Source organism: Rhinolophus ferrumequinum, chromosome X (genome assembly GCF_004115265.2).
Source record: "Rhinolophus ferrumequinum isolate MPI-CBG mRhiFer1 chromosome X, mRhiFer1_v1.p, whole genome shotgun sequence".
Lineage (NCBI taxonomy): Eukaryota > Metazoa > Chordata > Mammalia > Chiroptera > Rhinolophidae > Rhinolophus > Rhinolophus ferrumequinum.
In genome coordinates this window covers 39,909,343-40,053,521 of record NC_046284.1, presented here as the reverse complement: position 1 = coordinate 40,053,521, position 144,179 = coordinate 39,909,343, and the positions used below count along the sequence as shown (strand labels likewise).

Genomic DNA, 144,179 nt, shown 5'->3' with positions numbered 1-144,179 from the left:
TCTCCACTTCCATTCAACATAGTGCTGGAAGTTCTAGCCACAGCAATCATACAAGAAAAAGAAGTAAAAAGCATCCAAATCAGTAAGGAGGAAGCAAAATTGTCATTATATGCAGAAGACATGATACTATATAGAGAGAACCCTAAAGACTCCACCAAGAAACTATTAGAGCTGACAAATGAATTTAGTAAAGTACCAGGACACAAAATTAATATTCAGAAATCACTTACATTTGTATATACCTATAATAAAATATCAGAAGGAGAAATTAAGAAAACAATCCCATTTACAATTGCTTCAAAGACTATAAAATACCTGGGAATAAATTTAACCAAAGAAGTAAAAGATCTGTACTCAGAAAATTATAATATAACAAAAGGGAGAAATTTGAGAAGATACAAATAGATGGAAACACATACCATGCTCATAGATAGATATAATTAATATCGTTAAAATGTCCATACTGCCTAAGGGAATATGCAGATTCAACACAATTCCTACCAAACTACCAAGGACATTTTTCACAGAAATGGAACACATAATCCTAAAATTTATATGGAACCATAAAAGACCCCGGATAACCTCGGCATCTTGAGAAATAAGAACAAAGTGGGAGGTGTAATGATACCTGACATCAAACTATACTACAAGCCTACAGTAATCAAAACAGCATGGTCTGGAATAAAAACAGACACATGGTTCAGTGGAACAGAATAGAGAGTCCAGAGATAAATCCATTTTGATATGGTCATTTAATCTACGACAATGGAAGGAAGAACTTACTGTGGGTAAAGACAGTCTATTCAATAAATGGTGCTGGGAAACCTGGACAGACACATGCAAAAAAATGAAGCCGGACCACCTCCTTACACCATATACAAAAATAAATTCAAAATGGCTTAGAGACTTAAATGTAAGATCTGAAACCATAAAATTCCTAGATGAACATATAGGAAGAAATTTTACAGACATTACCCGGAGTAATATTTTTACTGATATATCCCCTCGAGCAAGGGAAGTAAGAGAAAAAATAAACATGTGGCATTACATCAAACTAAAAAATTTTTTCACAGCAAAGGAAACCATCAATAAAACAAAAAGGGATCCTACTGAATGGGAAAAGATGTTTGCCAATGATATATATGATAAGGGGTTAATATCACAAATTTATAAAAACCTCACTCAACTCAACTCCAAAAAAACAGACAACCCAATTAAAAAATGGGCAGAAGACATGAAGAGATTTTCTAAAAAGGACATACAGATGGCAAACACACATGTGAAAAAATGCTCAACCTCACTAACCATCAGAGAAATGCAAATAAAAACCACAATGAGATACCACCACACCCCAGTCAAAATGGCTATCATCTATAAGTCAACAAACAACAAGTGCTGACGAGGATGTGGAGAAAAGGGAACTCTTGTGCACTGTTCGTGGGATTGCAGATTAGTGCAGTCACTATGGAAAACAGTATGGAGGTATCTCAAAAATCTGAAAATGGAACTACCTTATGACCCAGCAATTCCACTCCTAGGTATCTATCAGGAGAAATCCAAAACTCTAATTCAAAAAAATTTATGCACCCCTATGTTTATTGCAGCACTATACACAATAGCCAAGACATGGAAACAACCAAAATGCCCATTGGTAGACGACTGGATTAAGAAACTGTGGTACTTTTATACAATGGAGTATTACGCAGCTATTAAGAAGAAAGAAATCTTATCATTTGCAACAACAGGGATGGACCTGGAATCATTATGTTAAGTGAAATAAATCAGACAGAGAAAGACAAATATCATATGATCTCACTTATATGTGGAATCTAAAGAAAAGAATAAATGAATGAAATAATCAGAAACAGTTTCAGAGACATAGAGGAAAAACTGAGGGTTGCTAGATGGGAGGGGGGTGGGGAAAAGGGGAAGGTGGGAGGATCAGAAAGCACAGTCAGTAACCACAAGATTTCCACGGGTTTACGAAAGTTAATTTGGGGAATGTAATCAATAATGTTGTAAAGATTTTGTAGAGTATCCGATGGACACTTGTCTCGTTAGGGAGACCACCTCAGGGAAGATATAGATGCCTCATTACTGCAGTGTACACCTGAAGCTGAAGCTGAACAATAATAAATATCAACTACAAGTTTATATATATGCATATACATACATATATATGTGTGTATGTATGTGTATACATATTATGTACATAGTTACAAGATGCAGCGTACAGGATTAGGAATAGAGACAGTGGAAATGTAATGGCTATGTGCGATGTCAGAGGGATAGTGATGGGGGAGGGGGGTTGACACAGTGTGAGGGATATAAATGATAAATGTCTAACTATTACATTGTTTTGTACACCTGAACCAAAAAAAAAAAACGGAATGAAACTAAACTGCTATCTCTCACCATGTACCAAAATTAATTCAAAATGGATCAAAGACTTAAGCATAAGGCCTGAAACAATAAACTGCATACAAGAAAACATAGGTACTAAACTTATGGACGTTGGGTTCAAAGAGCATTTCATGAATTTGACTCCAAAGGCAAGGGAAGTAAAAGCTAAAATAAATGAATGGGACTATATCAAACTTAAAAGCTTCTGCACAGCAAAAGAAACCATCAACAAAATAAAGAGGCAACCAACTGAATGGGAGAAGATTTTTGCAAACATTGCCTCCGATAAGGGACTAATATCCAAAATGTACAAGGAACTCATACAACTCAATAACAAAAAAACAAAAAACCCAATTGAAAAATGGGCAGAGGACCTGAAGAGACATTTCTCCAAAGAGGACATACAAATTGCCAATAGACATATGAAAAAATGCTCAACATCACTAATCATCAGAGAAATGCAAATTAAAAACCACAATGGGATACCACCTCACCCCAGTCAGAATGGCTATCGTCAACAAGACATATAGTAACAAGTGTTGGAGAGGCTGTGGAGAAAAAGGAACCCTCATACACCGTTGGTGGGAATGCAGATTGGTGCAGCCGTTATGGAAGGCAGTGTGGAAGTTCCTCAAAAACTTACAAATAGAATTACCATATGACCCAGCAATCCTTCTCCTGGGTATCTACCTAAAAAATCTGAAAACATTTATACATAAAGACAACTGTGCTCCAATATTCATTGCAGCTTTTTTTATGGTGGCCGATACATGGAAACAACCAAAATGTCTTTCAATAGATGAATGGATAAAGAAGTTGTGGTAGATATACACAATGGAATACTATTCAGCTGTAAGAAAAGATGAAATAGAATCATTTGTGACAACATGGATGTATCTTGAGTGTATAATGCTAAGCGAAATTAGTCAGACAGAAAATCAGAGAACCATATGATTTCACTGATATGTGGTACATAAACCAAAAACAACAAAAGAACAAGACAAACAAATGAGAAACAAAAACTCATAGACACGAAGGTGAGGGGATTAGAAAACAATCAGTAGGTGATGGAAGGGGAGCTGACTCTGGGTGGTGAACACACAGTGTGATTTATGGATGATGTGATACAGAATTGCACAACTGAAATCTATGTAATTCTACTAACAATTGTCACCCCAATAAATTAAAAATAAATTAAAAAAAAAAAAAGAAAACAATCAGTAACCACAAGATGGCCACGGGGTTTTGAAAATTAATCTGGCGAACGTAATTTAGTGATTACCAGAAGGTAAGGGGGTTCCGGGGTGGGAGATGAGGATAAGGGGGATCAAATATATGGTGATGGAAGGAGAACTGACTCTAGATGGTGAACACACAATGTGATTTATAGATGATGTAATACAGAATTGTACACCTGAAATCTATGTAAATTTGCTAACAATTTCTCCCCAATAAACTTTAATTTAAATAAATTTTAGAAAAATAAAAATGACAGCACAAGGCTTTTTTTTTTTTTTTTTTTTTTTTTAGCTGATGCTCAACATTATTCAGCTTCAGCTTCCGGTGTACAGTGCAGTGGTCAGACATCTACACAGTCAATGTAGTGGTCTTCCTAATAAGACAAGTGTCCATCTGACACCCTACAAAAATCTTTATAACATTATTAATTATATTCCCCAAACTGTCTTTCATATCCCTGTGGCAATATTTTAGCTACCAATTTGTACTTTTTAATCCCCTCACATTTTCCCCCATCCCCACCCACCTCCCATCTAGCAATCATCAGGGTTTTTGTTTTTGGGGTTTTTTTTATAATTAATGTTTATTGGGGTGACAATTGTTAGCAAAGTTACATAGATTTCAGGTGTACAATTCTGTAATACATCACCTATATATCACATTGTGTGTTCACCGCCCAGAGTCAGTTCTCTTTCCATCACCATATATTTAATTCCTTTTAAAATCAGTTTTTCCTCTATATCTCTGAGACTATTTCTGTTTAGTTTACTCATTTATTCTGTTCTTTAGATTCCACATATAAGTTAGATCATATGGTAGTTGTCTTTCTCTGTCTGACTTGTTTCACTTAGCATAATGTTCCCTAAGTCCATCCATATTGTTGCAAATGGTAAGATTTCCTTCTTCTTTATGGCTGCATAATATTCCATGTATAAATGTACCACAGTTTCTTTATCCAGTCGTCTACCGAAGGGCATTTCAGTTGTTTCCATGTCTTGGCTATTGCACAACACAATGCTTTGAAAGCTAGGTAGGAGATATTATGAGAATGCAGAGATAAAACCATTAACTTGGCCTGCTGAAGAAGTCATCTCCAAAGACCTGTCATTTAGTGTGGGACTTGAAGGAGAGTTAGGGATTTGTTAAGTTAAAAAAGGAACATGAAAACAGACCTCATGGAGGGACAGAGGATAAATGATGAGGTATTATTTACCGAAACTATTATATGTTATATTTGATCCTTCATTCAATAACAATTAATTGAGCACATGCTATACACCTAGCACTATGCTAAACAAAAATTCTCTGAATTTTCTAGTGAGATGCCAGCCCACACAGAGACTAAGTGACTTTCCCAAAGCCACACAGATAGTAAGAGACAGATTCAAACCAAGTTCTGACTCTCTCCTAAACATACATTTCCCATTCCACCCCCCAAAAACTGGATGATATAGGTATACAGGCATATTTCAGAAATGATGAAATATCTGGTTTGGTTAGAATATAAAAGAATGTGGGAGGTGTGGGAAATGGTAGCATACTATCTGTGCAATATTTCACTAATTTGAATGTTAAGGTTTACATATCTGATCATTTGCATTAGATTTTAGACAAGGAGAAATAATTCCTGGAACAGGTACAATAAAAACTTTCTAAAGTTTTTAGAAACTTATGACCTCACAACGTTGAGGGGGAAAAAACAAGAAGGAATTAAAATTGATTCTCGATGCAAGCATTTTTTACTTGCAATTACTTTAAAACATCATGAATATTTATCACCTAGCTTTCCAGACATTATGCCAGAACAATGATAAGGCAAAAGCTGTCTGAAGCAAATATGAAGAATACCAAATAAAACTGACAGCCTTCATGTTGCATCTTCACTATATTGTGTTTATGTTAATTTCATGTTTTCATATTTTAAAAAACATTGCCCAAATCTGCATATACCTTGAACACTCATTTCTTATCAAATTAAATCTCATTAAATGATGTAAAAATATGTCAAGTCATTTTACAAAATTAAAGAAAATGTTTTGCAATAAAGATTAAGTTGTTTAGTAGAGCAAACCAATACTTATTTTATGAGATTTCTATTATATCTTCAGGGCAGTAATTGAAATGACCTGGCTCAGTGATCATGGAAAAGAATTGTACCCTGGACTGAGATTCAAGCTGTTGGCTTTAAGTTTGTAGATGTTAATGTTTAAGCAAATATTTAGCTTCCATGGAGCACCTAAGCATTAATGGCTTTCACAGGAATAACTGAAAACATAGAAATAGGCTCTGAGCATGGTACTTTCATTTTATATAATTTAAATAATTGAAAAACCTACTAATGGTTATGGATTTATTGAACTTATGTAATGCTTTATCCTTTCATGTATGTCGTACACATTGCTATAAATTATGTATCAATTTCCCTTTCAGAAACTGATTTTGAATTTCTAATTATTTATAAAACACTATGAGATATTTGGAAAAAAATTATAGTACTACTAATAAACATTCAATTAGTTCAATTTCCTGACCTGGACTTCGGAGGCTGAGCTATTCCAAACCTTCAGAGGATTTTCTTTCCTCCACAAAAAAATTTGGGTTAATATAAATATTAATGAAAGTATTGATTCATTTTTGAAATTTTTACATTTAACTCAAAATGGAAAATAAGGTATAGAAAATACCTTAATGTTCTGAATCATCTCTGTTAAAAAGAAAACACACACACAATGATATATGTTATTATTTGAAATAGTCCAAGACAAACTTTAAAGAAGAAAGAATCCTGGACAACTGATTCTAGCCTTCAACACCCATTCTGTACATCTGGGGAGCTCCAACACAAAATCATATGTTGATAGGAGGCAGGAGAGGCTGGTATTCATATTTGAGTTTAATACTTTGCAATTTGTTACCTATGCCTCTCTCCTTGGTGGGTTTTCTGCTCTATTAAAGTTATACCTTACACCGATCCAGAATTATGCCATTTTAACGAGCACTACCTGCTTCTATCAATGTAAAAAAGAAATTGGAAAGGATAAATAAAGCTAGAATCTATTTCTCAGATTTAAATAGAAAGGGCTTCATTAGCCTTTAACAGAAGAGAAACAATTTTGCATACTCAACAATGAGGTACGGAAAAATGGAGAATTAAAGAAGCAAACTAGATAGTCTTTCTATTGTGTGTCAGAATAACCTCTTTGCAGCCACTGAATTGTTTCTAATGATGTGAATAACTTACTCCAGCTTCCCAAGGAGTAATGTAGTGACTTTTATGCTTCACAGAATCAGAATAAATGATTAGAGAGCAGACTACCTTGTGTGATCTGTGGGGGCCATTGTCTCAAAACTAGCAAATTGTCACTCAACTGAGTTTCAGGTTTCCATTGTCTCCTTGTCAAAGCCCTCATCTTGGATCAGGTCCTGAAAGCTTGAATCTTGCATTTTGTTTGGTTGACAGAGTTCCTGATCTTGGTCAGTCCTGGCCCTACTTTTGCTCTCTAGTTGAGAGGCTTTGGAGACCCACTTACACCTTACCTGCTATTTAACCTCAGCCAGTACCCTTTTGTTGACTTCCTTCTCCAGGAAACTGACAGCTGGAACGGACTCCACCCTACTAATGGCACAAGTTATGGCAGTGTCACTGGAATGAACCATTAGAATATTTGTAAATCCATACATAAAATTGAATTACATAGAAAATTATAATCCCCCATGTGCCACCTGGTAAAATAACTTTATAAAAGGACTTTGAAAGAAACAAAGGATTAGGACAAGTCGTTTCTCCTGTGGGCCTCAGTTTTACTAATCTATAATGGGAGGGGGTGGTCTATAATGTTCCTTCTACTACAAAAATTCTATAATTTTCATCAAATTATTTTAGTGTTTTAATTTGATGCTTCAGGAGACTCTATTAATAAATACAATTAAAGAAAATGTCAGCCACATGCTACAGGTGTTTTTGTTATCAACACATTTATTTTAGAATATATTTAATTTGCTTAAAACTACCCCCCTACACACAATGATTTATGTGAGCCATAATTCAAATTTCATCAGGTAGGACAACTTGTGCTGTAATAGCGTGTTTTCTGGAAATTTTGATAAATTATGTCTCTGTCTATATCCTGTTTAGAGGATAAACTGATAATCTGTAACAAACAACTGGTTTGACTAAACTTTTCACTGAAATTATCCTATAATTTAATATCCTATAAAATATAGCCTGAACATAAAGCACCCTTTCCTCCAATCTCCATAGTACTAAAACAATTATGTTATTAATCCTAAATATCACCTAAAAATATTACTAAAAAGAAAGACAGGATTATATTCTTCCTGCTGCCATTGGCATAAATTGCTATTACATGGATCCATTGACTTACTCTTCGAAGTTGACAGGGCCATTTGGTGGAGAGAAAACACCATATATAGAATTATCAAAATAAATACACCATATTACACATAGCTAGCATTAAGTTAGGCCTGAATGCAATAAACATGCCTGCTAATCTGTGAGAGTTACCACTAATGGGGATAACCAATTTTCCATGGAAATAAAAAGAAAGGTGAAATCATCAGTAGTGTTCCTGTGCTTTATGTCTTGGGATAAAATATTAGTGAACACTTCCTGTAAGATCCTATGGTTCTAATCCCAGGCTGTAGAGTCAGACATTAGATGAAATCCTCTTCTTCCTAGCTCCCAAACATTACAAGTCAAATGACTTTGGACAACAGTTACTTATTCTTTCAACTTCAGTTTTTTTACCTGAAAATGGAGATAATAATGCCTCCATTTATGGGCTAGCTATTAGCATTAAATGAGATAACGTGTATAATGTTCCTAGTATAAGTCCTGCCTCATAGAAGAAGATCAATGAAGGGTAGTTGTAGCTGTTGTAATTTTATTCTCCTTGGTGGAATTTTCCCATTGTGATTACACACAAATTTGAATAGCAACAAAGAAATGAGAGTAGAATATAACCATCAATCAGTTGCTTGGTATTAAAGATTGTAAAGACCTAAGATTGTTATGAGGGAAGGGATGGGAAGTGTGCTAGTTTCTATCTTAATCTATTTCATATCTTCAGTTGTTAACCAACTCTTACTTAAATACCCTCTTCAGAAAATAACTCCATCCAGATGCAAAGTATATTGGAACAAGCACAGGAATCTAGAGAGTCAGCAAACTATTGGCTCCAGGTTCAATCTGTTACTTCTTGTTCTTATAAATTACGTTTCTTTGGCACACCACCATGCCCATTTGTTTACTTATTGTTCATGGCTGCTTCTGTAGTACAACAGCAAAGCTGAGTAGTTGCAACAGATATTTACAGATATGCCAAAAATATTTACTATCTGGCCCTTTATAGACAATGTTTGCTGACTCCTAATTTAGAATATTCCTTAGGAGTCTCATCTCATTTCACACGATGTCCTTTCTAGAGGACTCCCAAATATTTAAATTTTTTTGAAAAGCTTAGTTAAGCTTAATTAGTTATACGCCTACTGCATTCCACCCACTAAATGAGATATAGCTTACAATAATGCTGCCCAATGTGGGAAATGAAATGCCTCTTTAAATGAATAGCTTTACATTCCATTTACACCCTTGGTCAGGTGACATTATGGCATGGATACAGAAACAAACCAGTGAGTGCATTCCCCGTTCTGAATTATCAGAGATGTTTGTTAATTCAAAATGAAACTTCCTATCCTCGAGCCTTCTGTTTCACTTTCTAAGGAACCTCTTGGTTATTTAGACCAAATGTCCAGTTATCTTTCTGACTGCAATTAGTTATTCAAATCTGGCGTGATGTAATCCTTAAACAAATATAGTCCCATGATTACTTAAATCTTTCTAAAAGTATCAAAGAAGAAATATATCATCGTTTACAATCTGGGTTCTATTTCTGGCTTGTTTGATTTGTTTAAAATGTTTTGCAATGTTTAAATCTGTTTTTGTTGTAAATTGAAGCACTTTGTCCTTCTTTCAATGAGAGTAGCAAACAAGAGATCATGCTGATCAAGAAGTAGATTACTTTATCTTCCAAGGCCCTTTTGACTTCTGACTTTAGTTTGTTTCTTGCAATACAGTTCCTTTCTATACTTGTTTTGTGCCATCACATGTCATGTCCTCATTAGTCTGGTGTTCCTCTGGTAAGCTGCCTAGTTGTGTCAATCTCCTTCTCAATACTAGCTTTATTGAGATATGATACACAATACCATGCAATTCACCTACTTACATGGTACAATTCAGTGGTTTTTAGTGTACGTCGAGAGCTCTGCAACCATCACCACGATCTATTTTAGAACATTTTCTTGACCTGAAAAGGGAAACCTGTTAGCAATAACTCACCATTTTCCTCCAAATCTGGGCCCTATTCCCCCCATCCCTAGGCAACAACTAATTTTTCTGTCTCTACAGATTTTCCCTTTCTGTACTTTTCATATAAATGAAATCATACAGTATGTGGTCTTTTGTAATTGGCTTCTTTCACTTAGCAAAAGGTTTTCAAAGTTCAACCATGTTGTAACACTGTCAATCTCTTTTTAAAGTCACATTTTGCATATCTAGTAGACTAAAACTCAAATAATTATATCATTTTTAAATCTGATTATATATTCCCCTTCTCTCTCTCTCTCTCCCTCCCTTCTTCCTGTATTCCCTCCCTCTTTCATACACACACACATACACACACACACACACACACACACACACACACATATTCACAATGCAGACAATTCTAAATTCACCAAAATCTGGCCTAACATATTCCGGAATCAAACAAACACAACATGACTGTTTCTTTAGGAACCTGATTAGTGGTGTGGAAAATTATGGATAACCCTTATGAATTTTGAAATATGCTCTACAATTAATTCTGGAGGGCCTCTAGTGTATCTTTAACAGACCCTTTCATAGGAAACCTCTAATATTTGCAAATACATCCTGATGAAGATTTAGGTTGAATATTTCCTCCAAAAGAATGCTTTTATAATCCCGACACACAAAATAGTGAAGTCAAGATATGTATATAGGCCAATGCACTCACCTACCTTGCCCTGTAATTTACAGTCGTGCTCATTTTTCCTCTAAAAACAAAATGTGACATGTGCCAGTTAGTTATGTAAACCTCATGGGGGGGATTAATATGGCTATATCTAAAGTAACTGTCAGAATTGATGTAACCAAAAGAAAGACCATCTGTAACTTGCAGTTTAATCATTATAAAACAAAATTCGGAAATCTTTTCAATCTCTAAACTAAGTATAACAAATATTTTATTTTTAAAATAGATTAAATAGATGAGATCAAAACAACATTCATGCCTTCTTTGACAGCTTCAGCCCAAACATCCTTACTCTTTTCAGGATTCCTACAGCATCCCTTACATATCTTATCTTGAATTGTTTTCTCATTACTTCATATATGTTGGTTTTGCTCTTGAATTATCATTAGACAATTAATTCCATGTGTGCTGAAATAATAATTTTTCTGTTTCTTATAATACTTAATTCAATGCTGAGAAATTAACATGCACTTAAAAGAATATTGTCGACTAATTAAATATTTAACAGACAAAAACCCAGGGGGAAATATTTTCATTTTTTTTTAATTTATTGGGGTGACAATTGTTAGTAAAATTCCATAGATTTCACGTGTACAATTCTATATTACATCATCTATAAATATCATTGTGTGTTCACCACCCAGAGTCAGTTCTCCTTCCACCACCATATATTTGGTCCCCTTACCGTCATTTTCCACCCCCCACCCAACTTACCTCTGGTAACCACTAAACTATTGTCTGTGTCTATGAGATTTTGTTTCTCATTTGTTTGTCTTGTGTTTTTGTTATTTTTGCTTTATATACCACATACCAGTGAAATCATGTGGTTCTCTACTTTTTCTGTCTGACTTATTTCGCTTAGCATGATACACTCAACATCCATCCATGTTGTCACAAATGTTCCTATATCATTTCTTACTGCCGAATAGTACTCCATTGTATATATACCACAACTTCTTTATCCATTCATTTATCGAAGGACATTTTGGTTGTTTCCATGTCTTGGCCACCGTAAACAAAGCTGCAATGAACATTGGAGCACACGTGTATATGTATAAATGTTTTCAGATTTTTTTGGGTAGATATCCAAGAGAGGGATTACTGGATCACATGGTAATTCTACTCGTAATTTTTTGAGGAACCTCCACACTGCCTTCCATAACAGCTGGACCACTCTGCATTCCCACCAACAGTGTATGAGGGTTCCCTTTTCTCCAAAGCCTCTCCAACACATGTTACTATTTGTCTTGTTGATGATAGCCATTCTGACTGGGGTGAGGTGATATCTCATTGCGATTTTTATTTGCATTTCTCTGATGGTTAGTGATGTTGAGCATTTTTTCATATGTCTATTGGCAATTTCTATGTCCTCTTTGGAGAAATGTCTCTTCGTGTCCTCTGCCCATTTTTGAATTGGGTAGTTTGTTTTTTTGTTGTTGAGTTTCATGAGTTCCTTGTATATTTTGGATATTAGCCCCTTATCAGAGGCACTGTTTGCAAAAATCTTCTCCCATTCAGTTGGTTGCCTCTTTATTTTGTCGATGGTTTCTTTTGCTGTGCAGAAGCTTTTAAGTTTCGCATAGTCCCATTCATTTATTTTAGCTTTTACTTCCATTGCCTTTGGAGTCAAATTCATAAAATGCTCTTTGAACCCAAGGTCCATAAGTTTAGTACCTATGTTTTCTCCTATGCAGTTTATTGTATCAGGTCTCATGCTTAAGTCTTTGATCCATTTTGAATTAATTTTGGTACATGGTGACAGATAGCAGTCCAGTTTCATTCTTTGCACGTGGCTTTCCAATTCTCCCAGCACGATTTATTGAAGAGGCTGTATTTCCTCCATTGTATGTTTTTAGCTTCTTTGTCAAAATTATCTGTCCATGTTTATGTGGTTTTATTTCTGGGTTCTCAATTCTGTTCCATTGGTCTATGTGTCTGTTTTCTGCCAATACCATGCTGTTTTGATGATTGTAGCCCTGTAGTACAAGCTAAAGTCAGGGAGTGTCATACCTCCAGAATTGTTCTTTTTTCCCAAGAATGCTTTAGCTATTTGGGGTCTTTTGTGGTTCCAAACAAATCTGATAATTTTTTGTTCTATTTCTTTAAAAAATGCCATTGGGATTTTGATGGGGATTGCATTAAATCTGTATATTGCTTCGGGTAATATGGCCATTTTAACTATGTTGATTCTTCCAATCCATGAGCAAGGAATGTCTTCCCATCTCTTTGTGTGTTCTTCAATTTCTTTCAAAAATGTCTTATACATTTCAGCACATAGGTCCTTCACATCCTTGGTTAAGTTTATTCCTACGTATTTTACTTTTTGCTGGAATTGCAAAGCGAATTTTTCTTTTGTATTTCTTATTCTGAGATTTCATTTTCAGTATATTGGAATACAATGGACTTTTGTACGTTGATTTTGTAGCCAGCCACTTTACTGTATTCGTTGACTGTTTCTAATAGCTGGTCCCGGATCATCCAAGAATACTATGAAGGACCATATGCCACCAAATTCAATTACCTAGAAGAAATGGACAAATTCTTAGAAACATATAGCCTTCCTAGGCTGAACCATGAAGAACTGGAAAATCTAAACAGACCGATCACCAGTAACGAAATTGAATCAGTCATCCAAAACCTTCCCATAAGCAAAAGCCCAGGACCAGATGGCTTCACTAGTGAATTCTACCAAACTTTCAAAGAGGATCTAACACCAATCCTGCTTAGAGTCTTCCAAAAAATTGAAGAAGAGACAGTACTCCTTAACTCATTTTATGAGGCCAGCATTACCCTGATACCAAAATCTGGTAAGGACAACACAAAAAAAGAAAACTACAGACCAATATCTCTGATGAATACAGATGCAAAAATCCTAAACAAAATTCTAGCAAATCGAATACAACAATGCATTAAAAAGACCATTCTTCACGACCAACTGGGGTTCATCCCCGGAGCACAAGGATGGTTCAACAACCGCAAATCCATCAATGTGATACATCACATAAACAAAATAAAGGACAAAAATTGCATGATTATATCAATTGATGCAGGAAAAGCATTTGACAAGATACAACATCCATTTATTTTAAAATACTTAATAAAATAGGTATAGAAGCAAAATACCTTAACATAATAAAGGCCATATATGACAAGCCCTCAGCTAATCTCATCATTAATGGTGAAAAACTGAAGCCCTTTGCTCCACGTTCAGGAACACGACAGGGCTGTCCCCTATCACTTCTGCTTTTCAACATAGTGTTGGAAGTCCTTGCCAGAGCAATCAGGCAAGAGAAAGATATAAAAGGCATCCACATTGGGAATGAAGAAGATAAATTAGCACTCTTTGCAGATGACATGATGCTATATATAGAAAACCCTAAAGACTCTACCAAAACGCTATTAGAAACAATCAACGAATACAGTAAATTTGCTGGCTACAAACTCAACATACAAAAGTCCATTGCATTCTTATATACTAACAATGAAGTCTCAGAAAAAGAAATACGAAAAACAATTCCTTTTGCAATTGTAGCAAAAAGAATAAAATGAAAATTCAGGGGGGTGACGTCATAGGAATGGCGGCAGCAGGGCGCACTTTCTGAGTTCTCCTCCAGATCTTGTTGCAAACGGGAACTATAACCCATCGAGGAAATTTTCGCTCACCACACAATATAGTGGAGAGATTCGTGGATTGCTTGAAGCTAAGAAATTCTTGGGGGTAAGCTAACTGGACGGAGCAAGGAGAGGAGGAGGAGAAGCGGCGTGGGAGCGCCCGGCCGGCAGCGGCGGGAGAGCCCAGCCCCCAGCGGAGCCTCAGCTGGCGGGGGCGAGGACCGAAAACCACGGAGCCGGGCAAGCGCGGGATCCCAGGCGGAGCGGAGAGCGCAGAGACCGGGGGTAGGCCCTTTCCCTGCTCCCACGGCTGATTTCTCCCGCCGGGAAGGCGGCGCGCCCTGCGGCGGACGGGGGCGCAGTCTCCATACCTGGGCCCCTCCCCCCCGCCCTACTCCCCCAATCCTACCCCGCCCTTCCAGAGACTTAAACCGGCCCCTGAACCGAGAAGTGGTATCTAACGCTCACGCTTTGGGAAGCCTGACGGGCAGCCCTGACCCAGGCAGACTGGGCAGTGTGCGTGATTTTGGCTGCGCTAGGAGAGAAGAGACGCCTCCACCCCCAGCCACCACCTTTTCTGGCCTGCGGGAAGAGGGCGACGCACAGCTGGGCTGGGAGAGTGAAGACCCCTCCATCTCCAGCCCCCACCCTTCCTGGCTTGCCTAGGGTGGGGTGGGTGCAGCTGCCGAGACACACCCGGAGATCAGCAGTGAGGCAGGCGCAGCTCTGGGCTTTCAGCAGATCAGAAATCTCCTGCCCGCACTCACACACACACACTGAAGAGGTGCCTTAAAACTCAAGAGTTTTGGTCACATATCTGGTGGTGCCACTCTCAGTGTGCATTTGTGCAGGCAAGGGCAGAAACTGCACTGATATTGTAAAAACTATCATCCAGACCCCTCAGGCCCACGCTTTTAAGTCTGCAGTCCCAAAGTCTCTCTGGGCACCAGGTGACCGGCTCTGCCTGCGCAATAAGCAGGGGGCTCCTTGGTACAGCAGAGAACAACCTGGACATTGCTTGGTGGGCTTAGGCCGAGACTGTCGCTGCTTTTTGTATTGCTTTGTTTTGTCTTGTTTTGCTTTGTCTTTATATCTTTGATATCTTTGCCTCTGTCGAGTGGGGTTATCAGGTGGTTTTTGCATGTGAACGTATTTGATATTTTTCTTTGTTGTTGTTGTTGTTGTTGTGCTTGGTGATTTGCTTTGTTCTGAAACTGCCCTGCCGGGGCCCAGCTTGTGAGGCACGGTCAGCAGATCAGAAATCTCCCAGCCGCACCCATACACACACACTGAAGGAGTGCCCTAGGACTCACGAGCTCTGGACAAAGGACTGGTGGTGCTCCTCTCGGTGTGCATACGTGCGGACAAGGGCAGAAGCTGCACTGACTTTGTGGAGACTATCATCCAGACCCCTCAGGCCCACGCTTTTAAGTCTGCAGTCCCAAAGTCTCTCTGAGCACCAGGTGACCGGCTCTGCCTGCGCAATAAGCAGGGGGCTCTTTGGTACAGCAGAGGACAACCTGGTCATTGCTTGATGGGCTCAGGCCGAGACGGTCGCTGCTTTTTGTTTTGCTTTGTTTTGCTTTGCTTGGTTTTGTTTTGCTTTATCTTGTATCTTTGATATCTTTGCCTGTGTCGAGCGGGGGTTATCGGCTGTTTTCTTTTTTGTTTGTTTTTTTTTTTTCTTTTTTTTTTTTTTTCTCTTTCCTCTTTGCTGTTGTCGTTGCTGCTGTGCTTGGTGATTTGCCTTGTTCTGGGACTTCCCTGCCGGGGCCCAGCTTGGGTGGCACGAGACTCGGCATATCTGGGGGCCAACTCCAGACCAAATCGGAGTGCAGCCGGGGTTGACCTGCAGGTCACATACCTAGAGGGGGTTCTCGGCAGGCTCTGGAGCCCATAGAGGCCAAATCACATTGGGGTGGTCAACCCTCACGCAGCAGAGTGCCCTGCGGGGGGCAGAGCCAAGTCTCACGGCAGGTCAGCCCAGGAGTTGACCCCACCTGCTCATTAGCGGGAAGCAATTAAAGATCTTCTTGAACGGGACAGTGTACACAACACAAGACTCACCTTTGGAGCACACGCGGAGGAGGACGACGTGGTGCTAGTCAAATATAAAGGACACATACTACACAAGATAACCTAGCAAGAACTAAGAACTCTAGGGGATCTACCTAATATATCAAAATAAACACAGTCAGCCAGAATGGGGAAACAAAGATACACGTCCCAAATAAAAGAACAGAAGAAGCTTCCACAACTGGAACCAAATGAAGCAGACGTAACCAACCTCTCAGAGACAGAGTTCAGAACACTGGTGATAAGAATGTTTAAGGAGCTTAGAGAAGACATAAAGAAGGATGTAGAAATCATAACAAACGAGCTTAGAGAAAACATAAAGAAGGATGTAGAAATCATAACGAAAAACCAGTTGGAACTAAAGAACACAATTACCGAAATTAAGAACTCACTTGAAGGAATTACCAGCAGGCTAGATGAAGCAGAGGATCGAATCAGCGACTTAGAAGACAAGGTAGCAGAGATCACCCAAACGGAACAACAAAAAGAAAAAAGAATAAAAAACAATGAAGATGGCCTAAGAGACCTCTGGGATAACATCAAGCGCAACAACATGCGCATCATAGGAATACCAGAAGGTGAAGAGAGCAAGCAAGGGATTGAGAACATATTTGAAGTAATAATGTCTGAAAACTTCCCCAACATGATGAAGGAAACCAACATACAAGTCCAGGAAGTGCAGAGAGTTCCAACCAGGATTAACCCAAACAGGTCCACACCAAGACACATTATAGTTAAAATGGCAAAGCTTAAAGACAAAGAGAGAATCCTAAAAGCAGCAAGAGAAAGACGGAGGGTTACATACAAGGGAACTCCCATAAGACTATCAAATGATTTTTCTACAGAAACATTGAAGGCCAGGAGAGAGTGGCAGGAGATACTTAAAGTGATGGAAAACAAAGGCCTACAACCTAGATTGCTTTATCCAGCAAGGCTATCATTTAAAGTTGATGGAGAGATAAAGAGCTTTCCAGAAAAAAATAAGCTAAAGGAATTTATTACCACCAAGCCAGCATTGCAAGAAATACTAAAAGGTCTTCTGTAAATAGAAGAAAGATCAAAACAACCTAACTACAAATTTAAAAATGGCAATATCTATGTACCTATCAATAATCACTTTAAATGTAAATGGATTAAATGCTCCAATCAAAAGACATAGTGTGGCTGACTGGATAAGACAGCAAGACCCTTGTATATGCTGTATACAAGAGACTCACCTCAGAACAAAAGACACACACAGGCTGAAAGTGAAGGGTTGGAGTAAGATATTTCATGCAAATGGAAACGAGAAAAAAGCTGGAGTTGCAATACTTATTTCTGACAAAATAGACTTCAAAATGAAGAACATACTAAAAGATAAAGATGGGCACTATATAATAATAAAGGGATCGATCCGACAAGAGGACATAACCCTAGTAAACATCTATGCACAAAACATAGGAGCACCTAAATATATAAAACAGGTACTGACTGACATAAAGGCAGAGATCAACAGTAACACTATTATAGTCGGGGACTTCAACACACCTCTGACCACAAGGGACAGGTCTTCCAGACAGAAAATCAATATGGAAACAACAGCCTTAAATGATACATTGGACCACTTGGATTTAATCGATATTTTCAGAACATTTCACCCCAATGCTGCAAAATACACCTTCTTCTCAAGCGCACATGGAACATTTTCCAAGACAGATCATATGTTAGGCCACAAAACAAGTCTTGATAAATTTAAGAAAATTGAAATCATACCAATTGTCTTCTCTGATCACAATGCTATGAAATTAGAAATGAACTACAGGAAAAAAACGGGAAGACACACCAATTCATGGAGGCTGAATAACTTATTACTAAATAATGAATGGGTCAAGCAGGAGATCAAGGAAGAAATCAAAAGATATTTCGAGATAAATGAAAATGAAAACACGATGACCCAAAATCTTTGGGATGCCGCGAAAGCAGTCCTAAGAGGGAAATTCATAGCTTTGCAGGCCTACCTAAAGAAACAAGAAACATCACTAATCAACAGTTTATCTTCACATTTAAGGAATCTGGAAAAAGAACAGCAAAATAAGCCCAAAGGGAACACAAGGAAGGAGATAATAAAGATCAGAGCAGAATTAAATGAAATAGAAACCAGAAAAACAATACAAAAGATCAATGAATCCAAGAGTTGGTTCTTAGAGAAGATAAACAAAATCGACAATCCATTAGCCAGACTCATTAAAAAAAAGAGAGAGAGGACCCAAATTAATAAAATCAGAAACGAAAGAGGAGAAGTGACAACGGACACTGCAGAAATACAAAGAGTTTTAAGAAGTTACTATGAGCAACTATATGCCATCAAATTTGACAATTTGGAAGAAATGGACAATTTTCTAGAGGCGTACAACCTTCCAAGGCTAACTCAAGAAGAAACAGAAAACCTGAATAGACTGATTACCACCACGGAAATTGAATCAGTAATCAACAGTCTCCCAACAAACAAAAGCCCTGGACCAGATGGCTTTACAGGTGAATTTTACAAAGCGTTCAAAAAAGAATTATCACCAATTCTCCTCAAGCTCTTCCAAAAAATCCAGAAGGAGGGAAGACTCCCAAACACTTTTTACGAAGCCACTATCACCCTGATCCCAAAATTAGACAAAGACACCACAAAAAAAGAAAACTACAGGCCGATATCTTTAATGAACATAGATGCAAAAATCCTCAACAAAATATTAGCAAACAGAATTCAGCAATACATTAAAAAGATCATTCACCACGATCAAGTGGGATTCATTCCTGGTATGCAGGGGTGGTTCAACATCCGCAAATCTATTAATGTGATACACCACATTAACAAAATGAAAAATAAAAATCACATGATCATATCAATAGATGCAGAAAAAGCATTTGATAAAATCCAACAGCCATTTATGATAAAAACCCTTAAGAAAGTGGGAATAGAGGGATCTTATCTCAACATAATAAAGGCCATATATGACAAACCCACAGCTAACATCATACTCAATGGGGAAAAGCTAAAACCATTCCCCCTAAGATCAGGAACAAGGCAAGGATGCCCATTATCTCCGCTTCTATTCAACATAGTTCTGGAAGTTCTTGCCACAGCAATCAGACAAGAAAAAGAAATAAAAGGCATCCAGATTGGTAAGGAGGAAGTAAAGTTATCATTGTATGCAGATGATATGATACTATATATAGAGAACCCTAAAGACTCCACCAAGAAGCTATTAGAGCTGATAGATGAATTTAGTAAAGTGGCAGGATACAAAATTAATATTCAGAAATCAGTTGCATTTGTATATACCAATAATAAAACATCAGAAGGAGAAATTAAAAAAACAATCCCATTTACAATCGCTCCAAAGACTATAAAATACCTGGGAATAAATTTAACCAAAGAAGTAAAAGATCTATACTCAGAAAATTATAAGACACTGATGAAAGGAATGAAGGAAGATATAAATAGATGGAAACACATATCATGTTCAGGGATAGGAAGAATTAATATAGTTAAAATGTCCATACTGCCTAAGGCAATATACATATTCAATGCAATTCCTATCAAACTGCCAACGTCGTTTTTCACAGAAATAGAACATATAATCCTAAAATTTATATGGGACCATAAAAGACCCCGAATAGCAAAGGCAATCTTGAGAAATAAGAACAAAGTGGGAGGTATAACAATACCTGACTTCAAATTATACTACAAGGCTACAGTAATCAAAACAGCATGGTACTGGCATAAAAACAGACACATAGATCAATGGAACAGAATAGAGAGTCCAGAAATAAATCCACGCCTATATGGCCATTTAATCTACGACAATGGAAGCAAGAATGTACGATGGAGTAATGACAGTCTATTCAATAAATGGTGCTGGGAAACCTGGACAGACACATGCAAAAAAATGAAGTTGGACCACCTCCTTACACCATATACAAAAATAAATTCAAAATGGCTTAAAGACTTAAATGTAAGGTCTGAAACCATAAAATACCTAGAAGAAAATATAGGAAGAAACTTCTCAGACATTACCCGGAGTAAGATTTTTACTGATATACACCCTCGCGCGAGGGAACTAAGAGAAAGAATAAACATGTGGGATTATATCAAACTTAAAAGTTTTTTCACAGCAAAGGAAACCATCAATAAAACAAGAAGGGATCCTACTGAATGGGAAAAGATATTTGCCAGTGATATATCTGATAAGGGATTAATATCACAAATCTATGGAAAACTTACTCAACCCAACTCCAAAAAAACAAACGATCCAATTAAAAAATGGGCAGAGGACTTGAAGAGACATTTTTCTGAAAAGGACATACAGATGGCAAACAGACATATGAAGAAATGCTCAACCTCACTAACCATCAGAGAAATGCAAATAAAAACCACAATGAGATACCACCTCACCCCAGTCAGAATGGCTATCATCAATAAATCAACAAACAACAAGTGCTGGCGCGGATGTGGAGAAAAGGGAACGCTTGTGCACTGTTGGTGGGATTGCAGACTGGTGCAGCCGCTATGGAAAACAGTATGGAGGTATCTCAAAATTCTGAAAATGGAACTACCTTATGATCCAGTAATTCCACTCCTAGGTATCTATCCGGAGAAATCCAGAACTTCAATTCAAAAATCTCTATGCACTCCTATGTTTATTGCAGCACTATACACAATAGCTAAGACATGGAAACAACCAAAATGCCCATCGGTAGATGACTGGATTAAGAAACTGTGGTACATTTATACAATGGAGTATTATGCAGCCATAAGGAAGAAAGAAATCTTACCATTTGCAACAACATGGATGGATCTAGAGAACATTATGTTAAGTGAAATAAGTCAGACAGAGAAAGATAAGTTCCATATGATCTCACTTATTTGCGGATTCTAAAGAAAAGAATAAGTGAATGAACTAATCAGAAACTGTTTGGGAGACAATGAGGAAAAACTGAGGGTTGCTAGATGGGCGGGGGAGTGGGGGGTGGGGGGGAGGGTGAGGGGATTGGAGGGCAGTCGGTGACCACAGGATGGCCACGGGGTTTGAAAATTAATCTGGGGAACGTAATTTGGTGGTTACCAGAGCGTAAGGGGGTTGGGGGGTGGGGGATGAGGGTGAGGGGGATCAAATGTACGGTGATGGAAGGGGAGCTGACTCTGGGTGGTGAACACACAGTGTGATTTATGGATGATGTGATTCAGAATTGCACAACTGAAATCTATGTAATTCTACTAACAATTGTCACCCCAATAAATTAAAAAAAAAAAAAAAAAAAAAAAAGAATAAAATACCTAGAAATAAACTTAAGCAAGGATGTGAAGGACTTATATGCTAAAGACATTTTTGAAAGAAATTGAAGAAATGGAAAGATATTCCGTGCTAATGGATTAGAAGAATCAACATAGTTAAAATGGCTATATTACCCAAAGCAATATACAGATTTAATGCAATCCCCATGAAAATCCCAATGGCATTTTTGAAAGAAATAGAACAAAAAATCATCAGATTTGTTTGGAACCACAAAAGACCTCGAATAGCCAAAGCAATTTTAAGAAAAAAGAACAATACTGGAGGTATCACACTCCCTGACTTTAGCTTGTACTACAGGGCTACAATAATCAAAACAGCATGGTATTGGTAGAAAAACAGACACATAGACCAATGGAATAGAATTGAGAACCCAGAAATAAAACCACATAAATATGGACAGACAATTTTTGACAAAGAAGCTAAAAACATACAATGGAGGAAAGACAGCCTCTTCAACAAATGGTGCTGGGAGCATTGGAAAGCCACGTGCAAAAGAATGAAACTGGGCTGCTATCTGTCACCATGTACGAAAATTAATTCAAAATGGATCAAAGACTTAAGCATAAGACCTGACACAATAAACTGCATAGAAGAAAACATAGGTACTAAACTTATGGACCTTGAATTCAAAGAGCATTTTATGAATTTGACTCCAAAAGCAATGGAAGTAAAAGCTAAAATAAACGAATGGGACTATATGAAACTTAAAAGCTTCTACAGAGTAAAAGAAACCATCGACAAAATAAAGAGGCAACCAACTGAATGGGAGAAGATTTTTGCAAACAGTGCCTCTGATAAGGGGCTAATATCCAAAATATACAAGGAACTCATGAAACTCAACAACAAAAAAACAAACAACCCAACTGGAAAATGGGCAGAGGACCTGAAGAGACATTTCTCCAAAGAGGACATACAAATTGCAAATAGACATATGAAAAAATGCTCAACATCACTAATCATCAGAGAAATGCAAATAAAACCCACAATGAGCTATCACCTGACCCCAGTCAGAATGGCTATCATCAACAAGACAAATAGTAGCAAGTGTTGGAGAGGCTGTGGAGAAAAAAGAACCCTCCTACACTGTTGGTGGGAATGCAGAGTGGTGCAGCTGTTATGGAAGGCAGTGTGGAGGTTCCTCAAAAAATTGCGAATAGAATTACTATATGACCCAGCAATCTGTCTCCTGGGTATCTACCCAAAAAATCTGAAAACATCTACACATAAAGACATCTGTGCTCCAATGTTCATTGCAGTTTTGTTTACGGTGGCCAAGACGTGGAAACAACCAAAATGTCCCTTGATTGATGAATGGATAAAGAAGTTGTATATATACACATTGGAATCTTATACGGCGGTAAGAAAAGAGGATATAGGAACATTTGTAACAACATGGATGGATCCTGAGAGTATAATGCTAAGCGAAATAAGTCAGACAGAAAAAGCAGAAAACCATATGATTTCACTGATATGTGGTATATAAACCAAAAACAACAAAAGAACAAGACAAACAAATGAGAAAGAAAACCTCATAGACAGAGACAATAGTTTAGTGGTTACCAGAGGGTAAGGGGGTTAGGGGGTGGGAGATGAGGGTAAGGGGGATCAAATATATGGTGATGGAAGGAGAACGGACTCTGGGTGGTGAACACACAATGGGATTTATAGATGATGTAATACAGAATTTTACAACTGAAATCTATGTAATTTTACTAAGAATTGTCACCCCAATAAATTAAAACAAAAAATAAAAAAACTGCTTTCTCTGCATCCCCAAAATTTTGATAGGATGTATTTTCATTGTCATTTGTGTCTATGTATCTTTGATCTCTCCTGTAATTTCTTCTTTGACCCGGTCTTTCTTTCAAAGTATGTTGTTTGATCTCCATGTATTTGTGTCTTTTACTGCATTCTTTTTGCAATTGATATCTAATTTCAAAGCCTTGTGATCAGAGAATATGCTTGGCATGATTTCAAACTTCTTAAATTTGCTCAGGCTGATTTTATGTCCCAATGTATGGTCTATCCTTGAGAATATTCCATGTACACTAGAAAAGAATGTATAGTCTGATGTTTTAGGATGAAGTGTTCTATAAATGTGAATCATGTCCAATTCATCTAATGTGTCATTTAGGGCTGCCATTTCATTATTTATTTTCTGTTTGGATGATCTAGCCATAGCTATCAATGATGTATTTAGGTCCCCTAGCATAATTGTGTTTTGGCCAATTTCTCCCTTTAGGTGTGTTAGTAGTTGCTTGGTATATTTCCGTGTTCCCTGATTGGGGGCATAAATATTGATGACTGTTATGTCTTCTTGTTGTACTGTCCCCTTTCACATTATTAAATGTCCATCTTTGTCTCTAGTTACCTTTTTCATACTGAAGTCTGTTTCATCTGATATCATTATGGCTACACCTGAGTTTCCCTGGGCATCATTGCTTGGAGTGCCAATTTCCACCCTTTCACTTTGAGTCTATACTTGTGCTTGTAGCTGAGATGTGTCTCTTGGAGACAGCATGTGGTTGGGTTTAATTTTTTGATCCAATCTGCTACTCTGTGCCTTTTTATTGGTGAGTTTAGTCCATTTACATTTAGGATGATTATTGATATGTGAGGATTTCCTGTCATGCTATCTTTAGTTTTCTGGTAAGGCTGTGTCTCCATTGTTTCTTTGCCTTTTTGTTGTTGTCTATTATTTCTGTGTGGTGGTATTCTATGATGCTTCCCTCTGTTTCTTCTTTTATTATGGTACATATTTCAGTTCTGGATTTTTTCTGAGTGGTTACCCTTAAATTTATGTAAAAGAAAGTTTGATATTTAGAGTATTCCATTTTCTTCAGCACGCTTACTTTCTCCATTCTCATACTCTGGTTCAGGCCCTTACTGTCCCCTTTTTTATGTTTTGGTTGCCACAAATTTTCCCTGTTGATGGTGGTCGAATAGCCTCCTTTAGTATTTCTTGCAGTGCAGGTCGTGTATTAGAAAATTCCCTCAGCTTTTGTATGTCTGGAAAGGTCTTTATTCCTCCTTCATATCTCAAGGATATCTTTGCTGGATACATTATTCTTGGCTCATAATTTCTCTCTTTCAATAGTTTGAATATTTGGTTCCTCTCCCTCCTGGCTTGTAGAGTTTCTGCTGAAAAATTTGATGACAATCTAATGGCTTTCCTTTGTAGGTTACTGTCTTCTTTTCCCTGGCTGACTTGAGGGTTCTTTCTTTGTCGTTGATTTGAGACAGCTTCAATACAATGTGTCTTGGAGAAGGCCTGTTGTGATTGAGGTAATTAGGTGTTCCATTTGCTTCTTGGATTCGAGGATCCAATTCTGCCCACAAGTTTGGGAAGTTCTCATCAACAATTTGTTTGAATATATTCTCTGTTCCCTTCTCTCTTTCTTCTCCTTCTGGTATGCCCATTATTATTATATTGCTCTTTCTGATGGAGTCAGAAAATTCTTTTAGAGTTCTTTCATTTCTTTTAAGTCTCAAGTCTCTTTTTTCTTCCATCTGTGTAATTTCCAGGTTTCTATCTTCGATGTCACTGATTCTTTCCTCCATCCGGTCAACTCTACTTCCTAAACTGGCTATTTCATTCTTCATTTCTTCTATTGAGTTCTTAATCTCCAGAAATTCTATTTGGTTCTTTTTTCAAATTTCAATCTCTTTTGTAAAATGCTCATGTTGTTCTTTGATTGTGTGTCTGAGTTCATTAAACCGCCTTTCTGTGTTTTCTTGCATCTCATTGAGTTTTTTTAGAACTGCAATCTTGAATTCTCTGTCATTTAATTCACATATTTCCATATCTTTAAGTTCCTTTTCTGGAGACTTTTCACTTTCTTTCTGAGCTGTCTTGTTGCCTTGGTTATTCATGGCAATTACTGATTTATCATTTCTTTTCCCAGACATCTACAGGAGTGGCTTGTGCAACAGGTTAATAGGAAGAGGTCTTTCTTTTGTTTTCCAGTACTTGTTGGTAGACTGTTTTATTTTCTCTCCGACTGCAGCTTTTTTTTCTCTCTCGCACTGTAGTGTTATGTTTTTCTGCACTATTCCAGCTTCTCACACAATGGGGGGATTCTCTGGAAGGTGGGATTCTCCTCTGTTAACAGTTCGCCATGGTCATAGGGTGCCACATCCGTGTGGGGATGCAGAGAGCTTTTGAAGTTCCAATGCTCTTCCTGCACCAGATTCAGAGCCCTTGTATTTCAGCAGCTCTGTTTACTCCTCCAGGGATCCACCCAGATAGGTGGGAACAGGGGCGGGTTGAGTTGTGAGACGTGGCCCAGATCAATGGCAGTGACCACCACCACAGCCAGTCCTGCTTCCAAAGCTCCCTCCCCTTTGCTGGAACTCGTTGGGCTGCAAATCTGTGTCTGCGGACCACTGTTCTCAGAACTGCAAATATTCTCTTCTTTTGGTGTGACACTGCCACTATGCCGTTTCTAGAACTGGGCAATTGGGGGTGGGGGGCAATCTCTCTGAGGGTAGGGAGGGGCGGCTAGTCTTAGTGGCCAAGGCTTCCGTTCTCTGAGGCAGTGAGGGCTCAAACCACTGTTTTCAGCCTTATTCCCTCAGTCTTTTCTCCGAGGTCTGTGCCATGAGCCCTGGATGCAGCTGCGTTATATGATGTCCCCTCAGCCCTGTGGGCCATAAATGGAGCCCTAGTAGTCTGAGTTCTTCTCTCTCCTGCAGCTGCGGTAGTTCTGGCATGCAGCGAGCTCGGAGCGCTGATCTAGGTATGTGTCCTGAGCCCCCGTGGCTCTGTCTCTGCACTCTCACCTACCTCCTCCCCTGCTCGCGCAATTTGCCCATCTTTAGGTGAATTCAGTAGTGAGCCTCTTTGTCTTGCCTGTCTGCTGTGCAGGGAGTGCTTTGTGGAGTTATAGTTCTTCAATTTGTTGTAAATTCCAGGGTAGATTTCCAGAGGCTCACCTCACGCAGCCATTTTGATGACATCTCGCTCTCTCTCTTTTTTTTAACAAGTACAAATTTGAAAATATCTTTGGACATGTGACAATAATTTCTTTATGAAAATGTGTTTGTAAGATAATTGGAATGCTTTAGCAGACATTCAGATTGATAGTACCTTCTGAGGTTTGAAAAATATTTGAAAGTGCTTGTTCAAGAAGTTAACATTCATGTGTATTGCATGTGTACATTTAGAGTTGGAAACAGGAAAACATCCCTCACTCAGTAAACAATGGAAATAATTGTTCATTGTTTATATTCCAGGTCAAATTTTGAGAATTTTCCAGGTCTACCAAGGTTTCCTCCATGCTTAATATTTTAAGGATAAAAGAAACATTTAAAGTCACACTTAACTTTAAAAAATTCATGTTACTGTTTTCTGTGCCTCTTAAGTTGTGTTTTTAAAAAGACGTAACATGTTAAACAAAAAGCGGAATCGAGTTCTCAGTCCTAGAATCCAAAATATCATAACATGGAATAGAATTATCACATAAACCATAAAAGGAAAGAATAATTGATTGGTTCCTGGAAATAAATTGACAAATTAAGAAGCAATTAATTAACATAGATTGGTACACAATTATACATTTAGAAATTGAGAAAACAATCAGGTGTATTAGAAGAAATTGTTTAGTATGTAATTGATCAACTCTCTTGATTTCTTCTGTTATATAATGGTTGTGTAGCAAAGTCACATTTAATAGCGTATAAGAAGGAGGCTCTAAAAATGGATAAAAAGGAAACAGATAATTTACCCTAGGAAAATTTCAGGAAAAAACTGACACTATGTTCACATGATAAATTGTGAACTGGACTGGGTGGAGTGTTACATGGAGCTATAGGAAAAAGAACTAAGAAAGAGAGGATGTGCTTGTGAAAAGGAGGAAAAATGGTGGACTGGACAGAGATAAAACCTAAGGGGAAAACTGGAGCCTACTATGACATCAGCGGAGAACACGAAGAAGAAAAGTTTTCAAAATTTTTGATAATAATTTGTAGTTATTTATTACAAACACTGATGGGATTGAAAATTGGAGAAGGAAGAAAGGGGCAAAAACTTTTAGGCTATTGATCAAACAATTTGTGAAAGACCTATATGTATAGGATTTTTTGTAAGGCATCTTTTATCTGTTGGAAACTACTGAGGCAAGGAGGAGTATCACCACCTGGGCACCCTGCAGCTTTGAAACTATAGACCACTGCACTTCCATTAAAGTGACATTCCTTGACAAAACAAAAAACAAAACAAAAACAACTCTTGCTGAATGCTGACATCCTCAGTGTTCGTGGTGAATGAAGAGTTTTATTAAAGTAAAGCTTTTCTGTAAGCTTTTTTGACTAAGAAACAGGAAAGCATAAATAGCATATACATAGGATTCTTAATATTTTGACTGATTCTAAATTCTACAACTTGAAAAATTAACTAAAACAGAATATTAAGTTAAATAATTCAGATAAATATATTCTTACTTGAAAACTTAGCTTGCAGAGTCTCTTCATGCTATTGATAAGTCTGTAAATTTAAATTTAAAAGCAGGTGGAAGCTCTTCAATGGTGACTAGCAGACACCATAAAAGGTAGAAAAATGATGTACCATATTTGGTATACCTAGAAATTTTACATAAAAAATTCCAGAAACTATACCTTGGGCCAATTATTGAAAACCAGAAATCTCATCCTGGAGCCCACTGTAAATTTGCATGGCAATGCACTGTACGGTCAACCTAACACCAACATGCTGCAATTGGTATTTTTGTGCTGACGCAAACCTGGTCCAGTATAAAATCTGTCAAAACAGAAATGCAATGTTTCTGAAACCATGATTGCCCTCTCATTTCTTTTTCATCTTTCTGTGCCTTTCATAAGTTCTTCCAGTTGATTAATCATTAATTAATATTTAACGAGGTTTTTTTCCCAGTGCCAAGCTCTTCTCTGCTTGTCTAGCCTTTAGGTAGTATATGAACTCCCCCACTCCTTCCCATTTAAGAAGCTCTGGCACTGACTAGGTTAATTTCTCTAAAGAGATTCATAACAGTAGATGAAGTGGAGGGGGTTCCTTTACAAGAGCGTTTAATTTTTTAGGGCACTCAATTTAGCATTTTCCCTAAAATGCATGTAAAATGGAACGTAACTGAACCAATTTTAAATTCTATTTGAAATTTTTCAAGCACACATTGCCTGAACAAAATGATTCCGACTGGAACAGGAAATGCCTTAGACGTTGTCTTCTACAGCTGTCCCACAAGCCAATCTCTTGACCTGACCCCTGGAGAATCATTCAAACTCTGGCCCTCGGAGCTGATTTTGGAGCTGATTTTGGACCTGGAGTGAGCCAAAGGATCGGAATGCAGATAAGGAGGGGACACCTCCACGTGTGGCAATGAAAAAGGTCAGCTATGACTTGGAGGCAATCTCGTGGGCAAAAAAGAAGGAAAGGTACTCTGGGAGGCAGGAGCATGTCTTCAAGTTTTCTCTGGTGAAGGGAGACTGATGAGAAATGACGTCGGTTTCTAGTCAAACGAGTGGAAGGAAGCACGTCACTTCCACCATTCCTTCCCACCTCCACTCTTACCCCTTTCCGCATGGACAGACAGACATACCAGACAGGTAGTTTTGGTCAACAGTTTACTTGGCACGAAGCCAAAGGCATGAGGGCAGCGTCCTGACCTCCTAAGGAGAAGGGAGATTACTGAAGTTTTCCCTCTGCGTTGTTCCGCACCTGGACTCACTGGAGCAGATGAAACTACTAGAAATGCCCCTTCCCAAGCCGAGTTTCTCCTCACGATTCCGGGGAGAAACTGTACCCTCCTTAGACTTAAATAGGGGCTTGGTGGCAAACTCTCGTTCCTGACATTCCCATGTTTTCATTTATTCCACAAGATTTTTTTGAACAGTACTCTGAGCCAGGCACTGTGAACCTTCCTAATCTGTTAGCCAGGGAGAGGGAGAAACAGGCGCGGGGGACCAATCTCTACTCCCAGCCGCACAATTCCAATCCCCATCCCTGCCCGGCGCCCATCCCGGTGATTATTCTCCCAGCTCCCCCACCCAGTTGATGTGACAAGCTCCTGGCCCAATCTCCTTCCTGGTTCCCAGGCCGACTGCAGGCACCACTCGAGCCAATTGGCGGCGGCCGAAGGGCGGAGGGGATGGCCGGAGGGGAGGGAGCGCTGGCTTTAGAACCGCAGCCGCAAAGATTTCGAGAGGCAGAAGTTGTTTGAGCGCGTCGGTGGGAGTCTGTCGGGCTAGATCCGGTACTCTGAGACTTTATGTAAGTGCTTTGTCGGCAGGGGAAAGCACGAGGGTAGGGGGTTGCCTGGGCGTGGGCAGGAAGTGGGTCCAGGGGAGAGCATCTCCCAGAACCTCAGCAGGAATGTGCCTTGCACAGAGGACGGGGGCAGAGGGGGCCTGGAGAACTCTCAGCTCTAGCCCTTAGGCGCCAAAGCAATCGTTCCCATCAGGGATGGGTGGGAGGGACAGTTTTCCCCACGGACAGCACCCGCCGCAATCACGTTTTCTGCTCTTCACTATAGAGATGGTGCTTTCTTAGTAGTTGCTGCTAACTTGTTGCCAACCTTGGGCTGGCGTCCTTGATGCCAAAACTCTGCCTTTCTTCCTTTCCGTGGCGGCGGCCCCGAAGAGGAAACCGAGTGCCTAACTTCCCTCTGTCGTTCTTCTCCAGCTACTGCCACCTTCCCCCACCCTCACCCCGCCCCACCGCCGCCTCGCTCCGGACTCGGAAATCCCGGAGCCGGCAGCCTGCAACGCAACGCCTCCAGCTCCGGCTTGGCCGCCACTGGGGACGTCGCGGGGTTGCGCCGGCCCGGGGCTCTGGGGAGTGCCGCGGTCCCGGGAGGGAACCAGGCTCCGGTGGCCCGCCTTCCGCCTGCTTCCCTTGCCCTTAGCGAGAGCGTCGCGATCACACCGCGTCTCCCTATGAGTAAGCACTTTTTTCCGTTCTGTAGCCGAACATCTCCCGGGCGGTTAAGTCCTCTCTCCTGCCGACACCCGCCGCCTGTCGACTCCCTTCTCAGCCTCTTTGGCTCTGCAGCCCGGAGCTCGTGGTCTGGGCAGTGGCAGCCGGGGATCTCTCGCGGCGCCCCGGGAGACACAACCGAAGGGGCAGTGGGAGAGGGGTACTATCCCCCTGCCCCCACACAGCTGCACTTGCGGGTGTTTACTTTTGTCCACCCGCTGTATTTAAGCGCGCTAATGAGAGGCGGGGGGACGCCGACCACCCCTGCCCTGGCTTCTTGCCAGTCCCAAAGTTGCCGCCGCCGCGGCTGCTACTGCTGTGGTGTGCGGGCGGCTCCCACGGTCCGTCTCCAGGGCTGGAGGTGACCCCAACCGAGGAGGTGGGGTGGGGTGGGGTTAACGCGATCTGACGCTATGCTTCTTGCTCTAAACCTGATCTGCACCACCTCCCTAGGGGTGCCGAAGGTTGCGTTTAGAACTAAGTAGGTTGGAGAGCCTCGTCATTTAGGATCCAACAGACGGGATGCTGGGGGTGCCTGGCCTGCTACGAGGCATGGGCAGTGGCTGGCGGCACAGTAGGTAGGAAGGTAGTTGAAATTAAAAAAAAACTACTGAAAGGTAAGCACGTACTCCACTTAACTGGATGTCACAATGTATTTGGGAGCCTAAATTTGATCCTGGAGATGCAATTTCCAGTGAATTCCAACGAAGTGCACGGAGTCCCACGCTTGCCGGTGGGCATCACGTGCCCCAAGCCTCTGATGCCCCTAGGGTAATGGTCACATGACTTCTTTTGACTTTAAAACTGGAATGTAATGGCTGAAGGCCATATTCCAAAAACTATAGCGACAAAAAAGGGAAAGTGAGTGTGAACTAGTCTCGACTCAAGAGAATTCTACTTGGATTTGGATGAGGGAAACAGAGGTAATTTGGTGCTCAGATTTTATCCAAATACAAACAGGAGTTGTTTTTAAAATAAGGGTTTGAATTATGTTTGTGCTGGGGCATTATCTCCCTACAGGCCTGCTATCTAGTGATGGCTTTTCTGAATTTAAAAAATATCTTACTAATTATTTTCTAGGAAAATCGTCCTTTTATTCACGCCCCATTTGATCCCTAAATGATAGATTTGAAGCCATATCCCATAAGATAGTGTTAAAAAAAGAAAGGCTTTGTCCATATTCCTGGGTGGGGCCTATGTTCTAATTGTAGTGTTCTCTATATTAGGCATCTATTTGAAGGTGGTGGATCATCTCTTGACTAAAATTAACCATCAGTTATTTGTGGTTGGGAATTAATTGGACCAGAAATCAGGCACAAAAACAGTGGACACTAAATTTGACAAATCCAGCTAGTTGGGTCCTTACCTGTCAAAAGTTTGGTAGAATAATGAGAAGACACTGAAACAACTCCCATCTTGACCAATACCCGCCCTTGTGGCCCAAGTTAAGGTTGCTGTTGCAAAAAACATGGCAGTTTGCTATTCAGATTACATATTGCTGAGGATAGAAATAGGCAGAGGAATCTCTGAGGGCAGGAGTTTAAAAGCTGTACTTATTTACAAAAATGGATGCAGCTGATACATAAATTCACCCTTGAAAACAACTAGGATAGCTAACAATGAAACTGGGAACATTTAAGGGATTTTGCCTTTGTATGACTTAGCCAAAAACCATTTGTGTACTGCAGCAATCTCTGAATGACTCGAGCACTCCGTTTTCCTGCTGTGCATGGGACTCTGAACCTAAAAACTAGTACTTTAAAGCACATAGTTCTGACAGCCTTGGGCACACATTAGCTGGAAGTGGATTTAAGCACCTGAGTTATTGGAGTTAACTACTCTGGTAGATAGATGCTTCCCTCCCCGCCAGTGGCTGTGAGGTGATAATTTTAGATTGAACTCCTAATAAATATTTAACCTCAAAAAAGTGAGAGTACAACTATCCAACTAGGTTAAAGTAGTAGGGACATAAACTTTTTCTTAAACTAAATTTACTGGAGTGACATTGGTTAATAAAATTATATAGGTTTCAAGTGTACATTTCTATAATACATCATCTATACATCACATTGTGTGTTCACAACCCAAAGTCAGTTCTCCTTCCATCACCATATATTTGACCCCCTTTTCCCTCATCTACCACTCCCCTCCCCCCTTACCCTCTCATAACCACTAAACCTTTGTCTCTGAGTTTTTATTGCTTTGTTTGTCTTGTTCTTTTGTTGTTTTCAGTTTTATATCCCACATATCAGTGAAATCGTACGTTCTCGACTTTTTCTGTCTGATATTTTGCTTAGCATAATAATCTCAAGATCCACCAATGTTGCAAATGGCAGTATTTCATCTTTTCTTAGAACATAAACTCTTTAAATATTATTAACTCATGTCAAAATAGGATCATCACTAGGCTCTTAGTCCACAGCATTTCATTCTCTTGGGATGTTGTCATTTAAAACCACTGACTGCATTGCTGACTTCATTTTTCAGTGGTATGATCTAATGAACCCAGGTTTATTACTAAAATTTGGGGATTGTAAATTTAAATCTTAATTTCTACTGTTAGATCTATAATAGCAAGTTATAGACCTTTTTATTTACCTGGGGTGGGGAGCCAAACAAATTATGTTTTGCCTTAACTTAACATTGAAGTCCAAGGTCTCTAGTCTCTAACGCCATCATTGAGATTCACTTGCTAAAAATCTGTAGTTTATGGCATTTTGTGTAGAAGGATTAATTATAACTGGTGAGTATTATTTGGTTGAGATTAAGTCTCTTCTGCAAATGGTCACACGCACATTAGATTTGACTGTGACTATTTATACTGGCAGAATGTCAATATCCAAGGCACTATCAGAAACCAAATAAAATTTTGCTCCTGAGAAAACAGCGTGACTTTTACTGAAAAGAAGGGGGTAGTTTGGCCATGGTGCTTGAGCACTAAAGTGATTATATTTGGTGAAACTGACAGGGAAAAGGAAGAAAGTCCACTTGCCATTATTCCATATTCCGTTTTAGGCATTATTTCTGCTTGCCCTTCCAAGAAATTTACTGCCATAATATTCTTAGCACATATAATAAACTCATGAATTTCCTATTGTGTTGTAGCATAATCTAGGTGGAATGTGTATGACAAACTGTTTGTTTTTGCTATGTAGTACAGATTCCAGAAGTAGCTGGTATAAAATTGAACATCTATCAATACATGACAACTTGGGAATCTGTTTTTAGAATCATTTTGTACTTGTTCATATGGTAATTTTTCTTTTGGTGATAAGTAGTGGGTGGAGGGAGGATTTGATCTGTGAAAATAATGAAACTCAGTTTAGAAGAAAACAGCTAGATCATGTTTTGAGTCTGTATAATTATTCTAGAGAGTGATATAACATGTAATGTACGTTCAATGTGTTGGAAGTTTCAAAAGCTTTTTGGATACATTGCACTGTTGGAAGCTCTTTTAGATACTAGTGGTCACGACTAGCTGTTTTTAGTTATATGAGAGCTTTGGTTAAAGTTATGGCTTAGAAAAACAAAACTGTCTGACCATGAAATGTCAGTCTCAGGAGAAGATCTGATAATAAATATTTGGGCCAACTTGTAGGTAGTTATGGAGGTGAGGCAGTTTCAGAAAATTCAGTATAACTAGTAATACTGAATTTGCCTTATTTTTAGCACTTGAAAGGCAAATACTATAATGAGTATAAACTGTTTTAGGGATGAAAAAGCATTGCTGGTTAAAGGGAAATTAGAATACTAAGGAGGAAATATGTTGACTTGGCTTCAGAAGAACTAGATTCTAGAGTTTGACTTTGAGAAAGCCACTTAAAATTATTATATTGATAACTAATATTGAGTACATACATGTGCCAGATACCATGCATTTTCTTTTATAAAATGAGGGCATGGCTCAAAGTTTTTGGTTTGCTGGGATTCTTTCTTTTCAAATAGTTATAGTCTGGCTTATTTCGGTTATATTTATCAGTTCATTTTTCAACTTTTAATGCAACTATATTGAACCAAGCTAAATACCTTGTTGGCAAATTGATGATGACTAGTGGCTTATTCCATGACTAACGCTAGTTTTTTTAAACATAGAGATACTACGTGAGGCTGAAGTAGAATAATATGGAATGTCAACTATAATTTTATATATACATATATATTCACAGGATGTGGAGTACAGCATAGGGAATAGAGTCAGTGGAATTGTAACAGTTATGTACGATGTCAGAGAAGGTAGTAGATTGGGGAGGGGGGTTATCACTTTGTGAGGGGTGTAAATGTCTAACTATTGCATAACTATTACACCTGAAACTAATAAACAAAATACAGAGATACAGTTTATATCATTCCTTAACAAGGATTTTGGTACATTAAACCTACTGATTTTATATTATGAGACAGCTTAATTTTTCCAACCAGTTTAGAAATTTGTTTGATGGTAAGGAGGTAGTGTTGTTTATTGGAAAAGGCATTGAGTGTGGAATCCAGGGCCTTTTAGTCCTCTACAGTTTGGACAGATAGGCCATCTTTAAGTAAATCATGGAAGTTCTCTGTTCATATCTGGATTTTATTTTATTTTTTTGTTAGCTATTAGTTTCCAATCTATGTATTTCACAGGCATGCTGAAAGGGTGAGTGAGCTATGTAAGCCTTGGCTCTTTAGCCGACAGGTACTATATAGATTCAAAGTCCTGTAGTAGTATATCATAGAAACGCTAGCACTTTAACAAGAGTTTACAGAAATGGTAGAATGCTCATCACTTGAGTCTTGCTACATTTTCACTTGTCTGTAAATGTTCTCCAGCCACCCAATTTTACATGCAAAGGAGAAATAAAGTCAGACATAATATAATGAAAACTAAGAGAAATAGTTGATAACAAGAGAATAAAAACCTATGTGTAATAATTTCTTATGGGTTTTTTTCTATTTTTATTTTTTAACAATTTACTGACCTGATTTATTACTTTAAAATCTTTAGATATATACATATCTGCATTCTTTTCCAGGCCCTGCAAATGTTACATGTGGACTTGAACCATTTATTTGTTGGTTTTGCTAAGTATGTATGGTTGTTTTATGTGTATTTTTAAAGAAAAATTATAGAAATGGTATTGTCTTGTAGACTTCATCTCATTCTTCTTTTTTTTTTTTAAACTTGGCTTCATGATGTAGGATCTATCCACAGAATTGTAAATAGCATGGTCTTTCTAAATACTGTGCAATATTCTTTACTGCACATCTGTTGCACTGTATTATACTTACCAGTTTTTTCATCCTCTCAAATATTGTGCCAAGTAGCCTGGTAAAGCCATTAATGAGGTGGTGGGTTTTATTTTTCTTTTACTCTTCGCAAGTAATTACTAAGCAGTGTTTTGGTGTTCATTGGTAATTGCTGTAGAATCTATTCGCATATCATAATTCATTCCTGGTTTTGTGATTGCCCGTAATAGGAGGTTTTGTGTAATATTGCTCATGAAAAATCAAGTGTTTCTCCTTATAATTGCACTCTAAGGGAGGACAATATGCAGGTATAACAAAGCACATAATGAAGGCAATAATCTGTACATTTAAGTGATATGCACTCATTAACACAGAAAAGCTGAGAAGTTAATGGAGATCTTCGTTTGAAAAACAAATGTGTTGGCTTACATGGGCCATTTTCTTTTTTTATTTTAAGATGGGTCATTTTCAACCCCTACCCTCAAAACTATTAACTTGGAATTGATTTTCAATGTTTATTATCATCTTGAAAATTATATGATGGTTTTAAACTGTCGTTCTTTGAATTAGCATGCATTTTTATTTCATTGGTTAAAATTATGTTTGATGACATTTGTTAAAATATCATTTGTAAAATGATAGTACTTCATTAAAATGAAATAAGCAGAAAGCCCTTGGTTAAAGGACTTTTAACATAACCTGGTATCATAGGACTAGTTCTGAAGAGTGGGTTCTTTTTACTAACAGAATTCATTTTCTTTTGTAAAGTCTGAGCTTTCATCACTACCATCTCTGGTTTAAAGATTAATAGCAAATCATTTTTTGTAATCTTGTAAACCATTCATTGAAAATACAACTGTTTCTCTTAAGCTGTTTTATGTATATAATATTTATATATAAAGTATATATGTAAAGTTTTTACTTTCTCTAAAATAAAGTTTGTGTATCATAGCTTTGAATGTTGATATTATTGTATTCTACGTTATATGCTCTGATTACATAGTATGCACTCAGATTGACATTCTGCTGTTTACACTAATACACTCTTTCATAGATTAATGTAATTTTAAGCCTTTTTTCTTAAATTTTGAAATTTGCTTGCGTGTTCCAATTTTGCCATTTCTTATGTTCCATTTTTGATAATTTGGAAGGCTCGTAATTCAGGTCAGGGAGAATTACCACTGTAGACTGCAAAGTGTTTTCTCAAAGATGAAAATGACAAGAAATGGTTCCTAGGGTATATCCTATTGCTATAAAAGTCAGTATGTATGATTTAGTAATCTACTGGAAAAGTGTCTTAAATAGTACATACTTAAGATATTTTTAACATTTTACTTTGGATTAAAGAAATACAAGGTCACTGTGAAAACCTCACAGGAAAACAAAAGGGCTTATATGGAAGAAAATAAAAATTACTTATAATTGTATGACCTACCACCTGTTCATATTTTTTTAAATTAAAGTTTATTGGGGTGACAATTGTAAGTAAAGTTACATAGATTTCAGGTATACAATTCTGTATTACATCATCTATAAATCACATTTTACGTTCACCACCCAGAGACAGTTCCCTTCCATCACCATATATTTGATCACCTTTAACCTCATCTACCACACCCCGCCCTCCTTACCCTCTGGTAACCACTAAACTATTGTCTGTGTCTATGAGTTTTTGTTTCTCATTTGTTTGTCTTGTTCTTTTGTTGTTTTTGGTTTATATACCACATATCAGTGAAATCACATGGTTCTCTGCTTTTTCTGTCTGACTTATTTCGCTTAGCATTATATTCTCAAGACCCATCCATGTTGTCACAAATGGTCCTATTTCATCTTTTCTTACCACCGAATAGTATTCCATTGTGTATATATACCACAACTTATTTATCCATTCATCTTTCGAAGGACATTTTGGTTGTTTCCCTGTTGTGGCCACCGTAAATAAAGCTGCAGTGAACATTGGAGCACACGTGTCTTTATCCATAAATATTTTCAGATTTTTTATGTAAACACCCACTAGAGTAATTGCTGGGTCATACAGTAATTCTATTTGTAATTTTTTTGAGGACCCTCCACACTGCCTTCCATAATGGCTGCACCAGTCTGCATTCCCAACAGTGTATGAGGGTTCCTTTCTCTCCACAGCCTCTCCAACACTTGTTACTATTTGTCTCGTTGATGATAGCCATTCTAACTGGGGTGAGGTGATATCTCATTGTGGTTTTTTTTTTTTTTTTTTTTTTTTTTTTTTATTTTTTAATTTATTGGGGTGACAATTGTTAGTAGAATTACATAGATTTCAGTTGTGCAATTCTGAATCACATCATCCATAAATCACACTGTGTGTTCACCACCCAGAGTCAGCTCCCCTTCCATCACCGTACATTTGATCCCCCTCACCCTCATCCCCCACCCCCCAACCCCCTTACGCTCTGGTAACCACCAAATTACGTTCCCCAGATTAATTTTCAAACCCCGTGGCCATCCTGTGGTCACCGACTGCCCTCCAATCCCCTCACCCTCCCCCCCACCCCCCACTCCCCCCGCCCATCTAGCAACCCTCAGTTTTTCCTCATTGTCTCCCAAACAGTTTCTGATTAGTTCATTCACTTATTCTTTTCTTTAGAATCCGCAAATAAGTGAGATCATATGGAACTTATCTTTCTCTGTCTGACTTATTTCACTTAACATAATGTTCTCTAGATCCATCCATGTTGTTGCAAATGGTAAGATTTCTTTCTTCCTTATGGCTGCATAATACTCCATTGTATAAATGTACCACAGTTTCTTAATCCAGTCATCTACCGATGGGCATTTTGGTTGTTTCCATGTCTTAGCTATTGTGTATAGTGCTGCAATAAACATAGGAGTGCATAGAGATTTTTGAATTGAAGTTCTGGATTTCTCCGGATAGATACCTAGGAGTGGAATTACTGGATCATAAGGTAGTTCCATTTTCAGAATTTTGAGATACCTCCATACTGTTTTCCATAGCGGCTGCACCAGTCTGCAATCCCACCAACAGTGCACAAGCGTTCCCTTTTCTCCACATCCGCGCCAGCACTTGTTGTTTGTTGATTTATTGATGATAGCCATTCTGACTGGGGTGAGGTGGTATCTCATTGTGGTTTTTATTTGCATTTCTCTGATGGTTAGCGAGGTTGAGCATTTCTTCATATGTCTGTTTGCCATCTGTATGTCCTTTTCAGAAAAATGTCTCTTCAAGTCCTCTGCCCATTTTTTAATTGGATCGTTTGTTTTTTTGGAGTTGGGTTGAGTAAGTTTTCCATAGATTTGTGATATTAATCCCTTATCAGATATATCACTGGCAAATATCTTTTCCCATTCAGTAGGATCCCTTCTTGTTTTATTGATGGTTTCCTTTGCTGTGAAAAAACTTTTTAGTTTGATATAATCCCACATGTTTATTCTTTCTCTTAGTTCCCTCGCGCGAGGGTGTATATCAGTAAAAATCTTACTCCGGGTAATGTCTGAGAAGTTTCTTCCTATATTTTCTTCTAGGTATTTTATGGTTTCAGACCTTACATTTAAGTCTTTAAGCCATTTTGAATTTATTTTTGTATATGGTGTAAGGAGGTGGTCCAACTTCATTTTTTTCCATGTATCTGTCCAGGTTTCCCAGCACCATTTATTGAATAGACTGTCATTACTCCATCGTACATTCTTGCTTCCATTGTCGTAGATTAAATGGCCATATAGGCGTGGATTTATTTCTGGACTCTCTATTCTGTTCCATTGATCTATGTGTCTGTTTTTATGCCAGTACCATGCTGTTTTGATTACTGTAGCCTTGTAGTATAATTTGAAGTCAGGTATTGTTATACCTCCCACTTTGTTCTTATTTCTCAAGATTGCCTTTGCTATTCGGGGTCTTTTATGGTCCCATATAAATTTTAGGATTATATGTTCTATTTCTGTGAAAAACGACGTTGGCAGTTTGATAGGAATTGCATTGAATATGTATATTGCCTTAGGCAGTATGGACATTTTAACTATATTAATTCTTCCTATCCATGAACATGATATGTGTTTCCATCTATTTATATCTTCCTTCATTCCTTTCATCAGTGTCTTATAATTTTCTGAGTATAGATCTTTTACTTCTTTGGTTAAATTTATTCCCAGGTATTTTATAGTCTTTGGAGCGATTGTAAATGGGATTGTTTTTTTAATTTCTCCTTCTGATGTTTTATTATTGGTATATACAAATGCAACTGATTTCTGAATATTAATTTTGTATCCTGCCACTTTACTAAATTCATCTATCAGCTCTAATAGCTTCTTGGTGGAGTCTTTAGGGTTCTCTATATATAGTATCATATCATCTGCATACAATGATAACTTTACTTCCTCCTTACCAATCTGGATGCCTTTTATTTCTTTTTCTTGTCTGATTGCTGTGGCAAGAACTTCCAGAACTATGTTGAATAGAAGCGGAGATAATGGGCATCCTTGCCTTGTTCCTGATCTTAGGGGGAATGGTTTTAGCTTTTCCCCATTGAGTATGATGTTAGCTGTGGGTTTGTCATATATGGCCTTTAGAACAGATACTACACTTGATCTTAGCCAAAAGGCCGAGAAGCGATCTCTCATTGTGGTTTTTATTTGCATTTCTCTGATGATTAGTGATGTTGAGCGTTTTTTCAAATGCCTATTTGCCATTTGTATGTTCTCTTTGGAGAAATGTCTCTTCAGGTCCTCTGCCCATTTTTCCATTGCATTGTTTGTTTTTTTGTTGTTGAGTTGCATGAGTTCGTTGTATATTTTGGATATTAGCCCCTTATCGGAGGCACTGTTTGCAAAAATCTCCCATGCAGTTGGTTGCCTCTTTATTTTCTTGATGGTTTCTTTTGCTGTGCAGAAGCTTTTAAGTTTGATATAGTCCCATTCATTTATTTTAGATTTTACTTCCTTTGCCTTTGGAGTCAAATTCATAAAATGCTCTTTGAACTCAAGGTCCATAAGTTTAGTACCTATGTTTTCTTCTATGCAGTTTATCATTTCAGTTCTTATGCTTAAGTCTTTGATCCATTTTGAATTAATTTTGGTACATGGTGACAGATAGCAGTCCAGTTTCATTCTTTTCACGAGGCTTTCGAACTCTCCCAGCACCATTTATTGAAGAGGCTGTCATTTCTCCATTGTATGTTTTTTGCTTCTTTGTCAAAAATTATCTGTCCATATTTCTGGGGGTTTATTTCTGTGTTCTCAATTCTATTCCATTGGTCTACGTGTCTGTTTCTCTGCCAATACCATGGTCTTTTGATTATTGTTGCCCTGTAGTACAAGCTAAAGTCAGGGAGTGTGATACCCCCAACACTGAACTTTTTCTTAAGATCGCTTGGGCTATTCAGGGTCTTTTGTGGTTCCAAACAAATCTGATGATTTTTTGTTCTATTTCTTTAAAAAATGCCATAGGGCTTTTGATGGGGATTGCATTAAATCTGTATATTGCTTTGGTTAATATGGCCATTTCAACTATGTTGATTCTTCCAATCCATGAGCATGGAATGTCTTTCCATTTCTTTGTGTCTTCTTCAATTTCTTTTAAAAATGTCTTGTAGTTTTCAGGTTATAGGTCTTTCACATCCTTGGTTGAGTTTATTTCTAGCTATTTTATTCTTTTTGTTGTAATTGGAAAAGGAATTGTTTTTTGTATTTCTTTTTCTGAGATTGCATTGTTAGTATATAGGAATGCAATGGACTTTTGTACGTTGATTTTGTAGCCAGCAACTTTAATGTATTCATTGATTGTTTCTAATAGCTTTTTTTTTAATTTATTGGGGTGACAATTGTTAGTAAAATTACATAGATTTCAGGTGTGCAATTCTGTATCACATCATCCATAAATCACACTGTGTGTTCACCACCCAGAGTCAGCTCCCCTTCCATCACCTAATAGCTTTTTGATGGAGTCTTTAGAGTTTTCTATATATGGCATCATGTCATCTTTAAAGAGTGACAATTTAACTTCTTCATTCCCAATTTGGATGCCTTTTATTTTTTTCTCTTGCCTGATTGCTCTTGCAAGGACTTCCAACACTATGTTGAAAAGCAGAGATGATAGAGGACAGCCCTGTCATGTTCCTGAACGTAGAGCAAAGGGCTTCAGTTTTTCACCATTAATTATGAGATTAGCTGAGGGCTTGTCATATATGGCCTTTATTATGTTATGGTATTTTCCTTCTATACCTATTTTATTAAGTGTTTTAATCATAAATGGATGTTGTATCTTGTCAAATGCTATTTATGCATCAATTGATATAATCATAGGATTTTTGTCCTTTATTTTATGTGATGGATCACATTGATGGATTTGCGGATGTTGACCCATCCTTGTGCTCTGGGGATGAACCCCACTTGGGCGTGATGAATAATCTTTTTAATGCATTGTTGCATTTGATTTGCTAGAATTTTGTTTAGGATTTTTGCATCTGTATTCATCAGAGATATTGGTTTGTAGTTTTCTTTTTTTCTGTTGTCCGTGCCAGGTTTTGGTATCAGGGTAATGTTGGCCTCATAAAATGAGTTAGGGAGTATTGTCTCTTCTTCAATTCTTTGGAAGAGTTTCAGCAGTATTGGTATTAGATCCTCTTTGAAGGTTTGGTAGAATTCACTAGTGAAGCCATCTGGTCCCGGACTTTTGCTTTCGGGAAGGCTTTGGATGACTGATTCAATTTCATTACTGGTGATCAGTCTGTTTAGATTTTGCTTCATTGTTCAGCCTTGGAAGGCTGTATGTTTTTAAGAACATGTCCATTTCTTCTAGGTTATTGAATTTGGTGGCATATAGTCCTTCATAGTATTCGTGGATGATCCTTTGTATTTCTGTGGTGTCCGTGATAACTTCCCTTTTTTCATTTGTAATTTTGTTAATTAGTGTCTTCTCTCTTTTGATCTTAGTGAGCCTAGCCAAGGGTTTGTCAATTTTGTTAATCTTTTCAAAGAACCAGCTCTTTGTCACATTAATTTTTTCTATTGTCTTTTTGTTCTCTCTTTCATTTAGTTCTGCTCTGATTTTTGTTATTTCCTTTCTTCTGCTGACCTTGGGTTTCCCTTGTTCTTTCTCTAGTTCTTTAAGGTGTAACAATAGGTTATTTATTTCGGAATTTTCTTCTTTCTTGAGATAGGCCTGTAATGATATAAATTTCACTCTTAAAACTGCTTTTGCTGCATCCCGAAAATTTGGTAGGGTGTATTTTCATAGTCATTTGTTTCTATGTATCTTTTGATCTCTCCTCTAATTTCTTGTTTGACCTGGTCATTCTTTAAAAGCATGTTGTTTAATCTGCATGTATTTGTGTTTTTTTCTCCTTTATTTTTTGCAGTTGATATCCAATTTCAAAGCCTTGTGATCAGAGAATATCCTTGGTATAATTTCAATCTTCTTAAATTTGCTGAGGTTAGTTTTGTGTCCCAATATATGGTCTATCCTTGAGAATGTTTATGTACACTGGAAAAAAATGTATAGTCTGATGTTTTAGGATGAAGTGCTCTATGTATGTGAATTATGTCCATTTCATGTAATGTGGCATTTAGGGCTGCTATTTCGTTATTTATTTTCTGTTTGGATGATCTATCCATACCTGTCAATGATGTATTTAGGTCCCCTAGTATAATCGTGTTTTTGTCAATATCTCCCTTTCGTTCTGTTAGTAGTTGCTTGGTATATTTTGGTGCTCCCTGATTAGGGGCATAAATATTGATGACTGTTATGTGTTGTTGTTGCATAGTCCCCTTTACCATTATGAAATGTCCATCTTCGTCTCTTGTTATCTTTTTCACCCTCAAGTCTGTTTCATCTGATATCAGTATGGATACACCTGATTTTCTCTGGATACCATTTGCTTGGAGTGTCAATTTCCTCCCTTTCACTTTGAGTCTATGCTTGTCCTTGTAGCTGAGATGTGTCTCTTGGAGACAGCATATGGTTGGGTTTAGTTTTTTGATCCAATCTGCTACTCTGTGCCTTTTTATTGGTGAGTTCAGTCCATTTACATTTAGGGTGATTATTGATATGTGAGGATTTCCTGTCATTCTATCTTTAGTTTTCTGGTAATGCTGTGTCTCCATTGTTTCTTTGCCTTTTTGTTGCTGTCTGTTATTTCTCTGTGGTGGTATTCTATGATGTTTCCCTCTGTTTTTTCTTTTATTACAGTATATGTTTCAGTTCTGGATTTTTTTGAGTGGTTAGCATTAAGTTTATGTAAAAGAAATTTGATGTTTAGTGTATTCCATTTTCTTCAACATGCTTACTTTCTCCATTCCCATATTCTGGTTCAGGCTTTTACTCTCCCCCTTTTTATGTAGTGGTTGCCACAAATTGTCCCTGTTGACGGTGATCAAATAGCCTCCTTTAGTATTTCTTGTAGTGCAGGTAGTGTATTAGAAAATTCCCTCAGTTTCAGTATGTCTGGACAGGTCTTTATTCCTCCTTCATATCTCAAGGATATCTTTGCTGGATATATTATTCTTGTCTCATAATTTCTCTCTTTCAATAGTTTGAATATTTGGTTCCACTCCCTCCTGGCTTGTAGAGTGTCTGGTGAACATCTGATGATAATCTAATGGGCTTTCCTTTGTAGGTTACCATCTTCTTTACCTGGCTGCCTTGAGGATTCATTCTTTGTCGTTGATTTTAGACAACTTCAATACAATGTGCCTTGGAGAAGGCTGTTGGGATTGAGGTAATTAAGTGTTCTATTTGCTTCTTAGATTCGAGGATCCAGTTCTGGCCACAAATTTGGGAAGTTCTCATCGACAATTTGTTTGAATATATTCTCTGTTCCCTTCTCTCTTTCTTCTCCTTCTGATATGCCCATTATTCTTACATTGCTCTTTCTGATGAAGTCAGAACGTTCTTGTAGAGTTCTTTCATTTCTTTGAAGTCTCAAGTCTCTTTTTCCATCCGTGTCATTTCCAGGTTTCTATCTTCGATATCACTGATTCTTTCCTCCATCTGGTCAACTCTATTACCAAAGCTGGCTATTTCATTTTTAATTTCTTCTATTGAGTTCTTAATCTCCAGAAATTCTATTTGGTTCTTTTTTCAAATTTCAATCTCTTTCGTAAAATGCTCATGTTGTGCTTTGACTGTCTTTCTGAGTTCATTAAACTGCCTCTCTGTGTTTTCCTGCATCTCGTTGAGTTTTTTTAGAACTGCAATCTTGAATTCTCTGTCATTTAAGTCACATATTTCTATATCTTTAAGTTCCTTTTCTGGAAACTTTTCACTTTCTTTCTGAGCTGTCTTGTTGCCTTGGTTATTCATGGCAGTTACTGATTTATTATTTCTCTTCCTAGACATCGACAGGAGTGGCTTCTGCAACAGGTTGATAGGAAGAGGTCTTTCTTTTGTTTTGCATTATCCGTTGGTAGAATGTTTTATTTTCTCTCTGACTGTAGCCCTCTTTTCTCTCTCACACTGTAGTGTTATGTTTTCTCTGCACTATTTAGCTTCTCACACAATGGGGGGATTCCCTAGAAGGCGGGCTTCCCCTCTGTTAACAGTTCACCTGGGTCATAGGGCGCCGCGTCACTGTGGGTATACAGAGAGCTTTTGAAATTCCAAATCTCTTCCTGCCCCAGAGTCAGAGCCCGTATGTTTCAGCAGTTGTGTTTACTCCTGCAGGGATCCGCCCAGATAGGTGAGGACAGGGGTGGGGTGAGTTGTGAGAGGTGGCCCAGAGCAGTGGCTCGGACCATCACTACAGCCGGTCCTGCTTTCAGAGCTCCCTCCACTTTGCCGGAACTAGTTGGGCTGCGAATCTGTGTCTGCGGACCACAGTTCTCAGAACTGCAAATATTCTGTTCTTTTGATCTGACACTGCTACTGTTCCACTTCAAGCACAGGGCAGGTGGGCGCGGGACGAGCCCTGGGAAGGTAGTGAGGGGGCAGCTAGTCTCAGTGCCTAAGGTTTCTGTTCTCTGTGGCAGTGAGGGTTTAAACCACCGTTTTTCAGCCTTATTCCCTCAGTCTTTGCTTCGAGGTCTCTGCCGTGAGCGCTGGGTTCAGCCGTGTTATATGCTGTCCCCTCAGCCTTGTGGGCCATAAACAGAGCCCTAGCAGTCCGAGTTATTCCCTCTCCAGCTCTGCGGTAGCTCTGGGATGCAAGGAGCTCAGAGGACTGAGCCAGGTCTGCGCTGTGCGCCCGCGAGGCTCTGTGGCCGCACTTCTCCCTTTCCTCCTCCCTTGCTCACCCAATTTGCCCACCTTTTGGTGAATTCAGTAGTGAGCCTCTTCGTCTTGCCTGTCTGCTGTGCAGGGAGTCCTTGTGGAGTAAAAGCTGTTTAATCTGTTGGAAATTCCAGGAGAGATTTCCTGAGGCTCACCTCATGCTGCCATTTTGATGACGTCAGTCCTTTTCATATTTTTGATCTATTTCCTATGTGGAGAAAAAGTTAGATATTTTTACAGTCGGGATCATACAGTATACACAGTTTGTTTCCATTCTGTTCACTTATTACATTATGACCATGTTTTTCTTGTAATCAGATATTTTTGAAATGTTCAAAGTCACCATATGATATTCTATGTAGTGAATATTTCATAATTTATTTCACTAATTCCAGGTTGTTGGAAGTTCATGTTGTTTCCATATCTTTTTTTTTTCTTCTTTTCCATATCTTTTTTTAAAAAAAGTTTATTGGGGTGACAATGGTTAGTAAAGTTACATAGGTTTGAAGTGTACATTTCTGTAATACATCATCTGGATCTTATAGGTAATGCTTCAGGGAATATTCTTGGGCAAGAAGCATTTTGTGACTCATTATTTTTTGAGAGAAATACTAGAAGAGAAATTGCAACGATTCTTGTTTTTAAAGATGAATTCCTTTGACAATCTGTGAAATTTAAACATCGGCTTAAGCAAAACAAGCCTTAATTTCAAACAGTGGCACTCAAAAGAAAAAGCTCTTCTTTATATAGTATATCATAAGTGACTAAACTGACTGGTGCTAGTTTAGGTAAAGTATATGTGTTGGAAATATTTTGCTTTCCTCTGATCTAGTTAACAGGTGCAAAGCAGGATGAAGTAGAGTCCTGTGCGGTATACAATCATAGGAAGTTCTATTTTTTGAAACGGAACTGTTAGTGGAGGAAGGGAGACAGGTTTGTTTTTAAGTAGCCTGTAGATTTCAGGTTGCTATAAAATTCAGTTTAAGAATACAGATGTACACCTGAAACTGAAGCTGAATAATACTGTATGTCAACTATAATTTAAATATATATGTATAGTCACAGGATATGGAATACAGAATAGGGAATAGAGTCAATGGAATTGTAATAGATATATACAATGTCAGAGGGGCAATAGAGTGGGGGATAGGGGTTATCACTTTGTGAGGGGTGAAATGTCTAACTGTTACATTGTTTTGTACACCTGAAACTAATTAAAAAACAATTTATGGGGATGTAATGTACGGCATAGGGAATATAGTCAATAATATTGTGATAGATGGTACAGTGTCAGATGGTTGCTAGACCTATCATGGTGATCACTTCTTTAGGCATATAAATGTTGGATAACTATGTTGTACACCTGAAACTAGTATAATGTTAGCTATACTTTTAATGAAAATCTTAAAAACATAAAAATAAAGATAAAAAAATACAGAGGTTATTTGGGACCATAAACCTTCAGTTTCCTAGAGAAACTTAATCCTGGAGTTGGTTAAATGACTGTATTTGTTGATAGGGTTTTTAAATTTCAGGCTATTGGTCTCTTAAATTACATTGACATCACTCAAAAAACTCAAAATTTTATATTTCATTCAGGTTGCTTAAATAATTTGTGCCTAGTTTCAGTATATGGTGACTCCCCAAATTACAAACACTTGACTTAATGAATATTTTGTATATCTGAATGGCTCATTGTGTACTGCATAGCCCTCTCTAAACTTATCTCATGCTGCTTCACAGACCCTTCCCTGATGTTTTTCTCCTTCTCTCAGTTCACCAGTCTCACTAAGGACTGTGTTAGTCTGGGTATTCTATGGTGATCCAGAAGTGATGTGGAAGGTTTGTCTGACCTGAAAACTGATTCTCACCACCTCTTTTTTTTCCCCCAGAGGGATCATGTACATGCTATTTCATAGTCAGAATGGATTTTAGCATGAAATAGGGGTTCCAGTAGTTTTGTTACTTTATATCTCTGTGATATTGGGGAAGTTCTCTTAAGTCCTCTAAACCTCAATTTCTCCATCTATAAAATGGGACAATACCTCTTGTTTGTACTGTTGGCCTTAGAATTAAAAGAGAACATTTATTAAAAACTAGCATATAGTGGCTGCTTAATAAAGGTTCCCATTTACAAGTCAGTTAATGTTGCCTTAGATGATCTTTGCCAGGTATTTATATCTTCATTTTCCTCTAATTAAGTATCACCACTCAAGATAAATAAGATAGTTTTTTTATTTATTTAATGGCATTGTGAAAATATTGCTTTTCATTGTGAATGTGGAAGATTTTAACAAAGTTCCAGGTTGGCTTAGCTAAGAAACCTATTTACCATTTAATTTACCCTTTTGTGAGTATATGCCATCCAGCAGTCTAAAGAACTTACCCTCAAAGGAGAATTCGAAACATGACTCTTTTAATACATTGTAGACACCATTATAAACTCATTGCCACTAACAAATATAGCTTAGATCAGGATGAAAGGTATAGGTAATGTTGATACCTGATTTTGGGGGGAGGAAAAAAAAAGCTTCAAGTTCTTCAGTGTTTCTACAATAGTAGAAATGAAGAATGTTAAAAAGTTTACCTTTTATTGTAATAGCTATGTACGGTGTCAGGTAAGTAGTAGACTTGTTGGGGTTATCACTTAGTGAGGGGTGTAAATGTCTAATCATTATGTTGTTTTGTACACCTGAAACTAATAATAAAAAAAGTTTACCTTTGAAAAAATAGGAGAAAAGAAAAAATAAATTAGTGAAAACTTATTTATTTGCCTGGGGAAGGCAAAAGGTTATAAATTAAATCAGCATCTTTCCAAGATGACATGTCACCTTTAGAAATGGGTGAGTCCAAAATATATTAATCTTAAATTTATAATGTCCACTATTTCCTCTAGTGGAAGTTTTTAAAAGGAAAAACTAGGAAACGATCAAGGACATTGACACAGTCAACAGATATTTTGAGCAATTTGTGGATCTCCAGTTTAAAGATACAGTTGAATCATTTTTGCCAGTGTTTATGAATACTTAAATCTTTATATTTTGTCTTATGATAATTAAAAAACTATCATTAAGTATAGATAACAGAAAAGCAATATTGATAGATTTGCGTATTTAAAAATAAAAGCCAACCCATACATTTGGTGTCTTATCCTAAGTCAAAGTGTTCAGCCCTCTAGGGAAAAAATAAAAACCTAGAATATATTTATAGGTGCTAACAGAAGAAGGAAAACTTCCCTAACCACAGAAGATTTCTATAAAGCTGAAGAGATGGTTGATATGTCAAGTACCTTGAAATATGTCGGTATTATGTAAAAGAAGGACTATAGGCCATTTATAAACAGATATAAAGCTCAGGAAAACTTTAAAATGTGCCCAAAGTTCTCAAGTATATATTAAAATAGTACAAACTACAGATGGGGTAATAGTTAGCCCAGGATAGCAATATGGACAATACCATAATTAGTCTATTTGTGGAATGGTTTCATCATTCATTCAACTAAAAAAAATTTAATAAAGACTGTTAAGTGCTAGAGCTATAAAGATGGATCAAATACTCTTGCATTCTAGTAAAAGAGAAAAACACACAAGTAATATTGGATTTCATGAAACCTAAAAATATTCTCACGTGTAGAAAATGAACTTAAATATGGCCCTTTTTCTCAACATAAAATTCTAAATTTAAACCTTCTGTGAACAAAGACATTCATTTATAACCCAATATAATCAAATCTAAACTAAGAACAAATCAAATTTAAACATTGTTATTTCTTTGCAATAATTATTGCATCCCCCAAAAAAGTGCCCATTATGAGTTAATTTTACTTAAATAGAACATTGCTCAGCCTATAAATGAAGGTCAGCAGACACCAGTGTCTTGGAATAAAATAACCCTTTGGCAAGAAAATGAGCCACACCCCATTTAGTTTTTACAAAAATAAAATTCTTTCCAGCTTTTCTAAATTGTTGATGTTGTGCTCAACATGTACTTCTGCAGTAGTTGGTTTTGCAGCTTTGGAAATATCCATGTATGCACAAGCCTGAAAAACATTGATTCAGTGTTAATTGTACACGCAGCTCTCGTGCTTTCTGTAATACAGTATTCTGTTAAATTTTATCCGACTCACAGATGATAGCAAGTAACTATAGGTATAGCTGATACCTTAATTTCCTGCCTTGAACTTCTTGATTATCAGACTTTAAAATGAGCAGGAAAACCCAGGATTCCAAATCTGGTCATTGTTTCATTTTGGTGGGAGAGAATCAAATGGATGTACTATGCGTGGGTGTACTATGTCTGCTGTACTATATGGTTTTCTTCAAAGAGTAGTACTAAATTCTTGCCATGTATTATAGAAAGAACTGTACTTCTAGGGAGAAAGGAAAATAAACCCTGAGGGGAGACCGCATTCTCCTAGTTCTTTCACAGTGTGCCTGACACACAGCAGGTCTCCACATATCTATTTGAAAGAGTGAAAAATAAATGGCCATGAATAGTCCTTGCTGAATAATATGCTTCATTCCTTTTTATGGATGAATAATATTCCATTGTATAAAGATTAAATTGTGAAATCCTAATCAGCAAATCAGTAACTTATGAATCACATTGAATACAGTACATAATGATGCAAACCTATAAGAAGACTAAGCAATTGGCTTCCTTGGTTTTCTTTCTCTTTTAGTTGTTTTAAAAGAACGGTCATCAGCGAATGTTCTGGATCTCACTTTCATTGTGAGAACTGTTTGACTTTAGAGTCAAAGAGGAAATTGGGGAATTTAATATTTTTTTTTCACATTTTAAAGAAGTTTTATTGAGATAAAACTTCTATACCACTTCTATACCACTCATGTAAAGTGTACAGTTCAGTGGATTTTAGTACAGATTTTTTCACAGATATGTGCAACCATCACCACAGGCAGTTTTCATTACTTCAGAAAGAAACCCCATATTCTTGAGCTCTCCAACACCCTACCTCTTCAGCTCTAAGCAAACACTAATCTACTTTGTCACTATAGATTTCCTGATTCTGGTCTTTCATATGAACAAAACATATAGTATGTGGTCTTTTGTGTCTGGCTTCTTTCACTTAGCATAATGTTCTCAAGGTTCATTCACATTATAGCATGTGAATACTTTATATAGCATCAATACTTTTTTCTTTTATGGCTCAATAATATTGTATTGTATGGATATATCATGTTTGTCCATTCATCTACTGATGGACATTTGAGTAGTTTCCACTTTTTGGCTATTATGAATATAGGACGTGTTAATATTAAATGTCTAACCACAGGTCAGCTAATAAGTTAGAGATGGTACTGACAAGATAACACTTCATTTATCAGTACTCTGCTGTTAATGTAAATCCTTCCTTTGATTGACTGAGCAACATTGATTTCTACATCTAAGCATAGCTAATTTTCCTTGTTTCTTGTTTCCTGATGCTTACCAACTTATCATCAACTTGTTCCCAGTACCTTTGTCCTTAGTAGTCTTTTTACTTGAATAATGGAAAGCCAGTAAAAGTTATATAATCACCTTTTGTAAAACTTATTGTATAGTAGATGTTTACAAACTTCCTTGTTTAAACAAATTTATTGAACACTTACTCTAAGGAGCAAAGGTAAGCAATATTAAGGACTGCAGAAGTAAATTATAAATGCTTTGAAACACAATGGTATTAGTCAACCTAACGAATTATTGACCACATCTAATATATTTATTTTTTGAATTTACTTTTCAAATAAGAAATACATTCACAGAACAAAATTCAAAAGTTATAAAGGAACATAAAAAAAAATAAGCCTCCTGCCCCTTCCCCTAATCCCCCACTTCCCTTCTCCAGAGGTGACCATTAGTACTAGTTTCTTGTGTGTCCATCCAGAAATGATATGAAGTACATTTAACATTTGACATTTTCAGAAGAGCTTGGTGTTCTACATTTAGGAAGTGTGGCATTAAGTTTGAAGAAGTCTTTACCTTTTGAATTTTTAGGGGTGAATATAAGAATGAGGGATTATCAAAGGATGATAAAAAGAATCACCTTCAGTTTCAGGTTGGAGCTTTTCTTTCAAACACGCTTGACCCCAGATTCACCTGCATGGCATTAGGTCAAAATAGTTAATGACACCTAGAACCCAACTCTCCCATTATCTTCTGAATTCAATGCACAGAGAAATTCCTGGCCTCATTCTCCTTGCTTTTATGGGCAGTTAGTACCTCGTAGGCCCATTAGGAAAGGATAAGCTTCCCTGAGAGAGGAGGGCTGTAGTTCAGTCAAGAAAAGATATAATTTCTGGAAGACTGATTTAGAACTTTTTATATAATTACTTAATTCATTTAATAGGCCTGTATTAATTATCAACAGTATGCCAGGTACTGGTATCACTATGATAAATAGAACAATGTGTCATCGTTTGAAGAACTCAGAGTCTAATCCAGGCACTAAATTTTTTACAGATGAGGCAACAGAGGACTAATTTATTTGCCTCAGCAGACAGTGGTCGAGTACAGGTGAAGGATGGGGTCTCCAGATACCTAATCCATCATTCTTCTCAGCATAAATTTAAACTCCACATTCAGGGTCCAACTTCATTTAATAGGAATGCCTCTTCCTTCCTGAATCACTTTACACTAACTGGTGTTTTCTTTCAGATGATAACCAAATAGCAGATGCCATGTTACTAAAGTTGACATGAACTCTCTGAAATTCACTTCACCTGTAATTTAAGCAGCTTCCAGCTCTTCCATAGCTAATGGGAATTCATTAGCAATATCTCCGCAGTGGTAAATTATTTTTCTAGGTCATATTTTTAATCCAAAGTACTCCTTATGCTAACAAAACTGAAGTCCTAATTACTGATCTTAAACAGTTTCCTATGTTGTAAATGCATCCAAAAGATTCTGAAAGCTAATTCCAATACAGTATATTGGGTATACATTATGAGGTTTATCACTCTTGATTTCCTCTAAACTGGATTTTATCACTCTCATAGAGCCAGTATTTGTATTCTCACCAAGAAAAAAATTTCCATTTCATTCATTTATTCATTCACTTATTCAAATATTTACTGAGTGCTTTCTATAGGTCAGGTACTATTCCAGGCACTGGGGATTATACCTGTGACTGAAACAAACAAAAATTACCACCCTTATGAAGTTAACATCCTACCATGGTGAGATAGAAAATAAACAATTACATAGTATATTCTATGGTAATGTGTTATGGAGAAAATTGAAGCAGGATTGAAGGAATAGGGTGTGGGAAGAAAGGCATTTCAAGTCAATCATGTGGTCACAGAAGGCTTCACTGAGAGGGAGATATTTACAGCAAGACAGGAAGGAGATCAAGGAGTGTGTCGTGGGAATATCTAGGGATATTTACTTGTTCACTTGAACAAATAAAATGCATTTCTAATAACAGATACCTAAATTGTCATGCATTGATGGGTTTTAGCCCTGAAATTATTGTTTATATCCATTTTTATTTAGGTATTGAACAGAAAGAAATATCTTTTACCAATATCAAATACTCTAGTGGAATCACAAATTGACTATATATGCTAAGGCTATTATGTCAGTTATGTCAATAACGTTTTGGAAAGATTAGCAGGAATAATGTTTAAAACAGAATATGGAATTAATGCAAGTAGATTTTCCTCCCTTTTCCCTATTAATTTAATTGCACTGTATTCTGTGTTTAATTCCAAATTAGATTTTTTTAGTTAAACTTTTACCTTGCAATAATCGTAGACATGTTACTTGCAAGAAATGACACAGAGAGATCCTGTATACCTTTTATCCAGTTTCTCCCAATGGTAACCTCTTCCAATATATCAAAATCCAGATACTGACATTGATACAGTTAAGATGCAGAAGAATTTCATCACTAGAATCCCTTGTGTTACCTTTTTATAACAACACACACCTGCTTCCTCCCCCTTCTCTATCTTTACCCCTGGAAACCACTAATCTGATCACTATTTCTATAATTTTGTCATTTCAAAAATATTATATAAATGGAATCATACAACATGTAACTTTTTGGGATGGGCTTTCTTCACTCAGCATAATTCTCTGTAGATTCATCTAAGTTGTGTATACCAAATCTCCTTTTTTTAAAATTAAAGTTTATTGGGGTGACAATTGTTAGCAAAGTTACATAGATTTCAGGTGTACAATTCTGTATTACATCATCTATAAATTCCATTGTGTGTTCACCACCCAGAGTCAGTTCTCCTTCCAATCACCATATATTTGATCCCTTTTACCCTCATCTACTAACCCCCACCCCCAAACTCTGGTAACCACTAAATAATTGTCTGTGTCTGAGTTTTTGTTTCTTCATTTGTTTGTCTTGTTCTTTTGTTGTTTTCAGTTTTATATACCACGTACCAGTGAAATCATACGGTTCTCTACTTTTTCTAACTTATTTTGCTTAACATAACAATCTCAGGATCCATCCATATTGTCACAAGGGGTATTATTTCATCTTTTCTTATGGCTGAATAGTATTCCATTGTGTATATATACCACATCTTCTTTATCCAATCATTATTTCTAGAAATTTTTAAGACCACCTGTTAGATTTCTATTTACAAGACTCCTAAACCTATCATTCTGCTTTAAGGAAAATATGGTTTACCTCTTCTGTTGTCTCAAACAAATGCATTTCCCCCAATAGAAAAATATAATATGCCACTAACATTGGGATTTAGGGTATTGGAGTTTGGGATGTGCTTATTATTCATGAAGAGTAAATCAAAAGTTTTTAAATGAAAACTTGTACATTTTCATGCTTTGATTATGCAAAATAAAAATCTTTAAAATCACAAAAAGGATCTGGAGAAGTTCTTAATTTTAAAAGGACTCTTAAAAACGTACTGTTAGGTGTTAAAAAATGAAAGGAACTGTTAAACTGATTAGGGCTGAAGAACAGAAGAGAAAAATGTCACCTTGTTGCTTTTGTCAGGGAAAAGTAATGAGACTGAGCTTTCATTTCTCTCTTGCTTTCTGAAGATAAAGCTTTTTCTACCCTTCTTTCTTTCTGTTTAATGATTCAGGGTGAAAGCACCAAAAAAACCTTCTGGCGCTCTTGCCCATCCTGTTTGTATTCTAAACTGGCTTGTATTGCTTTAATAAAATATATCACTGGTGGCCTATAACATTATGAATATAGTAGTAAGTTGTTAGACTTAAAAATCAGGAATCTGAAAATCACAGTCCAGTTATACTATGTTAAATACAATTAGCAGAATTACTTCTCAATAATGAAAACTTCCCTAAGTTATAGCATATGGTTCATAGTTCTAGTATAATCATTACAGTGAAATTTACTACCACTAATACACAGGGTGTCAAAAAAATGTATACATATTTTAAGAAAGGAAAAAACTATTAAAATCATAATACTCACTATATACCAATAGCAAAAGATGAATACAAGTCATGTTTGATTTCTGCAATTACAAGAGGTGCTCAAAGTGGTTAGCATCAGTGTAAACTGTTCCAACACCACAGCGGAAGAAGCAGGACTTGCTGTGTGAGGCCTCCCGGATCTCCCCTTGTGCACATCACACACAGTAGCATGCATCACAAACTTATCATGAATACATGCAGTTGTTAGGTGTGTTGGAGGTTGTGTTGCATACTCACGCCTCCATGTTGTACTTCCACAACGTTCTCCAATTTCAAATACCACTTCAAAATGGTCTTGCGCTCCTCAAACGACAACCATGCTTCCACCATTTTCTTTGACTGTCCTGCCTGTTGCATGGTGACGCTAGCATTCATTTGATTAATGCCATCGTTTGAGCGAACGTCATACTACACAGTTGCTACCGTAATTCAATTCAACTTCGAAGAGTAATACATAGATAACATCGCTTAAAATGTGTATACATTTTTTTTTTTGGGCAACCCTCGTATAAGCGATTTGTTTCTTCTCCACCTACTCCTAACTTTATTTGGGTAATAGTCACAGCTACAGCAAATGTACAGCTACGTATCCTGTGATTAGAAAAAAGATTGTAGTTTAAAGAAGAAAGCAATATATTTATTTGGACTAATGAGAGACTTTTAAAAGCTCATTCTCTAAAGCAGTGAATTCTTAGAGCCATGAGCTGGGGCCAGTCTACCCCATCAAAAGAACCCTGCTAGTGGCTTTAGCCAATTTCTGAGATAATAGTACCAGGGATACACTGGGAGAGGGAAGAAGTTACTCTTATGTGGATGACTTTTTGCTAACAATATGATTTTTAGCAAGTGAAGGCCACAAAAGCAATTTGATTTGTGGCAGAATTAATTATAATGAGATTTTATTAGCTGTAGTCCCCCCTTATCTGCAGTTTCACTTTCCAAGGTTTTGGCTACCCACGATCAATCATGGTCTGAAAATACTAAATGGAAAGTTCCATAAATAAACAATTCATTCTGAGCAGCATGATGAAATCTCAGGTCACCCTGACGGGGACGTGAATCATCCCTTTGTCCAGTATATCCATGCTGTACATGCTCCCGTCCATTAGTCACTTAGTAGCCATTTCAGTTATCGGATCAACTGTCACAATATTGCAGTGTTTGTGTTCAAGTAACCCTTATACTAAGAGCCTAACGGTATGTCACAGTCATTCACCTCACTTCATCTTACCACATTGGCATCATATCTTCTGACCACATAGGTACTGTATCATCTCATTATTATGCAAAGGGTGAGTACAGTACAATAAGATATTTTGAGATAGACCACATTCACATAATTCTTATAGTACATTGTTATAATTGTTCTATTTTATTATTGGTTATTGTTAATCTCTTACTGTGTCTAATTTATAAATTAAACTTTATCATAGGTATGTATGTATAAGAAAAAACATAGTGTATATTGAATTCAGTACTATCCACTGTTTCAGGCATCCACTGGGGTGTCTTGGAATTGTATCCCCTGTGGATGAAGGGGGAACTCCTGTACCAGGTAACAGATTGCCAAATAAAATACTGAGCAAGCAATACTGGTCAATTTTAATTCAGTCTCTAGAGATCTGAGTTAGCATAGTGTTATGTTTATGGATTCAACTCTATCCTCAAAGAAATACAATTGGGGCATCTCAGCAAAAATAAAATAAAAATTTTGGGGCATCTCTCATACTTTTGAATAGTAAGGACATAAAACGCATTATGAAACCACAGTATTTTTGCAGCCAGTCTTAAGGATAAATCTATATTGTGTTCAGAATTCTGTGTTGGGCCAAAGTTAATAATGACCATTATGTGTAGAAAATAGCAACCATTGTTGTTAAATTAAACTCTCTCTGGAGATTAAAAGAAATTTTTAATTAAACTAATAAAATCTTATGGCAACATAACCAAAGAAATTAGCATAACCAGAGGAGAATGGATAGAATTAGAAAATAGTGCAATTGTTGAAATATACCTGGTAAAGGAACCCTAAACTATGTAAAGCTGCTGGCTGTTTACTTGTCTAAAAAAACAACTCCAAAAGTATACACACACAAATTTGAATTTTTCAGCTAGGCCTTTAATCAGACTGTTCATGACAAACTCCCAGTGAAATAGAATTAATTTGTATTGTGTTTTAAACATGTATATATGTGTTTGCAAGAATTACATGGAAGAATTAGACAGACAGAGAGTACTTGGTGGTTCTTGAAGTGAATATTGGCAATCTTAAGGACGTTTTATTAGACAGTGAGGCAACAATTTTTCTCTGCAAACATGGCTCCAATAATACTAGCAGAAAATATTTCACATGCAAACATATCTGAACCTCTTCATGAATGCATTTAACACTTTGAAGTAATGGCAACATCTGGTAACAAGTAGAAACCAGCCTCTTATAAACTATGGCTTCATGTTACCACTTCATCTGAATTAGTCATTTAAAGGGGTTTTATTTGTCTTCCAAAGAACTGACAAGGTTAATCTTGGACTAGGGCAGGCAGGCAGGAAATGCTAAAGTGGCTCTTTCTTTTGAAGGTTTGGTTATTCCTTATGAGGTCAAAAAGAAGTCGTATTAAAGTTTAGAAAGGTAAAGCAGTGATATCTTGGCAGCTAAGTTACATTTTTCTTTTTTGTGTGGTAAGTTTGAGGGTAAACTGTAAAATTCAAATCCTCTTCTTTTCTCTGAAATGCTTTTATTTTCTAAAAGTGAAGAATTTTTAAAAACCATTTCAGCTGTCAAATTTGATTAGGGATTCGGTGTCACTAGAAAGCTGTAACCTATCATTTGTTTGGCCAGATTAACTCTCAGGAATCATCCTATTTTGTAGAGTTACCCAATGGAACAAGAGTAGATGCCTTTTATGTTTATTTATTTGATTTGCATTAAAAGAGCTAAAAGTTTGCTCTTGGTTGTATAATAAACCACTATAGCAAATAACAGTGAGTTAATTCCTTTAGCATGCAATGTCATCATATAATCATTTAACAGGTACTTACTGAGTGCCTACTGTGTGCCAGGCACTGTTCTAGATGCTTGAGATAGATTGGTGAACAAAGCAGACAAATCACTGCCCTTATAGAGCTTAATAAATATTAACACAGTAGAGCAATTTAAAATCATTTAATGATATCACTCAGATTTTAAAGACCTTCATTGAATGAGTTTTGAGAACTCTTGCACATTTCGTCTGAAGTTTGAATAGGGAAAAATTGACAATTTGTTTGGAATAAACGGCAGTGAGCTAGAAGCTGATAATTAAAGCAAACATTTCATTTTTGATTCTCACTTTTATTTTTCATTTACCAGTGTTATAATTAGACCCCTTAAGTATCTGAGGAAAGTTATGAGTTTAACTTGTGAATTTATTCTTTAGGATGGGCTTAATTTGGGGGGGGGGGCGGTGGTGAAAGGACATAGTAGCCTGGGAAATTAATGTTAAAGTATGGCATTTGTAAACATTGTCTTCTGTCATTTGAAGAATTATAGAATACTTAATTATTTAATATTCACAGTGGAAAATGAATGTACTGCTCAGTTATTTTTGCCTATGTGAGTAGTACAAGAGCTGACTCAAAGGAGATGACATGATGGTTCCTGTCCTGAAGTGAAATAAGATGATGGGTTGTGGTGGAAAAATGGTGTGATTATGCCCATATTTGTTCACATCTCGTGTTCATTTCCTTTTATAGAGGAAAACCAAAGAGAGTCTCATTTCTTATTTTTTAAGTTTCCTTTTTGTATTTCCTTGCCATTTTTTTCTTTCTTTTCTCTTAAAATTGCATTATAATGATTTGCAATTCAATTGGCTCAAGTTGTGCCTTGCAATAATATAAGTACCCCTTAGAATGGTCATAGTGGTGGCATTATACCCATTTTAGGGAATTGATTACATATATGGACACTACCCTCTGAGCCCTTTGGGTGTGAAAGACATGTTTCATAAATCTTTATATTTCCTGATGCCATCTCTAGTACAGTGCCTTTTTGAGAGTGGATGCTCATTCAATGTTTATCTAGTGAATGAACACGAGCCAGGAATTTTATTTTTCCTTTCCAAAATACCAAATACTTTCTTGTAAGCATACAGAATTTTTTAAAACTTATTTTTATGGAAAATTTGAAACATACAGTGTAAAATACCATAATGAACCCCCAGCTTCAAAAATTATCGATATTTGAGCAATACACTATACATCTAAAGCTGAAGTAGAATAATATTGAATGTCAACTATAATTAAATATATATATATATATATATATATATATATATATATATATATATATGTATATGTATATAGAGTGCCAAAAATGTATACACATTTTAAGGAAAAAAAACTATCAAAATTATAATACTCATTATATACTGATAAGAGATGAATACAACTCACGTTTGACTTCTGCAATTACAAGAGGTGCTCAAAGTGGTTACCATCAGTGTCCAGACACTTCTGATTATGGTGAACTACTGCTTGAACAATGTTGACCAAAGTGTCCACTTGTATACATTTTTTTTTGGCACCCTCTGTATGTATATAGTCACAGGATATGGAATACAGCATAGTGAAGATAGTCAATGGAATTGTAACAGCTGTATGCAATGTTAGAGGGGTAGTAACTTGGGGGAGGAGTTATCACTTTGTGAGGGGTGTAAATGTCTAACTATTACATTGTTTTGTGCACCTAAAACTAATAAACATTTGAAAACAAAAGAATTGTACACTTGAAATAAATTATCAGTATTTGATATTCTTATTTTATCTTTTCTCTCCCCTTCTTTTTTATTTCTATTTGGGATTTATTTTAAAATAACCCACATATTATTTTACCCACAAATACTATAATACGCTTAGTTTTTAATATTTTTAAGTAGTAATAAGTTTTACATTTCATATAGAGTTTAACTTTCAAACCCTTTCTCTTCTAGTTTATGTCAGAGAAGGAAACTCTTACTGTTTATGAAGAGAAAAATCTGATTTGCTACATATGAGCTGGATATTTTTAAGACGTTTTATAACAAACATATTGCCTTTCTCAATCTTTTTTTAAAAAATGTATTAAAAGTTTTTAAGACCTAAAACCATAAACTCCTAGAAGAAAACATAGGCAGTAAACTCTCTGATATTGCTCATAATAATATTTTTTCTGATATGTCACCTCAGGCAAGGGAAACAAAAGAAAAGGGAAAACAAATGGGTCTACACAAAACTAAAAAGTTTTTGCACAGTGTTGTGCGGGGTGTCATATGGGGTCTCCGCTCCCGCTCCCCACGTAAGAACACAGGATGTGGCTAGGCCAAAAAGGAACACCCACGGAGCCATACGTAGGGGAGTCATACCACTATAGTTTCACTGGAGGCTGGCTTCACACGACGTGCGACCTGCTGTCCGCTTTTCTGCCAACCGACCGATTCCCACTCCCCAGTGCAGCCGCGGCAGTTATATCAGTGGCCAGTGGCTCACTGGTTACAGCTGATGGCCAACTAGCCACAGCCTTCGGCCATCTACTACCCGAGCCAGCACCTTTCCATGTGAGGCCGAGAGCCTGGAAACTACTCTCCAGGGCTTTGTCCCCACAACAGCAAACAACCTCTGAATGAGAGAAGATATTCACCAATGATACATCTGATAAGGGGTTAATATCCATAATTTATAAAGAACTCAAGCAATTTAACACCAAAAAAACCTAACAATCCAATTAAAAAATGGGCACAAAACCTGAATAGACGTTTCTCCAAAGAAGATATACAGATGGCCAATAGACAAATAAGACGCTCAACGTCACTAATCATCTGAGAAATGCAAATTAGAACCACAATGAGATACCACCTCACACCTGTCAGAATGGCTATTATAAATAAATCAACAAATTAGTGTTAGGGAGGATGTGGAGAAAAGGGAATCCAAGGGCACTGTTGGTTGGATTGCAAATTGGTTCAGCCACTATGGAAAACTGTTTGGAGGTGCCTGAAAAAATTAAAAATAAAACTATCTTCTGACCCAGCAATTCCACTACTGGGTATTTACCCAAAGAATTCAAAAAGATATATGCACCACCATGTTCACTGCAGTGCTATTTACAATAGCCAAGATAATGGAAGCAACCTGAGTGCCTATCAACAGACGATTAGATAAAGAAATTGTGGTACAGGGAGGACAGTAGTAGATGAGGGTAAAAGGGATCAAATATATGGTGATGGAAGGAGAACTGACTCTGTGTGGTGAACACACAATGTGATATATAGGTGATGTATTACAGAATTGTACATCTGAAACCTCTGTAACTTGACTAACAATTGTCACCCCAATAAACTTTAATTTAAACAAAAAAAAAGAGGGGCGGCCAGTTAGTTCAGTTGGTTAGAGTGTGGTGCTCTTAACAACAAGGTTGCTGGTTCGATCCCCACATGGGCCACTGTGAGCTGTGCCCTCCACAACTAGATTGAAACAACTACTTGACTTGGAGCTGATGGATCCTGGAAAACCACTTAAATAAAAGTTAAAAAAAAGAAATTTAAAAAAAATGGAGGTACACATATACAATGGAATATTACTCAGCCACAAAAAAGAATGAAATTATACCATTTGCAAGAACATGGATGGACCTGGAAGGTATTAATGTTAAGTGAAATAAGTCAGACACAGAAAGACAAATACTACATGATCTCACATGTGGAATTTAAACAAGAAAATAAATGAACAAATAACACAGAAACAGACTCATAGGTGTAGGGAACAAGCTGATGGTTGCCAGATGGGAGGCTGTTGGGAGGCTGGGTGAAAAAGGTGAAGGGATTAAGAAGTACAAATAGGTAGTTAAGAAATAGTTGTGGGGATAAAGCAAAGCATAGGGAACATAGTCAATAATAATATGGTAATAACTGTATAGTGCAAGGTGGTTACTAGACTAGTCTGGGCCATCACTTCTAAATTATATAAATGTTTAACCACAATGCTGCACACCCGAAACTAATATAAAATACTATTGAATATCAACTGAAATTGAAAAATTAAAAAGGGGGAGGAACCAAGATGGCACAGTAGGTAAACACTGTGCTTACCTTATCTCACAACCACATAAAAATTACAACTAATCTACAAAACAACCATTTTTGAGAATCACCTAAAATCAAGTTGAACTGAAGCCTTTCAAATAAGGACTTGTAGAAGAAGCCACCTCCAGATGGGTGGGAAGGTTAGAGACGTGGAACGGGCTGGTCCCACATCCACGTGTGACTATTAAAGGTTGGAAGGGCTATTTTGGCTGTGGGGGTACCTCCCCATCCCCTAGAAGGGCAAGAGATCCCAGCCCCACTGCAGCCCAGGGTTCCAGTGCTGGGGAGAGAAGTCCCCATGATTTTTGGTTGTGAAAACTAGCGGACATTGTGACTGAGACAGTGCAGCTGCACTCACAGGCGCTCATCTTAAAGGGACTGCGCGCAGACTTACCCACCAACAGAATAACTCTCTCCAGCGCTGGGGCAGCAGCTGAAAGGCAGCAGAGACACATGGTGGGGAATTGAGTTGTCTGGCTTGGGACGGGGACTGGAGAAGCGGCTTTCACTTGGACGAGGGAGCTGGTGGAGGCCATTGTTTCTTTGTTGAGCTCTCCCCCTTCCCAGCCTGTGAACACAGGCAACCGCCATTTCTGAGTCTCTGCAGTTCGTTTACCACCCCCTGGTGATTTGAGACCTGGCCCCGCCCAACTTTCGGGCACACCCAGGCTGCTTCCAGAGGCTTTTTTATACAGACCACCTGCCTTGGCTCAAGGTGCAGACTTGCCCAGACTCAAAGGTTCACAGAACCCAGACAAGCAGCATCTGGCTTGAGCATGTCCTGTACCTCTGGCTGAGCAGCCCTAAGCCGGCACTAGTGGCAGCTGGCCTTGGTTTGCGGCTTGGCCTCTCAAAGGTGCTTCCAAGCACGGCACCATCTGTGGATTTCTTTCTGGCTCCCGCTAGGTGGCCCCGGGGTGTGGGGCATAGGCTGAGGCTGAAGAAGACCTACAGCGGATCCTCTCCAAGGTTGTCCTGGGGCTGGTGCCCACAGTGGCAGGCTTCAAAACGAGCTGGAGCCAGAGGGTCAGCCCCTATACAACAACTCTTCCACTGTCAAGGCCAGTCCTCACAACCAGTGAACCCAAGGGTAAGTCCCTCCCATTGATGTGCAGTTATCAACCAAAGCTCAACTACAAGAGGAGGGCACATACAACCCACACAAGGGATGCACTTGGAGTGCATGACTCAGGTGACCAGAAAGACTGTGCCACAGAATCCCACAGCACACCTACTACATAAGTCCACTCTGCTAAGACCGGAAGACATAGCAGCTCTACCTAATACATAGAAACAAACATAGGGAGGCAGCCAAAATGGGGAGACAAACATGTCCCAAATAAAAGAACAGAACAAAGCTCCAGAAAAAGAACTAAGTGAAATGGAGATCAGCAATCTATCAGATGCAGAGTTCCAAACACTGGTTATAAGAATGCTCCATGATCTCAGGAAGAACTCCAACAGAAAGATAGGAAGCATACAAATGGAGACGGAAACCATTAAAAAAGAACGAGTCAGAAATAAAGGATACAGTAATGGAAATGAAGAAAATATTACAGGGAATCAATAGTAGATTAGATGAAGCAGAGGATCCAATGAGCAATGTAGAAGATAAGGTAGCAGAAAACACCCAACCAGAACATCAAAAAGAAAAAATAATCCAAAAAATTGAGGAGAGTTTAAGGGGCTTCCAGGACAATATCAAGTGTACCAACATTTGCATTATAGGGGTACCAGAAGAAGAGAGAAAACAAGGAATTGAAAACCTATTTGAAGAAATAATGATAGAAAACTTCCCTCGCCTGGTGAAGGAAATGGACATACAAGCCCAGGAAGCACAGAGTCCCAAACAAGATGAACCCAAAGAGGCCAACACTGAGACACATCATAATTAAAATGCCAAAAGTCAAAGACAAAGAATCTTAAAAGCAGCAAGATAAAAGCAGTTAGTTACCTACAAGGGAGCCCCCATAAGACTGTCAGCTGATTTCTCAACAGAAACTTTGCAGGCAAGAAGGGAATGTGGCAGGAAATATTCCAAGTGATGAAAAGCAATGACATAAAACCAAGATTGCTCTACCCAGCAAGTCTGTCATTTAGAATTGAAGGACAGATAAGGAGCTTCCTAGAGAAGAAAAAGCTGAAGGAGGTCATCACCACCAAACCAGTATTACAAGGAATCTTAGAGGGACTTCTTTAAGATGGGAGGGAGGTTAAGGATCGGTGAAAGGGGAAGGGATTAAGAAGTACAAATTAGTTGTTATACAGTAGTCGTGGGGATGTAGAGTATAACATAAGGAATATAATCAATAATATTGTAATAACTAGGTATGGCACCAGATAGGTACTAGATCTATCAGGGTGATAGATGGGGATGTGGTTGTGGTCAGGGTGAAAAAGGTGAAGGCATTAAGAAATACAAATTGGTAGTTAATACCATATGGGGTATATAATCGACAGTGTTGTAAAAATCATGTAAAGTGCCAGATGGGCACTGGACTTATTAGGGGGACCACGTCATAGACTGTGTAGATGCCTGACCAATGCACTATACACCTGAAGAGCTGAAGTAGAATAATATTGAATGTCAACTATAACTAAATATATAGGTATATATAGTCACGGGATGTGGAGTACAACATAGGGAAGATAGTCGATGGTATTGTAACAGCTATATAAGATGTCAGAGGGGTTATCACTTTATGAGGGGTTTAAATGTCAAACTATTATGTTGCTTTGTACATCTGAAACTAATAAAAAAAATGGAAAAAAATAAAAAGAATAAGAGGTTCACCTTTACAGTTACAAAACAAGTCATGGGGATATAACGTACAGCCTAGAGAATAGTCAGTAATATTGTGATAGTATGGTACAGTGTCATATGGTTGCTGGACTTATGGCAATAACTTCTTTAGTTATATAAATGTTGAAAAACTAGGGTGTACACCTCAAACTAATATTGTATGTTAGCTATACTTTTTTATATTAACATTTTCTTTTTTATTTTAAATTTATTGGGATGACAATCGTTAATAAAATTATATAGGTTTCAAGTATACATTTCTATAATACAGCAATCCCTCTCTTGGGTATCTACCAAAAAATCTGAAAACATTTATCCGTTTAGATTTATGTGCTCTGATGTTCATTGCAGCATTATTTACAGTGGCCAAGACATGGAAACAATCAAAGTGTCATGCGATAGATGATTGGATAAAAAAGATGTGGTATATATACACAATCGAATACTGCTCTGCCATAAGAAAAGATGAAGTACTGCCATTTGTGACAACATGGATGGATCTTGAGATTATCATGCTATGCAAAATAAGTCAGACAGAAAAAGTCAAGAACCATATGATTTCACTCATATGTGGGATATAAAACTGAAAACAACAAAGGAACAAGACAAAGAAATGAAGAAACAAAAACTCATAGACACAGGCAACACTTTAGTGGTTACTACAGGGTAAGGGGGATGGGGATGAGTTAGAAGGGGGAAAAGGACATCAAATATATGGTGATGGATGTTAGCTATATTTTAATAAAAATCTTTTAGAAATATATTAAAAGTTTCTAAACTATGCTATCCTGATAAATTCATGTCTCATGGACATGAACCTGATTCTGCAAAATGTGGTTTGGAGTAGATAATCTGTAGATTGTTCCCCTCAGAATTTATATTAATGAATTAAGTTTTCTTCTCACAATTCAACAACACAGAACTCACATTAAAAATCTATTCTGTGGCTGTATGCAATGTCAGAGGGGTAGTAGATGGGGGGAGGGGATTATCACTGTGTGAGGGATACAAATGATAAATGTCTATGACATTGTTTTGTACACCTGAAACTAATTTTAAAAAAAAACCTATTCTATTAGGATGATACCCTCTGAGTCCTTCCATCTTGTTGCAAATGGTAAGATTTCAATCTTTTTTTATGACAGAGTAATACTCCATTGTATACAAGCATATGTACCACAATTTCTTTATCCAATCATCTATTGATGGGCATTTTAGTTGTTTCCATATCTTGGCTATTGTGAATAGTGCTGCAGTAAACATAGAGGGTATTATGCTAAGTAAAATAAGTCAGACTGAGAAAGACAAATACCATATAATCTCACTTATATCTAGAAAATCTAAGGAATAGAATAAATGGGCAAACAAAACAGAAACGGACTCATAGATAAGAAGAACAAACTGATGGTTGCTAGATGGAAAGGGAGTGGGGGTTGGGTGAGAAAAGTGAAGGGATTAGGAAATACAAATTGGTAGTTACAAAATAGTCAAGGGGATGTGAAGTATAGTATGGGGAATATACGTAGTCAATAATATTGTAAAAACTATGTATAGTGTCAGATGGGTATTAGACTTATCCGGGGGATCACTTCATAAATTATATGCCGAACGACTATGCTGTACACCTGAAACTAATATAAAATAATATTGAATGTCAACTATAATTTTAAAAATATATAGTCATGGGATGTGAAGTACAGCATAGGGAGTATAGTCAATGGTATTGTAATAGCTATGTATGGTGTCAGATGGGTGGTAGACTTGTTGGGGTTATCACTTTGTGAGGTGTGTAAATGTCTAATCACCATGTTGTTTTTGTACACCTGAGACTAATAATAATAATAATAATAATAATAATAATAATAATAATAAAAGAAAGATGTGGAAAGAGGTATGGACGCCTAAAAAAAGAACCTATTCTCGTGATTGTATTCTCAGTTTTGAAATTTCTTGTTAAAACCTACATACCTTATGTTTTTTGACTCTCTGAAATTGTATGACTGCATCATAAATATTACTAATTTAAGCACCAGTTGTCAAAAAAAGTGTGGCATATGGGCCCTTGACGGTCAAAATTACTTGCATAGTAACACTAAGATGTTATTTGCTTTTTCACTGTTGATATTTGTGCTGGTGGGTAAAACTGCTGGTGCCTTAGGAGGTAAGGCAATGGCACCACACTGATAAGTCATTGTATTCAAAGCTGTACCTTCCCTGTAAAAAAAAAAAAAGAAAAGAAAAAAAGAAGCCCTACAAAATTTATTTCATTTACAAATGTCCTTGATGAAACAAGGAAATTTAATTTTATTAAATCTCAACTCTTGATATACAATTAAAATTTTTTTCTGTGTGATGAGATGGGAAGTACATTAAAAGCATTTCTGCTGTGTATTGTAACAGGCATATAGGATGTCAGAGGGGTAGTAGTTTGGGGGAGGGTGTTACCACTTTGTGAGGGGTGTAAATGTCTAAACTATTACATTGCTTTGTACACCTGAAACTAAAAAAAATTTTGAAAAAAAGCATTTCTGCTGCATATGGGTGTACAATGGTTATCTTGAGGAAAAGCCCTTTTGCAGTGTTTTGAATTGCAAGGTGAATTAGCTGCACATTTAAAAATAGAAAATCGTTTTTATTTGAAGGATGAAATAACATATTAACTGATTATTCAGACCTGAATATTTGGCAGATATTTTATGAAAAATGAACCAAGTGTGCCTGTCACTGCAAGAAAAATAACCGAGAGTATTTGTTGCCAATGATAAAGTTAGAGCTTTCGAGGAATAATTCAGATTTTTGAAAATTTGCTTCAGCCAAATTTCAATACTTGGACTTTTCTAATGAGATCAGTGGTGTTTTTACTGAAAGTGATTTGCTAGATACTGTAAAATGAAGTGTGACAACATTTGGAAGATGTGCATTAGTCAAACAAGATTGTTCCAAATAACCACTGCATGGTGTTACAAAATCAAGCACAGGTTAAAAAAAAAAAAAAAAAGGTCCATTTAGAGTGCAAGGTAGACCAATGGATTTTAATGTAACAGAGTATGAAAAATTCATTGATATGGTATCCGATTCCACACTGTAACTAACATTAAATAAACTTCCACTTTTTGAATTTGGGCATAGTATTATAAAGAAGAGTATCCATAATTATCTGAAAAAGCTCTTAAAATACTTCTTTTCACCAACATGTTGGTGGGAGAGTACATTTTCTTCGTGTACTTGAACCAAACAACATGTGACTTATTCCTTTGTATGAGTTTATTAGCTATGAACAGAACACAGATGTCTTTTTTTCCAGTTTCATTGAGACATAATTGACATATAACATTGTATTAATTTAAGGTGTAAACATGAGTTTATGTTTGTATATATGTGAAGTGATCACCACAATAAACCTAATTAACAGCCATCACCTCATGTAGTTACAATTTTTTTCTTGTGATGAGAAATTTTAAGATTTACTCTGTTGGCGACTTTCAAATACAATTTAGTATTGTTAACTATAGTCACTACACATGTCTTTTATTTTTTTTAACTTGTCAAAAAATGTACTGTAAAAATGTATCTGATGCCATTTTTATTTTAAAATTCACTGATAAGAAAAGGTAAAATGTCAACACGTCAGTTCTATAACAGTAATATGCATATCATGAACATATACGGTTTTTTTTCAAACATATATATACCTACTTTTTGAATTGACATTGCTAGAGAAAAGTGAGAAAAGGGCTTTAGCAATAGAATTATTACCCGAATACTAACATAAATCTATACTTTTTGCCCAGATGGGTGTCACTTATTCAACTCTAGCAAAAGGAACTTCAATTGGCATTTTATTTCTGTTGAATATTTCATGTATTCTTTCAATCATTATTAGTGCTGCTGTTAGGAATATGTGTTCCTTTGGTAGGAAAAGGCATTCTACTATGAAATGCATGTTCTCTTTAATAATATACATATAACGAAGACATGGTATAGTTACCACTTATTCAAAATATTCTGTATCTGTAAATACATCAGCAGTACAGATGTCTTTTAAATCAGTTCCTTGCTCCATACGTAGTTAAGTTGATAATTTTTGAAGGACTCGTGCTTAAAACTACCATCCATTTATTTCAGAATTTTGTTTTTGTGATTAGGACAAGGTATATAACATGTAATAAGAAATCCTATTCTAAAATTTTGACAGATTTGATTACTTTGTTATGCAAATACAGAGCTAATGAAGATTTATTGGGGAGGCATACCTTGAAAGTTGAAATTAAGATATTTTATGGTTTGTTTTCCCCCAAAATATGAAAAACAAATGATTGCATAAACGAGATCTACTTGACTGTTAAAACTGACACATCCATGCAACAGAAAGTTTGTGTGCCTAATACTGTTCCTACTATACATTTCCTAAACTTTCCAATATAGTCCAAAATTACAGTAGTAATTTCCTGCATGTTACTTTGGTACCTCTTAATGTTAGATTCCTTTGCTTTGATGCTTCTCTCACTGTGGGTGTTATCTATTTGTTTGTTTGCTTTATACTCATAAGTCATGAAGATGGATAAAATACTATTTCATTAAAGGACAATAGATCCGTGTCATTGAGGTGTGTCATTAAGCACAGTGGGAGAGGCCTCCAGTGTACATGTCATACATGGAAAGAATATACTCGGTACTGGGTGTGGTGGAGAGCATGACGTTTGAAGGAAACTTGGAAGAGACTTTAAAAATACTGTCTAGGTCTTGTGTTCTAACTATATTACACTGATATATCTATGAAATTCTCATGCAGCTTTGGATATGCCTTTTCACCCTGAGGGGTGTGCGTGTCCACAGGTGTATGTGTGTGAACTTTCAACTTTATGGATTTTTGTAACATCAGAGAGAGAGAGAGAGAGGGTGCGCTTTATGTGTACAGATAAAGCATAGGTTTGTTTCCATTGGCTTTCCTCAGCATTCGTCACGATGAATTTGAAATGCAGTGTAAAAGTTGTTTTCATTCTGTGGCCTGCTTATAAAAATGTGAAATGTATTACACAACACTTGCCACCATCTTCTATTCCCAAATCAATTTTCATTGCCTGTAGTAAAAATAGAAATTCTTTTCACACACAGAGTCGCTCATAGGCTCATACACAAACACACTCCTCCCCCCATCCTGCACACCCACACATACCCCAGATGATGAGTGAGACATTTAGTAAAACTGGTTGAAGTACTGATGTGATAGAACAGTCTTTTAGGAAATGTCCTAGTAGTTACTAAGCAGAAGATAGCATTTTTGAGGAGAGTATCCATTCTTAGAAACTTGACCACAGTGTTTTGCAGTTTAAAATGAATTCTATTATGTAATGGTGAATAGACTTTAAAATCAGCGACATGGTGCCAACAGGTTTCACTCTAAGCAAAGATTAGCCTTAGAGTTCAGAAATCTAGAAAACGAGCACACACACACACTCACACTCCAGATGACCAGGAAAAGGAAAGTCAAGAAAGTCATTTCTAGGTAGCGTTACCATTGAAGAAGTGAGTAGCACTTGGGACAGATCCACCTAAATGATTTGAAACTACAAGTGTGGCAAAAAAAAAAAAAAAAGTAAGGCTGGTAAAACCCAACATTTCTGGTCTAACACTGAAACTATCTTCTTACCTGAGGCAATTGCCTATGCCCCAGTTTTCTCTGTCTCTAAAATGTATGATAATATAAACACGTACATCCTTTCTTCCAGGTAGCTCAAAGTGCTTGAGAGTTACTATGTCATGTATTCTCTGACAGGCCACAGGCAGATAGTGCTGTGCTTGTTTTACAAATGGTGAAATTGAGACTTGGAAAAGTTGAAGAGGCTTCATGTAGTGAGTGAGTCAGCAACGCAGACATGGAAAAACACGTCCTCTGGCTCCTGCTGCTATATTCTTTCTGTTCTGGATTGTGTTGCCTTTTGATATTTTATGTGGTTTTTGTGATTGATGAAATAAAGTGCTTCCATTAAGGAGACAAAACATAATCCAGTGTCTACTAATGATGGTTAGTGATGAGGACAAGAGAACACTTTGCCTCATAAAAGGGACTATCCCAATCCTTTTTACAAATTAGTGCATTGTGAGTTGCCTCCTTATTCTGAGATTTCAATATATTACCATAAAATGCTTCACTGCGTTTGCCTGATATTATTTATAAAGGACTGGAGTAGCTGTTATTTCAATTTCATTCTTATTAGGTAGAGCAGATGATGTTATGCATATTATATCCAAGACAGATTATAATAATGAATGCCACTTACTGAGCACCTTGCTGGAGCCAGATGCTCTAATATATTTATATCGGCTCATTTAATCATCATAGCAACCTTATGAAGTATGTGGATTAGCTCCACAGTTATAGATATGAACATGGGGCTCAGAGAAGATAAGTAATTTATTCAATGTCACACAGACTTCACATTTGTTAGACTCCTAAGACCCTGATGTTTCCATTGGGCTCCATTTCCTTTCAAATGATTGTCAGTATTAGAAATGGCCTCCTGAACCTAGTGCTTTACTCCTATTGATTTTCTGTTCTCTCCCATAAAGGGTAGTCACAACAAATTAGTTGCTTACTTTAGTAAATAACTGTTTAGAATTGCTAGACAAGCTAAAAGGCAAATTTCAATAATAAGAATAGCAGTGATCACCTATCTAATGCTTACCAGTGTGCCAGGCTATGATCTAAATTTTGGACACACATTATATCTCTTAAGCATCAAAGCATTGTACAAAGTAGTTACTATTACGTGAAGTAGTTACTATTATCATTTCTGGATGAGAAAACAGAGGCACAAGAACTTAAAGCAACTTGCCTAAAGATAAGCACAGCTAAAAAATGGTGGAGCCAGGATTTGAAATCAATCTGGCTTCAGAAAACTCTTAACTCTGCAGTCCTGCCTCTCAATAGAAAATTCATTTCAGCAAGTATTGGCTTAGTTCCTATATGCTATGCTGGTAGAAAATACAGTTCCTACAATTAACAGCTTACATTTCAACAGAAAACAAAGTGTAATAGATACTCGCAGTAAATGGTACAACACCTAGCCCATGGAGGTTGTATGAAGGTATGAATAAATTTGGATGGAAATGAATAATAGAGAACATAAGTAGTCAAACAGTTAATTCGCCTTTCTAAGTAATGCACTTTGCTATGGACAAATGACTTGGACACTGGGGAGAAGCTAGTTCCATATGTTCTAAAATAAGCAGGTTATTTGGCTAACGTTCAAACTCTAAATAGGTATGTGGGTTGTTGCTATTTGACCTGAACCAACTTTAAATTCCCTAGTGTTCTTGCATGATTTCAGTGGCTCTGCAATGAAAAAATTAACTTTGCTCTAAATGTTGTGAAGTTAGAATGTATTAATATTTGGCAAAATATTGTGAGGCCTACAGGAAGTAGATTCATAAGTATTATATCATTCTTTTGTTAGGGTGTTCCCTTTTTCTAGCAGGAAGTGTTATGACTTGCTCTCTAAAGTTGCAGTTGTAAGAAGAATGTTGGATTTCCAGATTGGTTTCTGGGCGTGGGAGGTTCCTTCTATTAGTGCTGCCGAGAAAGAAACAGGTTTGCTCTCACCGTTGCAGAAGGGTAACTATTTTAATATTATTTTGTTAGGCTCTAACTTTTAGATTACTGAATACTTAAGCAGAAATTTACTTTTAAAAAGTTGAAATTCTTATTATATGTTAGGGTAGTTAAACATTTGGAGACACTTTCTGAATCTTATTCAAGTAGAATCAAATTTAAGAGAAAAATTTGAAGTTTAGAATCTAAGCTGTTCTCTATGTCTTCTGTCTTTTCTTTATTTTGAAAGTATTTTTAGGGACTTTGTACATTTTTAAAAAATTGGTTTTGAAATCCTAATTATATAACTATATCTATCAAGTTAGATGACCAAAGGTTTAAATGACAGAAACTATTACTCTGTATTTTGGGGGATGGGGTGAGATTTCAAATGCTTTTGGTCTCTGTTAAATAGTTTTTCAATATTCTATGAACTAGAAGATGAGGTAGCTGTCATGACAACATGATTAGATTAGTATTCTACTCTTACAAAATAACTTATGACAAACAGTTGTCCTAGCGTTTATTTATACTTTACAAATAATTGAAAATCATTGGTGATGAAATTTTAGTGGTGTTATTTTATAACATGGTAGTGATACTGATTTTTGATGCTCACAAACTCACCAAGGTATTCCTTCACATGGTGATCCTATAAGTTTTATTTCTCCTTGTTTCAGTATAGCTAGTTATATAAATCCTGACCCCAAGTTAAAGGTAACCTCTCAGAGTGGTTGCACTTAATATACCTGTATGAATTAAAAAGTGAAGTATGAAACAAAAGAATCTAGTTTTCAGTTAACAAATACGATATTTGAGAACATATAAGCAGGGTATGTAACACTGCAGGAGGCACTTTCAGTGGCTAATAGATAAGCTCTCAACTTAGCTCAAAGCCTAAGCTAAAATTGTATCTCTAGTGATTCCTGAGTTATACTCGTACATCATAATATTTGGTTGGAGTTGAAGCATGTTAACTAGTCTGATCTTGCCGTGTGTGTGTGTGTGTGTGTGTGTGTGTGTGTGTGTGTGTGTTACCCTTAACCTCAATGTTAATATCTTAAGGAAAGGAGAATGGAAATACCCATCAAGTGTGAATTTTAATTAATTTTATTAGCAGCAGATAAATGTTTTCATAAATTATTCAGATAATTTTGAAAAGTGTCGAGGTTTACTTAGGAAATATGGAAGAGATTAGGTCTTTTAAAAGATGAGTAGACTGTTTCAATCCAAGCAGTTAATACACCTGAGCTTTGTACAGATGGGGGAAGGAGCAGTGTCATCTTGTGTCCTAGGTTTTGATATAGTATTCTTCATCACAAGCAAAGAGGTTTTAGAATATAATTAATATGTACATTAAATATCTATAAAATTCTCGTCTGCAAGAATTCAAAAGAATGTTTTCAATATGACTAAATTGAATTGAATATTTCTATTACTGGGAAGTTGTTAACTTATTTTTAAATAGCTATTAAGCACACAAAAAAAAAGGAAAAGAGAAAATTTTACTTAAAATGGAGATATTTGACATTCTTCCAGGAAATGACACAGGATTGGGCCCCTCTTTGGATTTAAGTGACTCATAGGTATCAATGCTTGAAAAAAAAGATCAATCAGAATCAAGCTAGATTCTAGAATAGAATAATTTCCAGAAAGTGAAATCCTGGGATGTCTGTAGTTCGCTTTAAAATAATTCAAAGAAGAGGGGAGGGGAGGGCAAAAAGAGGGGTATAGGAAGCAATTGTGGGACAATCCTGATAAATGTAGAATCTGGATGATAGGTTTACGGGTGTTGTACTGTTTTCTCTTGCCTTTGCATATATTGAAAATTTCATAATAAAAAAATTTAAGTATAGCTTTTGTTTGGGGCAATTTACATTTATTTCTAAATGTTACATTTATTTATAAATTACAAGTTTGTCAAAACATAATTTGTTTGTATGTGATATGTATTATCGTAAAGGTGAAATGTGCTGCTTTCTTGATTGCCAAAACTGTTGCAAGTAAAAACCGTTTCTGGAAAAAACAACTTTCTGTTTGACTTTCAGCTATATTCAAAAGACAGGTTGCAAACATCTTGAGGAGTTTTGTAGTATCTTGAAGTATTAAACAACAGCTGATAGTTAAAGCATGCTAACAGGCCGATTGATTACATGTGAAGAATGTGGGAACATTATTATGTCTTGATTATTTTGTTCATAGCTTTCTCTAACAGAGTATGCATTTTTAAAACCTATTTAGCCTGTGTTATGTTTAAGTCTGTTCACTTTCTCTACTTGCCTCCATCAGAGTTTATTCAGCAAACATTTTAGTCGGTACTCATTGTGAACCAAGATACAAAGTCAAGTAAGGGGCCAACCCTGCTTTCAAGGAGCTTACAGACTAGGGGAGGAGATAGGGAAGTAGAAGGTCATCACACACCAAAAGGGGCTACAGGAATTGGGGAAGGGGTGTTACTGGTTAGCACCTATGACTCTGTAGTGCATCTCCTTTTAAACAAACAGAAAATTTGAGATGGCTTAGTTGTAGGTATTAGAGAAGTAAGAAGAAGGCTAAGATAGCTTAGCTTAAATGTGCAGTCCCCCATGCATGACTTTGCAAATACCAGCCATCTCTGCTCCCCTGCCCTTTTTAATAACCCTTCATAATTCTCTCAGGCAGCATACCTGCTGGAGATAGCAATCTCTTCTTCACATTAAATAGTAAGCTAATGTTTAACTCTCCTTAAAGTTTTTGGATGAATTCAGGGCAAAATTGCAATGATAGATAGGCTGCTCTTGGGGTTGGATAAAGGGTAGAATTAGCCTTCAGTCACTAATAGAGCCTTCCAAAGTTTATTTCTCAATTGACTTGGAATTTGAAACATTTTATCATGGAAATAGTAGATAAGGTTTTCCAGGTCAATTCACAAAGGTCTCTGAAATGGTATACTAATGTTACCTGGAATGTTATGTTTTTGTGTTCATATTATTTTAATCTAAATGAGTCGTAAAAGCATAGTTGCTAAATACCGGGGGTGCCAAAAACATGTATACACATGACTTGTATTCATCTTTTGTTATCAGTATATATTGAGTATCACAATTTTAATACAGTTTTTTCCTTTCTTAAAATGTGTATACATTTTTTGTCACCCTCTGTATATCCAGATTTATGTCCCATCAGCCAGTTGCTTTATTCTGTAGTCCCGAATACTGTATAACCTAACAGAATATATAACAGTACCTCATGGGAAAATACTGTCAGTTTCATTTGGCGTTATCTAGCAATGTCCCCTGTTTAGTTTTACCAATTTGCATATGAAATGTCAAGTAGAATTACCAGATCTAGGCTTGAAAAACAACCTTGATAAGTAAAGTATGCTGTATATGTTGCATATTGCTGTCAGAGAAGTTTGCTCTCCACATTGACTATAATAAGGAATTTTTAATAACACTGAGGTGCTAAAATAATGAATAGTAAAATCTTTTACTGTTTCTTCCCTCTGCTTTAACCTTTCCTAAACTTTTAGGACTGGGAACCTATGACCCGTGAGAGGGCATTTAGAGTTTGACTCACTTGTTTTGACTTTCAGAGTAACAAATCATTAAACTGAGAAAGATGCATATAACCTCTTAAGCTATTACAATTACTCCTTTACCAAGATTCCATTCAAGTTTTCTAGAAGGAAGCAAACAAAACTTCAAACCACTTGTTCCTTGAGAAAAATCAGTTGTAAGGTTACAAACTAATCATTAAACTATGGGTACCATAGCAATGGCATATCCATGAAAAAAAATCCTAAAATAAAAAATAAATCACATAGATACTTGAGTGTTTGGTTATGTTTATACTAAGACTAAGTTATTAGCACTGATACAATGGGACTGGGTACAGGTAACCCCCGTATAAAACAGCACTTCTATAACATGGTTTGAGAATTGGGGAAGCCCCTCGTACAACACGGCATCCTAGAACACGGTTTCACTCTAACACAGTTTGAGAATTAGAGAAATCCCCGAACAACACATAGTGTATGTAATAAGAGCTCTTAAGAGCAAAAGATATCTCATTTGAAATTAGGGAAATTCCTGAATAACACGGAACATAATAAAAGCTTTTAAGAGCAAAAGATATCTCATTTGAAATTTTTCATTCGAGTGTGGATTTCATATCAGATTTGACTGCAGAATTTTAAAATTTATTAGAATTTTAAATCCATTTTGTTTGTGGAGTATTAAGTTCAGAGGATGAGATATCTTGTCAAAAAGAAAACGCCCTTTGTTAATGGTGCTTAGAAGTGATGATGAAGAAAACATTTAATACATATTAATATATTATACTTTTGGTAAAAATTGCTTTAATAAAGATATTTCTCTTAATTATAAAAATATAATAGTATTTTTTTTTTAATTTTTAGAACCTAACCCCCTTTCTTGTACTAGTTTCTTGTTTCGTATAACACGGATTCACATAACACGGCACTTATAAGGAACCTAATAACCGTGTTACACGGGGGTTACCTGTATTTAACATTTAAGAGGCTGAAATTAAGCAATATTAAATACAATGAAGCAGAAGCCTCGTCATTTAGGAATGAATGTGCCACAAGAGAAGGTAAGCATTTGTGTCCTTATTTTTTAAAAGTATGGCCTGTTTTATTGTCAGTACCCATTTGACACCACTGTTTTGAAGACTGTAACTTAGAACTCACTCCATATATTGTCTTTACCGAACCTGTTGACTATAGTCTATATTTTTACACAATTACAGTTTTGGTGATTTCACTTCAAGGATTAAGTGAATCCCTTATTCTTTAAGTAATGAAAACAAGTTAGTATTAACTAGTGCGGTCACTATGTACATTTTCTGGCAACCATTCATATTTCTCAATATCATGATCACTTTTATTAGGAATGTTTAAATTATCTTCCATACACTACAATAGGCACAAGCCTTCTTTCCACAAAGCAGTGTGTAGCTTCTTTTTGTTTTTATGGTAAGAGTGGTTAATAACCTTCTTTCACACACACTATTTTAATTGTACATTAGCTTCACAGCTCTGTGTCCTAGGCAAAGTCCCTTAACTACCCTAGGCTCTTGATTCTTCCCTAATGAAATTTCAGTCATCACTGGTTATTGGACATACTGGGAATTATCCCTACCCTTGAAACATGGAAAGCAGTTGCAATATTTTTTGAGCCACGCCTCTGTTCCCAGCATCTAGTGATGGATTATTATTGTGGGAGTACAGGACAGGAAGATGAAGTTTAGACTCTGTTCTTGAGAAACAATCTTGAAATAGCATTTGCAGAACAAGTGGTTAGACAAGTATTTGTGAGTTGTTGATAAAAGAATGGTTCTCTTTTATGGGGAAGAGTATTCTCTTTGACCAAGTTTGAGGATCTGTGTGGAGGAGGCAGATGAACTGAATCAAGTAGGGTGGTAGATGTCCCAGCTGCACTGTCTTCACATCCACTTATATAACTATAGGTGGAAGCCTATAATTAAATCGTTAAATTTTGTGACAAGATTTTAAATGCTGTGGGAGTTGAAGAGAAAGAGCAGGGGGTGGAGTCATTGGGAAACATGGTTTGGGAGAGGATGAGGTTTCTGCTGAACCTTGAAGGGTGAGTAGAATTCGAAAAAGGGAAAGAAGAAGAATAAAGAGGAGGGCATTATAAATGTGAGAGGTGTATACAAAGAGAGGGGGTTCTTACTAGAGAGAGGGAAGGAAGGAGGGGCAGGATAAAACAAAAGGTACTGATATAGGAGTTAATAGGCCATGTTCAGGAAAATGGTTGTGATCAAAAAGCTAATTTTAAGTGTTGTTGAAAGGTAAAACCAGTTAGACGTGACTAGTAGGACCACTCTAAAGGACCTTGGTAAATAACGCAGAAATTAGATAATCTGTTTAGGCATAAGCAATTAATAGCTTCCTAAAAAGGGACTGTCATGATCAAAATGGTTGTAGGTACTATTTGTGGGTTATTTTTAATTCAAAAGATATTTATTAAGACTGCACTGTGTCCATGCATTATACCAAATGCTATGGTAAATGCAGAGATGAGTGAGCTGTATTCCTACTCAGTAAAATTATAGTCTTGTTGGGAAAATAAATTCATTCAATAAGTCTTTACTGAAGAGTTTAAATAGCATTAATGGTTGAGAATACTGACTTTGGTGTCAGGCAGACCTGGGTTTGAGACCTGGCTCTACCTCTTTATATGTGACCTTATGCAAGTTATTCAAATTCTGTAAGCCTATTTGCTCTTCTTTAAAATGGAAATAACAATATCATCTGGTTCATAGAGGTTTTCTGAGAAGCAACTTGCATAATGTATATCAAACATTTAGTATAGTCCATGTAAATAAGTCCTCCATAAATGTTAGCTGCTATAATATAAACTTACAATGATATGTTATTATATTGTCTTAATTATTATTATTACATACTTTGTAGACACTGTGATAGGGGCTGGGAATATGAAGATGAATGGGGTATATATGGTATCTTCCATCAAAGAACTTTGTATAATAATATTAAATGCTATCATTATGGTGACTATATTTTCCCATTCAAAAATTGGTACATATGATCTGAGAGTAAAACAGTTTTCCTTCTGCTTGTATTTAAATAGAAAAGCTCAAAGTATTTAACAGAAATAATACTTATGATGAGAGAAAACAAAGAACTTCATTAAGTAGGAAAGACAGGTTGAGGGAGAAAAGGATAAATACAATGATTATAACATTAAGCATTAATTGGCTGTATTCAGCTTGTTTTTTTTTCAATTACAATTGACATTCAATATATTAGTTTCAGGTGTTCAGCATAGTAGTTAGACTTTTACATAATTTATGAAGTGATCGCCCCGATTAGTCTAGTACCCACTTGGCACTATACACAGTTATTACAATATTATTGACAATAGGGAATGGAGTATCTTTATAGAGTGTGATTCAAGGGTGCAATGCATATAATGGGAAGTAACATTGGAAAGATAGGTGTGTCAATACAGAAAAGTATAGGGCCTTGAATATTGTGCTTACAAGTTGGGGCTTTCTTTTGCATGAAATATATCATAGATCTGCTTTTCAAGAAGTTAGTGTAAAGATTACATTTGAGACAAGACTGGATAGATCAGCTAAAAGGCTTTTGGAATAGGCCAGACATGAGGTGATAAAAGGTAAGATGAAAGAATCCAGAATGCTTAGTGATTTACTTCATACTCCCTTTGGTTTCTTGTGGCCAAACTTCAGTCTCAAATTTATAAGCCTGGTGTCATGAGGGATGTCATGCGTGGTCTCTGGTCCCTCTCCCCACATAGGAACGCAGGATATGGTGAGGCCAAAAAGGAGCACCCACGGAGCCATAGATAGGGGAGTCATACCACTATAGTCTTGCTCGCAGCTGGGTTGGAGACATAGGAAGCAGGAGCCAGACGATCCGCAACCTGCCGTCCACTTCTCTCTGCCAACCAACCTCACTTGCTAGCTGCACTCCGCTTCTCTCAATCTGTAATCCACACTCCACCACGCCATGCCACGCCACGCCAGGATGCCACACCACCACTCCACACCTTGCTAGCTTAGCCACGGCAGTTATATCAGTGGCTAATGGCTAACCAGTAACAGCCGATGGCCAACTAGTCACAGCTGATTACCATTTACTACCTGAGCCAGCACCTTTCCACGTGAGGCTGAGAGCCTGGAAACTGCACTCCTGGCTCTGTTCCCACACTTGGAGACTGAGGAAAGTGGGTAAGTTGAAAAGGAAACCTGATTTGGCAGGAGAGATATTTGAAAGGCAGGAAAATAATGTGGCAATAAGTTCAATTGTAGACACTCAGATTTTCCCAACTGGAGTCCTCCTCAGTGACCTTCTTTCTTGGCTAGAGGGTCAAGTCTAGATTTTGACTGTAACCCCTCTAAATTGGACCTGACCTTCTGTTCCAATTGTGTCTGTCACAAACCCTAGGCACAGTGCTCCAACCACACTGTCTTTCTCCAGTCCAGAATATCATTTTCTCTTTATGTCTCTGTGCCTAAAATTCCTTTACGAGTGATGTCTGAGCAATTCCTACTTGTGTTCTAAGATAAAGTTCAGAAGTTACCTTCTCTGGAAAACCTTTCCTGATGCCCACCACTCAATAAATATATCTATAATAGCATGATAGCACTAAGGTTATATGTTGTTTTTTCCATCTGTTTCCCCCACTAGACAGTAACTTCTATGAGAAAAGGGCACTTTGGGTCCTAATTCCTTATATCGGCAGCACCCAATACTACCAGGTACATACTAAGCCTTCAATTAAGACTTAACTATAAATGAATGAGTGGGTGAATATGGTAGACATTCAAGTTGAAATCTTCTAAAGTCATTCAGAAACACGGTACTGGAGCCTGAGCAATCCTAGTAAGAGTAAGTTGAGCTGTTGCTCACAGAGTGTTGACGCTTATCTGACCTGGAGACTAGTGCTGTTGACTTGCTTAATGAGGGAGGAGGCAGGGTGGTGGTTTCTGTTGGTAAAGGTAGGTATGTGAAGTGTGGGTGTTCCAAAGCCCTGCCTGTATTGGGATGGAGGAAGGGGATAAATGCACACCTTTTTTGTTGACCACTGTTGAATTGTTCACACATAGCAGTGACAGCGGTTGTTTTTTTTTTTTCATTTGTAGTAAAATAATATATTCGTCCATGTTTTGTCCACTCTGTTGCTGTCTTCATGATACGAGCTCAAGTATATGTTGCCAGATCTCTGACTTAAGCCTTGCTGTCCCAATTTTGTTTACCCATTATACTAGTGGCTGGGAGAGTCTATGGTGAATATACTGTGCAATTTTCTTTTAGATGCCTTCCAATTTCAGGGAAAAAAAATATAAAGTTCATGATCAACTCTTGATTATCCATGGAAGAGTTTCCCAATGTGTGTGCCCTGCCTCTTGGCCCACATGGTACTGAATGACACAGATTAGTAAATAGATTATTCAGTCAGCTGCATTCCTAAAGTGAATCGCCTTAGGGGATTGAAAACAGGCTCCCCTCCTCATCTTTTGTCAAATACCTTTCAGAATTTGAGTAATAGTTTCAGGTAGTTATTTGCAGATACACCTTTCTCAACAAAGATTTGTGTTTGGGAGTTTAAGTGTAGTTAAATGAGCCAGTGGAGTGGTTTCATAATTGCCGTATTGTTAGTCAAACTCCGTAATTAGGGATGACTTCATAGGCATAAGATTCCTCTATGGGTGACGCCCTGAATTCAGACCCAGTTGTACACCATATCCTTTTATGAAAAAACAAACAAGGTTTTGTTTGCTTTAGTTTTATTCCCTTATTTGAAAATCTGTTTTCCTATGTCTCTGATGTTTAGGGAGAGAGAGGGTTTGCTTTTTTTCCTGCTGCTTTTCCCTTTATGGAGGAAGCAAGCCTAGGAACTAGGGATAGATCAAAGTGCTTTGCAGATGAGAGAATTCAGAAAAATGCAGAGATGCTGGGAGCTTTTACTGTTGATTCGTATTTCATTTGGTAAATTTAAAATAGAAGGAAAATATGTTTGTTTTTTTAATATCAGTTCTCTCTGTCTCTCTGTGTGTGTGTGTCTCTCTTTCCATGTAAGTAGATTTCACTTTTGTTTGAAGACAGAGAGGGGAAGTCAGACTTTCTTTTTGCCTGAACTTTAAACTTTTTTATTCAGCAAGTAATAATTTACTTTTTACCTCTTCACCTTTTATTTGTGCAAATTACGAGTAATGTGACAATATTAACAAGATGTTGAAATATATAGTTATGGAAGGAGAACTGACTCTGGGTGGTGAGCACACAATGTGATATACAGATGATGTATTATAGAAATGTACACTTGATAAAAAAAGAAATGTACACTTGAAACCTATGTTTTACTAACCATTGTCACCCAAATAAATTTAATAAATAATTAACAAGCTGTTGGCTATTTTTTAAAGTGGTCCTGAAATATTTAATGTAAAATTTGTATTTTTTTTAAACTTTCATTTATTTTAAGTGTGTTTTTCCAGGACCCATCAGATCCAAGTCAAGTAGTTATTTCAACCTAGTTGTGGAGGGCGCAGCTCACAGTGGCCCATGTGGGGATCAAACCGGCAACCTTGTTTTTAAGAGCACCGCTCTCTAACCAACTGAACTAACCGGCCGACCCCTGTATTTTTTTAATTTTTTATTTTTTTTTAAATATCTCCTGGTTGCTTTTCAAGTTGTGTTTAGAAACTGGCCTTGTGAAGGAGCCAAATTGTGTCATGGGTAAAAGTGGCTGACAGGTTTTCTTTAGGCCTATCCTTCTTAAATTACTTTGACTAAGGCTTATAATTTTTATATATGAAGGAGATCTATTATACTCTGTAGTCAATAATTATAGGGCAAATGAGAACTTTTCATATATCCCAATTAAAAGGTTCTTAAAACTTATGCCTTATATTTATATAGCCTCTCACAATACTTAGGTATTCATTTATTCCCCATTTTCTTTTATTAAGGATTTGCAGTTGCTGTATAATACTTTATAGTTTACAATGTGCCTTCACATATGCCATCTTTAATTTTCATGAGGATCCTGGGGGAGTAGGTATTATTTATCACTATTTTCAAATGAGTCAACTGAGGCTCACAGAGATTAAATAAACTTGCTAATGGACACACTGCTAGGAAATAGCAGAACCCGGGCACTAAATTTATGTCTTCTGATTCCACATCCAACAGTCTTTCCATTATAACATCCTTGGGTGAGGAACAACACCTTGCTACAAGGGCTCAGGATTGAATGAAGTGTCTACAGGGCAATAGTGTTGTCAAATCCTGTTTTGCTTCATAAGCCCCAGTCTGGGCTGTTTTTGTTGCTTTGAGGAGTACAATGCCCCATGATGAGGAATAGAGCTTCTGTAGTTTTAATTTATAAGATTTTAATTTTTAGAAATCTGTTGATACTAACAATTGTCACCCCAATAAACTTTAATAAAAAAAATCTGTTGCTGCTACCTACCGACCTGGCAATCTTTCCTAAATTATTTAAATACGATGTTTTCTCCCAAGATAGTACTATTTGCTCAATTTCTTTAAAGATAGCCATCAAGACTATGAATAGTCTTAAGGACCATCCTTTTTTTATTTGTAGTGGGGAAAAATCTGCATTAAATAGTTGCATTAAATAGCTAAATTAAAAATTGTGATTTTTATCACCTAAAGCATATATCGTGAGCCTTTTAAATTTGACTTTGTATTTCGTAGTTTTATCTCAGGTACTTCAGGGTAGCATTTATCTATTTTCTTTCAAATAATTATAAATAAATGAAATTGAGTTTATTTTTAATATTGTTTTTATTTTTCAATTACAGTTCACATACAATATTATATTAGTTTCAGGTGTACAACATAGTGATAACCCTGATAAATCTAGTACCCATCTGACACCATACATAGTTATTACAATATTATTGACAGTATTCCCTATGCTATACTTTACATCCCCAAGACTATTTTGTAACAACCAATTAGTATTTCTTAATCCCTTCACCTTTTTCACCCAGCCCCCTCCCCGCCCTGACCCTCTTCCCAGCTGGCAACCATCAAAATGTTCTTTGTACCTGTGATTTTGTTTTGTTTGTTTATTTTGTTCTTTAGATTCCACATATATGTGAAATCATATAGTATTTGTCTTTCTCTGACTCACCCTACTCAGCACAATACTCTCTAGGTCCATCCATGTTATTGCAGATGGCAAGATTTCATTCTTTTTATGACTGAGTAATAGTCCATTACATACAAGTTCGGAAAATTAGGTTCACAAACTCATCCTAGAAAAACTGCTGCATACCTCATTGCTGAATATCATTAAGGTCACCTTCCAAGTAGTCTCCTTGGGAAGCTATGCACCGATGCCAGTGCCTAGTCCACCCTTCAAAGCAATTTTGGAACTCTTTTTCTGGAGTGGCCATCAGAGCTGTCATTGTATTATCCTTGATGTCCTGAATGTCATCAAAATGTCTTCCTTTCAATATTTGTTTGATCTTCGGACAAAGAAAGAAGTCATTGGGGTCAGATCAGGTGAGTAGGGAGGGTGTTCCAATACAGTTATTTGTTTACTGGCTAAAAACTCCCTCACAGACAGTGCCGTGTGAGCTGGTGCATTGTCGTGATGCAACAGCCATGAATTGTTGGTGAAAACTTAGGGTCGTCTAACTTTTGCAGCCCTTTCAACACTTCCAAATACCAGTAAAGTTGGTTAACTGTTTGTCCAGTTGTAAAAATTCATAATAAATAATCCCTCTGATAATCAAAACAGGTTAGCAACATTGTTGCAACAAGTTCACAAACTTAATTGTCAGGCCTTGCATATGTACCACTTTTTCTTTATCCATTCATTCATTGATGGACACTTATGATGCTTCCATATCTTGTCTGCTGTAAATAATGCTTCAGTGAACATACAGATGCACATGTCCCTTCAAAGTAGTGTTTTGGTTTCTTCAGATAAATACTTTTAAGTGGGATTACTGGATCCTTCTTTGTCTCTACTTATGTAGCCTTGGTTTTAGTCTATTTTGTCTGGTACAAATATTGCTACCCCAGCTTTTTTTTGTTAATTCATTTCCATTTTCATGAATATATTTTTCTATCCCCTTACGTTTAGTTTGTGTGTATCTTTCGATCTGAAGTAAATCTCTTATAGGCAGAGTCCTGTTTTCTTATCCATTTAGCCACCCTATGTCTTTTGATTAGAGCATTTAAACCATTTATTTACATTTATAGTAATTGTTGATAGATATGCAGTTATTGCCATTTTATTATTTACATTTTTTATCTTTTTGGGGGAGGTTCTTAAGTTCCTCTAAATTCCTTGTAATACTGGTTTGGTGGTGAGGAACACCTTTAGCTCTTTCTTGTCTGGGAAACTCTTTATCTTTCCTTCAATTCTAAATGATACTTTTACTGGGTAGAGTAATCTTGGTTGTAGGTCGTTGCTTTTCATCGCTTTGAATATTTCCTGCCACTCCCTTCTTGCCTGCAAAGTTTCTGTTAGAAATCAGCTGACAGTCTTATGGGGGCTCCCTTGTAGGTAACTAACTGCTTTTTCTCTTGCTGCTTTTAAGATTCTCTCTTTGTCTTTAACCTTTGGCATTTTAATTATGATGTGTTTTGGTGTGGGCCTCTTTGGGTTCATCTTGTTTGGGACTCTCCGCTCTTCTTGGGCTTGTATATCTACTTCCTTCACTGGGTTAGGAAAGTTTTCAGTCATTATCTTCAAATAGGTTTTCAATTCCTTGCTCTCTCTCTTCTCCTTCTGGTACCTCTGTGATGCAAATGTTGGTATGCTTTATGCTGTCCCAGAGGCCTTTTAAACTATCTTCTTTTTTTTTTTTTTTTTGGATTCTTTTTCCTTTTTTCTCTTCTGTTTGGGTGTTTTCTGCCACCTTACCTTCCAAATTGCTGATTCGATTCTCTGCTTTATCTAATGTATGTTGATTCCCTCTAATGTACTCTTTATTTCAGTTATTATATTCTTCATTTTTGACTGGTACATTTTTTTTAGGTTTTCTATCTCCATTTTTATGTTTCCTGTCTCTTTATAGAAGTTCTCCCTGAGATTATTGAGCATTCTTATAAGCAGTGTTTTGAACTCTGAGTCTGGTAGATTGCTTGTCTCCATTTTCCTTAGTTCTTTCTCTGGAGTTTTGTTCTGTTTCTTCATTTGGGATATGTTTTTTTCCTCCCCATTTTGGCTGCTTCCCTATGTTTGTTTCTATGATTTAGGCAGGGCTGCTATGTCTCCCAGTGTTAGTAGAGTGGCCTTATGTACTAGGTGTCCTGTGGGGCCCAGAGGTGGAGTCTCCTTAGTCACCTAAGCTGGGCGCTCCAGGTGTGTCCCTTGTGTGGGTTGTGTCAGCCCTCCTGTTTCAGTTGAGCCTTGGTTGCTGTTTGCATGTCAATAGGAAGGATTGACTCTCAGGCTGATTGGTTGTAAGGAATGGCTGTGACTGCAATGGAGGAACTATTGTGCAGGGGCTGACCCTACCAAGCAGGATTTGCTTTAGCAGAGCTCTGGTGCCTCCCAGTCTGCCCTTTGAGTGTGTCATCTGTGGAGGCAGCAGGGTGGTGCTCTGGTGCTGTCCGAAGTGGGCCACTGGGTGTGCAGGCCCTGAACCTCCTGGGAAGGCCCCCACTGAAGGCCGAGTTCAGCCACTGCCTGTGACCTGCCTGGGGCCACATGGTATGAGCCACAAAACAATCTGCAGATGGCCGCCACCTGTGCTGGGCTTGGAGGTCCCTGGGAGAGGCTTAGCTGTGAACCAAGGATGTCTGCCACCTGTGCCGGGCTTGGGGCTGCTTAGCAAGAGGTATGGGGCACACTGAGGCCAGATGCTGCTTCTTTGGGATTTAGAACTTACAGCTAGTGCGTCAGCAAGTAAGTCTGTGCACGGGCCCTTTAAGAGTAACTCCTGGGACTGCAGCTGCCCTCATCTCACTCAGCCACATTTCCGCTGGTTTTCACATCCAGAAGTTACGGAGTCTTCTCTCCCCAGCCCTGGAACCCTGGCCTGGGGAGCCTGGTGTGGGGCTGGGACCCCTCACTCCTCTGGGAGGACCTCCACAGCTTAGATATCCATCCTGATTTTTAACCACCACATATGAGTGTGGGACCAGCCCATTCCGTGTCTCTGCCCCTCCTACCAGTGTCGACATGGCTTCTTCTGTATGTCCGTAGTTGTAGGACTTCTGTTCAGCTAGACTTCAAGTGATTCTCAAGGATGGTTGTAGTTTAGTTGTAGTCTTGATGTGATCATGAGGGGATGCAAGCACAGTGCTTACCTACTCCGCCATCTTCACCAAAAATTAAATTGAGTTTATTTAAATGAAAGACTCCTAAATCAAACCATTCTGTTATCCTAGACCAAACTTTCCTGGAAATGTTGAGTTAGGGATATATGCATGTTCCAATTTTTAAAAAATTCTTATTCAGGTATGCCCCTTACTGTCTCCTGTAGAGGAAAATCTGAGTTGTAGATGTAAAAGAAGTCACTTTACGCTTTCATTAAGACAATTAGACAGGAATAAGAAATTAGAAAAATTGAGCTTATATGTTGGGGGTTTTTAATGCTACATTGTATTAATGTATTTTTTTAAGTAAACAGGTGCCTTGAAATCATTTCTATGAGATCTAAGTAGTTCCTGATTTTGCAGGAAGAACAAAAGTACTCCTTTCCTGGCCTACTAATTCACTTTGTGTTGAGTTATAATTATTTACATGTTTGCCTTTCCTAGATTGTAAATACCTTGAGGGTAGGAATTAGTCATCTAACAGGTGCCTAAAATACTGGTAAAGTTGTTTGAGGATAGAGGTGTATGTGTGTTGGAGAGGGGTATACAGAAGAGGGAAAGAGATTTTGCCCTGTTCAACCCTGCTGCCTTCCAAGGGTGGGAAGTGGAAGGATTTAGTCAGAACCCACCTGTCAGCAGGAATGAAGGGTGGGTGACGGCGGGAGTTACCATATTTTGCTGTGTATAATGGGCACCCACGTTTTTGGCCCAAACTTTCGGGGGAAAAAATCTTTCATTTTAATTTATTAATTCAAGTTTTTATCTGTTTACATTTAGGTACTTGTTTTTTGTATTATAAAGGAATTTTAGTGTTTAGCTTTTAACGTATTATGGCACAAGAAATTTTATGTAACAAATAATTACGAAACACAAGAACAGATACAAGGTTCAAGAAATTTTACATACCGGTAACAAATTTAAAGACATTTACGTACCCTAGAAGGCCAAGACCTCGTTGTCATTGCAAGTTCATCATAAGTTCAACAAAAACAATGATCCCATTCCAGGGTACTATTTTGCATACGGATATCATTATTGATTTCTAGAGTTACACTTTTAACTCATAAGCATAAACAAAAGAATTAAAAACATTTATATAGATACAGAATTAGTAGTACCCATGTGTAATGTACATTTTTATTTTTTCCTCACAAATTTGGGCAAAAAAAGTACATTATACATGACAAAATACGGTATGTCCAGAACCATCTTTGTCTAATTTTCTTTTATATAGTAGTGATAATGGTAGTATGAGATTAAAATTAAATGTATTTTTTTAAATTCACATACTTTAGATTATTCCTGACTCACAAACTGCCCAAACTGGAAAGGACCTTCAGAGATAAAGGAGAGACAACATGTTTTGGATTTTCTGAGGCAGTCTCATTTTCAAACTTTCTGTGCCATTGTTCTGTATGGTATAATTCTTGGAGATAGGTAATAATTTCATATTGAAAACATGATTACTTAAATTATGCATAAATAAAATTAGAGTAAACCCTATATAGTATTTTTGTAGTCAGAAATGTTGACCATCATATTACTAAAATATAGAATGCTTTTTAAAAGTTCTACCATTGGGTTGCAGTTTAACTTACAAAAAAATTTTTATGCTTAATCTTTAAAATGTCTGACTTCATATCTAACTGAAGATCTTTCTTTACCTTAGAGGTCCTGAGACTACTCTGAAAAGTATTTTTACCCAACTGATCTAGTGAGAAGTTGTCTGTCTTTAGTGGCATCTTAACACCATAGGTAAGAAAAGTTTACATGTGTAAACAGGCAAGTTCTGATTTATGTTTTTTAAAAGTCTTTTTTAAAATACCAGTCATTTTAAATGTCAATTGCATTATGGTGGAAACTTAGCTAATAGTATAATATGGTCATTTTAAAACTTCCCAGGGATTTGAGAAATGTGGGCTTGCATTCCAGTTTCATGGCCCCTCTGAGCCTATATTATCTAATAAAATATGGGGTAAGAATATTTACTTCATAAGGTTGTTATGAGGGTTCAGGGAATTAATATGAATATGAATTTATCCAATGTAGTGCTTGGTGCATAGTTGTTGAATGATGAATTTATTAAAGTACTATTTTATTGAGTACTTTACTATGTGCCTGGGACTGTGATAAGTTCTAGAAATGACGACTATGGCTGTGACAAAGACAGATGTGGCCCAGCTCTCTCTTGAGAGCTTCTCTCTACTGAGTATTAATTAGGCTTAATGTCAAAAGATGAGTTGGTGAGTAGTTTTTAAACTTTCAATAAAACTGTCTAAAAGGGATAAATATAAGACCTCAAATTTGTATTTTGTACTGTATATTTATTGAAATTTAACACATAGGATACTTAATTGAAAAGGCAATACATTTAGGACAGTGAAACTATTTTTTTTTGATACTTTACTGGTTGATATGTGTCATTATGTAGTATTTGTCAAACCCCATATAATATATTAACACCAAGCATGAACCTAATGTAAACTATGGACTTCGTGTGATTATGATGTGTTAGTGTAGGTTCATCATTTGTAACAAATGTACCACTCTGGTGCAGGATGTTGATAATGGGTGAGGCTCGTATGTGAGGAGAAAGGCATACATGGGAACTAAACTCTGTACTTTCTGTTCAATTTGACTGTGAATCTAACTGTTCTAAAAAAGTGAAGTCCTGGGGCGGCCAGATGGCTCAGTTGGTTAGAGTGCGAGCTCTGAACAACAGGGTTGCCAGTTCGATTCCCACATGGGCCAGTGTGCTACGCCTTCCCTAACTGGATTGAAGACAACAAGCTGCCGCTGAACTTCCGGATGGGTGGCCAGATGGCTCAGTTGGTTAGAGTGTGAGCTCCCAACAACAAGGTTGCCGGTTTAATTCCCAAATGGGATGGTGGGCTGCACCCCCTGCAACTAAAGATTGAAAACGGCAACTGGACTTGGAGCTGAGCTGCACCCTCCACAACTGGATTGAAGGACAACTACTTGGAGCTGAAGGACCCTGGAGAAACTCACTATTCCCCAATATTCCCCAATAAAATTTATTTTTAAAAAAAGTAAAGTCCTTAAAAAAGATTAAAAGAAAAAAAACCAAAGCCAATAAAAGGCAACACATAATTGTTTTCATTTCCTTATCTCCAAAAATTGTTAATAGGTTTGTGTTTGGGGATTATCCATTGTGATACAGACCTCCTTTCTCTATTGCAGGGCTCATTAAGGTTAAGATCATAACTATTGTGTGTCGAGAGGCAAAATCAAGAATATTATATTATTGATATTAAGGATATAAAATTATTTCCACAAATTTTTACTGACAAAATCCAAAATATAATAATAATTGAGTACTTTTTTTGTAATACAGGTCTACGGATGAAAAGAATGGAATTTTCGGGGGAGGATAACATTTCACTTAATTGGAGTTCAGAGTTAATGTGTCTTATCATCAAAATTGACTGCAGATGTTTACTTATCTATAAAAACATACTTGGCTTGTGGGGCCATAGAAAAACAAGTGGTGGTTCAGATTTGGCCTATAGGCCATAGTTTGCCAAACCTTGCTCTATTTGTGAAATTGGTAAAATAGGACCAAAGCAGAAAGGGTGTAAACTCAAATAAGTTATGTGCACAAGGATATGTTTATTGGTACACATTTGTATATACTTCTGTATCAAAGCCAAGTATAATTTGTTTTAATTGACTCCTTTAATGGGAGTGATTGGTAGGTGTTAATATGCTATTTAAAAATCAGTGTTTTCACAATGAATGATTTTAAAGTGGTTCATTGGGGAAAAAATGGTAACTGTGAGATGATGGATGTGTTAACTAACTTTACTGTAGTAATCATTTCACAATATACATATAAATCATCAAAACTTACACAATATTATATGTGTAATTATATCTCAATAAAGGTGGAAAAGTGGAAATAAAACAGTAAGATAGATGATAGATAGGTAGACAGACAGACAGACAGATAGATAGATAGATGGCTTAATGGAAAAGTTGTATTTTATACGAATCTTTGGTCATGTAATTTCGACTTTTAGTTATGGCACATATAACCAAGAATTTCTATTAGGTATCTTTTTCCCATCATTGCCGGGTACCTTGGCTCTTCCTTATACTCTTTTAATGTAGTGTAGAATTTTGTCCTTGAAAGGAAGATTCAGAAATATTTTTTTCTGAGTAACTGTTGGTAAATGATGAGTTCTCATTTGTTTTTTTTTAATTTCGGCTGTAGCTACTAGTATGGGAACCTATTCAGCTGATTTTGGTAGTTTGCAATTATGTTTAAATTCCTAAGATGAGCATTTTGCAGGACTGCTTATAATATATTCATCACAAAAGTTTTTAAAGTCTGAACCCTTTTTGGTTTCTCTTTAGATCTTCCATAAATGGATGAGATGGCTACCACTCAGATTTCCAAAGATGAGCTTGATGAACTCAAAGAGGCCTTTGCAAAAGTTGGTAAGTATTTTTGTAGTTTAACTATAGTAAAGCAATCATTATTTGGCCCTAATTGAAGTTATTTCTTTAAATAATTACATGAACAGTTAAATCACGAACCTTAGGGCAAGATAGTTAACATCGATGGGGTAGTAAAGTTTTAGAAGCTACACTTGAAACTGTATTACTTCTAATTATATCTAGTATCTAATATAGTCAAAGGTTTTTGGTTCGGAGTCCCAGTCCTTAACTGGGCCTGCTGTGGCCCCTGAAATTTTTAGACAAACTTTGTATTGTTATCATATTTGATGTATCATATTTTTCTTAGGAGAGAATTTGGAGCTTTCAAAGGGATATGTGACCCCTGAAAATGTTAAGAACCATAAATGCTGTTTTACCTTTCCCTATTTAGCTTGGCTTTATTGCCTTTCTCATATATCTTCAGTGCCTTTGCAATAACGCAGACTGTTCTACCTTTGCATTAACTTACAGCATCAGTATAGGTTGGGAAATCATAGCATGTCATTTGGTTCATCTTTTAACATCATACAACATGTCTTAGGATTTAGGAGATATGGAAGTATAGTATTTAGCAGATATGGAAGTAGTTTATATAGTATTTACATTCCAAATTTCAGTGCGCAGGTCAAGTCAATAGAAGATAACGAGAATATGGTAAAAACTGATTATTGATGTGTTTACTCACGTGAGTCAACATGTGCTTAGAGAGGTAGACTATTACTATTTGGTATCTCCTTGATTAAAGGATATGAAGTTGGATCATAATGAGTTGTTATTTAAATCAGAATGTACTCTTTGGCCTATGTTGAAAGTCCCATTAGTGAAAAGTAAGGATGGGTACATCTCTATTCCTATACATTTATAATTAACATTTTCTATGAAGGCATTTAGTAGTAATCGCATGCCTTGGGAAGAATATTGAGCCCCAGGCACAGTCACTATTCATAATCCCATCAGAATTCTAACTAAAAAAAAAATCAAATAATCCAGAACCTAACAGGATTCATCTTTCAGTGTTGGCTGAATTAGGCTGTTAAACAGCCTAGTTTGTTTCTTTATGAATTAAATTTTGGGGTAAGGACCATGACTTATTATTGCTATTGTTCAATCTTCAAGCCCTTACCTCCTCAAATAAATGTTTATCATTGAATACAGGCCTTGTTCTCTTGAGCAGCATTCTTGAAATATTTGTGTGAATAATATTTTTTAAAAATTAAAGATAAGGGGCGGATGGGTGGCTCAGTTGGTTAGAGCGCAAGCTCTGGGCAACAGAGCTGCTGGTTCAATTCCCATATTGGCCAGTGAGCTGCGCCCTCCACCACTACAATGAAGTCAATGAGCTGCCACTCAGCTCCTGGGTGGCCAGATGGCTCAGTTGGTTGGAGCGTGCGTGGGCTCTCAACCACAAGGTTGCCGGTTCGACTCCTGCAAGAGATGGTGGGCTTTGCCCACTGCAACTAACAATGGCAACTGAACCTAGCTGAGTGCACCCTCCACAACTAAGATTGAAAGGACAACAACTTGACTTGGAAAAGTCCTGGAAGTACACACCGTTCCCCAATAAAAATAAACTTTTTTAAAAAATTAAAGATAGTTCAAATATGTTTATCTGATGCAACTAGAATACTTTTATCAGTAAAAGAGCTTAATTGCTCCTTAAAAGCTTAATGATATAAATAGGATTGACCAATTAACTCCATGGAGGAAACAGGATTAAACTGCACTAAGTGAGGGATCAGTTATAGAGTTTGGACTGCAAGAAAGGCTCATTGTTGGAATCACTGTCTTATTTTAAATCATATATCTTGGAGAGTTTAGGGTTGGCAAACGGCTTCCCAAAGGTAGGAGATTTGACCATATGTCTCATTGGAGTCCCTACCGGGCATACATTCCTAATATATGCAGACTTTTATTAGTCTATATTCTGTAAATAGGAATTCTGGAGTTCAGAATTTCTGCCTGTTCTGCATTTTATGCTTTTGTATTCCCCCTTCAGTATCTAGCTCAGTGTTACACATGTAAGATTCTCAATAAATATTTAGTTAATTGAATCCCAAGGAATTATACATAGTCTTTTGATGTACTGGGGCTTTATCATCAACTGTAAACTCAGTAGGGCCATTGTTATGAAGATTTTCATCATGGTGGAATTTATTACCAAAGATTTTGGCCATTACTTTATAGCACATAAGATTTATATATACTTTTCAGCATAATGAAGGCTTGTGTGTACTCTTTTAGAAAAGACCCAGTTGAATCTTTTAATTTTCCTTTAAAATCTTTGTAGTTTTTTAGTTGTTAGTTATGGAGCCCTCAGGCAACTGTCAAAGGTGGTATGGAAGTCTTTATTTTTTCTTCATTAAGGGAAGCTTGATTTTAAAAATAAGTTCTGTAACTTATTCTCCTGTCAGGGGCAATTTTTTCTTATTTTGGGGGGGAGGGTAGTGAGGATTACTTTGTCTCAGTTCAATTGTGACAAAATATGGAAATTGTTATATGATTTTTTCCCATCTATTAACAGTAATGGCCTTGATTGTCTCTTTAGAAATTCAACAAAATCTTAGTGTATGGAGAAAATCTCTGTAATTACCACTAATCATAGGTTTTGTTCAATCAATTAGTAGTGCTTTGAAACTCTCTTTACTAGCAATAAATCAAGTATTAGGATTTAAAATTCTCCTTTCACTCACTCTCTGCACCTGCTTAGTGTTAAGCTCCAAACAGAATATTTTCATTTAATTATTTTACTTTTCTCACCATTTGTTTCCAGTATTTCCCACTGGGATAGCAGAAGCCTTGGCTCTCATTGTTTTCCTACTTCATAATGTTTCTGTTTTAATTCAAATGCAATGCTGTGTAAGTTCTTTCTAAAGAAGAATAAACAAAACTTTCAGAACACATAGGAAGTAAATATTTACCAACTAGAAAATGTCTTTTACATTCTGAGACTTTAATCTTGTTATGGAAGCTAGAGGTCATTGCGTGATTACTTGTAATAAAGATAAAGTCATGTAATGTAAATCTTCAGATTGGCTTTAAAGTCCTGCAAACACTTCTGACTTTTTTCTCTCCTAAGGAATTGTTCCTGAGCTTTGGGGTTTTTTTAAACATGAATTCAGCAGTTTGGAAATAAAAGAATAATGGGGTTTCTTAAATAACTAGGAATAGTGTGGGTATATTCCTTTGACATTGCTCACCAAACTGAGCTAAAAAAAATGTTGGTTATGGTGATTGTAGCTGTATCAGATTTTCTCATTTCAGGAAGTTGAGTTGTTTCAAATGACTTGATATTCTCTAGTATATAAAAATCACATCCGGATGATGCCACAAAAAGTCTGGTGGTTTAGTTTGATTTATTCTTAGTAGTCAATAAAACTATACGAGTGCATATTTGTTTAATTATGACTTGAAAAATAAAAACTAAAACCCAACTGAAAAAGTAAACCAACCAGTGCTCTTTTACTGTGCCATCTGCGTAAGTATTGATGGACTAGTATTAGAAATGAAGGTCTTGAGATAGTCTGAAAGCCATGTTTTGACAACGTGGAAGATAAGAGTACAAATGTGTGGGGGTGTGGGGAAGAACAAGAGCCACACACGTGTGAGAGAATGTGCTCGTGTGAGTGTGTGTGTTTAGTTGTGTATGCATTTTTAAAGTGGGAGAATGGCAGCAAGTGATAAAATGATGGTCCAACTGCTGGAAATTTTGAGTTGGAAAAAGATTGCTAGACATTTTTGATTGCCTGGTCTCAGCTCTCTAACTTTGTCCATCCTTCAGCTGTACATGACCTCCACTTTAGGGGATCCACTATTAGAATTCTTTAGCTGGGACCCATTAAACTGCGTCTTAGATTTGCTGGAATGAGCTACCTGAAGAGGTATAAGCTGGGAAAACCCATGTTTAGGTAAGCATCTGGAGATGTTTAACAGCTGCCTTTTCTAAAATTTTAATGCCAGTGAAAGCTTGACTTTACTGCTTAGATGTTAGGGTGGAACATAATCTAAATTCTGCACCAGTCTTTTGACTGAGTCTTTTAAATCAGTGTATCATGTGCTTTCATAGGCATTCAAAATTGTGTGTGTATGTAAGTCCATTGTTAGACATATAGATTCCTATTGTCATTTTTTAGAGCAAAAAATGTGGAATATATTGGTTAAACGAAATGGAACTTTTAAACCCAGCTTTTCTGAAAGGAAGTGCATCTGCACTTGATTTGTTTTCTTCTGTAAGTCCTAATGAGCACTGTCCGGAGTGGGGTAGTAAAGAAGTTGCATCTGTGTTGCAGATGAGGACACACATATTTGACCTCTTTATAAAGAAAGATACTAGATTTAGACAGATTCAAGGATGGTTAAAGCAACACACACACACACACACACACACACACACACACACACATCCTGGGGTCAAACGAAATCCCAGTCTTTCTTACTGTCAGATTTGTAAGACCAAGTAACACCCCAAAATATGCATTTGAAGTGATTGCCCCACATACCACTTGGACATGGGCAGTGTAAAACAGCAGCTAAAATCAAAACCACTTGAATTCTGGCTCGGCTTTCTCCAGACAAGTACTTAAAATAGCTTAAATAACAGGATGCAAGGGGAGGGAAAACATTTCCTTTTAAGGATGTGTATTCTTGGTGTGATTCAAACTTCTGCAGGAACATGGCTGCATAATAAGTTTATTTACTTTAAGGTTACTTGGGGGAGGGTGTTGGGAGAGTTAACTGGCAGTTAAAATAATACTTGGTAAAAGAGCATAATGAGGTTTCTTTTAAAACGGAATGCAGATGTGAACCTACATGTGTCATCAGAGAGAGAGGAGAAAGGGGGGTGGAGGGAGGAAGGGAAGGAGGGAGAATCTGTTGTTACCAGCAGTTGGTTCCTTTCTGACGAATTCAGTAGCCAATATGAAAGACGAGCCTCTTTGGTGCAGCATAGGGGGCTCTTAGTGATTATTTTTTAAGTATAGTGATTTTTTATTTTAATTTTTATTTATCTATTTAAATTAGTTTCAGTTGTACAAAACAGTGCAATAGTTAGACATTTCACCCCTCAAAAAGTGATAACCCCCCTCCCCCACCCAATCTGTTGCCCCTCTGACATCGTATATAGCTGTTACAATTCCATTGACTCTATTCCTTATGCTATACTCCATATCACGTGACTATATATATATTATAATTGACATACAATATTATCCAGCTTCAGCTTCAGGTGTACAGTGCAGTGGTCAAGCATCTACACCATCCATGAAGTGGTATCGCTAATAAGACATGTTCCCATCTGACACGCTACAAAATCTTTACATTATTATGTTCCCCAAACTGTCTTTCACATCCCCGTGGCAATATTGTAGTTAGCAATTTATGCTGTCTAATCCCTTCCCCTTTTTCCTCATCCCTACCCCACTCCCTGCTAGCAACCATGTTTTTCCTCCATAGTGATTTTTTAAAAAAAAATAGAATACTTTGTTATTTATTGAAATTTAGCACTTTACTTTCTGTGGGAACTTTGTTCAGTGGGTAGATGGAGTTTCTTTTTCCCTGCCTCCCATTAATGTCTGCCCATACTGACCATATTTTCTGGACCAACAAGCTAAGACATGTGCTTGCAGAAACATTGAGAATGCTCTAGATAACATAGGCTGTATGATAATATCTACTCTATCAGGTGGTTAAATATATGATGCTGGAACACAAGTCTTCGAAATGCAGAACCCGTTCCACCCCGTGCCAATGTATAGTTAATGAAGAAGTGGCAAATGAGCCATAAAGGGATTCCAGAATATTGGCAGCTTTAATGAGAAAATCAGGGACTGTCATCCTGCCAGGAGGTTGTGATTTTAGTTTCCAGTTGTTAAAACTGTTTTCAATCTAGGTCTGTGTTTTTTGGGTCAATTTATTATTAAATTCTCATCTTTATGTCAAAACTCAGGAAAGGAAAGTTTCACCATCAAACATAGTTTTGAGCGCCTGCTTAATAATGTCACTGATGAGATGGAAGCTTTCTAAAATGCCACTTTTAATTTAAATGTGAGAATGAGACTGGGCTGTCTCATTTTCTGGCTTTTCAAATCACAGCACATAGATCTCCGATACTGTTTAAGGAGTGGATGTGTGTGTGTGGTGTGTGTGTGTGTGTGTGTGTGTGTGTGTGTGTGTGTGTTGGCTGGGGATTGGAAATAAAATTAGAGTAAAACTCTTTAAAAATAATCGCACACAATTTTGTCTTCCAGCTGGGAGATTTTGTAAAATTAATTGCAAGCTGCATTTTTAGGTTCTCTCTGCCATCTTATTGAAATTGTTTTCTTCAAAAGATATGATTTAGGAGCTCTAAGAAAGGATTGCTATAATTTACTAGGACTAACACTAAAATGCCTTTAATCACAGAAGATAGTAAAAGCTAGATCTGCTGATAAAATAGGGGAAAATAGCAGAATAGGTAAAAGTTTTAAAATATGTAAAGCTAGATGACACATGTTCAATGATTCTTTTCCCATCTCAGAAAAGATATAGGATAGATACTCCAAGTGACTCAAAAGTTTTACAAGGATTTTGAAGCCATGGTTTCAAGTAAAAAACCAAGATGCTCTGTCTGATTAATCTCTGTTTCTGGTATCTAGATCAGGGTCTGCCACAGAGTAGATACTCAGTTTACTCTGGAGGTTGACTCATACTAAACTAGTGCACGTGGGATTTCTTAACAAAGTAATTTTCTACATTTAGAATGAGAGAGTTCCAGACCTGACAACCATCCCTGGTTGTCTACTTGGGTACTCCTTGGTGGGTGTGTTCACTTAGAAAACCAAATTACAGATCTGAAGGCTGCTGAGTGGGGACAGGATTCTAACAAAGGGAATGAGGTTGAATGTTGTTTAAGGGATATTTCTGTCATGGTTTCTTGATGGAATTGCCATTCAGTCTTGTAGTGCTATTTATGTATTTTTTGTGATTGTTGTTTTTTTTATTTATTTTGTTTTAAAAATGCTCATTACATTAGAGCACTCTTAATACTTGAGAATCAATGATTCTACAAAAAGTATTTTTCCCATTGCTTATTATATGCAAGGTACTGTGCTACATATTGGGGTGGGAGATAAAAAGACGTGAAGAATCTTTATCAAGGGATATGCCACCTAATAAAGTTTGTGGTGTACGGAGAAATTCTTATTCCTCCAACCCCCCTTTAAAATGTTCCTGTCAATTACTAAAAGCATCTATTATTACTACTCTTTGAAATGGAATTTCCACATGTGGTTATTTTATATTAGTTATATTTTAGGGTGGCTACTTCCTGACATCATTTAATCACATCAGTGAGCTTCTAAGGAATGCTCAGGAGAGGTTATTTCAGATAGGGTTCACACAAGTGGTAGTTCTCCCCACTGCCTACACCTCTATTCTGCCTAATTCAAATAAACTGCCAGATAGACTAGACTCTCAGGGATTGGTTAGTTTCATGTAGCTTTGAATTCACGGTATTTCTCCAATGTTTATTTTTAAGCATCTTTACCTTCCACTTCTATTATATCACTGTGAATACAAAAAGAACAATTAAGCACTTGTCATATGCTAGGTCTAAATTGTAGTCAATGACAAGTTTAAATTATGCTCAGATATGTCATTTCAAAAGTCAGGGAAAAGTAGAATACATTTAAAAATATTTTTCTATCAGAAATTGCTAAAGTGTACAAAGTTTTAATATTTGTAAGGATTAAGCTATCTCCTTTAATAAAGGTGTCATAAAAATGAAGGACTGTTACATTTAGATAATGAGGTTTAGCAATGATGAGAATGTTATTACTCTGTATTTATCTTTCATATATATTATGATTTTATCTCATTTTTTAAAAAAAGTGTGTGTGGTTTATGAAGTCCTGTGTACTTGAGCTTAGAATCAGTGTGTTAGAGCCAAAAAGGAACCTTAGAGATCATTTGACCCAAAGCACACCTTTTACAGATGAGAAAACTAAGACCGAGAATTGTGCAAATGCAATCCTGGGTCACATTACTCCCACTTGTGTCCTTTCGACTGTGCTGTGTTTCTTTCATCATGCCCCAGTAGCACTGAGCTCTATTTTAACTTTTTAAAGGAATGGGAGAAACAGATCAGTATATACATGGGAGAAGTGTATTTAAATCCAAGTATTTCATTCATCAAAAGTTGCTAAAATCCTGCCGCAGTGCCTTGTGGATTACTTTGTTCTTTTTAGCGGCTGCAGATGTTGTTGTTGGATTTACTTCCACATATAAAAACTTTACTGATAAAGTGTTTGATGTACAACCTTTTATAAATTCAAAGCAAAGAAAGTGAAGATGTGCCCTAGGGGAATTAAGTGTTTTGCCTTGAAGGAAATATAAGTGATTTTCAGAAGTGTTGGGTAGTTTGGGGATGTTTTAAAAGCATAGAGATTTTAACAGGTAGATTTAAAAATGTAGTCATCTATATTTAAGAATATTTGTTTGACTCTAGTATACTTTATTAAAACTAAACAGAATTTCGTCAGCCTTCAAAACATTGGGTAAATGGTTTCATATAGGATATTTACTATTTTAATAGGTGGCAAAAGCTGGCCAATATGAATTACCCTTAGATCACACTTAGGATAAAATCCAAAGTATGTTCCATAGCCTAGCCCATAAGAGCTTTTATGATCAGCTCACTAACCTCACCTCTCATTTTCTCCTTTGCTCACTCTGCTCAAGTCAGACTGCACCTTTGCCGTTCCCAAACACACCAGACACTCCTCTACACCACAGAATTTGCATTTGCTTTTCCTCTGTCTGTAATCTCTTACCCCAGATATCCACACTTGCTCCCTTACCTCGTGTAAATCTTCATTCAAATTCAATCTCCTCAAAGTAGTAATCAAAAATGTCTCCAGGTGGGGCGGCTGGTTGGCTCAGATGGTTAGAGCTCAGTTCTCACAGCACCAACGTCGCCGGTTTGATTCCCACATGGGCCGGTGATCTGCGCCCTCCACAACTAGATTGAAAACAACGACTTGACTTGGAGCTGATGGGTCCTGGAAAAACACAGTTCCCCAATATTCCCCCCCCCAAAAAAAATGTCTCCAGAAGTTTCTGGATGTACCACAGGGGGCAAATTAACCCCCAGTCTAACCTCTTACCTACCCTGCTTTATTTTTCTTCGTAGCACGTATGTTATATTACATTATATTTTATAGTCATACCTCATGTTATATTTGCTTATTAGTTGTCATTAGAATGTGAGCTCTGACAGCAAGACTTTCTTACAGTGGTTGCAGTATCGCCAATCCCAAAACAATATCTGGTACAGAGTTTTTAAGTAATGTATCAAATAGATTAACTGTTCACAATACATCTTGGGTCATTTCTCTATTCAGGTTGTTTCCTTTTATTATAACAAACTTATATATGAAAATGACTGGGGACCTAAAGAATTGTTGAACAGTAGGTATTGAAATTGCTGGTCAAAGTCCAACTTTTTTAACTAAAAAAATATGGTCAAGTGATTACAATCCTCAGTATGTTAGCCCTTTTTTCCAATGAGTTAACTTTTGGTCATTGATCAATTTTTCCCCATTTTTAACAGTTTCAGAATAGGCATCATAAGCACTTAGATACACTGTTAAAACTGTAGTAGCACAAAAATTAAAAATGTTATTTGTAGTCATGTTAAACACTTGCATTATTCGGTGCTGCAATTATTTTTATGAACTCTATATTTGTCTTGGACAAATGTTTATTTACATTAACTCTTTAAAAAGTGGCACTGAAGATGGTAGCTTCATTTCAGGTGTGCTTTGTAATATAATCAGCATTAATTCATAAAACGATTCCATTAGACTAATGGAAGAATAAGGAACATAAAACTCCTAAATAGCTACCATAGAAATTGTTTTATAACAAGTCAGTGTTTTATTGGTGTACAATCTATTCATTTTTTTAAGAAGTTCTATTAGCTTCATGATTTAATAATGATTTTATTAAACAACTATGCTTTCTTAATATTTGGATTGCTATTTTTAAACAAAGCTACTCACACTATTTAACATACAGGATACATGATGTAAAACCTTGCTCTTTCTGTTAAAATTTGCATTTCCCTTTCAAATGACCTTAGGTACCACACAATAAGGAAAAAAATTATGTTTAGGCGAACTTATGAATGAGCCTCAAATGAAGAAAAATAATAGGTTAATTTATTTATCCTTTAAAACCTTTTCATTTTTTGCTTACTCTCTTTTTTTTTTTTACAAAGATCTCAACAGCAATGGATTCATTTGTGACTATGAACTTCATGAGCTTTTCAAGGAAGCTAATATGCCACTACCGGGATATAAAGTGAGAGAAATTATTCAAAAACTCATGCTGGATGGTGACAGGAATAAAGATGGGAAGATAAGTTTTGACGAATTTGTTTATGTAAGTATGTAAAAATGTACTATTTTTAGAAGTAATGATTATTCCTTTGTCTAGTGGGATCCTATAGTCATAAGTACTATTATATTAAGTTCCTAAATATATTAGTACTGTTATAACTAATAAAATTTCTCGCATCCCACAGAAAAAGTAGAGAACCATATGATTTCACTGATATGTGGTATATAAAACTGAAAACAACAAAAGAACAAGACAAACAGATGAAGAAACAAAAACTCAGACACAGACAATAGTTTAGTGGTTACCAGAGGGTAAGGGGGGAGAGGGGTGGTAGATGAGGGTAAAGGGGATCCAATATATGGTGATGGAAGGAGAACTGACTCTGGGTGGTGAACACACAATGTGAGATATAGATAATGTATTATAGAATTGTACACCTGAAATCTATGTAACTTTGCTAACAATTGTCACCCCAATGAACTTTAATTAAAAAAAAGAAATATAAAAAAAAATGTTCTCACATCCCACCCACTAAATTTAGTTAGTTCTCTTAGCCATTAGAATATCTTAACAAAAGAATTAAGAAAAAGCACTGACATTATCCAAGATATAATACACTGCTCACTGTGTAAGGTGAACAGTCTCCTTTGGGGCTTCATTAAAGGGCATTTTTCAAGGTGCTACATGACATCCTGGAAATGTGCTTTCTCCCTCGGTGAGCAGTGTGTTCCCAAATTTTAATGATACACCCTGATTCGGTCTCGGAAGCTTCCTGAGTTGAGCTTTCTGATTAAAAAGATGTTTGCTACTCTTTTGGTAGTAGTATTTAACCATACCATTTTCTCTAGGATGATAATTTTGATAATTAAAAGTTAGAAACATATCTTTTTAGTCCATTAGAAGAGGCATTTAAAATTCTTGTGTCCTTCTCTCATATTATAAAATACTCTTCAAGGTAAGAGGCTGATTTCTTAATTCTTAGACCCTCAAGCACCTGGTTTATTGTTTTGTACTCTGTTTGGAGAGTGTATGTGTAGCACTCACTACTGAAGCCTACTGCTTTTAAGCTGCTAGCGAGTGAGGTCTAGACACATGCCATTTTTAGTCCATATTCATTGACAAAGTATTTGAACTATATGTTAAAGAATAGCTGTTGCCTCTTCCCTCAATTAAGAACACCCTTAAGATTTTATTTTTATTTATTATTAAGACCGAGTTTGACTAGATCTAATTAGGCATTCCTTCCAGTATATTGCAAATAGGTAATTGGTGCCTAACATTTATCACAAACTCTCTAGCACTTCTGTCCTCTTTTATTTTTAAGGGTTTAATTTTGCCCGAAGACACCTGAAATGACAACATATACCCCATCAGTAACCACAGCAACTGAAATTCTGATGTGTTCTTTCCAATTAGAATTAACCCCTTTAAGAGCACCTTAAGAGTTCAAGAAGCAAATTGATTAAGTAATGATGTCTACTCAGCTGATAGCATTTTTGAGAGGTTGTTACTGTTTTAAAAATGCAGACATCTGTCATAATTATAATGATATATTTCTTTCCATCTTCTTTTGAAATACTGATTTCCTCCCCATGGTTTTTGTCTCCAGTTATTGCCAAAGCCTTTTGTTTTGAATCCTATGTTCCATAGTAAGTTGCAGTTGACTTGCAGTATGAGCACTTGCATGTCCACTGATGTATAACTTGCTCACCTTGTAACTGCATGTTTCATTGTGAATTTAAAGCAGTTTAGAATAGTAGTTAACTATGATTGGTTCTTTTGATATAATTTGCTGCTCGGAATTTTTTAATCTAACAAAGAACAGACTTAAATCATTAAGATTTCCAGTATATTTAAGAACAAAATTATGAAAGTGTCTTTGAGAAAAATGATCTTAGGGAAATATTTAATTTTGTGTATTTTAAAACGTTGCAGATTCCACACTGCTGTTTGTGGTCTTTAAGTGAGGAGGTGTGATTATCTTAGTATATTCTTTTTTTTAAACACATGCTGCTGCCTGAAACACTTCTTCCTCCTCTTTTTTTCTTTTTTTTTTTTTTTAATTTTATTGGGGAAGGTGAACAGGACTTTATTGGGGAACAGTGTGTACTTCCAGGACTTTTTTTTTTCCCCCAAATCAAGTTGTCCTTACAATCTTAATTGTGGAGGGTGTCGTTCAGCTTCAAGTTGTTCTCCTTTCAGTCTTAGTTGTGGAGGGCACAGCTCAACTCCAGGTGCAGTTGCCATTGCTAGTTGCAGAGGGCGCAGCCCACCATCCCTTGCGGGAGTTGAGGAATCGAACTGGCAATCTTGTGGTTGAGAGCCCATGTTCCAACCAACTGAGCCAATCTTAGTTTCAGGGGGAGGAGCCCACCATCCCTTGCGGGACTCAAGGAATTGTACTGGCAACCTTGTGGTTGAGAGCCCACTGGCCCATGTGGGAATCGAACCGGCAGCCTTCAGAGTTAGGAGCATGGAGCTCTAACCACCTGAGCTACCGGGCCAGCCCCTATCTTGTTATATTCTTAAAAAGTAACATGCTTAATAATTTGGCATCACCAGGGATTTTTAAAAATAAAATATTAATAAGGGCATTCTAGGTCGAAATGTACATTTTCAAATAGGAAAGAATAAATACATTTATACTTCTTCATTTTTCAAATTAAAAATAAAGAAAACCTGGGTTCCTGAAAAAGGAAGTGACTGCCCAACATTCCACAGGGGATTAGTGGCTTTTTCCAGTTACCTCCCTTCTATTCAAGAAATTTGAAATAGGAAAGAGGGTAAAATAACCTGCCCAAAGTTTCAGAATGATACCACCATGACTGTACTGAAAGAAAGATGGGCGTTTAACCAAATGTCTGTCCACTCCCATCTGCTTTGTCATCAGTGAAACAGCTCATAAGTTGTCAAGTAACATAAGAGTAGATCTTAGTTATCTAAGAAAGAGGAAGCACGTTATTCCTGTCAGGTGTTAACATAAGAAAATAGAAAAACATGTTCTTGCATGTTAAGTTTTTTTTTTCTCATTTAAATTGCTGCTTAAGAGGTGTTAATTGCAAACCAGGCTACAAACAAAAGCAGTTTCTGTTAATTCTGGAGAAGAATATATGGGGCAGAAAAGAGTCCCCAAATTGTATGTGAAGTTCAAATGTTAAAATTAAATTTCATATCCTGATTGTGCTTCTAAGTATTTCAAAACTAAATTACTGCATTTTTATACTTGAAAGATAATAGTGGGGTTTTCTTCCTGCTTTTGTAAAAAGACTGGTACAGCAGGCAGTAAGTTCTTTCAGCAGAGATATGTGCATTAAACTCTTGTTTTCACAATGAGAAACTTGCTAAGTGGAAATAAGTTGTTAACCTATTTTAGGACTTATACTAATAGTACTGACCTCATAGGATTTAATAACTTCATATAAGTAAAGTGCTTAGAACACATGCCCATATAGTAAATGCTATATAGGTGTTAGTTGTCGGCAGTTATTTCTATTTTCTAAAAGCACAGCGTTATTTCGTATTCTTACTAAGTTTAGGCCTATAAGAGATTCCCCTCAAAAGTAATAAAAATCTAAACCTGCTACTTTGGAAACAAGCCTCAAACACTGGAAGGCAGTCAATATGTTTTTGCAATTCTTTCTGAAATCTTTCCGTCTTAAGTCCTATGTCTCTGGATTTCTTTGGTTTGGCCATTCATTCTGAGCTAGAAAGGAGGTGGAACTTTTAAAAGGACTAAGAAATATATATCAACGGAAAAAACATCCAGCCTAAGAGAACGCTTATAAAAGTTTATTTGAGCCAAACTGACAATTGCCAAGAAGCAAAATCTCAGCAAACTGAGAAAATGCTCCACAAAATGGCGGTTTGCACCTTATTTTATACGTAGAATCAAAGGAGGAGGGTTGCATGAAATCCATTGGTGGTAGGTTAAGGGGGTGGGAGAAAGCAAAGCAAGGAAATCTCTGGGATTGGATAAAAGTAAATTGGAAGGACAGGTAGTGAATAGTTCACATAGAGATGTTAATCAAGGGACAAGAATAATAATGAGGGATTTGGTAGTTTCCTGCCCTGGTCTGGAAAAAGGGATGATTGACATTCCAAGGATGTCATCTTAGGTGCAAAAAGACAATAGACAGGCTCACTTAAGGTGAAGATTGACTTTATGAAGGAAGTTTCAGGCTAAAGATGTGACTTCCTGCCATGGCCTACCTTAGTTATGAATTTTTATATGTTCATGCCATCTTATGTGGTTATTTTCAGTCTCCTGACCTTGTCAGGTTTAACCTATGGCCCATTTTCCATCCTCACATATACATTCCATAAAAGAGACTGGAAAAGATGTATAGAACCAGAATGAGCAGTGCACACCAAGAGTTTGTTCACACGTGATAAAGCAAGTCCTTCTTCATTAAGGGAAAGCCCAAAACAGTGAGCTCATTAGTATCACAATGGGCTTTGAAAAGATTCATCAATAAGTCTCCAGCACAGTAGTTGGCCTTGTGTTTTCTCTGATTTCAGAGATTCTTGTTAAGCCCACCTAGAGAGTGGCTTTTTATAACTGATAGAAAAGTTGCTGTAGGTGTTCTAGGTGGCCCTATCACAAAGTCATCTTTTCCTGTTACCTTTCTTAAATCCTGACTTTCCTTGAATTTATAAACCCAATTGTATTTAGGGAAATAGTAAGCAGTAAGTTTTATAAAATCAAGCTTACTCAATTCTACAGCTGTGATTTCATGCTATACCTGTAATTTCAGAGGTAGAATATTAGAATGGATGTGTATGTCTACATAGACACATGCACATATACACTGACTACACTAAATATTGCACACAGCCAGTGAAATCAAACTTCCTCCTCTCTGGCTTCCTCGACTTCTTGATCCTCCTGTGAAGTATCAATAGTGTGAAGCTGACTCCTGTACTCTGGGTAATTTTCAAATTCTTAAAATTGTTTTTACTTACATGCTGATTTTTTTAGTCCAACTTTAACTTTATTTAATTTACCTTAACTTCTAATCCAAGAGTATACAACAAAATGGTGACCTGGGAATACAGAAGTCTTAACTGTGATGTAGTTTGTTCCCATAACTCCTCCTTTGATAACTATATATCTGCTCAGTGAAAAAACAATATTCACTATTCTATCTCATTTTGAACTCTGCTTCATTTTGTAAAACATTGTTTAGTAAATTAAAATCTAAAATGTGTACATTTCCTCATGACTGACATACAGCATAAGTCACTGGAATGACAAAAAATGTCCAAAATGTTACTGCCTCAGAATGACATATGAAAAGTTATTTTTCTTATTACAAACATTTTTGCCTCAAGGATCATTTGCTTTGAAAAATTAGGTTGTTTCCGTGATCACAATTTCAGCTGAAAAATAAATCCAAATTTATATACATGATGGAAAAAGAGTAATGATACAAATAGTCATAATAATAATAAAAGGATGTCTGCTGTGTGATATTGTAATGCAATTATTTACATGGCTCTAGTTAAACTCCTCATGCTTAGGAATGACATGCAAACTTGCAATTAAATTAGTTAATTTTCAATTGTCTTAGAAAAGTTACATGAACTGCATTTTCTAAATATTTTTTTTGAAATTATTACAGCCAACCTCAAAATTTCAGTTTTATACTATTTTCCTTTGTTCCTTAGCTTTAAAAAATTAAAAGATAAGAGATAATTGAAGATTTGTTAAAAGGCTCACTATACAATAATTTGCATTTTATTTCCTCCTTTAGAAAAGAAATTGCTCTAGTGGATATAAAGCTATTTGAGTATAAGCGTTTTCTATTTGTTCAGCAATTTTTTCTTCAGGGTTATAAGTTTCTTTTGATGAGTACACTTATGTGTTATAAACACCGTTCAAAGAAATTTTATGAAGATGCTCCATCTTGTTCCTGTTTTATTAGCAGTGGCTAATTTAGCTTTGCACACTGGTAGATCAGGAATAAATTTGGGGTTAGGTAAATTCGAGTATTTAAGAAATATATAGACAGTCCTTTAGAATGCCCATTCATTCAACCAAGTGGTTAGAGTAGAATGTGAAATTTGCTTTGCTACAGCCCACTCTGTACAATTAGAATTTAAAGTTAATTTAGTTAGCCATGTTCCTTGTTGTGAAGAAAAGCTGAACTTCATAAATGCACATACAAGACAATCACTGAAACCTCTTTTCTGTGTTTATTCTCAATAATCATCTGTTGCTGCCAACTTAACACATTTTTTTCACCTTATTATACATTTTGATTGAACAAACTCTTACTGAGCTATCCCATTACACCAATAAGTTGGTTTTTTGGTTGAATCATAAATTTTCATCTTTTTTTGCACTAAGAATTGTGAATAAAAAGGGGGACCCTTAAACATTTTCTCTCCAGGAAAATAACAAAGCCTTCCTTGTTCACAGAAAATTAACAAATTTACCTGTGCCTTTAAACCACACTAGTTTTGGCTTAAAGGGGATTCAATGCATGTGGCACTTAATGTTTTTGACAAGTGTGTGCAATTGACTTTCTGGCACATTTTCAGTAGCAGTAATGTAGCACTTGTTTAGCATTTTAAAAACTCATATCTGGTAATTATGAGTTTTCCATATCTGTTAATGCTCATCACCTATGGGGAAGTCTTTAAGTGATAAGAGTATAAAAGAAGATAAATATTCTCATTGTGCTACCAATTTAAAATTAATTGTGAATCAATACATGGAGATTAAACAACATACTTTTAAAGAAAGACCGGGTCAAACAAGAAATTAGAGGAGAGATCAAAAGATACATAGAAACAAATGACAGTGAAAATACATCCTACCAAAATTTTGGGGATGCAACAAAAGCAGTTTTAAGATGGAAATTTATATCATTACAGACCTATCTCAAGAAACGAGACAAATCCCATATAAATAATCTTACATTACACCTTAAAAAACAAGAAAAAGAAGAACAAATGAAACCCAAGGTCAGCAGAAGAAAGGAAATAATAAAAATCAGAGCAGAACTAAATGAAATAGACAACAAAAAGACAATAGAAAAAATTAATGTGTCAAAGAGCCGGTTCTTTAAAAAGATTAACAAAATTGACAAATCCTTGGCTAGGCTCACTAAGATAAAAAGAGAGAAGACACTAATAAACAAAATCAGAAATGAAAAAGGGGAAGTTATCACGGAACCACAGAAATACAAAGGATCATCCAAGAATACTATGAAGGACTCTATGCCACCAAATTCAATAACCTAGAAGAAATGGACAAGTTCTTAGAAACATATAGCCTTCCTAGGCTGAACCAAGAAGAACTGGAAAATCTAAACAGACTGATCACCAGTAACGAAATTGAACCAGTCATCCAAAACCTTCCCAAAAGCAAAAGTCCGGGACCAGATGGCTTCACTAGTGAATTCTACCAAACCTTCAAAAAGATCTAATACCACTCCTGCTCAAACTCTTCCAAAATATTGAAAAAGAGATAGTACTCCCAAACTCATTTTATGAGGCCAACATTACCCTGATACCAAACCCTGGTAAGGACAACACAAAAAAAGAAAACTACAGACCAATATCTCTGATGAATACAGATGCAAAAATCCTAAACAAAATTCTAGCAAATCGAGTACAATGCATTAAAAAGATTACTCATCATGACCAAGTAGGGTTCATCCCCGGGGCACAAGGATGGTTCAACATCCACAAATCCATCAATGTGATACATCACATAAACAAAATAAAGGACAAAAATCATATGATTATATCAATTGATGCAGAAAAAGCATTTGACAAGATACAATATCCATTTATGATTAAAACACTTAATAAAATAGGTACAGAAGGAAAATACTTTAACATAATAAAGGCCATATATGACAAGCCCTCAGCTAATCTCATAATTAATGGTGAAAAACTGAAGCCCTTTGCTCTACGTTCAAGAACACGACAGGGCTGTCCCATATCACCTCTGCTTTTCAACATAGTGTTGGAAGTCCTTGCCAGAGCAATCAGGCAAGAGAAAGAAATAAAAGGCATCCAAATTGGGAATGAAGAAGTTAAATTATCACTCTTTGCAGATGACATGATGCTATATATAGAAAACCCTAAAGACTCCACCAAAAAGCTATTAGAAACAATCAACGAATACAGTAAAGTTGCTGGCTACAAAATCAATGTACAAAAGTCCATTGCATTCCTATATACTAACAATGAAATCTCAGAAAAAGAAATACAAAAAACAATTCGCTTTGCAATTGCAGCAAAAAGAATAAAATACCTAGGAATAAACTTAACCAAGGATGTGAAGGACCTATATGCTAAAAACTATAAGACATTTTTGAAAGAAATTGAAGAAGACACAAAGAAATAGAAAGACATTCCATGCTCATGGATTGGAAGAATCAACATAGTTCAAATGGCCATATTACCCAAAGCAATATACAGATTTAATGTAATCCCCATCAAAATCCCAATGGCCTGTTTTAAAGAAATAGAACAAAAAAACATCAGATTTGTTTGGAACCACAAAAGACCCGGAATAACCAAAGCAATCCTAAGAAAAAAGAACAATGCTGGAGGTATCACATTCCCTGACTTTAGCTTGTACTACAGGGCAACAATAATCAAAAAAGCATGGTATTGGCAGAAAAACAGACACTTTGACCAATGGAATAGAATTGAGAACTCAGAAATAAAACCACATAAATATGGACAGATAATTTTTGACAAAGAAGCCAAAAACATACAATGGAGAAAAGACAGCCTCTTCAATAAATGGTGCTGGCAGAATTGGAAAGCCACGTGCAAAAGAATAAAAGTGGACTGCTATCTGTCACCATGTACCAAAATTAATTCAAAATGGATCAAAGACTTAAGCATAAGACCTGACACAGTAAACTGCATAGAAGAAAACAGAGGCACTAAACTTAAGGACCTTGGGTTCAAAGAGCATTTTATGAATTTGACTCCAAAGGCAAGGGAAGTAAAAAAGCTAAAATAAATGAATGGGACTATGTCAAACTTAAAAGCTTCTGCACAGCAAAAGAAGCCATCGACAAAATAAAGAGGCAACCAACTGAAAGGGAGAACATTTTTGCAAACAGTGCCTCCGATAAGGAGCTAATGTCCAAAATATAGAAGGAACTCATGCAACTCAACAACAAAAAAACAAACAACCCAATTGAAAAATGGGCAGAGGACCTGAAGAGACATTTCTCCAAAGAGGACATACAAATGGCAAATAGAGATATGAAAAAATGCTCAACATCACTAATCATCAGAGAAATGCAAATATAAACCACAATGAGATATCACCTCACCCCAGTTAGAATGGCTATCATCAACAAGACAAATAGTAAGTTTTGGAGGGCCTGTGGAGAGAAAGGAACCTTTATACACTGTTGGTGGGAATGCAGACTGGTGCAGCCGCTATGGAAGGCAGTGTGGAGGTTCCTCAAAAAATTACGAATAGAATTACCCTATGACCCAGCAATCCCTCTCCTGGGTATCTACACAAAAAAATCTGAAAACATTTATCCATAAAGACACGTGTGCTCCAATGTTCATTGCAGCTTTATTTACGATGGCCAAGACAATGAAACAAGCAAAATATCCTTCGATAGTTGAATGGATAAAGAAGTTGTGGTATATATACACAATGGAATACTATTCGGCGGTAAGAAAAGATGAAATAGGACCATTTGTGACAACAAGGATGGATCTTGAGAATATAATGCTAAGCGAAATAAGTCAGACAGAAAAAGCAGAGAACCATGATTTCACTGATACGTGGTATATAAACCCAAAACAACAAAAGAACAAGACAAACAAATGAGAACCAAAAACTCATAGACACAGACAATAGTTTAGAGGTTACCAGAGGGAAAGCGGATAGGGGGTGGGAGATGAGGGTAAGGGGGATCAAATATATGGTGATGGAAGGAGAACTGACTCTTGGTGGTGAACACACAATGGGATTTATAGATGATGTAATACAGAATTGTACACCTGAAATCTATGTAATTTTACTAACAATTGTCACCCCAATAAACTTTAATTAAAAAAATTAATTGTGAATCAACAATATATTTTAATTAATAGATTTTCCAAGAGGTAAAAAGCAGTGATATTGCCAAAACCTTCCGCAAAGCAATCAACAGGAAAGAAGGGATTTGTGCTCTGGGAGGGACTTCAGAGCTGTCCAGTGAAGGAACACAGCATTCTTACTCAGGTAATAGTTTCATGTGCATTAAGTTAACACAGTGAACTAGGTAGGGTGCATGCAATAATGTCAAGGAGGGACTCTAGAAAAGCATTGCCTCCTAATTAAGAATACATTAGAAGTCCTTTGCAACATGTATTTGGACTTGCAACTAATATTTGCCAAAAGGCATTATTAGCATTTATTGTATGGCATTGTTAGCTTGCAAGAGACATGATACAATATATGTAATGGCCAACTTTATTATAGTGGAGTTCTACAGTAATATAAAAATAATTTTTAAATAATTTTTTAACTAAATTCTCTAAGCATCAGTTAACTCTTCGCTGTTCTTTTTGTTCATTTTGTAATTCCTAATAGCCACTGGGTTGCATTCAGGTGTCTGGGCTTCCAAAGAGGATAACCACATATTTATGACACATTAACGTTCAGCGTTACTGGACAACTATTTTAGAACTTAGAGTCAAATATTTAACCTAGAGTATGAACTAATTTCTTGTGATTCAACATAATTTTAGAGGAAGAAAAATATGCTTTTGTTAACTGGATAAACAAAGCTCTGGAGAATGATCCTGATTGCCGACATGTTATACCAATGAACCCAAATACCGATGACCTGTTCAAAGCTGTTGGTGATGGAATTGTGCTTTGGTAAGATGTTGGCTTATTTTATATCCAAATTTCCAAAGATAGTGTTCCATGTAATTGATATATTTGTTTCTGGATGTTTGACAGCTTCATCTTGGGAAATAGTTAGAATTGAAAATTGTCTCGATTCTGCCCATTTCATTTCATCTCTAGGTCTGTCCATGAAACTACCACCAAAATAAGAATCTAAAACTCAGTCATTTAGCCTGGGAGCCTCTGAATTAGGGAAGCTCTCAGCTTCCAATTTCTTCTCATCAGCAAGTAGTTAGAGCATTACAACTTTGTTGAACTTAAGTATGCCAGTATCTCTTTATTCTAAAGTACCATAGCTTCCAAAAGAAAAAAAGAGGCTATTCTTCAATTCTCACTCTCCAATTACTTATTTCTGAAAAATGTGTTTGTCACTGCTGCTACCCTAGAGCCAACAGTTTCTTGGCACAAATGCCATAAGATTAGCAACACTTTGTCAGTTGATGCTCCTATTTATGGAGGCCATGTAACCCAGGGGTTAAAAGCATCCCCCATAATCAGTCTGCCTGGGTTCATATTTGGGCTCTGCCACTCAGTAGCTGTGTAACTGTAATCCAGATTTCAGCCCCTTTGTATTTTACTTTCCATCTAGTATGATCCCTATTTATTGTACTTACCTCAGAGGGCTGTTGTGAACACTAAGTGACTACATACATATAGAGTGCTTAGAACAGTGCAATCGATATATTTCAGATGACAGTGTACAATACATAAAATTCCCCTTTTTTGCAATAAGGCCATTTTGCTTGTTTGAAAGCTGATTTTTAAAATGTAAGGTATCCTCTATTTTGTCATGTATAGACACTAAAGAAATTAGTGCCTATATTTTTTAATAGAAAGAGATAATAATATGGTACTATTTATTTAATATTTCTATTTTGCATGGAAAGCAGCATGGTTTTTCCTATGCAGAATAGCATGTTTTAGGGCAGGGTATAAATACCTAAAATGTTAGGTTCTAACTCTAAATTTGAACCAAATGAGATTCTTCCTATTAAGTCACAGATTCTAGCCTAATTAACATAACCTTTCTTTCTCTCACTACTGTATTACTAGAATCAAGTATAGTGCCTAGCTCATCATTTAGGCACTCAATAAATCTTTGTGAACAAAAGAATCTCATGCTCAACTAATTTTATCTCTCTGTGGATAAATGGCAATTTTTAATTGTGAATTATATAATCTAGAAGAGACTCGATTTCAATGTGAGGTTTTTGTCCGTTTTTAACATTTATTCAACACAATTTTTTTTCAATATCCGAGTTCATTCTTATAAAACATGTGGAAAAGACACACAAAAAAATGAGAAAATATGCCGCAACCCCCAAATCAGAAGTACCCAACTACTGTAACTACAAGTACATTTTGGTCTTTTTTTAATTTGCACTTTTCACATATATAGCTTTTTGGTGCTCAACATGATAAAAGTCACATATTGCATTTATTTTTTCAGATTTCATAAGAGCTATATTATAAGTCTTATTGTTTGTGAATATTTACAGACTCTTTACAAGTAAATCCACTCATTTTTAAATTTTTGTTTCAGTAAAATGATCAACCTTTCAGTTCCTGATACAATTGATGAAAGAACAATCAACAAGAAGAAACTTACACCCTTCATCATTCAGGTATGCACTGTTCTGCCCTCTGTCTTCCATGAGACTATTAGTTGAGGGCCTATCCTACAGTCCATAGGCTCTGCATTTCTGTCTTCTTATCTAATTCTTAGAACAACTCTGAATTTAGGATTATTACCTAGGCTTTACAGAGAAGAGAGCTGGGACTCAAAGATTTCTAAACTAGCCCGAGGTTAATGTTGGAACTGAAGTTCAAATCCAGGCCTAATTCCAAAGTCCTATGTTCTTTTCGTTACATATTGTGTTCAAAGATACAGAAATAAGCAAACATATTTAGGCTCTTTTTTTTTTAAGATTTTATTGGGGAAGGGGAACAGGACTTTATTGGGGAACAGTGTGTACTTCCATGACTTTTTTCCAAGTCAAGTTGTTGTCCTTTCAGTCTTAGTTGTGGAGGGCGCAGCTCAGCTCCAGGTCCAGTTGCCCTTGCTAGTTCCAGGGGGAGTCGAGGAATCAAACTGGCAACCTTGTGTTTGAGAGCCCGCGCTCCAACCAACTGAGCCATCTGGGAGGCAGCTCAGCTCAAGGTGCAGTGTTCAATCTTAGTTGCAGGGGGCGGAGCCCACCATCCCTTTCGGGACTTGAGGAGTTGAACCGGCAACCTTGTGGTTGAGAGCCCACTGTCCCATGTGGGAATCGAACTGGCAGCCTTGGAGTTAGGAGCATGGAGCTCCAACCGCCTGAGCCACTGGGTTGGCCCCTAAGCTCTTAATTAATTAGCATATTTTTTTTTTAAGGAATGGAGCATTTTTCTTTTCCATTAACTGGGTATTAGACTTTTAGATAGCAAATTCCCTCAGGCAAGAACACCTCTTAAGATATGGAGATTGAGAACTTCTATAACTCTTTCAGCTATGTGCCATAGACCTCTCATTAGGCATTTTTAGAAATACAACACTTAACCCACAAGGATATACTTACTCTAGTCACTCAGCCTTTTCCTTTTGTACTTCCAAAGGGACCAAATGAAAATACAAGTTAACTTCCCATGGAACGCTGGAAAAGACAATAGCAATAAGACTGAGATTTGTTTTAGATATGCTTTTAATACCAATGTCTAGAATTTGTTTGCAGTGGATCGTATGTGGCTGAAATTAATACAGGGTTTTAATTTCCTCATTGAGTGTTATTTTTAGTGAAGGGAGAGGTAGACTCCTAAAAAATGGAAAGGTCAAGAAGCAAGTGTGTAAATTGGCTGTCTTGCAGGAAAACTTGAACCTGGCACTGAACTCTGCTTCTGCCATTGGGTGTCACGTTGTGAACATTGGTGCAGAGGATTTGCGGGCTGGGAAACCTCATCTGGTTTTGGGACTGCTTTGGCAGATCATTAAGATCGGTTTGTTTGCTGACATTGAATTAAGCAGGAATGAAGGTAATGGAACAGCATCATTATTTTGAAAGTTGTTTATTGGTTATTTTTTCTAGTCAAGCAGACTGTCATGCTTTCACTTAATTGAGGTGATTAGATAACTAGAATTAACATAAGGTAATGCTATAGTGTTATTGAGGAAAACAGCCTAATTATAACTTTCTTCTTTAGTAGTACTTAGCATTTGTCTGACACTTTAGAATTCATTTTGCAATGAAGACACAAAAGCATAGAGAGTTTAAGGAACTTTCCCAAAGTCCCCAAATTTGCTATCTATTGTTTTCTGCTTTGCCCACACAACCCCCCACTCCATCACCATCCTCTCAGCTCTACCACTGTGCACCATCTCCTGTTATCTTTAATTCATTTTGTGTTCTATCATAGATTTAGATCTCTTAAAAATATTCTACCCTGACCTTGATGGTCTCATATTTCCTGAACCAGCAGAAGCATTATCCTTCTTACAGCACAGGTTTTTAAGTCACATCATGGATTTGTAGAATGCACAAGCATATGCAATACAATTGTCATGGAGTCCTAGGAAGTACTACGTTATCCTCTCCCTATAAAATTTAAAATATTAAGCACCACTGCAAATATTCATATTTTATTCCAGAAATCACCATCTTAATCCACAGTTACTTTTGGAAGAGACTGTATATTTGGGGTTCTCAGTATTTTCAATGTCTCAGAGTGTCTGTCAACAGTCTTATTTTGCACACGTTTATCCATTATAAGACTTTTTTGCATTTTCAAGAATTTATTGCACTGACATTTTCAATCCACTCAAAGGTACCTATTTATATTTGAACAAATAGTTTTTCTAATTGCTGGCCTTTTTCACGATGGTGTTTATCTTCTTAAAGGAGTTGAAGTCCATTGAAAAATGAAAGGGAGACAACAAAATAAAATTACATTGGCTCATGTAATAAATTAAATGATTTATCTTTGACCTGGCAGAGATGAGGAACAGAAGGAGGGTTCTGTACAAATGACCATATGCTTCTGCCCTTGCTTAAATCCCTCAGTGCCAAAGTGACATGGCATGAAGTGTGAAGTCCATGAAAGATGAAATTTGCCTGATATAGGTATTACCTAGACCTCTTCAAAGATCAGGTGGTTTCAGTCTGCTTGTTCGATATAAATCTCTTTTATGAAGTAATTATTGAATAAGGACTACACAACTTCTTCATAAAACAATGCTTAAATTTAGACAGCTCTCTATGCAAACACCCAAGCTCTGCTTATATTTGTAGGAATATTTACCAAATAACCCTCAGCTTCTTCTACACATTTAATTCAACAATGAAAACTTATTGAGCAGCCTTTACATGTTAGATGCTATAGAAAATGTGAAGTTGAATTATATTCATTTAAAAATAGGTTTAACCCTTCAAGAAGTAATTAATTATACTTAAATATAAATACCATAGTGTTTCTATGCTCCTTTAATCAAAAAGTTAAGTAAAAGTTTCCACAATTTTAAACATCGTCTCCCAAATCTCTGATTTTGGTATTATTAAACAAAAACAGTTTACGTAAATATACAACATAATGTGAAAATGTTCATCTTAAAAGCTATAATTTATTTGGTATTTGGAATGTGAAGAATGATGAAGAGTAAATTATATATTTGCTGTGTATTCACATAAGACAATGTCTATATCTGTATCATCTTATAATTATCTACTTATATATTTATCTTTTATGAGTACCTGAAAACCAGGAACTTGGTCATAACTGGTTTTTGCACCTCTGTTACTTAACAGAGTGTCAAAAGGTTGAACGACCTTGTAATGACCATTATCATATAATATATTGGTCATGGGTTCTGTTTTTTTCTTACAGCCTTGGCTGCTTTACTTCGAGATGGTGAGACTTTGGAGGAGCTTATGAAATTGTCTCCAGAAGAGCTTCTGCTTAGATGGGCAAACTTTCATTTGGAAAACTCAGGCTGGCAAAAAATCAACAACTTCAGTGCTGACATCAAGGTAACTGTGCAAAGAACCATAGCACTTTGGGGGGGTGCATATAATGACTTGAGAGATTTCATCCCAGCTTAACGGGAAATCCTACCAGTATAGCACCAAGGCTTGTTGCCTCTTGGCCCCAGTGATAGGTTTCAATACAGAGGTGGAGTCAAGTAAGGAAAACAAGCGCCAAGTCCAGCTTTCATTCTGTAGAAAAGGGTGAAAGTATTATAGTGCCAGTATTTTAGATTCTGCTACTGTTAAACATGGAGTATTAAAGGACATGACTATTTCATTCCTAACTGCCTTTCCCAGGCCTCAGTATATCTGTTAGTAAAGACCTAGAAGAGAGAGAGAGGGCCTCACGATTCCCCTTCCCCTTTTGTATTTGCCTCCTCTCCTGTCATGTGCTCCCACTTTTTAGACATTGAGTTCTTGAGGGTACAGATGAGCTCTTATATATGTCTGTGTCTCCTACCTCAGCCCCTGTCCCAGTACCCGCCTACTAAGCCCACCTCTGACACAACACCTGGCACATAAAAGACCCGCAAAGATCTTTGTGTTGAAATCGAATTCTGGAGCTTTCTGCTCACCATGAGCAGTAGGGAAAAACTAGCAAGGGAGGGAGACATTGGTAGCATTCATTTATCACATGTTGCCCTTGCCCTCTCAGGAAGAGAGGGACAAAATTACCATAGTAAATATTGTGGAGTTCTCATTAACTGACTGGACTCTCCAAAATCCAGATGTTGGGATACAGGGAACAAACTTGAGAAGCTTCACCAAATGTCACTGACCATCAGGGCTATGAACACAATCGACTGTGATCATATCAGTTTGTTCAGTGGTGAGAAGAAGTAATGGAATATTTGCACTACTGATTTCATCAGTGAAAATTATGGGTAGCCCCAAAATTAAAAGACCAGTTGTCCCCACCCCTTCTTTTAACTTACACAATATGTTTGGCCCGGCATTTTTTATTATTATTATTAGTTTCAGGTGTACAAAACAATGTAATAGTTAGACATTTCACCCCTCACAAAGTGATAACCCTTTTCCCCCAATCTATTGCCCCTCTGATATATACCTATTACAATTCCATTGACTCTATTCCCTATGCTACACTCCGTATCTGGTGACTATATATATTAAATTATAGTCGACATACAATATTATTCAGCTTCAGCTTCAGGTGTACAGTGCGGTTGTCAGGCATCTACACCATCCATGAAATGGTCTCCCTAATAAGGCAAGTGCCCATCTGACACCCTACAAAATCTTTACAACATTATTGATTGTATTCCCCATACTGTCTTTCATATCCCGTTGGCCTGGCATATTTTGCTTTATGCATTAGATGTGTTCCGAAAAACCATTCTTAAGTGGATTTTATGTTCTGGGATGTGTTTTAAATGTTCAAAATGAAATCTTATTTGAAAATGAAGCCTGCTTTGAATAGTTTTTAAAGTAAAGGATTGTTCAGTAATGTGAAAAGGAACTTCCAATTTATCTGTATTCAAGTTCAAATTTTCACCTGCAAAACCTTTTTCAGGGTAGTAAATACAGACTCTATTGGGTCTGCTCTTTACCTGTTCTTCTCAAATGCGTAGGATTAGATTATGAATTCTTTCTGCACCTTTAGTAGGTAACTGTTAATGAAAGCACTGTTATAACTGTCATGCACTATTAGAAGGAGGTAAATCCTGTGCCCAGTAATAGTCGGATCTGGGTTTGCATTTCATGAATTGCTTTAAAATGGCTTTCACTCACCTGATTTCCCCCATGCTTAGAATAATTTTGGGCAGTGGGTATCAAACTCACTTGGGTAGCTTATTTAAGATGCAGTTTGCTGGGCAGTTCCCAGAGAGTCATCATATTTGGTAAGTATGGGGATGGATCCAGTAATCTGCATTTTGAGCCACATCCCAGGCTCATAATCTGTAGAGCTTACTGTGAGAAACATTCCTTCATAGCCTGTCTGGACTGTCAAGGCCCAGTAATAATAGCAAATTATCATAGCTGGGAAGGTAGTCTTCAGATATAGTAGGATTAAGGAATCTTGACTCCAGAGAGGCAGAATTTTACTTCACATGTGTGTTGAAGACCCCTATTAAACCTAGTGTAATGGTTTTCAAGCTGTGTTCTGTGGAATGTCCACATAGCCTGAATTCTCCTACCCACCCACCCCCAATATGAGAAACACCACTTTATTTTAGGAATGGGATTTCAAGTAAAAAATGTTCAAGTGATGGAAGAGTTCAGGAGCTTAAAACAAAGAGAAGCTTGATTTTGGTTAAGTATATTCAGATTATCAAGGGTTACATGTTATTTCACCAGCTCAATTTACAATTAAATTCATCTTTCACACAGTTAATCTCTTCTCCATAGGTCATGGTATATATTGTGCTTCGTAATGATATAACCTGTTTATTTTCTCTTTCCCAATGCTTCCTGGATTTCTACTCTCCCACTTGTTTTTTCTTGCTTGTTTTGTCTACCAAGCTTATTGACTTCAGTAATTCAGTGAAGGTACAGAACTAGTTATGTGTTTACTACCATTATTGTATTGACGACTTCAATAAATTGTACAGTTATGACAAAATCCAGTTCATTCATATTCAAGGCAGACATAAAGTCAGATAGATGAACTCTTCTGGGGAAAAGAACTGTTAAATTAGAGAGATTTGTGCCATATATTCTCATTAAATCCAATGCAAATATCCTTCCAAGCATGGGGACAATAGCGTACATGCTTTCTTTGTAAACATGATCTCGCTGACATTTTTTATTTATTTGTAGGATTCCAAAGCCTATTTCCATCTTCTCAATCAAATTGCACCAAAAGGACAAAAGGAAGGTGAACCACGGATAGATATTAACATGTCAGGTTTCAATGTAAGTATTTTTGAATTTTACAATCTTACAAAATTGTTGTCAATTTCTTATAAATACAAGAATCTTTATAATTCATGTAATGGTATTAACATTTTTAAGGATTATTTTAAAATTTATTGCTGTAGGTGTCATTCCAAGGCAGAAAGACCAGCTTTGATTTATTTTGAGAGTTCATTAGTAAGTTGCATATTTATGGTCGTATTGGTTTATATGGATGGCATAAAATATTCAAACCAAGTTTGGGGAAATAAGCACTAGAGATTACACTTTCCCAAGTATTTTGATTATAACCACAGTGACATATATTTAATGATGATATATTCATATATGCATCTGTAATACTCCTGTGTTGAGAATAATGTGAATATGTTTACAAACTCCTGATCCATGAAATCCAGTTTGGGGATTCACTGTCATAGACCATGTTCCTGGCTACATCATTAATTTGTTCAAAGACCTGGGACAAGTTCCTTCCCAAAATTGGATCTCACTTTCCTCATCCATAAAGCAAGGAATTGAAAAAAGAACAATGCTGGGGGTATCACACTCCCTGACTTTAGTTTGTACTACAGGGCAACAATAATCAAAACAGTGTTGTATTGGCAGAAAAACAGACACATAGACCAATGGGATAGAATCGAGAACCCAGAAATAAACCCCCATAAATATGGACAGATAATTTTTGACAAAGAAGCCAAAAACATACAATGGAGAAAAGACAGCCTCTTCAATAAATGGTGCTGGCATACTTGGAAAGCCACGTGCAAAAGAATGAAAGTGGACTGCTATCTGTCACCATGTACCAAAATTAATTCAAAATGGATCAGACTTAAGCATAAGACCTAAAACAATAAATGGCATAGAAGAAAATATAGGTACTAAACTTATGGATCTTGGGTTCAAAGAGCATTTTATGAATTTGACTCCAAAGGCAAGGGAAGTAAAAGCTAAAATAAATGAATGGGACTATATGAAACTTAAAAGCTTCTACACAGCAAAAGAAACCATCGACAAAATAAAGAGGCAACCAACTGAATGGGAAACATTTTTGCAAACAATGCCTCTGATAAGGGGCTAATATCCAAAATTTACAAAGAACTCATTCAACTCAACAACAAAAAGACTAACAACCCAATTGAAAAATGGGCACAGGACCCATTTTTCAGAGACGTTTCCAAAGAGGACATACAAATGGCAAATAGACATATGAAAAAATGCTCAACATCACTAATCATCAGAGAAATGTAAATAAAAACCACAGTGAGTAAATAAAAACCACCTCACCCCAGTCAGAATGGCTATCATCAACAAGACAAATAGTAACAAGTATTGGAGAGGCTGTGGAGAAAAAGGAACCCTCATACACTGTTGGTGGGAATGCAGACTGGTGCAGCTGCTATGGAAGGCAGTGTGGAGGTTCCTCAAAAAAATTACGAATAGAATTACTATATGACCCAGCAATCCCTCTCCTGGGTATCTACCCAAAAAATCTGAAAACATTTATCCATAAAGACAAGTGTGTTCCAATGTTCATTGCAGCTTTATTTACAGTGGTCAAGACTGGAAACCAAAATGTCCTTCGATAGATGAATGGAATAAGAAGTTGTGGTATATATACGCAATGGAACACTATTCGTAGTAAGAAAAGATGAAATAGGACCATTTGTAACAATATAAATGGATCTTGAGAGTATAACGCTAAGCGAAATAAGTCAGACAGAAAAAGCAGAGAACCATATGATTTCACTGATATGTGGTATATAAACCAAAAACAACAAAAGAACAAGACAAACAAATGAGAAACAAGAACTCATAGACACAGACAATAGTTTAGTGGTTACCAGAGGGTAAGGGGGAGGGGGTGGTAGATGAGGGTAAAGGGGATCAAATATATGGTGATGGAAGGAAAACTAACTCTATGTGGTGAACACACAATGTGATTTATAGATGATGTAGTACAGAATTGTACTACAATTCTGTAACTTTACTAACAATTGTCACTCCAATAAACTTTAATTTAAAAAAAGAAAGAAAAAAAGTAAGGAATTGGACTAGACTGTTTGGTCTCAATTTTCTAGGATCTTGTGGTTCTTTGTACCCATTAGATATGGAATGCATTCTAATAATTTTAAAAGTGCACATTTCTAGCCTATTATGCAGTAGGATTGAGTGGATTACACCAGCTAAACCATTTACACTGCCCTTACCAGAAATGAATATGTAACTGACTTGTTTGCTCATGTTTCTGTCTGTATGTTAAATGTGAAACTCTTCCACTCAGGTCACTCTTGGTAAGAGTGAATCACCATCCTTCACACTAAGGGAGCTGTCTGGCATGACTAGCCAGATGCCAGGGTAAATGGCACCAGTATACCAACTGATTCTGATAAAGCTCTTCTGTCAATCCTCCCTGATTGACCTTCTTAAAACACACCTTTCTTTGTCTCTTCCCTCAGAATTCTTCAAGGATTCCCCACTGACTCTAGAGTTCAGTCTTAAATGTCCTGCTTAGCATTGAAGGCCCTATATAATCTTGCTCCATCTCTCCTAGCCGGTGTTATTTCTCACTGGTCTGTACCACCAACCACCCCCAAACACTCATTTTACTTACCTTGGAGCCTTTACTCATGCTTTTCCCTTGTTTTACAATGTCTTTCATCTTTTTTAGCCTCATATCTTCTTTAGGACCTAATTTAAAAATCTGAATGGTTTTGGCCTTTTTCTGATGCATTTTGGCTTGAGAGATGTAATTCCAGTTGTGTTTAATGTACTCTGTCCTTAGACCTATGATCTGGTGTCATTTAGGGTGTTTTCAATATACTGCATATCCTGTTCAGCCAACTTTTTTTTTTCATTCAAAATAATTTTATAATAAATACCATATGTTGGCTATGAGTATGTAGAATTGTATATCCAGTCTATTATTGTAGGGAAACATTTCTATATTTTTTTAGTATGGCCTCTTAAAAATGTCTTCTTTTACTTCAACAGGAAACAGATGATTTGAAGAGAGCTGAGAGTATGCTTCAACAAGCAGACAAATTAGGTTGCAGACAGTTTGTTACCCCTGCTGATGTTGTCAGTGGAAACCCCAAACTGAACTTAGCATTTGTGGCTAACCTGTTTAATAAGTACCCAGCACTAACTAAGCCAGAGAACCAGGATATTGACTGGACTCTATTAGAAGGTAACTAAAAGTTTTTCAAATTCTAATGGTTGGGGCTACAGAGTAAAAATACTCATGCAATCGACTAACTAGAACTAGCCCCAGTTCCTTTCACACTTATCTACTCAAAAATAATAATAATGTACGATAATTATTTAAGTTCGAGGAAAGCAGAGTTTACCTTTTTCAGATTATATATGAATGAAGTGTAGTATTTAAAAATTAACAAATGTAAATAGTAGTTGTTGAATATCCACTGACTTGACTATAAAATTTTTAAATTTTATGCTCTTGAAGTTTAAGTAATTTGTTGCTGTAATATAGGCAAGTAAAAGGCGCACTCATGTGTAGCTTTGTATTTTAAAATGGGCAGAGGGAAGATATAAAATAATATAAGCATAGGTTTATATGACCATAGCAAATTTTTAAAATAGAAACTGAATTTGATAACATGAGTTACTTTGAAGTATGGGGACTTGGGGGGATATTGGAGAAGGATTAGAGGGATAGGAGATTATACAAAGTTTCTAAATCTCTAAATTGCTTAACTGCTTATAATAAGGTTATATTCTTTAATTTTAAAATAAATTAAATTAAACATTAAGCATGAATCTAGAGAATGTATTTAGAGACAATGCTTGGAGATTCACATCAGAGAAAACCTCTAGATCTGTACAGAAGAAATAAAATAATCTTATGTATGGGTTAATATATGCACATATATAAGGTGTTTAAGGAATATATAAATTTTGTGAATATTCTTTTTTTTTAATTTATTGGGGTGACAATTGTTAGTAAAATTACATACATTTCAGGTGTACAATTCTGCATTACATCATCTAATTTTGTGAATATTCTTAATAGGAGAAACTCGTGAAGAAAGAACCTTCCGTAACTGGATGAACTCTCTTGGTGTTAATCCCCATGTAAACCATCTCTATGCGTAAGCCTTCTTACCGCTATTATAAAGTTATGAACATCATGAAAGGGTGCTACACAAATAATTATAGCTCTAAACATTTCTAAATGTTAGTTTGTAGTGATTAATGTCAAGTCGTGACTTCTGTTATCATTTTCCAAATACACAAGAGCCCAGATTATTTCTTTACACTATCATAAACTATAAAGTGATTTGAATGCATAAATGTCTTTCTAGGGAGCAGATACCCTAATTTGAGACAAAGATCAGGAAACACTTTAAGCAAACCATCCTTGATGCCTGGGGGCCTTTGTGCTCACTGTTCTCTCTGCCTGGAATGTTCTTTTCCGCATTTAATGCCTCACTCCCTTACTATAGTCAAGGCACCGATTCAGATCCTGACCACCACCTACCACTCTCTAACCCCTAACCCTAGTTCTTTTTTTCTTCATAATACTTATACACACAACAAAATCATATCCATTTATCCATGTCCTTGTTTATTGTCTCTCTCTCTCTCTCTCTTTCTCTCTCTCTCTGACTCTAATGTAAAGCCAGGGAATTTTCTCCTATGTGCCCCACTTCTAGAACAGTGTCTTGCAAACAATAAACTCTCAATACTTTTAAGTGAATCAGATGATTTTAGCTCAATTTTAGCATAGAGTGATAGAAAATATGAGTCTTGGATATTATCTATGGTTTTACATATCTTGTTTAACAGTGTAGTAGTATTGTTTTTAAGGAAACAAAAGCCCAGCTATCTGAAAACACTGATTAAATTATTTTTAAATCATTAGCGACCTGCAAGATGCCCTGGTAATCTTACAGTTATATGAACGAATTAAAGTTCCTGTTGACTGGAGTAAGGTTAATAAACCTCCATACCCAAAACTTGGAGCCAACATGAAAAAGGTAGATAATTAAGTTGTCACATATCTTTGTTACAGACTATTTTTATTCTAAATTTGTTTCTTTTTGGAAATCTCTTAACTCTCAGCTTCTCGAAGACAGGGATTGTGTCTTATTTATTTTTGTGTGCTAAGCATCTAGCCATCATATACATGCATACAGATTAAACAAATGAAAGTCTTTTTAACCATTTCTTTTGTGTGTTTGCAGCTAGAAAACTGCAACTATGCTGTTGAATTAGGGAAGCATCCTGCCAAATTCTCTCTAGTTGGCATTGGAGGACAAGACCTGAATGATGGGAACCAAACCCTAACTTTAGCTTTAGTCTGGCAGTTGATGAGAAGGTATGATACACAATTTTAGCTGTTTAAGCTTCACTTTAATCAGATCTGTGATCTAGTCCTCCTCCTCCTATTCCTCCTCATTATTATCATTATTATTATTTTACATGTACAAACCACATCTTTTATTTTTATGCTGTGTTTATGTCAAAAGCTCTTTTTTAAAATTTTTCAATTACAATTGACATTCCGTCAATAATAGTGTAATTACGAGACTAGTCCTTAGTATTTTAAGCAAACATGTCAATGACTACACATTTGAAATTTTTGTATTTAGACTGAAATGAGCTTAAGTAATGAGTATATGTTGGATGTTCTATGGGAGATGCCTCCTTGAAAGTTAGGCAGCACAACTGTGAATATTTCCTTTTTCTCATAGGAAACCTGAACTGTAGATGCGAGCCTCATTAGTGTCAGTGAATTAAAAAATAGTAAAAATTATGAACATCCCATGTATCCATTTGAAAAAGGTCTCTTAACTATAATGCTGAAAAGCATTCATTATGACTGGGTACTAGCCAAAGCATAGCTTATTTTAAGTCATTACCACTGTTGAACTACTATAAAATGTACCTGCTATAGACTGTTGAGCTTGCTCGTTGAAGCACTGAAAATCTCACCCCTCCCCTCCACTACTACTACAAAGGGTATATCAGTGGCAAGCCACTTCTACTTGAAATTTGTTTTTCATATAACATGACTCTCTTTCCATGAAATCTTTAGTTTTCAAATCTAAGGAATAAAAGAAAGGGATGATAAAGCATTGTCCTAATTTTGCATTTTTTCTCATAAAGTAGACTGGGACGTTTTCTTCTGCTTTTTCTTTTAGATATACCCTCAATGTCCTGGAAGATCTTGGAGATGGTCAGAAAGCTAATGACGATATCATTGTAAGCTGGGTGAACAGAACATTGAGTGAAGCTGGAAAGTCAGCTTCCATTCAGAGTTTTAAGGTAAGAATTCCATTTGTGACTAACATTGTTTGCTAGAAAGTATCTATAATTCGGAAGGACCACCTTTGGTTTCTTTGTGAGTGAGAAATATTGTTGGACCAATGGCAAAATTTGTTTTTTTGGCAACTTTATGTAAGTAATCATGTTAATCTGTACATATTGAAATTCTCAGATTTCTCAGATTTGTTCTTTTACACTAGGACAAGACAATCAGCTCCAGTTTGGCAGTTGTGGATTTAATTGACGCCATCCAGCCAGGCTGCATAAACTATGATCTTGTTAAGAGCGGCAATCTAACAGAAGATGACAAGCATAATAATGCCAAGTAAGGGATACTGCATGATACCCTGGCAAGAGCACAGGCTTTGTAGCCAGGCAGATCTGCACTCTCAATCAGGTTCTGCCACTTAAGAATAGTGTCACCTGGGAGAAACCAGTTTGAGCCTCAGATTCCTCATCAGTAAATGGGAGCGATAATACTTACCTTAGAGATTTTGAAATGAATAAAATATATAAGAGCCTAGCATTGTGCCTGACCTGGTAGGTGCTCAATCAGTGGTTGCTTTCGTGGCTTAAAGAAATAATGTAGTATATGTTTTAATGCAACTCAGTTACAAACTTACAAGGGAAAAATGAGCTAAAGATAATCATGCCTTAGATAAGAGTGTTCTTCTGTCTGTCTCACTCTTGTTTTAAACACATTATCCTCTGATGTCTCTTTTACTGTGCATAAATCACTGTTACTACATATGTCGAATTTATTATCTTGGCCCTAAATGAGCAGGATGTTTAACCCTCAGCTGAAAATATGCCTTGGAAGTTTCTTGGATTTCAACAATATTGAGAAGGCCTTTTCCACCCGTCTCTTCCTTTCTTCACCAAAGACCTTGACTGTGACCTGGTTTTACAGGCAACCCATGAAAGTCTTACAAGTACACACTGAAAATCAGCCCAGAGCAGGGCTTCATACAATAGCTAAGAAGCATCACTGCAGAACTTTGGAGTTAGGCACATCATTTCTACCCTCCTTGAAAAATATTTGTACCAGTAGCATATACGAGTATGATAAAGATTTAATATCGATAATATATAGAGAACTCTTGAAACTTCTTTTACCAGAAACTAGACTATCTTTAATGATTCCTGTTACAAAACACCTAGAAATGCCTCATGTATTAATTGAGGTGTGCTCCTGCAAATTTCCCTAGCTGGACATGTCAGTTCTTTCTTTCCTTCTTTTGTCTACCCTTTCTATTCCTTGCTCTGGCCACGTGCCATGTACACTCTTTCCCCTCCCTTGAATATTTGGAAGTATTCACTACATCTGCCAAAGCAACTTGGATTTTTGCATTTGGCATCATTTTCCATCCCATATCTCTAAGATTACATGAGAGTGTCTGTTATAACATGCTCAACAAGAATATCAACATTGATTACATAGCCAATGTGGGTGACATATGTATTCATTTTTATATCAAGTCAGTGCTCTAAAATTAATTCTCATTTCATATTGGAGAAAAGGAGTGAATAAACATTATCAATTCCAAATAGTAGCACTTGAAAACCTAGTGTCACTTAAGAGTGACCTCAAAAACAATAAAACAAAACAACAAAAAGTGAAATCGTTCCAATTTGAACTTCCAATATGGAAGCTTTACATCCTAACCAAGAGGAAATAGATGTCTCGTACTGTGTCCTTGACTGACTATAATTTCATTTTAATTTTTGTTTCCTCAAAAAATAGGTATGCAGTGTCAATGGCTAGAAGAATTGGAGCCAGGGTGTATGCTCTCCCTGAAGACCTTGTGGAAGTAAAGCCCAAGATGGTCATGACCGTGTTTGCATGCTTGATGGGTAGGGGAATGAAGAAAGTGTAAAATAACTAATTTGAATAAAAACAACCTTGCTCCCAGGTGCATGATTAGCAGTTCAGCTATTTCCAGGTAAAGTGCTTAAGGAACTATTGGTCATTTAAAGGACTTTTAATTTTGATTGATTAACAAGACTAGCTCTTCATGAGAGCCCTCAGGGGAAAGAGTTTTCATAAAAACAGCTCCTTTCCTGCAGTAAAAGTTGGATTTATCAGGCACACTTGATATGTTCTCATAGGCACATCATTTACTCTCCTTCTAGATTGCTGCCCTGGATGTTTCCCACTGCTGTATGTTACTCATTCTATGTATCTTTTTCCCTCTTAGGATATCCACCTCTTGGGACGTGCTTAGGTGACTGGATATGAATATTATTAGATAATAATTTTGCTTTCCATCTAGTATGGTAGTTCTTATTCGAGAACCGTGGTCAGAGAGTATTTGGATATGAGTATCCTTTGCTTATCTTTATAGTACTGAAAATTTGCAGAAGTAACTGGCCGTGCAGAATGTAATAGAAGCTTTTCATATTCTTTTATTCTTAAAATCAGTATCTTTTTATAGTATTCTTTCTACATGATCCTTTTTTGTACATTTAAGAATATTTTGATTACATTAAACAAAACTGCTGATTTTGCTACTTTTTTAAGGGGTCTTCAAGTAAGTAGAAAACATACATTATAGGTAGAGGAAAAATGTACCTTAAATTTGAATCTTCTCCCTTTTACCCAAGCTGTAAACAGTAGACATATTTTGTCTTAAAATACTTGGTTCAATATCTACTGACTTGTTTTAAAACCTGTATCATCAAATGCTCTCGATTTAAAATGCTGTTGAATATGATACTTGAGGAGAGAGTGTGCTCAGAAGTTAGAATACGGTAGGCCAAGTATGCTAAGTGTACAATAGATTTTCTAATTTTACACCTCAGACAAGATGTGGTCACTAAAAAAATAAAAATATATGTAGGACTTAACGTACATAGGACTTATGTACTCTTGCTTTGTCAAGCTGTTTGCTATAGTTTTCAAGATCATAATGTTACTCTGAAAAATGATGTAATCTGATAGCAATGTATTACTTCAAATAAAGGCATTTACATAATAATTAGTCTCTTCATGCTTCTGTCCCATGCTTACTGGTATGCCAGTAATGTCTGTGAGGTTTTTGTCTCCAATATTCTAACACTTTTTCTGGTGTACTATATAAAATGATGCGTGTTAAATTTAAGCTTTTGGAGCTGAATTACAGGGACTGAATTAAGGATATTACCAATGGGAAAAGAAGGCTTTCTCCAGCTTACCAAAATTTCCTTATCCAGTTCCTCCTTTTTTCTTTCTTTCCCATCTCACTCAATCTTTCCAATGTTCTATGATATGCAGAACACCAAAACGATGGGGATCTGACCAACCAAGAAAAAGAGATGGTTTGTGACAGATTTCCTCAACCTCATCAGTATTGATATTTTGGGCTGGATAATTTTTTATTGGATGGGAGAGGTAGTTGCAGGAGGTTTAGCTGTATGCCTGACCTCTACCCACTAAATATCAGTAGCATACCCACAATGTATAAACCAAATATGTCTCCAGACATGGTTAAATGTCCCATGGGGCACAAAATCATCCCTAGTTGACAACCAATGGTTTATGGTACCATTTTCAGGCTTTGTGTGAATGACTAATATGAAATGTAGTCCTTTGAGGAACTGCATGTTAATATTATAAAATGTTTTCTATTTATAGCCTAAGAGTAAGAAAGACCTTTCTAAGTATGATACATACCCCAAAGACATAAAATAGCAATACATTTGACAATTATGCTTTTGCAAAAACATATATATAAACAAAGTCAAAATATAAATGACCAAGACGAAAAGTTTAATCCCATTGTCTTAGCCCATATAGGCTTTTACAACAAGATATCATAGACTAGGTAGTTTGTACACAATAGAAATTTCTTTCTCACAGTTGTGTAGTCTGGAAAGTCAGATTAAGGCGCTGGCAGATTCAGTGTCTGATGAGGGCCTGCTTCCTGTTTCATAAATGGCTGTCTTCTAGCTGTAACCACCCATGGCAGAAGGGGCAAGGGAGCTCTCTGGGGTCTCTTTTATAAGGACACTAATCCCATTCATGAGGGCTCCACCCTCATGACCTAAGTACTTCCTAAAGGCCTTACCTCCAAATACCATCACACAGGAGATTAGGTTTCAACACTGGAAGTTTGGGGAAGACACAAATATTTGGTCTATAGTACCCATATGGTAGATCAATTTTCTTAATAATTTTCTTAATTTTATGGATAAATGACAAGTCTTTTGCAAACATACACGTACCAGGGTAACTGATGAGGTAAGGACAATCATATCTTATGACCTGTCTTCTACCTTGTATGGTATTATTGTCTATGCTTATCAACATTTGTCTCCCTCCAAGTCAAAGTTCTTCTCTATAACTAATTGTGGCCCTAATGCCTTTGAAGCAAGATGGAAAAGGTGTATTCCATATTGCCCTTTCTTCAAAAAAGGAGCTGATTTCTTGGGTGTTCACTGTACAAGGCCCACAGTCTAAAGAAATATGCCTTTGGATAGTTAAGTGTTCATATCAAGCAGTGGGCCTGAACACACCATTTCTCCTTTCCTCCAAATAATGGGCTAAAATCACTAATGCAATTGTATCATGAGTAGATTCGTGGAACAACCATAACAATCAATGCTCCCTAGTGGCTCTTTTTATAGCCATACCTACCACCCTTCATCCTTAACCCCTGGGTCTATTTGTGGGTTCTCTATTATGTTCCACTGATCTATGTATCTTTCTCTCTGCCAATACCATGCTGTAGCTACCTAATAAGTCTTAACATCTGGTTGAGTGATTCCTCCCACTTTATTTTTCTCTTTCAAAATTATTTTAGCTATCCTAGGTCATTTGCTTTTCCATATACATTTTAGAATACGCTTTTCTATGACTACAAAGAATTTTGATAGGAATTATGTGGAATCTATAGATCAATTTGGGGAGAATTGACATCTTTACTATGTTAACCCTTCCAATCCATGAGCATGGTATATGTCTTCATTTATTTAGGTCTTCTTTTAGTTCTTAATCAGGATTTAAATTTTTTTCAGTATATAGAGTCTGTATATTTTTTTAAAGTTTATACCTAAGTATTTCATTTTATTTGGAGTTTTTTGGTAAATTCCTGGGGATTTTCTACATAGTCGGGTCATCTGCAAATAGGGAAAAGTTTATTTCTTCCCTTCCAATGTAAAAATTTGTTAAGAGATTAGATCTCAAATGTTCTAACTACAGTAAAATATTTTTAAAAAAACAAAAATAATCATTGTGTATTTAATGGAAAGTGGGCCTCTGTCCTTTATATACCTGTACATACCTTCCTGGGAATACTGCATGGGAAAGTATACTTAAAGGACCAACACAATGGAGATGACAACTGCTTACTGGGAAACAAATAGTATTCGTGAAAGATTTTTATATAAAACCATTAAACACTAGGTATAGGGACTTGGAGTGACTCATGATGAGGAATTTATCAGATTTCATTCCCTTTATGAAATGTCCCTCAGTGAAGAACTTAAGACTTTAGTATTCCTCTTTGTCACTTTTTATTTGGCATACTTCCTGTAGATGGAGAGTTTTCAAAGTTACATTTCCTGTTGAGTCTTCTGTTAAAATAGTTTTCATTAATCATTAATTAATCAATTAAACCATATTGAGTCTGCTTTGTCCCAGGCTTTTTTCTCAGGCCTGAATAAGATAAATGAGACATTCTTTTCCTTGAGCCTTAACAGTTGTATATCTGGGACACAAACACTTATCACAAAGTAAAGTGTAACAATGGTAGGGGCACTGTGTCAGAAAGGGTAACTTGGGACAGTGGTAGACAAAATGTGTATGGGTTGGTGGGATGGGGGAGTCAGCAAAATCCCCCCCAATGTGAAGTGATGCTTTAGCTAGTGTTTAGTTTCTTACAAGTTTGAGTGGAGATAAAAGGGCCCAGACAGGTTTTTTTTAAAATCCTGCAGGTATCTTTTTGAGGTCCAGATTTGATCTATGCTTGCTCTCTGGTTTCAAAATCCTATTTCAAAACTGCTACTCATTAGATTTCATTGAAGGGGCTCCTTGTAAGTCTTAACAGCTTAGATTTTAAATATACGAGTATCTGAGACATACTTACACAGGATCACCAACTGCCCCTCTCACAGTCCAATATCACTAATGAGAAAGGAAAATAGCCCCTCACATGGGAGCTGGCCTGGCACTCACAGCTAGGCCTTGTTGTTCTATGATCATAAACAAATTCACAGAACACCAACATCCAACAATGCTCCTCTGTGATGGTGATAAAGTGAGATAAAAACAAGACCACTGTATTATCTTGTCTGAACACAGAACATAAACATTATGCAACTCTCAGAAATGAACATATATCCCCCTCTCCTGGCTAATATGAGGTACAGCTGCTACTTTTCTTTTTTCCCCCCAATACAGCTTTAGCCTCTGTATAATCTAGTATAGTTTTACAATATTGACTGTAAATATTTCTTGTCTTTATATATTTATGACTTATACCTTGTCTCCTCTACCAACTATTCTTGGTTTTACCTATCCCAAATCCAGGCTACAAATTTGGAATAATAAAACTATTAAGATGTCTTTTATGCCTAAACTATCTTTGAGTTTCCTGACATGGCCATTAGGGAATACAAAGATTTTTCTCTTCAATTCTATAAAAGAAAGGACAATAAAAATACATTTTTCTAACTTTCAATTAAGTCATATTACTATATTCAAATTCAAAAAAATAAAGAAAATAGAATTCTAAAATTATAATTATCAAAGCTCTCAAAAACCCTTGAACTTCCCAGGCCCAAAGAACTTCCATTAGCCCTGTGACAATAAGACAAAACGTCTCAAGGACCCACAAGTTATCTCATTTTATGTTAATAAAAGACTGCTTTGTGCATCTGGGAAATTCACTTCCAAACTCTTACAGGCTAACATGACTGAATATTCCAAGAGACTCATAATACACAGGGTGCCAAAAAATGTGCACACATTTTAAGAATGGAAAAAACGATTAAAATTGTAATACTCAATATGTACCGATAACAAAAGATGACTAAGTCGTGTGTATACATTTTTTTGGTACCCCTGGTATATCTCCAACTATACGACCATAAGATACAACGTACATTTTCAAAATACACACCTAAACTCCCTGTCCATGATTACCTGGATATATGATGTTCTGTAGCAGGCAATAGAAATAAAATTGCCCTTGAGACTTGATAAAAAAGAAAACCTTCTTACTTGGTACAATTAACAACTGGCATATCAGTAAAACTCCAAGGTATTGATACTTAGGTTTTTTTGAAGTATATAAAACTTTTAACTTAAAAGATACCATCACTTCCTCCCACACTACTGGACATACTTTATATCAGAAGACCTTAAACTGAAGATTCTTAGAAATCCTCCAGAAGTTAGTGACAGCAGAAGTGGACAGTTTCTGTCCAAGACAACAAAACAAACTGACTTCAGAAGTGGATATGTACCACCCAAGAAGACAGGATGAGATTAATTTTTTGATTTTTCAACAAATTTTCTCTCCCTTTACCTTTCTGGTATTACCTAGTATTACACTTTTACACCTTTTAGAACACTGTAATGTGATCTCCCTTATTAGCCTTTTATATTTGAATCTCTATGGTCCTTCTGCCACTTAAGGGAAAACAAAATTCTATATGTTTTTCCCTAGGCCATAGCAACTACTCTGAATTTAACTGATTTCCGGATCTAACCATTTCCACCAGACCCTGCCTACAGTACTATCAATTCCTTTAAACATCTCAAAAGACAGATTCCCTTTTATAAGCCCCTTCTGGTACTTAATCTTCCCTCATTAATCCTCACCTTTGGCCTTGTAAATGGAATTTACCTAAGATTATGACACTGCTTCTGCTAAGGCTATTCTACTATCAGCAAGACCCAGCAAATCAAAAGTAGACAATAATATTGAGGCTTTCCTGATCATGATAGTTCATTCTCTTCAGAAAACACATCCTGTTTTGCTGAATTTTCAGCTTCACTCAAAAACTCTGTCTACAGGAGAAAACCAAGATGGCACAGTAGGTAAACACGATGCTTACCTTCTCTCACAACCACATCATAATTACAACGAATCCACAAAACAACCATTATTGAGAATCACCTAAAATCAAGCTGAACTAAAGCCTTTCAACTAAGGACTTGCAGAAGAAGCCACCTCCACACTGGTAGGAAGGTCAGAGACCTGGAACGGGCTGGTCCCACACTTGCATGTGACCATTAAAGATCGGGAGAGCTATTTCGGGCTGTGGGGGTCCCCCCCATCTCCTAAAGGAGCGAGAGATCCCAGCCCCACCCCAGCCCAGGGTTCCAGTGCCTGGGACAGAAGTTCCCATAATTTTTGGCTGTGAAAACAAGCGGAGATTATGACTGAGTGAGGGACTTAAAGGGACTGCGCATGGACTTACCCACCAGTGGAATCACTCGCTCTGAGCTCCAGTGGTGGGGCAGCGGCTGGAAAGCCAGCAGGGACAAATGGTGGGGAACTGAGTTGTCTGGCTTGGGATGGGGCTGGAGAGGTGGCTTTCTCCTGGACGAGGGAGCTGGCGGAGGCCATTGTTTCTTTGTTGAGCCCTTCCCCTTCCCGGCGTGCAAACACAGGTGGCTGCCATTTCTGAGGCCACCATTCGTTTGCCATGCCACTGATATTTGAGACCCAGCCCAGTTTTCAGGCACACCCACATGTCTTCCAGTGGCTTTTCATGCAGACAGGCTGCCTGCCTTGGCTCAAGCTGTAGACTTTCCTAGGATCTCTTAAAGGTTCATGGAATCCAGACAAGCAGCATCTGGCTTGAGCATACCCTGTACCTCTGGCTGAGCATCCCTAAGCCGTCACTAGTGGCAACCAGCCTTGGTTGGTGGCTTGGCCTCTCAAGGCACATCCAAGCACAGCACGGGCAGCAGTCATGTGTGGATTTCTTTTTGGCTCCTGCTGGGTGTCCCCGGGTAGGGCACAGGCTGTGGCTGAAATAGACCTTTAGCGGATATCCTCCAAGGTGCTCCTGGGGCTGGTGTCCCCAGTGGCCAGCTTCAAAATGAACTTTGAGCATCACCCTCCAAAGTACAACACACCCAGGAGTGGATTGGGCAGGCACCAGAGACCTGCTGAGGCAGATCCTGCACTGTAGGGTCAGCCCCTGCACAACTCTTCCACTGTAGTCAAGGCCTTTCCTCACAACCAGTGAGCCCAAGGGTCAGTCCCTCACACTGATGTGCAATTATCAACCAAAGATCAACTACAAGAGGAGGGCACACACAAACCACCCAAGGGACACACGTGGAGTGTGCACAGCCCAGGTGACCAGAAAGACTGTGCCACTGAACCCCATAGCACACCTACTACATAAAGCCACTCTACTAAGACCAGAAGATGTAGCAGCCCAACATGATACATAGAAACAAACACAGGGGGTCAGCCAAAATGGGGACACAAACAAACATGTTCCAAATAAAAGAACAGAACAAAGCTCCAGAAAAAGAACTAAGCAAAATGGAGATAAGCAATCTATCAGATGCAGTGTTCCAAACATGGGTTATAAGAATGTTCAATGATCTCAGGAAGAATTTCAAAAGAGAGACAGGAAGCATAAAAATGGAGATGGAAACCATAAAAAAGAACCAGTCATAAATAAAGGATAAAATAATGGAAACAAAGAATATATTACAAAGAATCAGCAATAGATTAGATGAAGCAGAGGATCCAACCAGCGATGTACAAGATAAAGTAGCAGAAAACACCCGACCAGAAAAACAAAAAGAAAAAGAATCCGGCGGCCAAATAGCTCAGTTGGTTAGAGCACGAGCTCTTAACAACAAGGTTGCCGGTTCGATTCCCACATGGGCCAGTGAATTGTGCCCTCCACAACTAGATTGAAAACAACGGCTTGAGCTTGGAGCTGAGCCTAGAGTGGGTGACCAGTTTTCCCAGTGGTTAGAGAGCAATGCTCATATATCAAGGTCGCCCGATCAATTCCCACATGGTCCAGTGAGAAGCAACGGCTTGACCTTGGAGCTGAGCCGCCAGTGGATGGCCATTTGGCTCAGTGCTTAGAGTGCAGTGCTCATAGCACCAGGGTCACCAGTTCAAGTCCCACATGGGCCAGTGAGCTGTGCCCTTCACAGCTATATTGAAAACAATGACTTGACTTGGAGCTGAGCTGTGCCCCCCACAACTAGACTGAAGAAACAAAAACAAGACAAAACAAAAAGACAATGACTTGACATCCTGGAAAAAAAACACTGTTCCCCAATATTAAAAAAAAAAAAAATCCTAGAGATCATCAAAATGGCAGCGTAAGGTGAGCCTCAGGAAATCTCCCCTGGAATTTACAACTAATCGAACAACTATAACTCCACAAAGGACTCCCTGCACAGCAGACAGGCAAGAGGAAGTGTCTCACTGCTGAATTCACATAAAGGTGGGCAAATCACGCAAGGGAGGAGGGAATGTAGAAGGGCGCAGAAGGAGCTGAGCGGGCACAGGACGCAGACCAAGCTCAGTGCTCGGAGCTCACTGCATTCTGGAACTACTGCAGATACGGGAGAGGGAAGAATTTGTACTGATAGGGCTCCATCTATGGCCTTCAGGGCTGAGAGGACAGCACATACCAGGGCTGAACCCAAGCTCACAGCAGACACCTCGGAGCAAAGACTGAGAGAAGAAGGCTGAAAACGGCGGTTTAAGCCCTCACTGCCACAGAGAACGGAAGCCTTAGGCACTGAGACTAGCCGACCCGTCCCTACCCTCCCAGAGCTCGCCCCGCCCCCACTGGCCTGATGCTAGAAGCGGAACAATAGCAGTGTCAGAACAAAAGAACAGAGTATTTGCTGTTCTGAGAACTGTGGTCTGCAGACAGATTCGCAGCTCAACTAGTTCTGGCAAAAGGGAGGGAGCTCTGGAAGCAGGACCAGCTGTGGTGGTGGTCGCTGCCACTGCTCTGGGCCACCTCTCACAACTCACCCTGCCCCTGGCCCCACCTACCTGGGCGGATCCCTGCAGGAGTAAACAGAACTGAAACATACAGGCTCTGAATGTGGTGCAGGAAGAGCTTTGGAACTTCAAAAGCTCTCTGCATACCCACACGGATACTGCGCCCTGTGACCCAGGCGAACTATTAACAGAGGAGAAGCCCTCTCCCAGGGAATCCCACCATGGTGTGAGAAGCTGGAATAGTGCAGAGAAAACATAGCACTACTTTGTGAGAGAGAAAAAAAGCCTGCAGTCGGAGAAAAAATAAAACATTCTACCAACAAGTATTGGAAAACAAAAGAAAGACCTCTTCCTATTAACCTGTTGCAGAAGCCACTCCTATAGATGTCTGGGAAAAGCAATGATAAATCAGTAATTGCCATGAATAACCAAGGCAACAAGACAGCTCAGAAAGAACGTAAAAACCTCCAGAAAAGGAAACATATGGAAATATGTGACTTAAATGACAGAGAATCCAAGATTGCAGTTCTGAAAAAACTCAACAAGATGCAAGAAAAGACAGAAAGGCAGTTGAATGAACTCAAGAAACACAATCAAAGAACAACACAAGCATTTTACCAAACAGATTGAAATTTTAAAAAAGAACCAAATAGAATTTCTGGAGATTAAGAACTCAATAGAAGAAATTAAGAATGAAATAGCCAGCTTAGGTAGTAGATTTGACCAGATGGAGGAAAGAATCAGTGACATCGAAGATAGAAACCTGGAAATGACACAGATGGAAGAAGAAAGAGACTTGAGACTTAAAGAAATGAAAGAACTCTCCAAGAACTTTCTGACTCCATCAGAAAGAGCAACATAAGAATAATGGGCATACCAGAAGGAGAAGAAAGAGAGAAGGGAACAGGGGGGTGGAGGGTAGGAGATGAGGGTAAGGGGGATCAAATATACGGTGATGGAGGGAGAACTGACTTCGGGTGGTGAACACACAATGGGATTTATAGATGATGTAATACAGAATTGTGCACCTGAGGTCTGTGTAATTTTGCTAACAATTGTCACCCCAATAAATTTAAAAAAAAAATCTAAAGAGAGAGAGAGAGAGAGAGAGAGAGAGAGAGAGAGAGAGAAGGGAACAGAGAGTATACTCAAACAAACTGTCGATGAGAACTTCCCAAACTTGTGGACAGAACTGGATCCTGGAATCCAAGAAGCAAATAGAACACCTAATTACCTCAATCCCAAGAGGCCTTATCCAAAGCACACTGTATTGAACCTGTCTAAAATCAATGACAAAGAAAGAATCCTCAAGGAAGCCAGGGAAAAAAAGACGGTAACCTGCAAAGGAAAGCCCATTAGATTATCATCAGATTCCTCAGCAAATACTCTACAAGCCAGGAGGGAGTGAAACCAAGTATTCGAATTACTGAAAGAGAGAAATTATGAGCCAAGAATATCCAGATATACAGAAGCTGAGGGAATTTTCTAATGCACGACCTGCACTCCAAGAAATACTAAAGGAGGCTATGCAACCACCATCATCAGACACAATTTGTGGCAACCAAAACATAAAAAGGGGGAGAGTAAAGGCCTGAATCAGAATATGGGAATGGAGAAAGTAACCATGCTGAAGAAAATGGAATACTCTAAATATCAAACTTTCTTTTACATAAACTTTATTGTAACAACTCAAAAAAAAATCTAGAATGGAAATATATGCTCTAAAAAAGAAGAAACAGAGGGAAACATCACAGAATACCACCACACAGAAATAATAGACAACAACAAAAAGGCAAAGAAACCATGGAGACACAATCTTACTAGAAAACTAAACATAGAATCATAGGAAATCGTCACATATCAATAATCACCCTAAATGTAAATGGACTGAACTCACCAATAAAAAGACACAGAGTAGCAGATTGGATCAAAAAACTAAACCCAACCATATGCTGTCTCCAAGAGACACATCTCAGCTACAAGGACAAGCATAGACTCAAAGTGAAAGGGTGGAAATTGACATTCCAAGCAAACGGTATCCAGAGAAAATCAGGGGTAGCCATAATGATATCAGATGAAACAGATTTCAGGGTGAAAAAGATAACAAGAGACAAAGATGGACATTTCATCATGGTAAAGGGGACTGTATAACAAGAAGACATAACAGTTATTAGTATTTATGCCCCCAATCAGGGAGCACCAAAATATACCAAGAAACTACTAACACAACTAAAGGGAGAAATTGACCAAAACACAATTATAGTAGGGGACCTAAATACATCATTGACAGCTATGGATAGATCATCCAAACAGAAAATAAATAACAAAAAAGCAGCCCTAAATGACACATTAGATGAAAGGGACATAAATGACATATATAGAGCACTTCATCCTAAAACATCAGACTATACATTCTTTTCTAGTGTACATGGAACAACTCAAGGAGAGACCATATATTGGGACATAAAATCAGCCTCAGCAAATTTAAGAAGATTGAAATCATACCAAGCATATTCTCTGATCACAAGGCTTAGAAATTGGGTATCAACTGCAAAAAGAAAGCAGGAAAAAACACAAATACATGGAGATTAAACAACATACTTTTAAAGAACGACCGGGTCAAAGTACAAATTAGAGGAGAGATCAAAACATACATAGAAACAAATGACAATGAAAATACATCCTACCAAAATTTTTGGGATGCAGCAAAAGCAGTTTTAAGAGGGAAATTTATATCATTAAATGCCTATCTCAAGAAACAAGAAAAATCCCAAATAAAAAAACCTCATGTTACACCTTAAAGAACTAGAAAAAGAAGAACAAAGAAACCCAAGGTAAGCAGAAGAAAGGAAATAAAAAAAATCAGAGCAGAACTAAAAGAAATAGAGAACAAAAAGACAATAGAAAAAATTAATGTGACAAAGAGCTGGTTCTTTGAAAAGATTAGCAAAATTGACAAACCCTTGGCTAAACTCACTAAGATAAAAAAGGAGAAGACACTAATTAACAAAATCAGAAATGAAAAAGGGAAAGTTATCACAGACACCACAGAAATACAAAGGATCATCGGAGAATACTGTGAAGGACTATATGCCACAAAATTCAATAACCTAGAAGAAATGGAGACGTTCTTAGAATCATATAGCCTTCCAAGGCTGAACCATGAAGAACTGGAAAATCTAAACTGTCCGATCGCAAGTAATGAAATTGACTCAGTAATCCAAAACCTTCCCAAAAGCAAAAGTCCGGGACCAGATGGCTTCACTAATGAATTCTACCAAACCTTCAAAGAGGATCTAATACAAATACTGTTCAAACTCTTCCAAAAAAGTGAAGAAGAGACAGTACTCCCTAACTCGTTTTATGAGGCCAACATTACCCTGATACCGAAACCTGGTAAGGACAACACAAAAAAAGAAAATTACAGACCAATATCTCTGATGAATACAGATGCAAAAATACTAAACAAAATTCTAGCAAATCGAATACAACAATGTGTTAAAAAGATTACTCACCACAACAAAGAGGGGTTCATCCCCGGGGCAAAAGGATGGTTCAACATCCGCAAATCCATCAATGTGATACATCACATAAACAAAATAAAGGACAAAATTCATATGATTATATCAATTGATGCAGAAAAAGCACTTGACAAGATACAACATCCATTTATGATTAAAACACTTAATAAGTTAGGTATAGAAGGAAAATACCTTAACATGATACAGGCCATATATGACAAGCCCTCAGCTAATCTCATAATTAATGGTGAAAAACTGAAGCCCTTTGCTCTACGTTCAGGAACATGACAGGGCTGTCCCCTATCAACTCTGCTTTTCAACATAGTATTGGAAGATACTATGGAAGTCCTTGCCAGAGCAATCAGGCAAGAGAAAGAAATAAAAGGCATCCACATTGGGAATGAAGAAGTTAAATAATCACTCTTTGTAGATGACATGATGCTATATATAGAAAACCCTAAACACTCCACCAAAAAGCTATTAGAAACAATCAACGAATACAGTAAAGTTGCTGGCTACAAAATCAACGAACAAAAGTTCATTGCATTCCAATATACTGACAATGAAATCTCAGAAAAATAAATACAAAAAACAATTCGCTTTGCAATTGCAGCAAAAAGAATAAAATACCTACGAATAAACTTAACCAAGGATGTGAAGGACCTATATGCTAAAAACTATAAGACATTGTTGAAAGAAATTGAAGAAGACACAAAGAAATGGAAAGACATTCCGTGCTCATGGATTGGAAGAATCAACGTAGTTCAAATGGCCATATTACCCAAAGCAATATACAGATTTAATGCAATCCCCATCAAAATCCCAATGGCATTTTTTAAAGAAATAGAACAAAAAAATCATCAGATTTGTTTGGAACCACAAAAGACCCCGAATAGCCAAAACAATCTTAAGAAAAAAGAACAATACTGGAGGTATCACACTCCCTGACTTTAGCTTGTACTACAGGGCTACAATCATCAAAACAGCATGGTATTGGCAAAAAAACAGACACATAGACCAATGGAATAGAATTGAGAACACAGAAATAAAACCACATAAATATGGACAGACAATTTTTGACAAAGAAGCTAAAAACATACAATGGAGGAAAGACAGCCTCTTCAACAAATGGTGCTGGGAGCATTGGAAAGCCACGTGCAAAAGAATGAAACTGGGCTGCTATCTGTCACCATGTACGAAAATTAATTCAAAATGGATCAAAGACTTAAGCATAAGACCTGACACAATAAACTGCATAGAAGAAAACATAGGTACTAAACTTATGGACCTTGGGTTCAAAGAGCATTTTATGAATTTGACTCCAAAGGCAAGGGAAGTAAAAGCTAAAATAAATGAATGGGACTATATGAAACTTAAAAGCTTCTGCACAGCAAAAGAAACCATCGACAAAATAAAGAGGCCACCAACAGAATGGAAGAAGATTTATGCAAACAGCACGTCTGATAAGGAGCTAATATCCAAAATATATAAGGAATTCATACAAGTCAACAATGAAAAAACAAACAATCCAACTGAAAAATGGGCAGAGGATGTGAATAGATATTTCTTCAAAGAGGATATATAAAGGCCAATAGACAGACATATGAAAAAATGGTTAACATCACTAATCATCAGAGAAATGCAAATAAAAACCACAGTGAGATATCACCTCACACCAGTTAGAATGGCTATCATCAACAAGACAAATAGTAACAAGTGTTGGAGAGGCTGTGGAAAATAATGAACCTTCACACACTGTTGATGAGAATGCAGATTGGTGCAGCTGCTATGGAAGGCAGTGTGGAGGTTCCTCAAAGAATTACGAATAGAGTTACCATGTGACCCAGCAATCCCTCTCCTGGGTACATACCCAAAAATTCTGAAAACATTTATCCATAAAGATGTATTTGCTCCGATGTTCATTGTAGCTTTATTTACAGTGGCCAAGATATGGAAACAACCAAAGTGTCCTTTGATACACAATTGGATAAAGAAGATATGGTATATACACACAATGGGATACT

The 144,179-nt window shown here is 36.9% G+C and overlaps 1 protein-coding gene and 1 pseudogene across 5 annotated transcripts; one reads left to right on the top strand and one right to left on the bottom strand.

Annotated features, from left to right (window-relative positions):
* Window positions 1–29,851: 29,851 nt before the first annotated feature.
* On the top strand, window positions 29,852–130,684 carry PLS3 (plastin 3). Of its 5 annotated transcripts, none has more exons than XM_033117683.1 (18): window positions 29,855–29,972; window positions 89,491–89,576; window positions 92,199–92,282; window positions 102,535–102,698; window positions 112,749–112,878; window positions 113,388–113,520; window positions 115,094–115,175; window positions 116,391–116,556; window positions 118,402–118,544; window positions 121,026–121,052; window positions 121,323–121,418; window positions 124,410–124,605; window positions 125,449–125,527; window positions 126,301–126,415; window positions 126,623–126,756; window positions 127,583–127,706; window positions 127,907–128,031; window positions 129,451–130,684. In XM_033117683.1, exons 3-18 carry the CDS (start codon window positions 92,210–92,212, stop codon window positions 129,581–129,583), a joined length of 1,920 nt encoding a protein of 639 aa, XP_032973574.1. In that variant the 5' UTR covers window positions 29,855–29,972; window positions 89,491–89,576; window positions 92,199–92,209; the 3' UTR covers window positions 129,584–130,684. The 5 variants fall into 5 exon arrangements, with proteins under 5 accessions (XP_032973587.1, XP_032973574.1, XP_032973588.1 ...); XM_033117693.1 differs by lacking the exon at window positions 29,855–29,972 and adding an exon at window positions 30,465–30,641; XM_033117688.1 differs by lacking the exon at window positions 29,855–29,972 and adding an exon at window positions 72,958–73,021.
* Window positions 40,393–40,501, bottom strand: LOC117030507 (uncharacterized; annotated as a pseudogene).
* Window positions 130,685–144,179: the final 13,495 nt, after the last annotated feature.

Coding starts and splice junctions, on each gene's coding strand:
- PLS3 (XM_033117696.1), top strand. CDS start 92,210: ATGGATGAGATGGCTACCACTCAGATTTCCAAAGATGAGCTTGATGAA. Junction 118,545..121,025: donor ACTTCAGTGCTGACATCAAG/GTAACTGTGCAA, acceptor TTGTCTACCAAG/CTTATTGACTTCAGTAATTC. Junction 128,032..129,450: donor GACAAGCATAATAATGCCAA/GTAAGGGATACT, acceptor CTCAAAAAATAG/GTATGCAGTGTCAATGGCTA.